Here is a 143,390-nt window from a genome sequence, read left to right as displayed (position 1 = left end):
CACTTCGTTTACACTACGGTAATCAAGAGTTCATTTTCGTCTTGCCTGTCTCCTCCTACAGAGCGCGTTTTCTGCACACGCTCTTCCCGGGGAGAACGCCCCGTTAGTAAAGAGAAAGGAAGGACGACGATTGGCCACGAATAAGCGCAGCGCATAAAAAAAACAAATGACTCGTCGCGTTCTTCCCCGGGCTCCGCGCTCGTGACTCGACAAAAAGCGGCCGCAGAGGCGCGCGCAAGCTAACCGGCGGTCACACCGGTGACCATTTGGCCATGTACCGTGTCGCGTTTAGATTTCGATTCGGGAGCCTCGTTTAAACTTTGTGCCGAACACCAGAGGTTAATAACTGTTCTTTGTCGCTTATAGAGGAGCTTCGCCAAGGGTCTCCCTTGCTGCGCGCGCGGTCTCGCCTTCCCCTAGCTGAGGCCGGTGGGGCGCGTACGCGCGCAGCTTCGCGTCGGCACACAGAGAGGGCCGGAGCAGGCACGGACGTGGCGCCCGGCATGCCTTGCGGCCCGGAGTGCTCGAAACCGCAGTGGTCGTCGGGAGCGCGCGTTATCGGAGCGTGCGCCCCAGTGAGCATAGCGAGGAGGTCCCAAATTCTACGGATATTATACCCGCTGAATCGACGTTCGCGTGATTGACATAGATCATGCAACCCGAATAGTGCCCGCGGTGTCTTAAGCACGACACGAATGTCTTCAGAAATTTTGACCTGCCACTCAATTTTGGTGCTCGTCATGCATCCAAGTACGTCCAACCAGCTACGAACACTTTGACGTTCGTGGTAAGTGTGAACCTAATGTCCGTTTTTTGTAGTATTGTGCACTGCCGCTGGAATCTGTTGCAATGTTGCTATAGTTTGGAGCGGAAAACCCTAGATTCTCTCTCTATCGTTTTCTTTGCTTTGAGACAAAAAAAATCACCGAGAAGACTGAGTCTAAAATAAGCTTTTTTATTTTGAAAGAAACCAGACAGATACACATTTCAAGTCACACGAATATGCGAAAGGTGTACAAATCAGAAAGCAAATGTCACCTCGAAATAATTTCAACGTGCACAAATCAACTTGGACAAGTCAGAAGAGGACACCGCAACGCAGCACGGACAATGACGTTGTGTGCGTGATTTTATGAATCCCTTCGCAGTCGCGGCCTAAAGAACAGTATTCCTCTGTTTCACGACCAACTCTGTCACTACGACAAAGATTAGTTATTTGTACGAAATACGAACTTTTGTATTTGCTTAGATTACACTGAAGTCCGTGCACAATTTGCCTTTTCACGCCAGACTATGTACTTTTCTATTAGATTTAGCGGCCCCTTCTATTTACACTGGCAACCTTCGCAAAACGCACACCTCACTCTTAGTCTGACGGCCCACTCACGCGTATCGCTGTGGTCAGATGTTTAGGGTGTCGAACTTCTGAGGGTAAGTTCTCGTCCTGAGATTCTACGCCGATGCCTACACAGGAGCTCATGGAGTTTTCTAAGGTTTCGACGTTATCTCGCCACTACTCGAGAGAAGTTGTCCAACGCGTCTGCAGGAAACAGTCGCTTTTCAAAGTGGACTTATGACACGCGGCAAGGCAACACTAGCAGCGTAAAAACAGCGTTTTGTTCTGACTGCGAAAAAAAAAAAGCATACGAATCGGATGTAAATGCAGTTCCATATCGTCATGGTGCGCTAGGCTAAAATCTTAGATCAAAGTTGAAGCCGAAACTTAAGTTCTCCGCCTTGTATAAAGCCCTCCGCACCGAGCGTTCGGGCTTCAACGTAAAATACCACGTCATTTGTTGAAGCGTCGGATTCGCTGAAAGCATCACGAAACCAATCAATGCAATTGTCATTACACTGGTTCTCGTTTAGTACCGTCAGTGCGACATTGTCCCAGGAATACCAAGGCGTGTCCGCAAATAAATGACCGCGGACATTTACTGCAATTCGCCCTATAGCGGCCTTCGCAAAGACAATGTGGAAAAAGATACCGCTGCGGTGCCGGAGAATCCACTCTGCGAAGACGCCTGCGTTCAGGCTAAGTATTTTGTCAGCGTTTCTCAAAGTTACAATGTACGCACCTGAAGTGTAACACACTTCAGAAATCCATGGGCGGCCGCCACGCGACAGACACTCCTGCCGCATAAATTCCAGAGTGCACAGTGATGCACTGGCGAATGCATCCAACTTTCGAAGGATGAGCTTCTTTTCCGACTGCCACGGGATGTTCGTTTTCCCTGAACTGGTCGCAGCAACGGCACCTTCACTTTCCGAAGATAATTTTTTCTGCTCAAAGCAGTCAAGCACTCTTCGAGGAGGCGGCAGTTTCAGTGCCAGCGTCGAAGATAGATGTGCCTGAAGTGCATCAATTTTTACCCCCAAGTTACTTTCCGAGTCTCTAAGCGCGGCGGTCATTTCCCGAACTAAGGTAGCGTAATTGGCCTTCGATTGTTCGACGACTTCGTTCATTTGACCCTGAAGATTGGGCAGGTGATCAGAGCACGGATCTCTGAGTAGCACCTTCAGCTCTTTCAGACCGGTATTCAGCTGCGCAACAGTACAGCAGATACTTGACTTGAATTCTTCCATTTTGTGCACCAAGTTTTCCTCAGAACTCACAACCACGTCGCCGATCTCCGACAAACGCACGGCTTCACAGTTCCTAAATAGTTGCACGAGTTCGTCCATTCGCCTCCGAACTAATGACAACTGCTGGTGACACGGGCCTTTCGGAATGGACGTCATTGCGTCCATTGTCTCACTCAGGTCACGAACGGCAAGTGAATCGCCACGTTCGCAATTCTGTGCAGGACGCGAACACGGATCACCGCGGGAGCATCCGGCCACATAGTGCGAGGCAAGCTCTGTGCGCTTCACTCTTCGTTCACACCGTGGGCACTGGAGGGCATGCAAGTCGCACTCTCTCTCGTAGTGCAGCAGTACAGCTTCGATGGTGCCTACGAACTCGCAGCCGTTGCATTCATTCCAGCAATGGGCCTGGAAATAAAAAAAAATGCGTTCAGGTTGATAAGCTTCCGGCGTAGATATGCGTGACGAAACAGGGCCATCTAGAGATTACAGTTTTACTTGGTCACGGAGTAACAATATTCACAAGTGATCAAATATTTTCAGTGGTTGCCGCTGGGATGATTTCCAATGGCACCCCATCTGAAACAGGCAGAAGACCAGTAGTTCAACCTCGTTTATCTAATTAATTTGCACTACATATATTCTAGTGAAATCCGGTTACCATGTGTAACCGGGGTTGTTGGAGAAGTATGGGAGAGGCCTTTGCCCTGCAGTGGGCGTAACCAAGCTGATGATGATGATGACATATATTGCGGTATACAATTCAGCTTTCCTCTACCTCGCATTTATCGCCGTTAGAACGTCTGCGTTTATGCTGCAATATTACCTACGCCTGCTACGACCCCGGAAGCTTGCTCGCTTTTTACATTTTGTCCCCCAGACTTCCGAACGCCTCCTGTTTCTTTTGACCGCTGAGCAGTTAGAGATCATGCAGAGTCGCTACCTGGCACATTCCCTTGGAACCAGATCAGCGTGAACACGGCCATTAAAATACAAAATTAGAAATAAATACTGGCTTTAAGTGGCGGGAAACTTGAAGCGACTATAAGGCACGCCGTAATGGTGGAGAGCAGGATAATTTTGACCGCCAGGAATTTCGTAAAGCGCACCTGAATCTAAATGCACATTTCTTTGAGATTCCTTTATACATATATATACATACATACAAATATACATACATACATACATACATATATATATAATGCAGCCTTCATTGAAATGTCGTAGCCACTATCGAAGTCGAATTTGCGACCGCGAGCACAGAAGCGCAACTGTATACATACTGCGCTAGGAGACCACAATGTCAATTTCTGCTCCCGTCGGCTGCTTCCTAGTAGGATGCACACGGACGTGTAAGGCGAGCTTGTAAGGTCTGCTTATTCTTTTGTTGCAGCCCACCCACGATTATTTCAGTTTTTTATTTGTCGATAAGCGGAATCGCTGTCTCGCGCTGTCTTTGAGGTATCACAAGATCAGCGATCGTCTTTGACGAACGCGCTCGGCGTTTTCGCGCCGCTATTCGTTGACAGCAGACGTCTCATTCTTTAATTGCGATAGCAATTATATGGACACTGCAAGCGCATATGTGGCGTCGGCGTCGCCGTGAGGTTCTGTATAAAGTCCAAGGGCGATAACACAGTCGCAGCGCGTCCTCTACGCTTTATGTGCGAGTGAAAGCGTGCGAGGGGAGCCGACGATCGCGGCTCAATCTCGTCCGCGCGAAAGCGACAGAAGCGGTGAGGCAGGAAGCGCGCAGCCTTAAGGCCCCTTAAACTTGGTAAAGTAGTGCCACGCTTTGAAGAATGCCGCCTCCACTTCGCGTGCTCTGGCCGAAGCCGACGCCGCGTCGCTATTGGCCTAATGGCATCACGTGGGCCCTCGCACCGTGCATCAGCGCCATTTTTGCTCGAGAAGCGTCTACGGAGTGGCGAGGAGCTCATGTTGGCGCCGTTTCTACGCTAGAGCAATGTAGGCGGCGCCACGGTCGACGAGGCAGCGTGAAGAGAGGAGAAACGAAGAGGAGGGAAGGCGGAGGAAAAGAGTGTCATTACTTTACTAAGTTTAAGGGGTTTTACGCAGTCTCGTCGCGCACTTGGAGCCCAACATTGCGAGGCATCGCGGGAGAGGGGAAGGAAGGGTGGCGACGTTCTACTCCGGCTACAACTGCGCATGTCGCGGCGGCGCGCTGTCGCGCCCAAGATAGCACGACCGTATCTTGAGAGCTATCTGCGTTGGGGGCAGAGTCTAGGTGCGGCGACGGCACGCAGCTTTGTGCGTGCTGTGTGTTCTGGGCGCTCACTTTGCATTGAAGCGATATAAAGCATGAATGTCGCTTCACTCGCTACTGCTGCGGCGTTTCCTCACGCCAGCGTTTTAACAGTGAGTTACCGCGGTCACCAAGTGAGATGTGTTGGTGTTTGCTTGCGCGCGCGTGACACGATGCATGTTAAATTAGTTACTATGCCTATGCTTACAAGTTTGTACTGCCGATAAAAGTACTATTTCTTACTTCGTATAGCTGTCCACTAAATTGCTATCGCCATCGATGCTACGCATTTCGGGCGAAACTGCGACTTTATGTTTTCTTTTTAGCCACTGATGAGACATAACGCAATGTTATATGTGATGTTCGGAAGAATTTAAGCGTTGACTGTAGAATGTGAACTGCTGCAGTCATTTGATGGCTGGATGAGTCCTATTTGACATTTCACGTCAGTCAAATGAGGTGGAGTCAAAATCACTAACCGCATAGAAACGTATTTAGGCTTCCACACTCATTGTGTAATTCACACACTGTACAGTTCCGTGAACGTCCTATCGTGGTTAAAGAAAGGCGAGTTACCAGCGCTTGACTCAAAAGAACGACAAGACCTTGCTGGGCTCATTAGTACGTGTGCCATGTGGTTTGTTCTTTTATGTTCTTCCATGCTTGTTTGCGGGTGAACAGTGGCTCCCTGAGAATGCCTTGTGTTTCTTTGATGTCAAGCGCTGCCGAGTCCCTCCAACATCAACGGCACGTTTCCCCGCTTTGGGCTCTTACAAAGCGCTCGCTATCTAAAATATACTTCGCTTTCCACTTAGAGTACGCAATCTCCAGGCCTGGCAAGATTTTTTAGTATGCACTATCTCCGCTATTGGCACATATTTTTTTGTTGAGTAGAATCACACTCTCGGTTTCTGTTTCACGTGCGCGCTGATTGAACGAGCCCATCAGGGTTTAATTTCGGCATTTATCACTAACTACGAATTATGACTGCTCCGTACATGAGTCTACGCTAACTTGGCGTGTCTTTTTCATCCCTAGCTTCAGTGTCACGGCCTTTTCATTGCCCCACATGCACTAATAGGCTGTAAATTGTCTAGTATACAAGACGAAAGCGGCTAGAAATTCGTAACACATGAACCCCAGAATCGACCTTAACTCAGTAATAAAGAAAATGTCTTTAACAAACTGCTTCTCCATGATCTGAAAATCGAGAATACGATTGCGAGGACAAAAATTTTGTCTCTCTAAATACATCTTTAAATTATCATGCTGATTACCATCACAATACCCTGAACCATCTCCTGAACAATCATAGAACGAAACCTGCCTCAATGTTAGCGTCCCTTGTGCTCAAACATAGGGTGGTTCTACGTTATACATGCAAATATGTTGCGAAATGAGTCTTAACATACCATTTCAAACATCCAACGCAAGCGGAAGAAATGACAAAGAAAATAATGGTGGGAAAAAGACAGTCCGTAGTAATCCCATGCGTTCATGATCTACGGCAACAAACATGAAAGATCTATAAGCATCACTCGCCCGGTCCCTCTCAACCAATGGTGCGGCAATGGGATGCCCGAAACAGACATGGAATAAACATCGACTCAGTTTCTTCGTCACGTGTGCGGCGTACATCCTGCCATAATCTTTTTTTTCTTGTTGGCGCAGTTACGTTCGGCAGATGGGCCGACGCAGTGGTTCTAATGCCGTGCCCGCTTGGCTACCGCGCACTACGGAGGGGGGAAAGGTTAGTAAGGTAAAGGACACGAAAAGTAATACAGAGGCGGTCAGAGCGAACACACTTGGAGATGAATGTTCGGCGACAGTCAACAACACTAGTACAGTCCAGTGGGCATGCAATCAGCCATATTTTCAATGACACCGCAAAACCGTCGATCGCATGTTCGTGAGCGCCGTGTATATCACGGTGACCGGTGGAGAAGCGGGGGATAGCACGCTGACGCGCGCAATGCAATCTTCAGCGCAACCGTTGTGTGCCACGCCCCTTCGCCTATGACATTGCCGATGATTTGGCTTTGTGGCCGACGAGGCATCATCGTTCACACGTGTGCCCGCCGGTTCCTCGCTCGTGCTGATATTTTGACCACTTTCCCATTCATCTTTAGCGCACGCTTCATTCCTGTGCTAAGGCAAAGCAATGAAAAACGCATTGCAGATGCCATAACGTACTCGTGCACCTATTTGGCTTCACACCGTTTTAAGCAGGGTCGAGCAAGTATGTCTGGCAGAGGGATGCATGTGGCTTCGTGGCGTAGAATTAACTCGAGGGTTCAGTATTCAATGTGCGCGAACTATCCGTGGTCTCGCCATTTTAAGACCTTTACCATGAGAAAAGCCGGAGCTCGCGTGATACTGCTAAAAATCTTGTTGATTGCGCTTCAAGAAGCGCAGTCATGTTTTAGAATGTCCTGCGGAAGTTTTGGAAACTATTAGGTCCATTGCCAGAACACGAGGGTCATTGCTAAAAAGGGAGGCTAAAACGGTCGCGTGGGCACGGGGCACTTGGAAATTTCCCAGGCTTTGCAACAATAGTACGTCGCATACCAAGGCAACACCAATGTGCAAAGTTAAATTATTTCACGCAAGATTCCGTCCGCAAGTTGCTGTAATACATGAAGTAGTTAACCCAACCGAAGGGCCGCAGATGGAAGATGTAAGGCTCCGGGAAACCCGCTGATTGAGACTTCCGAACCGCACTACCCGCATACCTTGCCGCAGCGTTGCCGGCTCTCTGTGACAGGGAGCATACTGCACTTTCTTAACAAGAAGTCTCCGCCAGTACCACGAGCAGAATCGAGCTGATATTCGCTCACCTTGAGGCTGCTCGCTCTCGAGGCGGGGAAGTCATTCCATAAGCACTCGCCCTCGTCGAACGGTTCCAGGTCCAAGGGGCACATGCAGCGGCCATCTTGATCCCTGGCGTCGTTGCAGGAATCGCACAGGAAGTGCGAGCAGGGCAGCTGCACCGTTCTACTGGGAACCGTGCGGCAGAGGCTACAGACGCGCGACTGCGGCACTTCTTTTGTGAAGTGGATCGGGCGCCAGTTCGCTCCAACGACGTTGTGGCCGCTCAACGTAAGCACCGCACTTGCCGCCGGGTCCGGCATGGCAGCGGCTTGGTTTGGGGGCGTTTGCCGCACTGAACAAGGACAGGCGAAGTGCCTGTTTCCGACTTCTTTATCCGGCGGAACGGGTGTTGTTCAACGGCTGCGATAAACGCGGTCACTATGGCTACGCGGATCTGATATCACGCCTATATAGGCAGCCGTGCCCTTTCGCCCCTCCTCCCAACTCCTCACTCTTCGCCCTCTCTCGCAACGCACTCACCTTCAAGAGCCTACGCGCACGCCCGCCGGCCCGACGCCAGCTTAGCCGGCTGCATGACGTTTCACGTTTCGTTATCTGCTGTTATCGGGGAGCATGCGCTGCTGTGCGTCGACCGGCGTGGGCAGTTTCGTCAGTTTCGTAGGCTTCGATAGCTGCGTGCTTGCGCTCCGCCATGTTTCACCCGTTTCACGACTCGTACCGCTCGTGCATCGCCCAGTGCTGAACGAATACCGCGAATACCTCAAAAACAAGCCCTGCAAGGTTGTTCCGGGTGCCTAAAGACAACAGGTGTGGGCGCAGACCCAAGAAGACCAGAAGGCGCATGTACACCAACACGGCCCTGTCCATGCGTGTGCTCCATGAGTTCCCGGACGTCGTTGCGCCTTGATTGTGCTGTACTTCCCTCTTACCAGTAGAAATAGCTGACAAATAGGTGTTCCTCCTCATTGTCACCTGGTCTATGACTTGTGTTTTTCTGTGCCAAGTCTCATTCTGCAACTTCAGGAACTTGCCCAGCTTTCCATTCCGCCCTCAGTGCTTTTTCTGTGTCACGTTGTACAAACTTACTAAGAGCTGAAAAATAACTGTTCGTGTTTGTGTGTCATCTCAGTCATCGCCGATGGGAAAACCGCCCGAACAACCTTCATGTGTAGGCATGATACGCTTTCTTTTTTCTTCTAAAAAGCATGAGCATTCCAAGTCTCCTAAATGCAGATTCCTGCAGTTCGTGTTTATTACACAAAGGGGTGCCCAGTAGGTACGACTTAGCGCCATAAGTGACGTAATTTTAATGCTAAGCATTGCTTTCGGGGTGAAAGAAAAGTCGTGTTGTTGGCTTATTTTACATGGTCTTTGATTGAGGAATAGGCCTTTCTGCGAATACCATGTCTTGTTCATTTTGTTCAGTGGTAATGAAGATGTCAAGCATTTCATGTACTTTTGTGCAGGTTTATAAGCAAGCTCTTGTTTTCTTTTTTTTTGTATAGCTGTCGAGCAATCTTAGCATTTTATTCTACTTTTTAGGTGTCTTGCGTATCATTGTTTTTGCCATTATTACCAGTGATTTTTCCCTTTCTTTAGTTTGCATGACTGTCATACACATCGTCCAGTTTTGTGCAATATCTCAGTGAGTATATTAGAAGCTCTCAGTGCGCATATCAGAAGCTCTTCTACACTTTGGTCTTTAGGGAATTATATAAAAATATATATAAATATATATATGTATATAAATTTATATGTGTGTACATGAAATGGCCTTCGCGTTTTCTTTAGTTTTATTTTTGTTTATTTCACTATCTGTGAACTTTTGTGTTGCTTAGTAATCATGTACATGTAGTGCATTTTTTACTTTTGTTTATTTTCTGAGCGTGTATCACACCAAGTTATGCGAAATATTTGTTTTTGGAAACGGGAGTGAATAAAACGAGGCCAAAGATATGTTTTGTTGAAAGTGGAATTTATGTACGTTCTGGCATATGCCGGCATTAGTCAAAGCTTGGACAAGACTGCTTGCGGGCTAACGCATAAAGTACTCACGGCGCAACACGCGCAAATTCACAAACAGTGCCTGCGGTAGCGCACGCGCGCGATAAGAAAAACAAAAATACGGGCCGCGGACTCGCAAAAAGATCGCAAAAGTAAAGGCGCGCGTTGCATGGGGAAGGGTGGAGAGGGAGTGGAGGTGGTCGTCATAATAAAATCAAAAAACAAGCAAAGAGCGCTAGGGTGAGGAAGTGCCGTGCACCTGCTGTTTCTGTTGCCATGACAACGTAAACAATCGTGTGCGCCGCCATTTTGCCAAAGTATCGTCCTCCTGCTAGGGCCGTAACTGAAGAGGACCTTGGCGCTAGCGTCGAAAAAAGCGTCTGCTCGAAAACAGCCAATGGCAGCCGTGCGGAGATTCGCACCTGGTCCTTCCTCGCGATAAACACGTGGGCCCACGTACAGTGGCTGTTCGGTTTCTCGCTAGCATTGTACTGGGAAACCGATGAGGAATAATCGCATATACGCAGTGTAAACTAGGCCAAGGAGCACTGAAAAATGACAAGTGTCCGGGAGAGATCCCTGAACAGCGAAAGAGACGAACCGGCGGAGAAATTGCTGGCCCAAGCTACCACGTTTGGCCAGCTAGATTGCCATCGACTGTAATAAACACCGTAACGAACCAAGCAACACTTTAGGCAGTCTCGGTGCGCATCGCAAAAAAGGCCTTGGTCCTCATTTGAAACGATCCGATGCTCTCAGTACTTTTTTTTTTTTGTCGTCGTCCCCTATTGGGGGGGGGGGGGAAGCACGGCGGTGTCTGAGCAATGGACCAAGAGCAAAACGAATGGAAGAACTCAATCGTCGCAAATTACCGGCCCCTGCAAAAACGTACAAACAAAAAACACTGAAATGCCAGAGTCATTGCCAGAAACACTGAAATGTAGGAGATAACATTGTCGTTTGCGAAGTGTTTTTTTTTTCCTCTGGTTTATGCTATGTTCAAATGAGCGTAATCATATGGGTAAATCAGTGATATTCCGGCACTGAGTATGACATAACGCTATTACATATCTCGCATGCGGGTGTGTGCGGGAGTGTATCTTTTTCTCTCATTCTTCTTAGTCTCTCTACGCTTACTGTACAGTGATGATGCCAAGCTTGGACCCAGCCTCGCCTTCTCAATTATTCTTAAACCTGTTATCACCCTTTCTGCAAACCTTAACGATATTGTTTTAATAGCCACCACACCGAAATATCGGACACGACGAAAGCGACGAGCTCAATGCCACTGTTGTCCTCCTTGCACAACGTTAGAAGCGGTCGGGCGAAATTTCTTAACATTCTATCATTTTCGCTGCTGTTTACTTCGAGCTCTACGCCACATGAGGAGAACTGAGACATGGGAACTCATGAATCCAGTCGGTAATGTAAACGAATGTCGCCAGGTGAAATGGTGGTATGGGCATAGATGGCGATGGTGGGCTTCTTGGTAACATCTTGACTAAAGACAGTTGAGCTACGAGGACAAAATAAGGCGCGTTGCACACAGAGGAGCTGATAAAGTATGATGTTTATTTTCTTCGCCGAGCTGAACAAACTTGTGTAAACGACGTCACAGGTTACGTGAACTACATTATACTAAAAAAAACCAAAGAAGACCGAGAGAGAGCTCCCGCAAAAAAACTCAGGAAAGACAAAAATCGTCATCGCAGGTGCACGAAATTCAATTCTTGCCAAAGTTAGGGAAGCTTTGCTGAGGCATGCATCTACGAAATTCTGAATGTTCAGCTTCAGTTATGAGCTAATGACGTCACATTTAATTGTGATCACGATAACAGTTTTGTCGAAAAGTTGTTCGTACCCACACCTCCGGCAATGTAGCGCAAAAAGTCTATCAGCTGGCGTTTTTTTTCTTTTACCGTTACCGCTATGCTCTCATAACCGTTCGTTTGTGCAACGTCCAGTTTTCTCGCATAACACCGATTACAGGACAAAGCATTGCGATAGACGACACATGTTTTGCACTGAGTTCATTTTTTTCTGCATGTTTCTTTTGACATTTACATTTCACATTCTTTGCAGGTTCTGTCTTATCGTTTTATTTATTTATCTTTTTAACACAAACTGCTTATTTATACTAGGTGCTGAAACAAAAAAAAAACATTTGTACGTTCCCTCGTGCAGGTAGTTTCTTTAGACTGCGAGATACCTGGTCGATGAGGAGGACTTTGTTAAATTTTTCTTCCAAAAGAAGGGCAATCTCCTGTGTTAGGCACGTCCGGACTCGAAGCAGGATCCTGGATGGCCTGCTTTTATAAGCTGCGAAGCTTTGTTGTCGAAGCGTAGGTCAACTAAATTTTGGCGGGACCTAATAAATGCGCGGTTAAAGTACGCCTTAGTCATGCCCCTTTTCACTAAATTTGAATTGCCCGAACGGAAGGCCACAAGTGGCTTATTTGCCTTGCATTCATAACACCAACAGGTAAGGTGTTCAGTGAAAACAAAATTCAACATCTAAGAATCTAATGATTCAGTCTACTGGAATTTTAGTCGGGAAAACGAGGGGACGAAGAGAATTGCGTATGATGGATACACTTTCATGACACTAATGTGCGAAACACTCAAATGTGCCAACCTTAAACAAAATAAGGCCTTTGCAGAAGGGTTGAAATCTGGGCCAGTTGGTACATACATGAACGAAAAAACCAGTCAAAAACACAAAGGACAACCTCCTTGAACCTATCCTTTTGTCCTTTGTGTTTTTGACTGGTTTTTTCGTTCAAAATAAGGTCATCTACATAGCTAACAATTTTATTACACTTATGTTCCTCGAGAGGCTGGAACACATGGTGGCCAACATAGGCTAAAGCAAATCGCAAAATAACATAGCCGTACCGAAACCTATACAAGAAAATTTGCTTTGTAAAACAGGAATGATGTTCCTTATGAATAAGCGCCAAAGGTAGTCAAAAACTAAGTAATTTGCCAGCTCGACAAAGTAACAAAAAAGACAACAAAAGAAGCGCGTATCCACTGCGACGGATAGATGACGCCCTCGATTGTTGACATGGTGCAAAATAGCTTTCTTCAATGGACCTTCGCTCCTGGTACATGCAGATTGCAGGTGACGCCATGGTCCCTGAAAAGACCGCTTTTATTACACCTAATGGCCTCTATTAGTTTAAAGTGATGCTGTTCGGGTTATGTAATGCCCCGGCTACATTTGAATGTATGATGGACGCTGTCCTTCACGGTTTTATGCAGTCAGTCTGCCAGTGCTACCTCGATGGCTTTACTGCCTATTCACCAACTTTTGCCGCGCACCTCAAGCGTCTTTCCACAATTCTTTCTTTTCCGCAGGCAGCAACCTACTGTGCTCGGACACCTCGTCGATTCTTACGCCGTCCATCCCGATCCCAAGAATGTTCGCGTCGTCAAGAATTTCCCCGTGCCAACCTGTGCCAACGACGTCCCAAACCTTTGTGGGCCTCTGCTGATACTTCCACAAGTTCGCACGCAATTTCGCCAGTGTTGGGAGTCCTCTCACAGAACTTCTCAAGAAATGCGGGGCTTTCGTCTGGGGTCCGGGACAAGCTACTCCGTTCGCCGAGCTTCCCGTGTGGTTCGCTTCGCCACCAGTTGTCGCCCCGTTTGACGTCACCGGCCCAACGGAAGCTCGCGCCAATGCCAGCGGTCATCGAATCGGCGCTGTTTTTGCTCTGCGCGAGCAAGGCTGCGACCATATTATTGCGTACGCTAGCTGTCTTCCGTCCTAAGCGGGGCGTAATTACTTCATTACTGAGAGCGAGTGCCTTGCCCTCGTTTTGGCGGTGGGTACATTTCGCCTCTACTTGTAGGGCTAGACATTCACCACTCATCACCGAGCATCTCGCATTATGCTGGCTTTCGGCCGTAAAGGACACTACTGGACATCTCGGTCGGTGGGCTCTACGACTCCAAGACCACTCATACAGAGTTGTGCGTAAGAGCGACCGATTGCATGAAGACGCTGAATTCGCGTCGCGCCATCCGATATACCAACCGGAGCTTCCCGACAGCCTCGAGTATACCTGCATGCTGTCGCTCACTGAGTTTCAGAACATCGGAGATGAGCAACGCCGTGACCCTTACTTGCGAGAGGTCATTCTCCGGCTGACTCGTGAGACATCTTCACCTTCTCTGTGCATGTTGTTACTGCAGGATGGTGCCTTGCACAGTTGCAGCATGCACCCTGACTGTTCGAGCTGCTTTTGGTTATTCCCACACATATGCGTCAAAATAACGTCGCACAGCTGCGGGTCACCTCGTAATTTCTGTGAGGTATGACCGTTTTCGGCATGGCTTCCTTTCGCCCGGTATTTGCCGTTCCGTCTGCCGTTACGTCGCTTCCTGTGAACAAGAGCGCCACAAGAAACCGGCGGTACAACCAGCTGGCCGCCTTCAACCCCTTGACGTACCATCGAAGCTATTTTTTAGGATTGGCCTTGACTTTCTTCGGCCCTTCCCGCTATCTGCCTGCGAAAATGAAAGAATAGCAGTCGCTACCGACTACACGACCCACTACGCGATCACTCAGGCTCTACCAACCAGCTGTGCAACCGACGTCGCAGGCTTCCTCCTCGAAGACATATATATATATATATATATATATATATATATATATATATATATATATATATATATATATATATATAGAGAGAGAGAGAGAGAGAGAGAGAGAGAGAGAGAGAGAGAGACAGACAGAGAAAGAAAGAGTATCGGCGCAAGGAAGACACGATTTTACATAGAAACACCTTGAATACATGCATATGCCTTTTTTTTCGTCGCTTCGATTCAGACAACTTCCTTTGCGGCGCCAGCGGCATTTCCACCGTTCCCGGCAATAGCAACAGCGGCTGGAGACGGCTCCAGCATTTGCTCTTTCTGGGCTGCTTCGACGGAGCCAGCAGAGCCTGGGGACGGCGCCGCCACGGCGTCCTTCTCGGCCCCCGCGTGCTGCCGCCAGCCCAGTGCGAGCGCGGCCTTCTTCAGGGGCTCCTGGTCGGCCCACTCCTTCCCCGGCGGCAACACGGCTCGATCGAAAAGGAACAGCTGGTAGCGCAACAGCGTGCTCGCTTCCTTGGGGCCCCACTCGGGTCGGGGCAGCACGGCCTCGGACCATCTCTGCGATTGCCGCAGCGGCGGTAACATTGCTGCTTACGAAAAGCAGAGATTAAAAAGAAAGTTATGGGGTTTTACGTGCCAAAACCACTTGCTGATTATGAGGCACGCCGTAGTGGAGGACTCCGGAAATTTTGACCACCTGGGGTTCTTTAACGTGCACCTAAATGTAAGTACACGGATGTTTTCGCATTTCGCGCCCATCTAAATGCGGCCGCTGTGGCCGGGATTCGATCCCGCGACCTCGTGCTCAGCAGCCTAACTCCATAGCCACTGAGCAACCACGGCGGGTCAAGTAGAGATTAGAGACCTCTAGCCTGTCTTCAGTCTTCGTACCAGTTACGGGTTGATCTCGTTACGGGAGCCGTGGACCTGCGCAGGGTGGATGGATTGATGCTATGAGCGTTCCCATTGAAACGGGTACCTGGGTTGCTCCACCAAGCCCTTGTTCTTATCTTGCCTAATTTCCTACCTATGAGAATGACAATTATCGTTATGATAATGGTTATTTATTGGCATCCACTTTGCAACAGGGCGGTCACAAAGGGTCACCTAGCCTGCTTTATTTAATCAGGTATGCTGTACATGTTTTTTATCCTAGGATTTTTTCTATACATCGCAATAACCTGTTTTTTTTCTCACAGCTTTTCTAATCTGCCTTGTACCGCTTTCTATGACCGTACATGATCCGGTCGCATTAACTTCTTCCCAGTATTCGCACCGTACTCAAACGTTGCATGTGCAGACCATTAATTTCAGACATCTTCCGTACGACTCCTACGGTAGTTACACAGAATTTACATGGAATATTCATATAGATTCCATAATCCTTACACAAAAAAATTATGCGAAAAATACATGGAAATATTGGAACTACAGGCGCGGCATTTCAGTATATAAAAGATACCCGTAGGCCATCGCGCGAATAATTTCCTAATTCAAGCGAAGCCTTCTGCGCCTTCTTTCCTAAGATTTCGCACACCTTCTCGGTAAGTTATTAACACCGAAATTCGGGCTAGTTGGTGCTGATGCAGTTGCTGTGACATAGTTACTAGCGCGAACGAGACTGAAGAGAAGAAAGGTGGGACAGGACAGAGCGCTAGACTTCAACTGACATGCTTATAGGTATGGGCTTCTTCCAGAGAAAGGTAGGCCAGTCCTGGAGATATTACTCTACTAAACTGGTCTAATCCCAGAAAGGAGGTGGTGAAAAAAGTGGGCCGCTCCTGGACAAAGTAGAAGCCGCGTTCACTAGGATCACACGTTGCAGGTTCCAGCGACCAACAAAATCATAAGTTCCCTTGTGCTTTCCTTGACTTCATTATCTGTCGGCTTCACATGGTTGTGATTAACGAAATTCGGGTACCTCGGTTTCGCCCTCTCCTCGTTCCCGATGGCATTGTCGTTTAGCACGCCCCTCGGATAGTAGGAATTGCGAAATCACCCAAGAAGTAGCATTTTGAAATAGTCACCTCCTTCTTAAAAATTAATTTCGCGGTTTAGCGTGCCATAGCCACGGTGTCATATAAACAACACCGACGTGGGGGACTGCGGATTAATTTTTGCCAGCTGAGGTTCTCTTACGTGCATCTAAATCAAAATAAAGGAGTGTCTTTTCACTTTGCCCCCATCGAAATTCGCTCGGGATCGAACCACTGTCCTCCACTTAGGCGGTACAATGCCATAGCCACTGGACTACCCTGGTGCGTTTAGTTTCTCATTTACAAGGTGGTCAGTTAACTGAAGCAGCGGTTTCTCAAATGTGAAATATTAATGTAACATTTAGAAATAAGCTTAAGGAGATTTGCATTGCGAGACAGACTCCAAGCCATGTATAATTACTTTATTTAGAGATGAGAAAGGATCTGGATTGGACTGGATATTCGAAGGTCTTCTTTCTCAAACACTCGTATTCGAATTTATTCAGAAATTTTGCTTTTCTTTAATTTACGAGAAAGTGGCACGAAGCAACAATGAAAACAATTACTTTGTTTAGCGCAAAACAACGAACTTGTTGTTGAGGCGCTTGTTTCTCTCTTGTGTCCGTTGTTTTGCGCCAAACAAAGTAATCATGGACTCGCACCAACTAGCCCGTCAACATATTGTGCTCAACAATGAAAAACCCAGGCAACTTTCTCAGAAAGAAAGCAAGCATTTGAAGCAGGAAATATGACCTAATCTTGGGTTCCAACACGCAAGATGAGCGCCATTGCCAGGGACGTCGGCAGCAAATAATGCGGCTAGAAGATCGCAGCGCGAAGCGTATTTATTCGGAAACCCGAAGCGCAGAAAAATCGAAGAAGCACGGCCTCCGAGATTTCTCTCCCAAATTCTCCGAGTCAGATCTCGGACGCCACGGAAAAAGCGCATTAGTTTTGCGGAAATTCGTGAGATGGCAGAAGCTTCGCGAAAAGGAAACGTGATCGATCGCCTGAGAGTAGCCTGAAACTCCAAAAAGAAGCTTGTTATTTTCTTCAAATGAATGATTTCGTGGTCTTAAAAGGAAGCCTGTGTCGGTCCGAAGATCAAACCTCGGATCAACACCTTTCAGGGCTGGTTGCTTTGCCAACTGAGCTAACCGGGATTTTTTCAAATGAATTTATCGCAGAGCACCATTTGCCCGTAAGATAGATTGCCAACTGAGCTAACCGGGATTTTTTCAAATGAATTTATCGCAGAGCACCATTTGCCCGTAAGATAGATATACAAGCATGCTACTGTGTCTCCTTCCCTTACACGGCGATACAGAAATGTACAACGGGCCACTTAGTTCTGACTCATTCTGAAGACATGCTGCTGAGGCAACGGTGAAGCTTTAAAAGAAACGGTGAAATGGTTATAAGGATAAGCACCCTATCAATGTAGAATATTACTCCGGAAGAAAATAGATTTTTTTGTGTGTGGATCCTTAAGATGGACGATCATTTGACTGAAATGATTGACAAGCAAATTTAAATTCAATGCTTTGCTTTAACAGGCGTGCCTTTAACATGTTGTGCCTTTCATCTGACATGTTCTTACAAATCAGGATGCTGTTACTTCTAACAGCACAGGTATGCTGCTGTATTAACTGGCAGTATCTTTTTTGTTTTATTGTAAAAGAAATCGTTTCGCGTTTCGTGTGGTAACGTGAAACATCCTCAAGCAGGACTTTCGACAGGCCTTAGGCCCGCATTTGCATTCCTATGCTCGTGCGATGATGGTACTTCATCATGATCATCATACTGATCGTCTTTACGTGCACTGGCCTGGGCTGAGGCCTCTCCCAGCGATCTCTAATCATCCCACCCTTTCACTAGCTCATTACAAGTTGTGTCTGCAAAGTTTCTGATTTCATCACACTGCCTTCCCTTAGCACCCATTCTGTAACTGTATTAGGTCATCGGTTACCTGCTCTACTCATTCAATGGACAGTCGAGCTCCGCTTTTACGCGTTGATGTCCACTATAATATCGGTATGCAGCGCACGAAGTGCTTCGCGCATGCGCAGTCGCTCACCCCCTGGCACTTGACAAGGTGTGCGACGCCACCGCCAGCCATGACCAAGACAGGCGTCACGAAAAGCACCTTGCCAATGACCTCAACCCACTGAGGATAGACGTAGGCACCCAGGGTCAACGGTCTCGTCTCGAAAATGCTGCTGATGCAGACGAACTGGTACAGACGGAAGATAAGTCACATCAAAATGGTTCGGGCATTTGAAAAGTTGAAAAGAATATTTTCCATCCATAAATATCCATCTTCCTCAGCTTCATCATTATCAGGATTACCTATTAGCATTTTAAGTGTTCCTGTCATTACACGAAGAAAAAGGGGGAGAGCGAATCGTAAAGCAAAACGAGAATATTCACATAGACAAAGTGACGGCCAATGCACATTCACTCTAACAATATGATACACTTATAATGCCGATCTTAACGCCGGCTACATTAATAATACGCAAAGCATAATTGCCCATTCAATACGCCTAAATCCTACGAAGGACACATTCCACTTTACTCAAACGCCTGACTTTTCACACGAACGCAAATTAATTCAGGTCCAGTCCGCATAAACTTTTTTTTTTCGAAATTGAAGTTCGGATTTCGCAGTCGGAGCGAGTGTGTTGTGCTGCTACCTTCAGCGCGTGAAGCGGGAGCTGGGACTTCGAAACGCGAACGAACCTCATTTGGCTCGACCTCCCTTGTGCTCGATCGGCTTTTCAGTTTATGGACACCCTCCCCCGCCCCTGGTGTGATACACACACCACGTTTGCCGCGTTATCGTAGCTTAATATCTCAATGATTCGCGCAGATGAGGTTGATTAGAGTTTGCACTGTTTAATGCGTGAGTTCCGAAAGTGCACCGGGGAGATATCTGCCGAGCCCATAAAGACAAGGGTCGTTTTGTAGAGGTAAAGGTGTTGTTATCGCTGCGCAAAGCAGCAAGTTAATTAAGCACGATAACATCGCACGCACGCGCTAGCTTAAATCGAAGTCCTTCCACAAGTCGAAATACGCGGCTGGGTCCTCTATGGAAATATCCTTCCGTAAACTCACCAGTAGCAGGATTGGGCAGAAAAACTTCCAGCAAATTTCTATCGGTAAGCCCATTGGCCAGCCCATCATAAACTCGGCGTCCAGGCTCAGCCTATTTATACCTGAAAAAGAGAGAGCGCAAGAGACAAAATTGCACAAGCCCTAGGTGTGAGCCAATTCTTCTATTTCTACGTTTTAGGGCATCTCGATACTGTACCTTACTGATGCCGGGTATAGTGGGAAAATTTGATATAGTCCATTAACTATGACATTATCTTATTTCATATGGTCTGATTTGTTACCTTCAATTTTCGGCCACGTCAAAGTTATACTAAATAGATTATTTGCAACACATGCTTCAACATTTAAAATTTTAACATTCAAGCACCGATTTTAGCGAGTACGGTTATCGAAGTAGATTGCGTACGTCATACTACTGGGCCATAATAGAAACTTGAACTTGGTCATTACACCAAATTAGGGAGATTTAATTATGTTACAGTACGCGTCCCACAGCAAGCTGAAGAAGTTTCGGCGCATTCGGTGCATAGTAAACTCGATATTTCTTTTTCAGTTAAAGTCTGCAGACGTCTTGCCATACTGGAGCGGGATGCATGACGGTACGTCCTGCGCGGTCAAAATAAATGCGTGGTAGACGCTTAGTTTTGTTTTCTCAAGCGCACTTGAGTGGTGAGCACCTGCCCAGCACTGCGCATGCGCCGTCTGGTGCGCCGTCTGGAACACGACGTTCACGTGTTGTTCCCGACTAGACGACACAGCGGTGGCCTACTACATTGTATTTAAACAGGCAAATAACGTGACTTAACACGTTTGGGCACCTTTATTGCGCCACAAGAACCCAAATTCATATTTTTTTTAATCCATGACGTTACATTGACGCACTGGTAACGAAGTTTCGGCGCGAATTTAAAAAAAAATAATAGTTTGCGATTCAATTTATTTTGTGTGTTTTTTTTTTAAGAAATCAACGGCATACCGCAAAAGTTGCGAACATTGAGTTTTGATAAGATTACTTCCTCAATTTAGGCTTAAGTTGCTAGGTGTTTTTCTTTAGCGCTCCTCGAACACTTGATGCCATAGATTATTAGGGACAGAACGCGCTAATTATGATTTCTTTTTTTTTTCTAGGGTACGCGTAAGTTGCCGTTCATCAATTGAGACTGCATGCCAGTACTCTCTCTCAACAATAATTGTTGGTTCGAAACCTTGCTTTTCGTGTATCGGTTCCCCTGCCAGCTACTCGTATTAAATAAACATTTTTCTCGCACAGCCAAAAGGGCGTCTATAATCAACCAGTTGTTGATAAAAGTTGAACAACTCTAGCCAACCCTGACTCGGTATATAGTTAAGTTGACAAGAGGCTGTCGGCCAGAATTTGGGCAACATGGAGTGAAGCAGAAGCAATGATTCCGTGGTTTGTCTTAAATGTTGAAAGCAAAAAAAAGAGAGAAACAAAAGGAAAGCTTCATGTAAACTAGAAAATAAAAATGCCAAAGATGGATACAATTGAAATGTAAAATTATCTTTTCAATGAAATTGCTTTGCAGGGAAGTTGCACAGAACGTAGTTGAAAGCTGCGACCCAAACGCTATGAGCCACAACGAAAACGTTCTTTGCTTGAGCCGGCCTTCGCTACAAAAGATAAAGCTGTAAAGCACGATCGACCACAGATGTCAAAAGCTTGACTTCGCGCGTTGTACCATTTGCACTACAAATAAAAAAAATTATCGCTTTAATATACGTCTTATCTTGAAACCCGAAATGCTAAATGTCGTAGCACATCAATGACAACTACGCTAGAGAGATTTTCACCAAAGCAATGGTACAAGCAGTTCCTGGCGCATATCCCTCTTGTGCGTTATGTTGCACATGCACTATAATCCTCCTCAAAATTAACTCGAGTGCGATTGAGTGAAATGCCTATCTGGAATAGCAAGTCAGATGAATGTGGAACTACATAAAAGTGGTGTGATGATAATGTTACTGCCTGATTCTGAGAAACTTGGAACTAACTACAGCTCGACATTTAAGCCAGTACAGTACACGCAGCAAAAAAAAATCTTCCGTGAATAGCTTTTCATGTCCGGTGTGACGTCATAAAAGACGAGAAAGAAGTGTCAACATGGTCCCTGTGAATAACATGGCAGCATGTAAATCGTAAGCATGACATCGTTGTGTTTTTGCAAGGAAAAGCACTAGACATCACAACAGACAGGATCCGACAGTTACAGTATCCACGTAACGAAAAACTGTGCACTCATAATCTCACTCTCGTATTTAAATAAAAAGTGAGTTCTTTACGATCGTATCAGATAAGTAATCGACTTGAAAAGCGGTTATGTGCCTAGCCTCTCTCCAGGTTTTAGCAGGATCTGCTGCGTCTTCCAACTATTTGAACGGAGCTACAGTATATTTAGAAGACTTGAAAAAATTTGAGTTGCACTAAGAGAAGGAGCACAGATTTTTGCTGCATTTGAGAAAAAGTTGCAATTTTATTTTGTAGTGAGAGCGCAAGAAAAATGATCACATTAACGTATCTTGTTTGAAACTAGCCATTGTGCACGTGACAGATATATGCATCCACATACCAGTGGGTTCCCGAAGATAGTTTCCTCAGAGGTGTAGTAGTGAGAAGTTAAGAGAACGTACGATATAGGAAACGTACCGTAGCCAACAATCATGTAGACAATCTCGAAGAGTGCGATCCACCGAAGCAAGTTCCCGCCTACTTCGGTGTCGATGGCGTTGAGTATGTAGAACCCTCCCTGCATGTTTCGATATAGTCTGAGCCTATCTCTTTACTAGATTTTGTAAAGACATTTCGGCTATGTCTTGAAACATAGCAGTGCCGCTTTCTTTCCTGGTTACGTATTCTTTCTAGTTACGTATCCATTGTCGAGCGCCTTTATAACGAAGTATTTGGGACCTCCGAAATCATTCGTTATACATGCGACTTCGTTGTAAAAGTTGCGCACTTGACAGCTCGTGATAGAACCGGGACAAAATAATTTGTTCGTTGTACAGGTTACACAGGCGCTCGCTCGTATGTAGTTACTTTTCGCTGCGCGCATCACGAAAACACTGTTTTTTGTGCGTTCAGTATGGTAAAGAAAACAATTATTAAAGAAAATGATCGCAATAGCGTGAATTAGTACTGTACTTTTTTATGTATAGCACATTTTGTTACTGAATCCTGGTTTCGTAGTAATTACGATTTCTTACCTCGACGATATTTGCAACCTGCTGGTACGTGTCTTATATTCCAGGCTTCAGTAGTGGGGGCAAATATACAAAAATTGGGATCCCCACTTACGTTTTCTTTCTGTGTGAGTATGTCCTAATGTCCGCAGTCATGGTCATCCTCTATGTTTAATCGTATCGTTTCGTGAGCGTGCGTGCGTGCGTGCGTGCGTTTGTATGTGTGTGCGTGCGTGCCCGTGTGTGTGTGTGTGTGTGTGTGTGTGTGTGTGTGTGTGTGTGTGTGTGTGTGTGTGTGTGTGTGTGTGTGTGTGTGTGTGCGCGTGTGTGTGTGCGCGTGTGCGTGTGTGTGTGTGTGTGTACGTGTGTGTGTGTGTGTGTGTCAACGCTAGTGTGCGTGCGCGCGCGCCCGTGTGTGTGCGGACTAATGCTGTGTTGTGTGCGTGTCCTTCGTGCTGTAACCCCACCCTGCCCCTCAATCACCTGCATAGTGAGCGGTAAGCCGAGCAGGAAGCCGACGCAGCAAGCGACTGCGGCGAGGGTGGTGCGACGCTGGTGCAAGTTCTCGAACTGGTCCTTCAGTGCAGACAAGAGGCTCTCCACGAACGCCATCTGTGCGCAAAGGCGAGAGACGTTTGCTTTTCGACTTGTCTTCGTTCACGCGATTGACGCCGGTAACGTCCTGCCAGAACAGCATTTGCAGCGTATCGCTACGAAGCGACCATTGAGCGCCACCCAGGATACCGCTAACTAGTCTGAGAACGAGAACAGTGCTTTCGAAAGATGAAGCGCCAACAATGACGCCACACTAAGAAGCAATAAAGACAGCACGAGGCGCCTTGTCCTGTCTTTCTTCCTTCTTAGTGTACCGTCACTGTTGGCGCTTCATCTTTTGAAATCTATGCACCAACCAGCCCCACAACGTGTTTAACTGAGAACAATGAGAACGGCGCGACCACGATGCCAGTGGCGGCGATGTTAGAGCAGGAACGAACTACGCGACAGACACGACGACGACAACTTCAATGACAGCAAGATGACTCACCACGTCGTACACTTGGAATTAAATCCTGGGTGGCGACAGTTTACTTTTTTTATTTTTTATTTTTTTGCTATGCTATTCTTTTCTTGGCGTATACAGGGTGTCCCAGCTAACTTTAGCCAGAATTAAAAAAGATGCCGATGCACTCTAAGGAGACGCGACCAAATGCACGTTGCTGACATTTGTATGGAAGAAGTCGCACTATTTGTTGTATTCTGCTTAATCGCATAATTAGCCAAGATTATTTAACCAACTTCGCAAGCAACAATGTTGGGCAAACAATACTAATTGTAAAGTTGCAGAACGCTTTGCAAAGCGTCTGATTACACAGTTTCTAACTTTCTATTAGGCATTAGGCTTTTTCCGCTTACTGCAAACGCCGGAGATATTAAGAAAAAAAAAATAGAAATACCACGTGACATGTCCGCTTGCGCGCCGCGATTTCAGTGCTCCCAAACACTCAGCGTACAAAGGAACAAAGCATCTTGCCTTGTGTGCTGCCGCTGCGCCTGCTTATCGCTATCATTAATCCCCGCGAGGGAAGCGCATCGGTGGCGTAAATCACACAGCCAAAGCCTGTGTCACTGCCCTGTCGCCTTTTAAGCGGCAGCACACCCTGCTAGGTGCTATGTTCGTTTGTACGAGAAACGATGGGAGCGCTGCAATCACGACGCGCAAGTGGGCATGTCACGTGCTACTTTCTTTCGGATTTAGCGGGATTCTGCAGTAAGCGGGAAAACACTAATACCTAATAGATAGACAGCTAGAAACTGTTTTCTTTTTTTTGCTTTTTGCAAGGCTCTCTACAACTTTCTAATTGGATCTATTTGACTGACTGCGTTGCTTCAGAAGTAGCTAAATAATATTGACTAATTATGCACTCAAGCAGAATACAAAAAATAGTGCGGCGTACTCTATACAATACTCAGCGGCGTGCATTTCGTGGCGTTGCCTTAAAGTGCATCTGCATATCTTTTAACTCTAGCTAAAGTTAGCTGGGACACCTTAATAATAATAATAATATTTGGGGTTTTACGTGCCAAAACCACTTTCTGATTATGAGGCACGCCGTAGTGGAGGACTCCGGAAATTTTGACCACCTGGGGTTCTTTAACGTGCACCTAAATCTAAGCACACGGGTGTTTTCGCATTTCGCCCCCATCGAAATGCGGCCGCCGTGGCCGGGATTCGATCCCGCGACCTCGTGCTCAGCAGCCCAACACCATAGCCACTGAGCAACCACGGCGGGTAGCTGGGACACCTTGTAGTAGGGTAATAAATATGGTGTGGTGACACTTTCAGAGACGCCAAGAAGTGCTGATGAAGTACACTAGACAGCAGAGCTTCTTTGTCCAGTATTTCAGGAACAACCTTCATCCGGACAAATCGTGAGGAGCAAACCCATGCCAGAGACACGTCTGTAGGGGTGGCGTCTCCTCCTTTCTGATCAATAAAATATTTAATTTCTCTCTTTCTCCCTCTCTCTCTCTCTCTCACTTTTTTTTTGATGGCTGTATCACTATATGTGGGTGCTGAATCCTGAGAAGCATGTTTGTTTTGACCCTCCGCTGTGGGAAATATAAACTCCAAACAACAGAGAGAGTTGGACGCAATGTTTATGATACGTACACTACAGTAGATATATTTTTCATGGCAAATTAATGTTTAAATGCTACTGTGTTCACTTGGCTACACTGAACCCCCCTCACCACCGGCGTTTCCAGCATGTGCGATATTCATGCCCAGGTGTACAGTTTTTCGAGTTCTCTGTGCTGCACATTGTTCTCCGAGCGTCTCGAGCACGGCCTGTGAAGGCAAGTTTCTTCGTTTTCCAGCTTTCGCATTCAAGGGTAGTGGGCCCTGCTAGACGAGGAAGGACAGTCACACGGCTACAAATTGTAGCGAAAGAATACCGAGATTAAGTCCGCAATGACAAGAAATGGTTTCAGAGATAAGATGACCAATTTTCTACTTTGTTAGAGCTTTCTTAGCCTCCCTTATTTATGGATTCTACACTCGACAGTCTACAAATGATCGCTACTCCATATCCCAGTTCGTTATGTTGCAGGGGATTTGTACCTAGTACAGAGATTTAGGGCGCGATGTCACGCAGGAGTCACGAAAGGCAATGAGGTTAGCTGTGATAAAGCGTGCTTGGCTACCCTGCACTAGGGATACAGGAATGGGAAAGGTTAGGGGAAGGAAAGTCAAGAGCTGGAGCACTCTGGAATCGCCGACCTACTGGAATAATGGGCGTGGAGTGAGAAAGGTATTCAGCCCACCTGGTTTAGCTGGTGCAAGGTCTAACACTCGTCTTCTAGCCCTCACTGCAAACCCAGCACGTCCGAAGTGGGCCGCATTACGGCTTGCAAGAGAAGCTCGCCGAATTAAGAAAATTTAGGCAACGTAGCAAGACTAGGTGTGACTCGATGCACAGAAGTGTAGAGAGAGAGCTCATCGGCATAGCGGGCAATGCCTGGTGTATCACTTAGGCCTCTGGCTACCGCGATGTTCTATCAGAATAGCCCACAAAATGATTGGGAACCTGTTCGGGGTTTCAGTTCAGGGCAAAAGGGGGAAGAGTGTAATGCTCACTTGTGATCCCAGAGTGAGGAGGAAGAGCATGGCGAAGAAAGTAGCCGCCCAAAGTTTGGCCTGGGAAACGGTCGAAATGGCCTGCGGGTAGGCCACGAATACCAACCCGAGTCCTGTGGTGTACAAGCCATCAGCATGAATGTCGCCTGCGAACGGCAGAAGCGTTGGCACCAGTGTAAGTGGGTTAGTCTTCTTTAAAACAAACGTTTATTAGTTCACTAGGACGGCGATAACTGCGAGCGATTACCGCGGAATTGCTTGTATATAGCGCTAGCCCTGAAATGGTGTGGTAACGGTTTCGTGAGCTGCACTACACTGGTTGCTACAAAACAGCACGAATGAAAGCTGGAACAAGACACAAAACCAAGTGCGTATTCCATTTGGCCTTTTGTTCCGTTTTGCATCGATGTTTTTTTTTTGTCTCCCTCTATTCTGCGTAGGGCATCTCACTGACACGTGAAACAACAAATAGCTCCGCTTCAGGACTTGGCTATGTCCTGGGTTTTCATTGTCTGGGGTCCTTACAAAGCGAAAAATACGGAAGTGCATTAAAAAGCAAATCGTGTCAGCTTTGCACGTGTATGCATACAGGGTGTTCCAATTTTGATTAGCCAAGTTGTTAAAATAACTGCTCGAATATATGTTTTCGAGCATTGGGTTCCGTAATCATTCCCCTTCCGCCACAAGAATAAATATTGTGCGTTTATTATAAAGATAATTGGAAAATTATAGTGAACAAACTTGTGTATATATTTTTTAATTCAGAGCGCGGCTACGGCTTAGAAAGCTGTTAGTGCTTCCTAAAGCAACCCATTCGTTCGTTCTTATCGTGCTCTGTCCTGTGTAATTATTTCTTCCTTGCTTTACTCGTAGCGCGCGAAATATAAAATGTTCAGCTTAATTCTGCTCCCTCGTTTCACGGGTGTGGGCGTCCCAAAAGCGATTGGAAAGAACCAACTTCGTTCATCGCCTGACTCGATCGGCAACCACGTGGTCATTCCGATAGGGTGTGATCACTCCGCGGAACAAACAGCTCACAATAATAGGTGCCAACACCAAGAGCTTGTCACTTTCAAGACGCGCTTACCGGTTAAATCAGTGAGGGTTGTCTCTTTCTTCAAATTACTTTGGCACCACTGGCTTTGCGTCACGCTGGTGAAAGAACAGGCGGGGCTTGTTGTAAATCGTGTGCTAAATAATAATTACGCAGGGGATAACGCGATGAAAATGACTGAATGGGTTGATTTGGGACGCAATAAGGATATTTCTGTGGAATACCATAGCCCTAAATTGGAAAATTAGGAACCTACTTATTACGATTCTCTGATTGGTTGGATTACCGCACGAACATTAACACCGTAGCCGACGAAGACATACGACGGAGGGCAGTACATCTCTTAATCAAATATTGTACCAGTCTTTTTTAGTAGCTTGGCTAACGTTAGAGTGCGTCTTCATATCCTTGCTTCTATTGAGCATTGATCCGCCCTTCCTGAGCTATTCATCTTGATATCAATGAGGTTCGCGAGAGTAAGAAATAAGGAAGGGGGAGCGAGGGCGGACGGAAACGTAACAATAAAGCTAAGGATATTTTTCTACAGTGATTTTCTTTGAGTACGCTGTGTCGTCGTAGTCATATTTGTCCACTGATGAGCGAAGAACGCAGGTTAGCGCTGGCTCACCTATTCTCAGGACGTCCATCATGGAGACCCGTAGTCTGAACGCCATGCTGCCTAACACCATGAACACCACGAGACCACCCACGAGGCTGATGACGACGTCTATTACCGCGATTATGTAAACGTCTCTGCACACATATGTACAAAAATGGAGCTGGTTCCTGGGGAATTGGCAATGCCCAATAACTATCCAAGTAGGGATTGTTTTACCGCAATTAGCATTCGCTGGCAGCTCAACTAGTTTGCTTGCCGTACGTATGTCTGCCTGTATATGACCTAATTCACGCAACCCGGGTTGACTGGATATGTGCCACACCACTTAAGTTAACCTGTTTCACAGGAAGCATCCGATAACAACTTGGTTGAGAAGCTGGCTCCCTGGTCAAAAAGCCTTACCGGACCGCAGGGGGATACTTGGCACGCACCGCGACCAAGCGATATCGCACGGCTACAGGAAAACAATCTAGGCAATGACACCACTGGTTCCGCCGTAAAAGAGCGTTTCTGCAAATCACACGGCCCACACTCAGGCGACACCGCGGGTCTTACGGCAAGAAATGGCAGGACACGCAGGAAGCGCCACCTCGTATCCACTGAGCAAACTGAAACTGGTTGGCGAAAACGGTCTATAGATTAGCATTACGATTCCCCTGTATTCGCAGGCTTATCAAGTACGATCACCTGCCTTGCTTTATCCATTTCGTATATTCGTCGATGCGTCACGATCATATCAGAAAAATTTGGGCGCTTTGCAGCACAGAGGCACCTTGCAGTTATCTCCAACTAACTTTGTCTTCCGCAAGTTTCTCGGTTCTATGTCGCTTGGAAATTTATTTCATTTCATGGCGCAATCTGGTTCTCCTTCGTCGTCTACTGCAGTGCCCTTCTCTCAGCACCAATTCACCAACTCTCACACACAACACGTTTTTATTCTTTAAGAAAAAAAGTCCGTATAAATATACTCTTCAAGTTATAAGTTTGACGGAATATTTCATATTATTTTTCAAGTGTTAAGTCTAAAAACTTGACCAGCAAAAGTAACATTGCTGGTGTTGCTCACATGTTAGCGTTGTTCGAGAATTCGTTGTAGCTTCCCATCGTGATTACCATGCCTTGAGCCACTCCCAAAGAAATCAAGACTTGCTCGGCGGCTTTCTGCCACACCTGCAGGTGTAAATAAGAGCACAAAAGCTTTCAAGGAGTGTTTAAGACTTAGGGCTTACAAAACCGTATCAAGCTGTGTACAGTAACTTACTGAGGCGAATGAAGCTGAAATGTGCTCTTCCATTGGCACAGTTATAAGCACATTAAAACAGGCTTATTCTTGCACTAGATGACTTGACACGTACAGCTCGTAACGTTAGCGACAATTACAGACACAGTCAAATTGTTGAAGGATTTTGAAGGTTAAAAGAATGTAAAATGTTGAAAGCGTTTCAAAACTAAGTGGTTCACATAGTCAACTTCATTTTGCCAAGTACAAATCCTGGTGCATCATAACAAATGAAGGGTTCAGGACGCAATAGTTGGCTCAAACAACTTAGAATCCGGGCGTCACGTGCTGTTGCGAATTTGAAGCATTTTCTACTGGTGCTCCGACAATAGGCTTCACGGAAGATTGTTTTTAGTTATGATTATTGTATCTTTGGTATTATTTCTGTACTACCGATTACTTTTAATAAGATAGTTGTTGATGTGTTTGGTTCATGGTTTCCTATATCAAGGTAGAAACCTTCTGATGGTAACAAGAATGCCCGCTCCTTGTTATAAGCACTTTAACCATGCATAATTGTGTGAATAACCAAGCAAGCTTAAGTGGCACAGGCTATGTTTTTGCACATACTTGGAATTGTTGTTGTAATGTATATATTTCAATACACGAAGAGCGAAAGCACTCTTTCCCGAAAGCTGGACATTTTAAAAATATTTTGTAGGTTGCACGGCATATCCCCCGAAGTCACCAATTACTACAAAGCTTCATTCACGCTTTCATATCTATAGTTTTCTGTAAATTTGGCGTATACATCACACAAAATCAAAACTTAGCACGTTTCATCAATAAATGTTCTGGCCATTCGTCGCATTGTAAGAAGTGATTATGGACGTTGCGCTGTTTCTGGAAAAAGTACACGAACGTTATGGTACAGATGACCCAGCGAGTGATAAGGCTCCGACTTTCCCTCACGTACGTTATCGTAGCTTTCTCTGCGTACGCGAGGCACTTAGACACTGATTTTGTTAACAGAGGTTGATAGCTCCATTACCCCTATCCTCTTACTTTTTTCTTCTTGTGTCATCGTCGCTCTACAAAAAGAAACACGTTACTTTTCCATACGTAGGCAACGTGACGTGACTATATATTCGCTGACAAAATCGGTTGATATCTGCAGACGTATAGAAACTAATTCTGTCCTCTTTTAATCGCCTGCTTTGCGTGGTCGGTGTCCATGTATTTCGTTTTACAGAACTGTGCAATGATCTGTTGTTGTGTAATGGTCGCCAGGAGAACACAGAAGAGAATGGGACGGACAAGCGTGCCTCTTGCAACTGAAAACTTATTAAAACTACACAAACAAATTGTTCAGAATAGTCCTCATGGATGCGCCAAAGCAAATGTAATTTGCCTTCCGCAAGGTTTCATCTGCTCGCGTACAAAGCAACGGTCGAGCAACGCAGCCATCCGAGTTCTCGAAGGTGCGGTACTCCGTAGCCTTCTGTTGTATGTTCTCTTTGGCGCTCACTACACCACGACGAATCTGCAAAAACTAGGCCCAGTGTCAACTCTCATGCCACGGTCCTGCACAAGCAGACGAGCATTAGTCAAAGCATAGATATTTTTCATATCAAAATAAGAAGATTAAGATGTAGAAAGAGCGTGAACTGCAACAGTGCCCCTCTTTTAACCTTGTACTCGAGAAGCCTTCGCCATTTGGGGAGCAGGTAGTAGGCGGTACCAAAGCTGACTCCGCTGAGAGTCGCGCCCCGAATCAGCAGGGCCACCATCATGACGAAAGGCACAAGAACAGTCACGAAGGCCACCTGCGGCGAGAAACAAAGAATCCACCAAGCTCTGCTTTCAAATATCCTTCAAGTAAAATAGAACACGCTTAATTAAAAGCACCCCATTCGTGGGTTAGTTAACCATTTCTGGTTCGAATGTTTTTCTCATAAAAGCTAGAATTTTACGTTACACGCTTCTGGATGGCAAAAAGGCAAATTAATATGAAGAACGTATTTCCACTAAAGTTGTTTCTTTTTTTAAGCAAGCGAAAAGTTCTCTTGTGAACTGCCGGCCCCTTAACGTTTCGCACGTAGCATTGACTTTCACAGGCTCCACAATCATAAATGACTGAAATATGGCCGCAGATTATTTGAACACCATTATTCAGTGCCACACAATGCAGGCGAGACGCATTATAGTCAGTAGGCTCCGTAGATACGACACAGACACCCTAATCTCAGCGTGATGCGACGCATAAACGCTTGCGAAAGATCAGGGAGAGTCATATTTATGTGGGACATCACGAAAGCAAAACACATCGATATATACACCGACTCTCAGTATGCCCTGCATGCCTGCAAGTCGCGCCACACAGCATCATCGGAAGTACTCCTCGTCAAGCAGGCCTTCAGGCGTGCGGAGGCCCACGGGGTTACTGCAACACTTCATTGGATCCCTGGTCCCCAGGGCATCGAGGGAAATGAGAGAGCCCATGAGGCGGCGCGCGCCCTTCTTTCCAACCGCGTCGTCTCCCTGGATCCTTCAGAAACCCTCACAACCAGCACAAGCAACACGACAAATGGAGCCCCGTATGACCCAGACAGAGCTCTGAGAGCAGCAGCCAACCGACGCAAGAGGGAACTCCGTGCGACTGTGCCCTCAGACCCAGACCCACTTCCAGCGGGTCTTCCCAGGTCGGGGCAGGTGCTGCTGCATAGGCTCCGTTCCGGCTTCGTCCTCACACCGGATGTGCTGGAGCGATGGCGGCAGTACCGGCCACGCCGGGAGAGACGCCCTCCATCTCCGTCTCCAAACTCCCAGGAACCCGGCCCTCCCACAGCCTCCGCGAACCAAGAAGCGCTCCAGACGCCACACAGGTGCCCTGACTGCGACATAGCCACGCGGCCATCCGCAGCCCATCTGTTTTGGGAGTGCCAGCGACAGGCTCAGCAGCGGGACCACCACCTGAGGGCGGTGCGAGTGTCGTCCTACGAGGAGTGGATTAGACCGGCAACTAGCTCGATGGATTCCGACAGGCTCATTCTGGACTCGCTCTTGGCTTTCGCCAAGGACGCGCAGCTTCTAGGACGGCTCTGGATACGCCTCCCCCCTCCTCTTCCTGTTCCCCATTATAGGCCTTCGCGCCACCCCTTAATAAATACATTTTGTCATCATCATCATGTGGGACATAAAGCCGTAGAGTTATGTAAATATCATGCTGATACTGAGAATGGTCTTTCAATGCGATTAGCGTACTGCGCCTACGTCACAGCATTTGGCCTGCTGTTGTTTCACGCTGAGTATCCCCTCGAACGTCGACTTCACGCGCGCAAAAAAATAAAGGAGAACACTACATGTCAAACGGTTAGCTTATAGACCTGTTAGGGCCCGGTTTGCCGTCCGATACTTTGCCCGTTAGACGATGGGCGCGTGCCGAGAAATCCCACATAACGCGCTTACCAGCTTCAAACGCTCCAGCCAGCACTCTGTGTAGCTTTCCATGTGGGTCACGTCACGTGGCAACAATTTCCCAATACAAGTAACAATGCGCGCACTTCTATCTCACAATGAAATAAAAAAAACATTTTTATGCCAGAAAAACAAGACTATGAAACCACGCTGTGGTTCATTCGCCTTTAGATACGCTGGACCCAAATTTAGGATTGCGCACAAAGGACAAAAAGCAGGCTGCGGTTGGAAAGACGCGTTTAGTGAAGTTTAGGGAAGATTGGAGGCAGCCTAACGTATCGACGGAGCGCTTGACTGATTTCCACGCACTTTGCTGCGTGCACAGACAGTGTTCCCTCTATCCCGCTTTACTCTTTCTGTCCCCCCTTTCCCTTCCCCCGGTGCAGGGTAGCAAACCGGACGCTCGTCTGGTTGACCTCCCTGCCTTTCCTCTTTGCTCTCTCTCTCTCTCTCTCTATGGTGTCTGCGAACCAGTAGCAGTATAAATCTCTGAATAACCACTACACTACGAGCGTGCCATCAAGCAACACGTTGTGTCGCTGCGTTACTTGAATGTTAATCGCTTTAATGTCGACTGTGGTCGTGACATGGGTTCTGCCGGAATAAGCTCGTTTTTGCCAATATCATATATTTATAGAAAACATTATGATTCCTACGGGAATCGTTGAATTAGAAAGGGTTCAGGACAATGCCGCATTAATCAGCGATTGCCTCCTGGATTTCTTTGGCGACAACACTCACCCAATCTGGCAAATAAGAACATAAGGAAATTCGCAAGGTGGAAGAGGTTTGATTAAACAAAATAGCTGTACAGTTATCCACCCTGAGAGCGTCAAAAAGCTACAAAGGAACATTGTAGGATTCTTCAGTAAGAAATAATAACAAATATAGGTGCAGAGCTAACAAAGGAGCAAAGAGACGGTGCGGTGAGAACGACTGATAAAACAGCTCGAATAGTGGTAACATTTAATAAGTGAATAAGCTGTCCGGAAACACAGAAAGTATACAATGTTCCAGCTTCGCACTGCCCCTCTCGTGTATTGGTGCTTATTTTCCATTCAATGAGAGCTTTCAGTGTTTTTCTTGCAAACAATCAGTTACTTGCGGTTATTCTAGCGCTTTATGTAGCTGTAGTTGGGACTCCGTAGTTATCTTCTTTATTAAATGTGTCTGTGGGAGAGTTGAGAATTAGGGGTGATGCCCAACATACCTTCTCTCTAAGGATAAATACACATGAGAAAATGGGCCACTCAAACACATTTTTTGTTGGGCTGAACCATAGGGATCCAGAAGTCAACACAGTCCAACCCCTGCGAAGTGTGCCAAGGCCTTGCGCTCCTGTCTTCCTGAAGTAAACCTGAAGACGCGTTAGAACGCTGTCTCTGGCCACAAAATTCCTTTGCGCCAGTGTGTCAACTAGACGACTGATACGTCAAAGACAGCGAAGTGGCAGAATGAAATATTTCTCAACATCCTAGGGATGTGTACTAGTGGTCTGTTGCTGGCCGCATTGCTGCTCCGCTCGTACGCCGTCATGGCTGGCTGTTCTTAACCCCGTATTCTCAAAAGCACACTCAAACTCGAAGCTCTTCTTCTCCTCCAACAAGTTGAGTACAGCGCCGGCACTCGATTGAAGAAGACACTAGGCTACTCCAGAATGGCAGCGGAGTGTCAATAAAGCGCAGTGACCGCTACTGCCGAGAGGTGATGCTGTCATCAACTTTTACATGTGGACGTGGCGTGCCTACTGGAGGAACACTGTAGAATTCGGAAGTTAGTTGCTGCTGCCACGCCGTGAGTTTTCACTACGTAGTTTGCGCCAGGGCCGTCACAAAGAACAGGCACGGGCGACTGCGCTCGAACGCAGCATCAAAGCTGAGAGTCAGCACTAAGCCGACAGCTTTCGCCACCGCAGCTGCAGAAGCTCGGAGTAGACCTCAAGGTGAAGCCGGTGAAGCGCAACGTGTGGCACTGAAATTACTGATTAGTTTAAAGAGAAGCGCAAATAAGATGTTTATTTTAAAGGAGCATACGCAAGAACTTGGTGCTTTGTAATCATTGAGAAGTACGTTTCAAAGCGAAATTTGAGGATTCGGGGCCGTTGTCTATCACACGAAAACGGCTGTGGTAGTCCGCTTAAAAGTTTCGCTTTCAGAATATTCTCGGACTAGAAAAAAAGGCACTGCACTCTCGTTAGCTGATAATATGCGGGAATTTTACTCAGAATAATGTGCAGGGATCTAAGCCAGACCAATTCTAAATTCCCGCATAAAGCGACGCAGTTAACTGCGCTTGACTAATCAGTGAAATTGTAGTCGATGGCATGGTGAGAAAGTTAGTGAAATCGAACCAACAAGATTACGTTCGCCTTTTCCCATGCCTCAGTGCAACACCTGAAAGCGCAAATCGCTAAGACACCGTGGAGTTGAGCGTACTTTTCTATCTCCTTATTCTTGGCGCGCATCACTGTCTGTAGTTGAGTCTGCAGTGGCGGTAGACTTCATGACTACTTCAATAAAATAAAAAAAGTAAGGTTTCAGACTAGGCAAATTTTCTGCTGTACGCCAGGTGCTCGCTAGCTGCACTCCAGGAGCATGTGCTTAGAGCCATTCTCGATCCATCTTGTGCTGTGTTCGTAAGTCACTATAGTCTGTGAAAAACTCGGCCATTTCCACGGAGTTCCACCGTCCAGACTGCGTAATCGTCTCGGTAAAAAAAAATGGCAGCGAATACTGCTGCAGAAGTGAATTGTCATGCTTGGCTAAGTGCTTAAAATCAGTTTCCAAGGCCCTGTGTTAATTTCCCGCACTTGCCATCAGATTCGCGAACGGTGGCGTTCCAAAGCTTGCTCTCTTTTTTTTTCCGTTGGCATAGAAGCTCCAGGGCGTTTGTGTACGAGATTTGCTGCCCTCGGATTCGCTCGTTTAAGAATGGCTACGGCTTGACAAGAGCTGAGTGGTCGCACCTTTCCGGAAGACCGGATTCCTCTCGAGACGGCAAGGAAGACAATGATCCAGGCCACAAGGAGCGCAAGGAATATGTCGGCCTGGACACTACCCGGTTCATCGATTCCTGACGTAAGGCCCAGGAATCGCTTGCTGCGGTACATGCAAAGAAATTACGAACACATGCAGAAAAAAACGGGCTGTTTCGCCTAAAAGGCGAAGGTGAAGCACTGAACGCGATAGGAATGTTTAGCGCTGCAATGGAGCTTCCTGCAGGCTGTTCAAAAGCAACACCCAGGGACAACATGGGCCCCACGAACACCAAGCGAGTGAATCGATGCCCCGCAACAGCGCCTTAGCAGATACCAGGCGTATCACAAATCTGCGTTGATTGGGAACCTCGGAAGTGCCGTTGGCAGCATCGCACTTCGTCGGTGCAAGAGACGAGACCCGCAGCAGTAGGACAGTGACCGTCCACTTGGCCTCGTCGCGTTTGCAAGCAAAACGCACCACGCGTCTCTGGAGAGCTAACAATATAAACGTGGGCTAGGCACGCGCGTCGATATCGTAATCCTGTAATCTATGCGAAGCGAAGCATTCGTGGACCGGTTAATTCAAATGCTAGAAGTTTGCCCCTTTTCATTCCTGCGTTTTTCTTCTTGGGGTGGGGGGGGGGGGGGCGTTAGGGAACGTGGCGCTTCCGCACGTGCGGGCGGCGTGAGCAGCCCCGTGCTCAAGGGAGAGTCGAGCGCGCTCACTAAAAGAACTGCTCCGTGGACGTCTCGTTGGCGTCCTTGCATCCGTTGTACCTCGACTCGAACTCGTCGCGAGGCACCATGTAGACCGTGGAACCGTTTCTGATGGCCACGGCGTCTTTCTCGGTCGAGTTTATGCGCCGGAAAAGCAGTAGGAGAGATTCGTTGGCTTCCTTACAGGACACCTGAATTTGAAAGAGAGAGAGAGGAAGGGGAAGGGAATTAACAATATTTGGGGTTTTACGTGCCAAAACCACTTTCTGATTATGAGGCACGCCGTAGTGGAGGACTCCGGAAATTTTGACCACCTGGGGTTCTTTAACGTGCACCTAAATCTAAGCACACGGGTGTTTTCGCATTTCGCCCCCATCGGGAAGGGAATTGAGCAGAAAACAAAAGGAAGGAAATTGTTAAAGTCAAGTGATAGTTTCCAGAATGATGTGCTGCGGTATGCTGCTGGTGAAATATTGTCTGCCTTTACTGCATGGTTTAAGCGAACCCTGCCGAAAAACAAGAAATAAATTTAAACTGATGAAGCATATTTTTCTTTCAAAAATTTATGCTCGTTATTTCCCTGTATCATATGCATTGTCAAAACACAAAACGAAGCCTAAAGGTGCATTTCTTGAACTTTGCACCAAAACCCCAGCGCTGTTACGTCAAGGTAGACGTAGCGGATTTGAATGTGTCTTTTCCCGCCTTGGACAGTTGTGGCAAAGTAAAGGTTCATAAAATATGCCTATTTCTGCCTGAAACGCTTTTATAAAGGAACGTAGTCCAAATTTATTGATAAGAACCGCGCAGACGCCATCAGTATCTGTGACGTCACGGCCCGGCAAGCTGGTGCGTAAACTTCCCTGCGGCGTCACACCTCGTCTTTTGTTTTCGCGTTTTTTTCTCTCTCTCAAGGCAAGGGTGGCTTTTGTTGTCATTGTAGAAAGCTAATTAATTGTTACAACTCCAATATTTTTTTGCAATAAACGTCCCTCTTCTGTTGTGCTGCGGGTGCTGTTATGTATATGCACATGTGGGAGTGTATTCAGCAGGTAATGTAACAAAACGAATGACACTGGTGTGTTAGTTTTCCCTACCTAGGCTATACCTACTTAGGTGTACCTAGGCTATACTCTAGCCATAACATCAGATGTGTTGTGGCTAGTTCCTGCGTCGCACCCAAACGACGTGACAGAATCCACGGGACCGTTCAGCAACACAGAAAGGCATACCACGATGGCCCGGACGCGCTCAGGAGACTCAATACCACCTGCCAAAACACACTGATGATTGTTCGTGCAGCCATGATCAAGCACCGCTGTCAACTTCAACAGTACACTTCGGAAGTATTGATAGTATAGCCCATTTGATTAGTGCGGTCAGCGTAATCATTTTTGCTTGTTTCTGCCCCATTGTTTTGTTACAACCACATTGAAGCAACAGACAATGAAGATAGTGAAAACATAGCGGGAACTAACACTTAGGTTTAATTGAAGAATATAGATATTAAGAAAAAGGTAAATGAGAGAGGACGAAACGCAACTTTCCGCAGGCAGCAGCCGAACCGCATCGTCCACATTACACGTCCGGTGCTTTACTAACACGAAACCACCGCAAAAGTCCTCCTCCTCTCCATTTTCTCCTGTATATAGTTATGCGTACAAAATTAGCCCTGGGAGTGTTAGCCGGCACCCCTCGTGGCCACGGCGGAGAAATGTGAATCAACCTTTCAACTACAAGCGCCATGTAGCACGTCAACTTAGGACAACTAATGTGATCGGGCACCTACGTATATCGGTTTCGGCGCAGTCTTTCTCAGCGAGACCACTGTCTACATCGTATAAACACCGAGGCTGACCCGGTTCCGCAACACATTTTCGCATTACTATGCCTCCATTGCTGCTCCAGCTTTCAATCACGGGTAATATTGGCAAACTGCATCTCCCTCAACGTACGCAATTAAATTGTAGAACAGGTCATACTTAAAAATTGATACCTTAAGAGGCGTGCAGTGAGGCCGTTTTCATACAATACGGAGCACGCGGCCGAGCGCCTCAAACAGTCCAGGCAGGATATTGCATGCTCAGATCTGTATACTATATGGAAGTCGACGCAAATTAGTGACGGTACTTGCAATGGTCGTGCAAGCACACGAGTGTCTGAACATTTGTTTCTTGGGAAGTTCTTTTGCGCATTCTCTGAGCGGTCACTTGTACGTTTGGCGCCTTAGGCGCAGCCGTGTATGCATCATGCCGAACCCCGTTGAAAGCGCCATTGACGCCAGCATATCTAGGAGGCATCAGCATTCTCACTCAGTAGCCGCGCGAAACGTGTGTAGGGGCAGAACTTCAAGCATTCTGGTTGATGTTATAAAAAAAGTATTCCTGAACACAGTGTCTTTCCAGACGCAGTAAAATAAATTTTTCCCTACTGGACGCACAGTTCTTTGTACAAAGAGATCGGGACAGCACGGAGTGTAATACCTACCCGCGCTGTCCCGACTCTATTGACGATACCGTCTGTGCTATTGAAAGCTTCAAACCTTCAAGTATTTCAAACACATCGGGCTCAAGCGTGTCTTGTTCGTGCTCAACACTTCCCGTCACACGTATACTTGCAGGTGTTTCGTGGCGGCGTCATTTTCAACCAAGTTCGTGGAGCACTGAGTGAGCCCACGATCTTGAAGTGATCGCCACAAGCAGAAAACATGATGTAGCGAAGTGAACAGTGTTCGGTTGGGCTGGCCGGCACAACTTGTTAAACAGAATTAAACACCGCAACAGAGGCCAAAGCAAAAAAAAAAAAAGAATATAGAAAGGCAACCGAACACAGTTGTCGTTAATGAATGAGGCGAAAATTTGCAGGAACGGCCTCAAACTTCTTTACACAATGTCGAGTACCGTACATAATTTGTGATAGGGTCATAAAGCCCTTAATTACGATAACGTCCGTGCACCTATGATAATATGGCCGGCTGCGAGTCCAACCAAGAAATAGCTTTCTCAAAGTTTCATACTTTGAACAAGCTCTGCCCAAATGGGTGATCTTCGTAACGTCTTCAACTAAAGATCACATTTCAAAGATCTTGCGAGCGTTTGGAGATCAGCTTTCAGGTGACATATTTGTTATAAGGTACGGTTTCCATGGGCTTCCACATCCTTATTCGTTGGAGTCACTTGTGACTCGTGCGTTATTCTCAACAATGTTTAATTACACCATATTGCCGAATTCTCCATCTGGTCATTTCTCATTTGCTCACAGTGCAACAAACTGAGCTAGCTGACAGAGCCAACATTAAAGGGGCCCTGGACCACTTTTTATCGAAGTGGAAAAAAGCATTTGAAGTGAAAATAAGCTATTTCAGCAATACTTCGCCGCAAGAAGCACTTCAATGCGTTCAGCAGGCGCGGAGTTATTGGCAATCAAACAGGGCCTCCACTCTACTCCCGTTCCTTCTTCAAAGCCTTGCACTGCAAGCGCTTTAGCCGGAGTGGGGCGTACCCACAACGCTTCGCCTCGCAAATGTGACTGTGACGCGCAGTTCAAATTTCATTCCGGGTGTTTGCGTAGACGCCGCGGATTCCGATTTTGGTGCCTAGGACGCGCTAAACGTAAGCCAAACGCGGTTGTCATCAGCGAGGCGCAGTACGCTTAGACAGTGGACTCGTGGCGACACCCCGCGGCGGCCGCGGCATCTACGTAGTGCAGTCGACCGCAGCTACCAATAGCAGACGCGTATGGGAATCCGATTTATTACGAAATAAAGCCTCCAGAAGAGAGTGAGGATCAGGCGTCTGTTGAAAAGGAAGCGTTTCAACGGTGACTTCGCGCTCTGCTTCATGCACCACGTACGACAGCAAAACTTGGCTGAGATGTTCAGAACAGCGTATCCTACCCGCAGACTATGTTATTTCACCAGGCCCGAGGAGTGGTTCGGGGTCCCCTCAAAGTTGGTTTAAAGGGGCACGTTTGAAGACACGCTCACTCTAAATGTCAGTAAGAGTAAAACCAAATCGTTTCATCAAGGGAATTAAAACTTTGAAGTGCCTCCACTCTTTCACGTCAGTCAAGAATTGAGGTCACATAGTCCGTTAAAACTCTAGGCGCTGATATTTATCATGAATCTGACCTGGAAGGCGCATGTAAAAAAAAATTAGCTAAAAGAACGTCCTTAAACTGTTGTCCTTATGCGCGGCGTCATTGCTGTGCTTTCTCAATATCAGTAAATACAATGCTTTATAAGTTGTTGTTCTGCTGAACCTTTACTTACGCTGGCGTCGTCTGGGGAACAACTCATGCTAATATTGCTAAAGTGCTAGTACTTCAGGAGTCTATAATTCGATTAGGTTATGAGGAAACTTATTTAACTCCCACAGCAATATTGATCAGAAAACGGCGACTATTACGACAGAGTCCTTGTACAATTTCCAGCTCTGTCGTTACTACAAATTCTGTAGATGTAACAACGACACTTCACTGGGAAAGCTTGCTAGACTAGGAAGCAATGCCGTCAAAAATAATACCCGAGAATTCGAAAACAAGCACGCACTTCGCTGCAGGACTAACTACGGTAGCCAAATGCTTTGTCTCTGGCTACCTACTGCTACTGCTACCAAATGCTTTGTCTCTGGCTACCTACTGGCTACCTAATGCCGAATAAATTGCATTCGGCCTACGCCCACCCCGATTGGCTCCGAAATGCCAGTACGGCCCGAAACCCGCACTGTGCCGAATATCCTTTCCCATCGCCAGGGCGCACCGGACCATGCCCGGCCATATCATCACGTGTGACCAGTGCCAGTACCAGTACTCATCACGTGTGGCAAGTACCAGATACTGCCGGTTCCATGACCAGCCGTCAGCGTACACAGCTAGGGATTTGGTGAGGGCAATCGGTGCTAGTGGCCATGTCATTGACCCTGTGAGCATTGGGCTAACGAATAGCGTTACTTACAAATTTCGATCCTTGAACGAAACAGTACTTGTTGGTCCATTCTGGGTTGCACTGCGTCCAGGGAAGCACTTGCCACAAAGAGTAGTACACGTATGTGAGCGCGTAGCACGAAATCACGTTGTAGTAGATGCTAGTGAGGAACACGGCGTACATCATGACCATGGGCACACCTGCACATAATCCAGAGCTTTTTTTTTCGGTGGTGCCAGCCGGTGCTCGACGTATTCTTTACATGGCTCAGGTAAATGTCGACGATTGAACAGTCCGACCCTATTTGTCTATCGCTTTATAAACTACAGCGATTGCCTCTATTTATTTGAATGTTAGCAAATGTACAGAAAGTCAGCTCGGGTAACACCGAAACATGGAAGAAGTTGTCTTTGCAATTCGAAAGGCTATAGCGCGTTTATTTTTCCTGGTAGATTTACATTCCTGGAAGCATTCTTGTTTCTGAATTCTGTTGGTACAAATACGTCATTTACTCAGTGAGACTAGTCCAAGTTACTTAAGATTAAATGGAGTTTGGTCAGATCACAAAGAAATAAAACGAGACAAACAATTCAACTAACACATAAAGAACAAGCGGCATTTCGCACTTAAAGCAGGTATCGAGCGAGTTCCCCCGTATGCCCGGTAGTTTAGGTGGAAAAGACGAAAGTATAAAGCGTAACGTGCAAAATAGACAGCCGTTTTTCTATCAACAGTTCTAGCCTCTTACGGCTAATAACAACAGTGCAGTGGAAACAAAGACGAATAAAAGGGTAGACACAACAACAACATAAAAGTCGCAGTTTCTCTCGAAAGGAGAAGCATCGACTGCGAGTGCAAATTAGTAGACAGCTATACGAAATAAGGATAGCAGTTTTATCGGCCGTATGAACTTGTAAACATTCGCTTACTAACTAAATTAAAAACTTGGTGTCACGCGCGCAAAAGCAAACGTAAACACATCTCACTCGATGACCACGCCCACTCGCTCTCAAAGCGCTGCACTGAATAAGCGCGGTAGCAGCAGCGAGCGAGTTGACCTTCGTGCTGCCTGTCGCTTCCACGCGAACTTAGTTGCGAGAACACCGAGCAAACGAAGCTATCTGCCCTCGGCGCACTCTGTCATCATCGCAGATCGCTTTTAATATAGGGTCCGCGCGGCCGCGCCTACGCGGCGGTTGTCGGACTGGTACCTCACTTCCTACTCCCCTTCCCTCGATGCTTTGCGGGCAACGGAAGACTGCGCGCTATCTCTCCGCTTTCCTCCCTTGCGCGCACGAGATTGAGCCACCATCGTCGGCTCACCGTCGCACGATTTCACTCGCACATACAGCATACGGCACGCGGCAACGATCTTATCGCCCTTGGACTTTATACGGAACATCACGGTGACGGCAATAATGAGCCTGAAGTCTACGTATAATTGCTATCGCAATAAGACGCTGTGTTTTGTCTAACGGCGGAATCCGCGCGGGCCAATACATTCTTTCGTCGCCTAGACCAACTGATATGTGACATTTGTGAGGCCTATATTATAGAAAAAGTGTGACCAAGTTGTGTCAGTCATTACTCAGTAGACGAACCTGTGATGTGGACTTCGACACGGCTTTCGTTGTTTGGCAGCTCCTTTCGTTTACAGTTCATTTCGTGTTTACCGATGTAAACATGATCTTTTGACATGCCTCGTGATGCTTTGAAGGCACAGACTCAGTTCAGGTGTACGTATTAACTCTTTTCCTCAATATATTTTCGTGTGTTCTGTCTATGCCAGTCGTCGTCCGACTTCTATGCCCGACTTCGCCAGTTTTAACGCGACAGCGTTAAGGGTCACATGTCGCAGAAAATCCGGCGTCCCGCGTCGGCGTCTAGCTCCAACGTCGGACGTCGTTTCAGCAAAAAGAATTTTGAGCCACGCATACCCAGGCTCTCCATGTGGCACAAGGAAGTTGCTTACCTAATTGAATTTCTCAAACTAAAATACGTAGACAAATCATAAAGTACGATTTACACACAGTCTACAGACAGGATAGCGTCGGATTGTAATTTGAGTATATTCTAAAATGTAGTTATGGTGCGCGAAAACTCAAACATACCACTTTTCCAGCGTTTCTACCATTCACAGACTGGCCATCGCCTGTGCCATATGCGCCCGCCGGCGCGCGAATATCTTGGAGGTCCCGGAGCAGTGCGCCCAGTTTCTTGCAACACCGCCAGATGGCGCTCGCCTCCGTCGCATCGCGGCCAACGCCGAGAGGCCGCGTTTCTACCTGAAAGCCCGCCTTCGAGCATAGTGTTCCTCGCCAGCCTTTCCCGGTAAACATTACGGTTACATACACTGCAGTTGCCGGGAAGCGTGAGAAGCACTCGGGGATCTTTGAATGCTATCGCGTTCCAAAGTTTAAAGGCGAAGCTTGAGCATTCTCCAAATTTTTCTATCCTCTTTTATGCTATTTTCATCGTTGGCATAATTTCTAGCATATTTCAAGGAGCCACTCATCTTATTAAGACCCCTGTGCTCTCTTCCTTGGAAGGCTTAGCTTAGCTAGAAGGGCTTAGCTTGGAGCCAACTCTAATGTTCCTATTAAGAGGAAGCTTTAGCTCGAGTGCTCCTATCTAAATACATGTAAAAGGAGAATTCGTTTTTCTCGGCAACCACTGCACCAAATTTGACGAGGTTTGTTGCATTTAAAAGACAAACTTAAAATCTAATGACTGTTGGTTTCGAATTTTTGAGTTAGGTCGTCAATTTTTTATTAAAAATTGGCAAAAATCGAAAATTTTGAAAAAACGAAACTATCAAGTTTACAACTCTGTAACTCAACCGCTAAAAACGATACTACAATTCTGTGAATGGCATCTAAAAGTACATCTAAAGCGGAAAAATGGATATGTTACACATGAATATAAGAAAATTTCATCATAGGGAAATACAACTTTTGCAAAACCATTGTAACCAAAGTAACAAATTTACGTAAGATGTAAAATGACCTACTGAATTTGTCCGCTTTGAATGATCTAATGGATGCCGTTTACAAAACTGCGATACCAGTTCTTTATGCAGAGCTATGAATTTGTAAACTTCGTGCTTCTATTTTTTTCAAACGGTCAAATATTTGAAAATCGTTTTAAGAAAATTCAAGCCCTAAATCAACATTCCGCTTCCAGCAGTCACTAAAATTTAACTTCCTCTTTCAAATGGAACAAATCTCATCAAAATCGATCCAGGGGTTATCTCATAAAAACGTTTTTGCGTTTTACATGTATTTGAATAGGCCGCGTCGGAGTTGGGCCCGAGCTAAAGCTTCCTCTTAAACTACATGTGAAACGCGGGAATGCTTACAGACAGACGCTGAATGAGTTTGATTAGATTTCTTTGTATTGGTTGTTTAAAGGAAGAAACACAGGTTCTACAGACAGCAATAACACATGCCTAATTTATCGCTGTAATATTTATTTACAAAAAATTGAGGAATACAGGCAAGTAGTAAAAACGATTACCAATTTGCCAGTGTGCAACAAGGACATATACAGCAGTAAGGTAAAAAACAGCTGTTACAGCAACTGAATCAGGCGGATATGATGTGCAAGTTTATAAGCGCAAACTTCCCATTCACGAGTTAGCCGTATATATCCGAATGGCGCAAGTACATAAATTTTGCCCTCTTTTGCTCCTCCACGAGTTGCAGTTTACAAAATTACGGTAGCGCTTTTATTACTGGGCTATATATTTGTAAACTTGACGCTTCATTTTTTCTTCACTGAGAGTGTAGGAAATTTCTGAGGAGTATAATAGCTAAATGAAAAAAAAAATCAGCCTACCTGCTTTCTGAATTAAAGTATGTTACCGCGGGAACTGCGAGCTCCATTGAACTCTTTGTGACTGACGGACCCATCGCTCCTGACGGAACTCATGCAGGGTTGTCAAACGTTTCACAGAAGCATAAAGTTTAGCCACAAGACGCTCACAACTGTAATATCCGTTAAGGATTGACGAAATGCTTATAGAATCGACTAGACGCATCCGAGCGTTCACGTGCGCTCTAAGAACAGTTGCACCCCTTTGTGGTGTATATTTAGTACACAACAATAATTGTCACCTATCTTGCCCGCATTTCCTTTCTTTAACGCTGCGAGCCCGGTACTTCCCAAGTCCCGAACGGAACGCGCGTTATCAGCATGACAGAGCATTCTCGACAGGAAAGTAATGAGCGCAGCGTTTTCAAGAAAGGAAACGCAAGAAAAAGAGAGATGACAATTATTGTTGTGTGGCACACATACGCCCCAAGGGGTGCAACTGTTTTTAGAGTGTGAGGGCGATGGCAGCATATATGAATGCGTACGTTGCTTGAAGAAAGGGCAACGTACGGCAATGGCAAGTGCGTGACTCCTGCCGGCAACACAGTTCAAAAGCTGCCGATTTCTCTGGAACGGTATGGCGCCATTAGTTGTTACGTAGCGTGATTTTGCTATGTTTCGCTGCAGCGGTGAAGGCTGGAGCAAACGTTCTCATCCAGTGCCGCCAGGAGCTGCCTGTGCGTGAACATAGCCGAGACCTTCGTCCCTCGATATCGACAACCAATTTCGAGAAGACAACCGAGATAACGCTCGAACTTCGTTGCCCAGGTGCGATAAAGCATACATCACCAATCACTTCCGGTGCAGGAAGAAAAATGCGTTACAAACGGCCATCTTTTCGGCCTGACACGGGTAGGCTAGGCGTCGCCATGGCAAGCGATGACGCAACTTCCGCTGCATCCTTGCAACGGAAGGCTGTGGGAGACCTCGTCAAAAAAAAAAAGGCTCTGCCGTAAAAACAAAGCTAAAGGCGCTGAATTTTAACTTATTGCTTTTAAATTAAACGAACCTCCTACATTGTCTTGTAGTGGATGCAGAGCAAACAAATTTTGATATTCTCATTTAGTTAGATGGAAGCTGTTGAAGTAAAGCGTCCTCTTGTGACGTACGCGTTGAAAAGACCGTCTTGTCCTTACACTGAGCAAGCGGCAGGCAGGCGAAGGACTTGATGGTGGAGGTGCTGCAGAACTGTCCCAAAATGAGCTCCAAGAAGTACATGGGACGTCCAAGAACCGTGAGCAGGAGCAGGTACGGGACCAGGAACGCGGCTGCATAAGCGTCAAGAACACACACGCAGTTGGGAAACCAAACGGCAGAAGACAGAGTTGATATGAGGACTGACAAGGTTTTAAGGGTCACTAATGCGTGGCAGGTAGATCAGTTTCCAATACTAAGGTATACTGATTGCTGTAGCAAATAAATCGTGCGGGCGCTCCAGAAGCCCTTGCATCGTCACCGCGGCCGTGCTATTCCGTATGCGACTACGCATGCGCGGCCCGCGCGTCACGTGTTGGAGGACACGTGACTTGGTGCAGGTGCGATGGCGAATAGGCGAGGGCGACAGCGAGGGTGAGCTGTCTTCCGCAGACCCAGTGCTTGGGGGCGCGTTTTTGAGTTTCAGATGCGCGATGCAATGAAAGGCGTTAAAAAAGAGCGGCCGATTTTCCTTCGCTGCCGCTATATCCGACGTTTATTTCCAATGTGGCATATGTGACCAAGGGTTGTCATTTACAGTGGGTACGCGCAAAACCTTCGTCTCTGGCTTAATATTGTTTTTTCTCTCGGTAGAAGAAGATGTGGAGATTGAGCAGCTCCTTCACGATACCAAGAGCACCGATTTGATGAAGAACTTTTTGGCGCGCGTAAGAATTGGCTCTAATACGCGGGAACCGATCAATGCTGGTCGCACTTAGTGTCCGTCTTCCAATGATTCAGTCTTGTTCTAGCTTTCTACCGAGTTTTGTGTTTGATACATGCGTAGAGCAGAATGTTATTTCGGGTATCTCTTCCTATACAGCGAACAGCGCGCTCTGGCTGCAAGATTGTGACAGAATAAGCTATGTAACGGTGAGCGAAATATAATTACAAGAGAACAACGCCGAGATAGATCTCACAGTGCCTGTCTCTGCTTCGTCATTGACGCTATTCTGATTTCCCCTCTAACACGTTCTTGTTTTAATGCGACTGGTTCCCAAGAACGTTATGTTACTACAAGTTGTTTCCCGTCCCTCCCAATACACCAAGACAACTACGAACCAACAAGCCTAAACACGAGTAGCGATGATACTTGCGCCATCCCAAAACGTTAACATCAAACTTGGCTGTCTCGAGGCCACGGATTGTGGCATCGTGTCTCACAGTTTTCATTTCTAGTCACATGATCGCACGGCCTTATTGTGGCGTATCAGAAGTGTATGCATGCATGGCGACTGTCCGTTATTTTTAGCATTATTTTGCCTTTCGATAAAGGAATTATGTAGTTTCGAGAAGCTTTTGCAAGACATAACGCATCGGTGCCTACTCAGTTCGTGCGTGGCATAGGGCAACGCGTGGCGCACAGAGAACATTTCAACAAAGGTAGATAACAAAGTTAATCAGAACATCTGTCCTATTCGCTAATCCTCTCGGGAAAACGAGAAGGAGAGTGTAGAAAGTTGAGAGAAAGAGAACTTTTCTCGAACACATGAAAACGCAAGGGAAACTTCGCGCGTTCAACGGCGTTCTATTCGTTCTATTCCATCTTCTCGTTAAAAAATCGTTGTATTCCATCTTAAAGGGTCCCTCACCAGGCCTGGCCATTTTGAGCTGACACGCGCAGATCATACATTGAGCGATCACGATCGTTTCTGCAAAGTATTGCATCGCTACACGCCGCGGACAGCTCTGAAATTTCACACCGAACGTCGTTTCTCCTTCTCCTCGCGGCCGCCGCGCTCCAAGCCGGAGTATGACGTACTCGTGTGCGTGCGCCTACGTAGTCGTGTCCGCAGTGCGACGTCGCTCGTGGTGACACGTGACTTCGAGAATTATTCAAGACAACATCTGTTATCTGTGCGATCTGTTGCTTGAATTGACGAATTGAAGTTTCGAGAAATAATAAAACGCACAAACGGAACGTCTGCGCGTTTTCTATTTACTTCGCACCGAAGGAAGAGAGATGTACTTCCGCTTCGTCTGCTTGTACCCACGGTCGTGCGGTCACGTGCGTAGGTACCGAAACTATGCCATTTTCTACCTTGTTCCAGCGCGTGATCATGCTCTGCCATCCACTTGTTCTGCCTCAGTATTCGTGTAGCACGGAATTATACGGCCAGTGATATTTCCTAGTGCACAGTGTGCAAAATCGTGCGCTGCGCTAACGAGACAACAGCTCGCGCGCGACGCCGTCGGCGGAAATGCGTAGCGCCGGAAAAAGAAAAAAAAAAGCTAGGAGAAAAAAAATGAAGGTGGGGCATTTGACGTATGCGTCACAAGATCCTCGAGGTCCGGCATGGGAGAACGCAGGGAAGGAATTTCGCTTGCGAAGTCGAGACAAGGCGAGTGGAGAGAACGCCTTGCTTGGTGGTGGAGCCCGCCTGTAGAAATCATGGGTTCGCGGCACTGAAATATTTCTATCTCGGCTATTAACGAGCAGATTTAAAAAATTTCTCTGACAGAACCCTCCCTAGAGGACACGTAACAACTTCCAGCGTATAACCAAAATTTGCTATGGGGCCTGGTGAGGTGCCCTTTAAGAGCAAGCTTTAGCCTTCGGAGAAATCGTATTTCTGGGTAACCACTGCACCAAATTTGATGAGGTTTTGTTGAATTTAAAAGAGGAAACGTTAAAATCTAGTGACTATTGGTACCGATAACTTTTTTATTTCCGCGGGCAAGGTCTTACTAAAATTCTTCTGAAAATCAAAAATTTTTCAGAAAACAAGACTATCAAGTTGACAACTCAGTTACTCGGCAATGTAAAACGATACCACAATTCCGTAAATGGCATCTGATCGTACATCTAAAGCGTACGTTATTGGTGTATTAATTTTATGTCATGCATGGCTCTCAAGTAGACCACTTATACGGGAGTATGACTTTTGCAAAACCTCTGTAAACAAAGTAACAAGTTCATGTAACATACAACTTATTATATAAAGTTTGTCAGCGTTGGATGCTCTTACACATGAAGCTTGTAAAACTCCAATATCTGTTCTAGGCGCAGAGCGACGAATTTGTAAACATCGTTTTTTTTTTCAAAATAAACAATTAATGAAAATTCTCTAACAGCAGTTCAAGCTTTATATCAAAATTCTCCTTGCAACAGCCACCAAAATTTACCTTTCTCGGTAAAATGCACCGAATTTCATTGAAATCGGCCCAGTGGTTATCTCAGAAAAGCGTTTATGTGTTTTGCACGTATTTGAATAGGCAGCATCGGAGTTGGGCCCGATCTAAAGCTACCTCTGAAAGTTCACAACGTCGCCATCAAAACTTAGCGCTCCGACTATAGCGCGCAGAACATCGTGCCCACAAACCTGATTTACTTTCTTTGCGTATAAAGAAGGCTTCATTGCTCTGAAAATATAGTCTGGCCAAGCTTTATTTGGCACCTTTTTTCTTACATCTGGCGTGCTAACGAGCACAGAACAGAGTCAACAGAATGCCTAACTGAATTTGAACTTTAGTTCGCACCGATACGACCTACACACGACAGGGGGACACAGACAAAACGTCATTAAGTAGGCGTCGCTAGGACTGCGTCCCCTACTGCTAATCAGCAGCGTGCACAAGACATCTACTGCAGCCGTCGCACTTAACCAGAACGTGGGAACAAGCGGCCCGTGTAGGCCCGTGTGACCACCAGCGCCACGAAGCGGCGCCGGCTGGAATTGAGACGAGAATGCGGCCGGGCATGCGATACCTGTCGGCAGCTTATGTAACCAGTCGCCGCTCTGAGCATCCGCATTTCGCAGTCGCTTTCAGTGGCGGCGGCGCGGTCTCTCGCTGAAGCCAATACGAACACGGTGCGTCATCGCGTCCTTGCTTGGCCACGGTGGGCCCCAATGGCTTTCCCGACGACATAAAAATAAAGGCAGGTGATTAGACATCGGTGCGAATTACACAGAATCGTACTCGGAAAGGGAAGCCATGCAGTTTGGCAGGCGCACCCGCCGGGGGAAATGCATACCGGCCACAAGTCCCTCGATAAACGGAGCTAGAACTGGTTACATATACTGTTGACAGGTGTCGCATATCCGGCCCCACTCTCGTCTCGATTGCAGCAGTTGCGGCTTCGTCGCGCTGGCAGTCAAGCAGGCCGCGTGCTTCACCCTTCAAGTGTGACGGCGGCAGTGCACAGACATTACATACATACATACATACATACATACATACATACATACATACATACATACATACATACATACATACATACATACATACATACATACATACATACATACATACATACATACATACATACATATGGAAAAAAAATGTGGTGCCTCCTTGCGTCTGGCTTCGGTTACTTCAATGAATCCCATATTTCTTTGGAGCGAATATAATCTGACATGAACCGTTCCGTCCTGTGTCCTGTATATACATACATACATACACACATACACGCGTGCATACATACATACATACATACATACATACATACATACATACATACACACACACACACACACACACACACACATACATACCTACATACATACATACATACATACATACATACATACATACATACATACATACATACATACATACATACATACATACATACATACATGCAAGGCATACACAAAATGGTAGTGCTACGAATGCAACATGCGTATTAATGTGTTCGTTCAGACGATGCATAGCTTCAATAACATATTTCTGCACAGCGACTAAGACGAAGAAAAGTTAATAATGGAAAATTGACCGCCTTAGAAGTTAGAGTGCCACAAGAATACAGAATAATTAATTCGCCTTTCGCTGAAGTGATAACAATGTGTCGCTCTCACATTTCGCAGCTTAACGGGCAGATCGGCAGTGATGACGCATTTGCAGACAATGTGCAACCTTTCACGTACCTCCACCGTTCTGGTAGGTCAGGTACGGGAACCTCCAGATGTTTCCCAAACCGAGGGAAAGAGCGACGCACGAGAAAACGAACTCGACCTTGTAGCTCCATTTGTCCCGCTGCTCAGCAACTTCCATGATGCCCTGCGATCGCAAGTAAGAATTGTCGTACTTTCATGTGGGATAGACAACGTGTATAAGCACTAGGACTATCACCTCAGTTTAGTTGAACAGCTGGCAAACATGGGAAGGCTCACATTGGAGTCATCGTTTAAATAAGGGGAGTCCTCGCCCCAAAGTCCTCGCCCCGAACTCCGCGTCCCGTCACGTTCCCTTGGTGAAACCTTTGCTCAATTCTGAAGCTTCCTTTGTTGGGCCACTGTCACTAACTTTAATTGTCCACGTTCCTTAGAATCATCTTTCTCAACGTGTGCCTTAGTTTTCCAAGTATGCTTGATAAGAATTGGGCAAGATGTGTGCCACGACCATTGGCACAGTCTTCGGTCTTGTGATGAATGTATGGGTAGCGCTACCCCCACCTTGCTGACTGAGTGAATGATGGAGTTGAGTTGCTGAGCGCGTTGTCGGTAGTTTAATTCTCTGTGGCAAGGACCGAGTATCAGTGCCCCCATTGCGGCTTCTCGAACGGTCTGCGTTGCTTACGAAACCCCAGATTTTTAAGCCAATCTCTGAATGATGAACAACTTGGCGTACTCCCGACTTATGCTAAGCAGCTGAAAGTTCCACCTCTGAAATACTGATTAACTAACTTGAAAGACCGGTTTCTAATGCCCTTGTGCTTCGAGGAATTCGCCTGAAGGACGTCCCCCCCCCCCGCTCCCGTAATGGAAAACCCTAAATAAAGCTTAAGAACAGCGCTGTTTTAGGCTCGTACTGGGATCACTACACCATATAACCACTGCGCGATGGAAACATTTACATTGTAAGCAACGCGCTACATGAACATAGTTTATAGAAGTAATAGCTGCTATACCAATAGACAATAAAAGAACTAGAACTTATGGCGACGATTCACTTAAGTGTCTAACGAAGTTTTGACGTGCGTCAGTGAGTGTATGTGTTCGCTACGTCAACCTTATTTTTCTACGTCGTCGAGTCAATCACTTGCTGTTTCCGTAATGTCGAAGTTCCCAAACACATGCATACGTGCAAGTACTTTCGTCTACACTTGGTTAGAATCTCGAAAAATTACCGACACTAATAGTCAAAAGCCGCCATATAATCGAACAACAGAATGTGAGAAATGTAAGGAGCGTAAATAAAAAGAAAGGACGGATTCTTTGTATTGTGCTTTGACCATGTGTTTCCGAACACGGCAAACTGAAGCTACCTTGCGTTAGGCAGCATGTCATTACCAGAACTGTTTTAAGTGTACAGCCCTATAATCATTAATGGTGTCTGGTGCTGACAACACGGTGTTCCAGATTTTGCGCATCCAAAGCCATTACGCGCCAACAGCCTGCCGTGCAAAAGAACGTAAATAAATGCATTTTTGAGGATGCCAGAAGGGGGCTTTGTTGGGTGAGGCGAAAACATTTTGCTTACCTCGCAAAGTCTGTGGTAGTTGGTTCTTTGGTCGTTCCTCAGTGAAAAGACGTTGCTCAACGGGTGTATCGCTTCTTCTTCTTCTAGTAAAGTATATGTTAGTTCGTTAACACATGACAGTTACCCACTGGTGGGCTTAGCCATATCCAAAGAAACCGAAACCCTTATTTAAAGATTGCAAATTTTTGTGAAAAACATGTTTCTACAATTCCACAAAGATTTCCTTTCACCTGCCACGGTGGCATAGTTGCTTTGGCGTTGTGCTGCCAGGCCCAAGGGCGCGGGCTGAAATCCGGGCGGCGGCGGCCGCATTTCGATGGGGGTGAAATTTAACGACGCCCGTGTACCATGCATTTGGTGCACGTTCAATAATCCCCGGTGCCCAAAATTAACCCGGAGTCCCCTCTTATGGCATGTCTCATAATTGTATTGTGGTCCTAGCACATAAACCCCCAGAATGTGTTTTTTTTTTCTACTTTTGTTCTACTTCTCGCCAAGAAATTTGTTTTCCACACTGACGTAGGTCGTCACTAATCAAGAAATTGAAATCACTAATACATTTTTTGCGAAAACTTGCTACAAATCTGCACGCAAGGATTCCTTTCTGCTTTTCGATTACAAACTGTGCACTAGTTCTATTCCGCACAGTTGTAGGTCATGTTGTTTTGGATGCTTACTACACTTATTTTTAGTTGACAGTAAAAATTATGCTTCCAAAGCATACCTCACTGGCCAACTGCCCTTACAACGATCGCATTAGATATATCGTACATTGAAGGATGATGTAAAAAGGACGAGTTGTATCTTTCCGTGAAATGGACTGACACAGGTAGCGGCTTTTTAAAACGCCAAATCAATTTCGTGGGTATGCTAGATAAGTTCGCAAGTGTCGCTTGATCGCTGAAGACACCTCCATTATCTCGCGTGCAACTGAACACCGGCGTGATAAAGTCGGGAGTCTCGCAATATTGACTCTGTTCGGGAACAATCATGGCGAAGACGAAAGCAGACTCCAACCAAGGTGAAAATACCATTCAAGAACTTGATGTTTCGGCTTACACAGGGAAGCCTTGTTCACGATGAAGGTTCTCAACAACACGATAAGAAGAGTGTGATTGATTGTGAACAGGGCTGCCATATTCGGGTCGAAACGTCAGGTTTCGTTTAATCTTTCTACCTCTGACGGCGTCTGCTTCCTTTCTTCTTGGACGCGAACACGTGTGTTTACGCCAAATCTGGCAGGCACGCGAATGTTTGTAGTCTTTTCTTTCTTGTTGCACTTATATCGCCTACAGAGCGCAATGTCCTGGACTCCTACTTCTAGCTTTTGCGAGAGTGGCACATCAATCAGGACTTCATTTGAGGCAAATAAAGTGGTTAACTAGTGGGCATCTACGCATGGGCGGTAGGCGCTGTAGACAGTGAGAGAAAAAGGAGAGCAGCTTCGATACAAACAAAATAAACCTATAAATGCGACAGACGGGCAAAATAAATTGAGAAAATCATCAACGAATATTAACACGAAGTGATCTGAAAGAGCATTCACAATACCTGACTTGCAATCTAAACCATCGGTAATTGAACGCACTCTTCTTGAGCTGCTGTACCACAGGCTTAAGTAGTATACCGTGCAGCCCTCGTCGTCTTGAACTCCTCCATAGGCCCCTTCTCCTTTTTTCACATCTGCCTTCCTTCTGCCCCAAAACCTCTTTCCTAGAATGTAGTAGTAGCAACCTAGAGGTACTTCACTCCGGATGACAACTCCGATTTTCTGGCATTAAGGATCTGTCGTTCTCACTCCCAGAATGTGCTATCAAGTCATGACGTGCAATAGGCCAAACAAAATGTTATGCTGCAACGCGAGCCCTCGTTTAATGTTTCCTAACATTCCAGGCAGACAGTCCCTTCCGTTGCGTCCTAACCTCTTTCTTTCCCCGTTTTGCGCTGCTTATCGCAATAAAGTGCCCTGTAATAATGGGAAGATCTCACCGACACGGGCCTCGACAACTTTTGAGCCCGCACAGACCGTATATATGTAATCGGGCTCGATTGAAACTGGCCCAGTAATGTCAATATAATTTTAGTACTGCTAATACAGACTTAAATGGCATGTATCTACATATCGATCGCTTTACCTTCTTCTTCATAATCTTCTCTTCTCAGAAGAATATGACGCATGCCTCGAGCAAGAGAATAACCGAGCCTTGTAATTTACGCATCCATAAAACCGCAAAAAGAAGGACAAGTGAGAATGTTATTACTTTGTTAATATAATCGTTGTTGCTTTGTTGAGTGTGGCTGCTGGTTTGATGCCTACAATACCTCATAATAAGCTACCCTGCAACATGTATCCTCTGCCGCCATACGCTTGCAGAGAAATCGCCGGCTTCTAATGCAGTTCTGGCCATCCCACTGAACTGTACTGCGCCCCCTGTAATAGAGAGCAATACCCGTGCGATTCATCACTGTACCGAGTATATTTAGAGCTAAACCACACGGGGACACAAGTCCACCTAGTGGCTGACGAGAGCGCGCGCTCATAATGCCAAACCGACGAGCTCGAGCAAAGAGGACGAGAAAGAAGAGCGTTCGGCGCGTTCCATCCGTTGGGCCGGCATCAAAACCAGGGAACAGTATTTTCTTCGACTTGCCAGTCGCGGAGAGAACAGAGTCGAGTTCAGTCGGTGAGTAGGGGGTGCTCGTTTACGGCGACATGCCACCACCTCCGACGATATTCACCTCGTTTTTTTTTTTTTAACGCAGGCGAAGCAGCCGGACGCGCCACTGATCCAGCTCCACTCGAACAAGTCGTTCCAAAGAGACAACAGCAATTAGTCGCCGACCAAAGTGGTACCTTTTCTTTAACTGACGTTTCGGCCTCCTCACGGGAGCCTTGTTCAGCAAGAGTCATGTCCTTCGATGTAGAGCCAGGGACTTCTACCATGGTGAGTACGCCCCAAAGAGCGGGGTCGCGTGATTTCATGCACACTTTTAGGATCTCGCTTTTTGAGCCATGGCTATAATTTGCGTGGACTTTTACTTCCTGGTAATTCTTCGCGTGCGTTATGTCATGCTAAGTGATAGGTTTGAATATTGTGTTGGACGCATGAACGAGTGTCTTCTCCATCCGTATATACAACACGGTAAATTACTTTAAAAAGCGCCCTACTACGTAAACTCTCCTAGCGTGAAATGGATGAATGAATCGCTACTATAGCGATTGCAATTATATGAACATTCCGAGCAAATTTTTCGCCGTGGGCGTTAGCGTCGCCGTGCAGGACCGCATCTATTTAGGTATATGTATGCTGCATGCTTAGTCCTTTCGTATATGAGGTTTGTATTGATACGCTATTCAATCACTAAGGTTACTCATACTAGGCCTTACGTTCTTGACTAGCTTATTCGTCAGAATTTTGAGAATGGCAGCCCACAAACAAAAGTCATAAAAAACATTCTCACCGCATACCTTAACTAATTTCTCATTGTTAAATACTTAAAAAATTACATATTATTGTATATTTCTTGCTGTGTTTTGTTCACCGTTGAATCACTCATGCGAACATATTTAACGGATATCCTTTGAAATTTTTATTTTGTAGTCCTATTTTTGGTGTGATTATACCTTGCACGTTTGGCAATATATTTGAATTGGGTGTAGTTTGCAACGTCATGTATCGTTCGATATATCTGTGACCTAATGCTGACTCCTCTTCGAGATACAGGGGATGAGAGCTTCCAGCAAATAGCAGTTGTCGTTCCCATTCTTCATGTTCGTAACTGCGCGTCAACTAATAAAGCTCTACCTCTACCAAGACTGCTTTTGCAGCACGGTTGTTTTGGCGTTTTAGAAGCCGAAATAACAAATACACGTCAAACCTATTATACGCCTATAGTGTCCCTTCAATTAAACAGAAGAACGCTTTTCCTACCACTCTCAATATATCCTCGTTCGCAGTCAAGCACGCACTCCGATGATTGGTCCAGTAGATGGACTTCCGACAATCAAATTCGAACGAACACGATGACCAGCACCATGACCAGCAGCGCTTCTGCTGTCCTGTCTGGCCTACCGTCCGGTATTACGCCGTCCGGTATGACGCCACCCGGTATCACGCCGTCCGGCGTCACACCGCCAGGCATTTCTCCACGCGCTCTACAGAACGCCATGTTCTCGGGCACCGCGCTGAAGTCCCAGCCCAGGCCCATCGTGGATACACCAAAGAACTCGGATTTGAAAGCCCTCTCCGAGCCGTGAGTTCAACTTGACAGCACACTTTTTAGAACGTGAAATGTGCATTCTACATATAGCCGCAACGCAGGCGGTGTGTCGTAGGCGGTGCATGAAATGGGTCAGTGACACAAGCAAACTAATCATCATTACCATAGCCGCAGTGGTCCAGTTCTCGTTGACGTTGCACTATAGGGTAGCGTAAAGTATCAGTGCAACGCATGTGTATAGATAAAAAAGCACCGAGTCTTTTGAAATGTTATTATTAAAACTTCTTTCTGGGAGAGTTGGTGCATACTTGACATGAAAACTGTTTACAGCGCAAACACATGCAACCAAAGTGTGTCCTGTCCCTTATACTTTGTGGTTGCATGTGTTTGCGCTGTAAACAGTTTTCATGTCTTTTGAAATGTATACAGTGATACTCCGCAGCGGTGGATAGCGGGGGCATTTACCCCGCCGTTAGGAGCCTCATACCGCCGTGGTTAGAAAAAGTAGGAAAGAAACTTTGGGCTGTGACATCATCCGTTCATTCGCTTGCCTGCTCAACGGAGCCGCTTGAAATGTTTGCCGCATTCTCGACCGAATATGGCCGCTTAGGGTCAACCAGAGCCCTTGTCAGCGATGAAAGAACAGCGGCCGCAACTAAGACTGGAGATGAGGGTGCTGCGCTGGCACTTTGCATGTATGGAGGCGAAACTAGTCGCTATGATAATAGCGGGATAGCAATCTTTGGCAACGTTTTATAACGGTAGCATTGTTATGGAAGTAACTCGGCTCATTTGAAACGTGCGGCGCCATTCACAACGTCTAGAAAGTGGTGGGTACTCACGAGGTTACTGGAGGCTAAATGGCCTACAGTGCCGCACTAAATTTGCTAAAGGGAAGCCTTTCGTTCAGACCTATGAGCTAACATGAGAGCATTCAGCAGCAGACAGAGTTGCCTTGTCTTCGTCCCTCCGTCTTCAACCGTTCTCGTGACCTTGCCTATCACGCTTTATCTTTCTAAGTTGCCGAGCGAAAGTGTATACTAAGCGCCTGATGGTAATTATTTTCAGCGCAGATGCATACGAATCAGGAAGTGCTGTTACAGCTATGTGATTCTTTGAAAGCACATGTCGCGCATTAATTTTTTTCATGACGTAAATAGGATTCGATTTGATTTGACGTGATTTCAGTTCTACTTATAGCACAAGGTCTTGCTGAAATTGATCAGCTCTCACAGTGAGAAGGTGATTTCAAGCCACGACGACCAAGTTTATTCAGTTGCGACCAGTAAGCGTTATTACTTAGCTGGCTCAATGGCGACGCTTGCGGCTGCCGTGGACACCAGCGCCAAATGGCTCTCGCAAATTGCAGAAAACTCTACAGTATATGCTATGAGGTAGTTGACACTAAGCCAAAAACATTACTCTGTCTAATACGTGCTGTAAGGTGAGTTGGTGGCGGCCGACATTGCGCTACACAGCCTCCGCGCGTGTTCGGTGTAGGTGAGACAGATCGGCGTTCCAGGCCTGACGGGAGCGCAAAGAAGTTCGGTTGCCTCGCTCACTTTAGAGAATCAGCATTAGTGTCTGCACAACGGTGAAGATCGGTCATGACAGTCAGGATAGCGGTGTCAAGAATTTTATCTCGACGGTCGCATAAACTTGTCTTCAATGCTTGAAGCTTGAAACGGCGTGCCTCATAATCAGAAAGTGGTTTTTGGCACGTAAAACCCCATAATTTAATTTTCATAACTCAGCGTGACAACGAACAAAGCGGCGGAAGCATATGGAACAGTAGATGCTCCTCATCATCGCTCACTGTTACATACAGCGTATTATCGGCGTCCAACGAAACGCGAACATTGGATAGCGTGAGCGAAGCATGACTGAAGGTGCAGTGCCAGCCCTGCATTCATCGCCATTGCAAGACGTGCAGTTCCGGTGAGAGCCCACTGCCCTGGCGATGCTTCCACTACACTGTGATATGTTCGTTTCTGTTCTGGTTGTCTTGCATTCGAAAGCGAAAAAAGATGGCTGCGCAGTAATGATGGTGGTGCAAACTGGACGGCACGCATCGTTTTTGGCTTGTCGTTTCGCCACACTGTGTGATAGTACTCGGCCCCATACGGTCATGTTTCAGATTCAGCTTTCTTCGGTTTTTCTCTTCTCGTTTTCAAATATTTCAAATAAAAAAAACCAGATCAGAAACGAAAACATCGAAGCGCAGTGGCAGCATCGTCATGCTGTGCTGTCAAACCAGACGTGCGCGCCTGTCGAAGGTGACGTCTGGACGGCGCGCACTATTTCCAGCTTTGCTTCGGCCACGAGCTTTGCTGTTCGCGTTTCATTTTGCGCCGATAGTACGCATGGCAGTCGTAGCGTGACGCGCGTATTGTGCAGCGGTTAGGCCTGGCTTGTGGAAGACGCGCGTCGTGCGAACATTTTCAATAAAGAAAGCAGTGTCGGGTTTCACGCGGCGTTTATGACCTCGTCCGTGCACTCATCGCTTTATGTAGCAGCGAAGGGAAAGCTACGGGGTACGAGCGTGTTACTACGCCGTGTTACTACGCCGTGTAGTCCGGCAAAGACTGACGGCGGTTTCGATTCCTTGGACCACATGCTGAATCAGCGCAGCTTCCACACACGGCGGTCTCGTATTTGCCCGAACGAGGAAAAGCCCAAAAATAAGTCAAAATTAAAACTCAGTGCCATGGTTCATCTTAGTTTGTTGCTATGCTTATAAAAATGCTTGAATTTCCTCTTCCCCAGCCTATATTAATGTGGAGGAGAATACGAAACTTTTCTGTTACTTTCTTTTTCAGGAGTCCTCTTGCGCTTGTTTCTCCTGCATACCTTTATTTTCATTGCCAGAGGAAGTGGCGCGCGAGTATAGTCGCCACAAATTATCGCTACAACACGCACTGTCACCGTTATCTCGAGTTGGCACATGTTAAGTCAATAGCGTTACTTTCACATCAGCGAAGAAGCACACCTTATAGCCCTACGTAGCTCCAACTTGAACTTAAACAGGGCTATTTCAGCGCAGTAATAAAACCTGGTAGTTCATCCATCCTTTGAAGAAGATTGTCGACCTTAATGCTATTAGCATTCCATGTTGTCGCTGATGCGTAATTGCGGATAACATGTTTTATATAATGATCATAGGTAGCACATGCCCATTGACATATACACTGCAATCCAAGAGAGGGAGAGAGACAGAAACTATTTTATTTGCCACTGCAGTGTTGGAAAACAGGGCAGGTAGGCCTAGTGTGACTCCCAGGTGGGGGCGACGTCTTGGGCCCGCTAGACGAGTGCCAGTTGTGTTTCCTTGTCTGCTCTTGTCAGCAGCTGGCTGCAACCCTCCTCGGAGGGAGCTGGCAGTAATGCTTGTGAGGGAGGGTTACCCTCGCAGTGGCGAACACTCCGGGAGCGCACTTAGTACAGGCGGGGTCGTAATCCCCGCCAGTGATTAAATGAACCCTAGAATGACTGGGAATGGAATCGGTCTGCAGTCTGCGAAGCATGGTGGCTTGCGCTCGGTCGAGGTCGGGATGGGAGGCGGGTGCACGCGTCTCGTCTCCTTGCAGAAATCAGTAATGTCAGCATAGGATTTGGGGGCCTCTTCGAGAGCAGCCGGGTTCGAGGAGCCGGCCTCCCGGGTAGTTAGCCCTCGGACTAAACGGTCGACCCCTCCGTTCCCAGAGTTCCCCGCGTGAGCAGGTACCCACACAAAGCTTAAAGTTCTGTCGAGAGCTCAACCGCGGAGGATGTGCGCGGCGGGGAGACAAAGTAAGTTTTTTTTAGAAATTTTGGATGGCTTGTTTATAGTCACTGAGAAGCGTGCGGGTCCGGGGATCCGCGATGGCTAGCGCGATCGCGACCTCTTCAGCAGCGGTGGAGGAGTGTGTGCGCATTGTGGCGGTGCTGATGAGAGTGATGGTTGGCGTCGCTGCGCAGGCTACGTATGCGTTAGAGTCGCATTTTGCCGCGTCCACGTACGTGGCATGCTTGCCGATGGAGTAGGTGACGTCTAAGGCTTGTGCCTTCAGTTGGCGGTGCCTATCGTGGCGGCCGGTAGCATATTCTTGGCCATGGGTTTGATCACCAGCCGACTCCAGTCGGGAGGGGAGCAGTGGGGTGGATGTCACCCGTAGGGTTAATGTTAAGACGGTTAAGAATGTAACGACCGTGTTCGAGAAAGACGGAGTATCTGCGCAGTCTTGTGTGCCTCTATCAGCTCTGTGAGGGTGTTGTATACTCCAAGCTGTAGGAGACGCTGTGTGCTGGCGGACTGGTGCAGTCCAATTGGCGCTTTGTACTCCGAGCGGATGACGCTATTTACCGCCTCTTCGTCTTTGCGGCGCAGGTGGTACTACGGGTATGTGTATACAATCCTACTAATAAGGTAGACTTGTGTAAGGCCGCAGAGTTCGGTCTCCCGCATTCCCCTGCGGCGAGTAAGCTGGCACCAGATATATTTATTGAAGAGAATGACAGGTCCGGGTTTTGAAACCCAGTGGCTCTAGTTTTTGAAGCCGCTTGCCTCAGCACCGCAGCCCGACGCTCTGCCCATCAAACCACTGCCTACTTAGTGACTTTAGTAGGGAAGCAGTTTAGACGCCGACATTCATGCATAGATACACAGAGACATAACGCAAGCTGAATTAAGTTTCGCCCCTAAAATTCTTAATAGCAATAATGATTCCCTGTCACTCGGTCTTGCAGGCACCCAAGCACGAAGACCCTCCAATCCCCCATGCGGTTCTCGGTCGTGCGTAGCGTACGACTACGCACCACTACCGCTAGTACTGAGACCGAGGCCGCGTCCGTGACCAATGAAGACGGCGACCGGCCGTACACCTCGGAGACAGGCGGGAGGGCCCGCAACGAAGAGTACTCGTGTGGCACCGTGGCGCTCAACGTCACTGCCCAATGGGAGGAAGAAGAGGAAGCGGTGGAGAACCGTGAAGCGCGGGCGGAATTAGCATTTGCCCGGGACAATTCAATTCGGCAAATTAATGCGCGCGCATTTATTAGCGCCGAAATGTTGTAGAAATTGAGTTATGTATAGCATATTCGTAAATTTTCTTTTTCTTTTTTAGCAACTGGATCAAATACCTGTTTCTGTCGCAGGTCTTGATTCAGTTTCTGTCGCAGGTCTCCAAATAAATATTAATTTTGTCGAAATCTCGGACTTTTCTTACGCAGCGGCGAAGTGCTTTAATCACGAGAGAACAATAGCTGCAGCAGCAACAAGCGGACTTGTTCATATCCCTAGCATGTTGCCGTGATTGCTTTTGGGTACATAAACGCGGCAGCGTTAACAAGAAGCTTTAGCTCGGGTGCTCCTATATAAATACATATAAAAGAATAATTCGTTTTTCCCGGCAACCACTTCACCAAATTTGACGAGTTTTGTTCTATTGAAAAGAAAAACTCAAAAATCTAGTGACTGTTGGTTTCGAATTCTTGATTTAGGTTGGGAATTTTTTATTAAAAATTGTGGAAAGTAAAATTTTCAACAAACGAAACTATCAAGTTTACAACTCCAACTCATCAACGAAAAATGATATACAAATATGTGAAATGCATCTATTAGTACATCTAAAGCGGACAAAATTGATATGTTACACATGAATCTAAAAAAATTTAGTAACCTGGAAATGGAGCTTTTGCAGAACCCTTGTAAGCGACGTGATAAATTCACGTAAGATGAAAGATGACATCAAATTTGTGCGCTTTCATTGATCTAATGGATGCAGTTCATAGGACCGCGATATCTGTCCTTGATGCAGAGCTATGCGTTTCTAAACTTCGTGCTTCTATGTTTTTCAAACTTCCGAATTGTTGAAAATTCTCTTAACAAAATTCAAGCCCTAAATCGCAGTTCCGGTTCCAATGGTCACTAGCATTCAAGTTTTTCTCACAAATGCAACAAAATTTATTAAAATCGATCCAGGGCTTATGTCAGAAATACTTCTTGGCGTTTTACATGTATTTGAATATGCCGCGTCGGAGTTGGGCCCGAGCTAAAGATGCCACTTAAGGGCCCCGTGTCGCAAAATATCGGGTGTGGGCATCTTGCGTCCAGCGTCGGAAATCGTTTCGGCGAAAAGAGGTTTGGACCACATATAGCCAACTGCGCAGGCCCTCAATGTGGCGCAAGGAAGTTAAATGACACTCCGGCTGACAACTCCAATTTTCTGCCATTGAAGATCTGTCGCTCTGACTCCCTAAATGCGCTCTGCGTTGCTCTAAACTCATGACGTGCAATGGGTTAAAAAAAAAGCTACGTTGCGACGTGAGCCCACGTTTACAGGTGACTAACGTTGCAGGCAGACCATCTTTTCTGTGGCGTCCTCACCTCTTCCTTTCCCTGTTTTGCGCTGCTTACCGCAATAAGGTGCCCTATAATTAGGGAAGAAGGTCTCATCGGCATGGGCCTCGACATCATTTGGTCCCTTACAGACGTATGTAACCGGAATTGATTGCAAATGACCGAGCAATGTCAATATAATTTTAGTACTGCTAATACAGATTTAAATACCGTGTATCTACATTTCGATCGCTTTACCTTCTTCATCATCTCCTCTCAGCAGATCACGACGCATGTCCGGAGCAAGAGAATAACCGAGTGTTATAAGTTACGCTTTCTTCATACCGGGAAAAAAGGACAAGTAGGAGTGTTATTGCTTTGCTGATATAAACGCGTTTTCTTTGTTGATTGTGGGTACCGGTTTAATGCGTACAATACGTCATAATAAGCTACACTGGAACTTCATCGTCTTCCTCCCTACTTTTGAAGAGAAAGCCTCAGCTCCTACTGTACTTCTGTTCACCCCACTGAACTGTACTATGCCCCTGTAATAGAGATTCATACGCCGTGCGATTCATCACTGTACTGAGTATATTTAGAGCTAAACCATACGGGGACACAAGCCCACCGATCCGCTTGCGAGAACGCGCGCTTATATTGCCAAACGCACGAGCTCGACCAATTACTACGGTCGAGCAAAGAAGACGACAAGGAAGTGTGTTCGGCGCGTTCCATCCGTGGGGGCGGTTTCCAAAACCAGGGAACAAAATTTTCTTCGACTTGCCAGTCGTGGAGAGAAGAGAGTCGAGTTCGGCCGGTGAGTAGGCGGTGCCCGTTTACGACAACACGCCACATCCACCAACAATGTTCGCCTCGTTTTCTTTTTTTGTTTTTTTTTTCACGCAGGGGAAGCAGCCGGACGAGCCGCTGATCAAGCTCCACTCGAACGAGTCGTTCCAAGGCGACAACAGGAAACAGTTGCCGACCAAAGTGACACCTTTTTTTTCTTAACTGACGTTTCGGCCTCCTCACGAGAGCCTCGTTCAGGAGAGACATGTCATGTCAATCGAAGCAAGGGACTTCTACCATGGTGAGTACGCATCCAGGGGCTTTGCGACGTCATTTCATGCGCACTTTGAGGATCGCGCTTTTTGAGCCATGGCTATAATTTGCGTGGACCTTTATTTCCTGGTAATACTTCGCGTACGTTACGTCATGCTTAGTGATAGCTTTGAATTTTATGTGGCACGCACCAACGAGTGTCTTCTGCATAAATATAGAAAAAACGTTAAATTACTTTAGAAAGCGACCTACTACTTAAACTTGACTAGCCTGAAAGGGATTAATGAATCGCTATTATTGCGATAGCAATTGTATGATCACTCCGAGCAAATCTTTCGCCCTCGGCGTTGGTGTCGCCGTGGAGCACCGCATATATTAAGGTATATGTATGCTGCATGCTTACTCATGCCGTGTATGAGGGTTATTTTGATGCACTACTCAATCACTAAAGTTACTCATACCAGGCCTTACGTTCTTGACTAACTTATTTGTCAGAATTTTGAGAATGGCGGCCCTCATACAAAAGTCATAAAAAAACATTCTCAAAGCGTGCCTTTTATTTTAAGTAATTTCTTATTGTTAAATGCTTAAAAAATTACATATTATTGTAAATTTCTTGCTGTGTTTTCTTCACCGTGGAGTTACTCATGCGAACATATATAACGGATGTCCCTTGTAATTCTTGTTTTGTATTGCTGTGTTTGGTGTGATTATACCTTGCACGTTTGTCAATATATGTGAATTGTTTGTAGCTTGCAACGTCATGTATCGTTCAATATCTCTATGACCTAATGCTGGCCCCTATTCGAGATACAGGGATTGAGAGTTTCGTCAACCTAACAGCAGTTGTCCCTCCCATTCGTTATGTTCGTTATTGTGCGTCAAATAATGAATCTCTACATCTACGAAGACTGCTGTTTTGGCAATCTAGAAGCCTAAATAACAAATACACGTCAAACCTTTTATACGCATATAGCGTCCCTCCAAATAAACAGAAGAAAGCGTTTCCTCCCACTCTCAATATATCCTCGTTCGCAGTCAAGTACGCGCTCCGAACATTGGTCCAGTAGTTGGACTTCCGACACTCAAAGTCGAAAGAACACGACGACCGACACCATGACCAGCAGCGCTTCTCCTGTCCCGTCTGGCCTACCGTCCGGTATCACGCCGCCCGGTATCACGCCGTCCTGCATCACGTCACCCGGCATTCCTCCACGCGCTCAAGAGAACGCCATGTTCTCGGGCACTGCCCTAAATTCACAGCCCAGGCCCCTCACGGATACAGCAAAGACCTCGGATTTGAAAGCCCTCTCCGAGCCGTGAGTTCAACTTGACAGCACATTTTTAGAACGTGAAATGGATATTCTGCATATAGCCGCAACGCAGGCGGCGTGTCGTAGGAGGTGCATGAAATGGGTCAGTGCCACAAGTAAACTAATCATCATTACCAGAGCCGCAGTGGTCCATTTCTGGTTGACGTTGCACTATAGGGTAGCGTAAAGTATCAATGCAACGCATGTGTAGAGATAAAAAAGCACCGAATCTTTTCATATGTATACACATTGATACTCCGCAGTGCTGGATAGCGGAGGCATTTACCCCGCCGTTATGAGCCTCGTATCGCCGTGGTTAAAGAAAGTAGGAAAGAAATTTTGCGTTTTGACATCATCCGTTCATTGGGTTGCCTGCTCAACAGAGCCACTTGAAATGTTTGCCGCATTCTCGACAGAATATGGCCGCTTAGGGTCAACCAGGGTCCTTGTCAGCGATGAAAGAACAGCGGGCGTAACAATGACTGGAGATAAAGGTGCTGCGCTGGCACTTTGCATGCATGGAAGCGAAACTAGTCGCTGTGATAATAGCAGGCTAACAATCTTTGGCAACGTTTTATAACGGTAGCATTGTTATGGACGTAACTCAGCTCATTTGAAACGTGCGGCGCCATTCACAACGTCTAGAAAGTGGTGGGTCCTCATGAAGTTACTGGAGGCTAAAAAGCCTACAGTGTCGCAGTAAATTTGCTAAAGGGAAGCCTGTCGTTCCGACCTATGAGCTAACATGAGAGCATTCAGCAGCAGACAGAGTTGCCTAGTCTTCGTGCCTCCGGCTTCAAACGTTCTCGTGACCTTGCCTATCACGCTTTATCTTTCTAAGTTACCAAGCGAAAGTGTATTCTAAGGGCGTGATGGTAATTATTTTCAGCGCACATGCATACGAATCAGGAAGTACCGTTACAGCTATGTGATTCTTTGAAAGCACATGTCGCGCATTAAATTTTATGACGTAAATAAGATTCGATTTGATTTGATGTGATTTCAGTTCCATTTATAGCACAAGGTCTTGTTGAGACTGATCAGCTCTCACAGTGAGAAGGTCATGTCATGCCACGAGGACCAAGTTTATTCAATTGCGACCATTAGGCGTTATTCCTTAGCTGGCTTAATGGCGACGCTTGCGGCTGCCGTGGACACCAGTGCCAAATGGCTCTCGGAAATTGCAGAAAACTCTACAGTATACGCTATAAGGTACTTGACACTAAGCCACAAACATTGCTCTGTCTAATACGTGCTCTAACGCAAGTTGGTAGATTGTAGGCCAAATGGCTGAGAGGAAACAAATGGACAACTTTACGTGTGGGAGCAATGAACATACACCGAATTCTGTGAAAATCAGCAAGGCGGAGGCAGAGTGATGCCTCGAAAAAATTGGAATCTGTGTGAAAGTAGCACGCAACCTGTGTTCGCAAATGTATATATCACCCGCCACAGTAGCTAATGGGCTATCACACTGAGCTTTGAAGTTTGAGGTCGTGGGTGCGATCCCGGCCGTGGCGGCCGTATTTCCATGCAAAGAGAAATGAAACAACGCACGTGTTTCAGGATGCTATTTAAAGAACCGATTTCGACAAAATGAATCCGGAGTTCCTTTCTCTGGCAGACTTAGTATTCATGCTGGTGGTTTTGGCACATAAAACCTTAGAGTTTGTTTTATGTTAGTACACACAAATCTTTCTTAGTCTCGCGAATTTGCGGATACGTCGACTACTTGCGGTAAGTGGGGCATCGATGTAATGAATAAACAAACGAATTCTGGGATTTTACGAGCCAAACCCCCGATTTGATTATGAGGCACGGCGTAGTGAGGGAATCCGAATTAATTTGGACCACCAGGGAATTATTAACGTGCCCCCAATACATGAGAAAAGGGGGTTTCTTTTTCTTTCTTTCTGTTTGCATTTCGGCCCCATAGAAATGCGGTCACCACGGCCGGCATATGTTCCGGTGACCTCGTGCTCATACGAGCCACCATAGCCGCTAAGCCACCGCGGTGGGTGAATCTAGAAGGGAGTTGATCAGTACGTGTCACGGGAAAAAGTTGTGAATCTGCAAAGTGAAATAATGAAAGTGGTTATGTCATCTCACTCAATGAGTTGTGGTTTCTGTCTGTCTCTCTCTCTCTACAGAAGAAGGGAAGGCCCACTGTTGCCATTCCTCGGGTGCATCCAGGTCCTCCTGGTTTTGCTCATTATTTTCTCCCTCATGCTGTCGGCTCCTTGTAAGCATCAAATATTTCTGCTCAATACTTCCGCTGTTCAATGAGCCATTTTGACTCACCGTACTGTTATCACGCGGATGCGTAAATTGCAAACGACTGACTCTGACATCGTGTTTGACAAGAGTCTGTTCCTGCTAAATCAAAAGTCCGTGCTCAGGCAATATCTCCAAACGAGAAAAGAACAAATAATAACCTCATAGCAATATATGTTTCTTTTCATAGACCTGCTGGGTGGGAGAAGATCTTGGAATTACAATGCGCCAACTCATCTTAGAACTTTTGCTTCAGCAGACGCATACCTCATCGTGTCGCAAATATTCGTGGGGAATGTTCTCTGTCCTCAGACAGTGAGCTTGGGCCTGGAATAGCAAGTCGCTGCCCTTCGTGTTATTTCACAGATAAAGTGTCCCTCGTTTCTGTCTCACACGGTGCCTCTTCTCCACTGAATAAGACGAGATGGTGTAATAAACCACCTCCGTGATTTCTACACGACGGAGAGGTTTCAGAAACTAGCCCTCACTCCAGTTCATTTAGAACGTCGCCGGAATGCAAGGAAACGAAAAAGAAGTAATTCACTGAGGACTCATCGGGGGGGGGGGGGGGGGAGGGGGAGCGGGTCGTTGAGGCACAGTGACTAGTTCAGCTGATTGTCCGCGCTGTCATTCAAGTGGAGTCGAGGTTGAAGGTCTAGCGGAGCAGTTGTGCTGAAAATGCGGACTAAAGCTGGGTTCTCGCTGACAGACAAAAGTCACATAATTGGGGAAAATCCTGTTGCTCGGTGCTCTTGAATTAGAGAGCGGCCTTCCGGCTGTTATTTCATTACCGTCATTTCACGCCTCATAAGAGCCCCTCATATTACGAAAATAAGAGCCCCTCATATTACGAAAATTTCTCTTTTCAACTGATCTAAAGGAATATAGTTGTGTGCTTTTCCTGCATTTCCTTATTTTAGCGTACCCTGTACGAGTGATCATAACTTATGATTGATATATGAGTGCTAAAGATGATTTCAATATTCGACACTGATAAGCAGCCAGAAATATTGCAATCAGTTTGAATGACGCCATGGAAAACAGTGGTTTAATTTTTACCTCCTTACGTTACTCTTACCGCTTTTAGGTCATGCTATGCCACTTACTGGAAACATTTTGTATCTTGTCTTTCTTTAACTTTTTCTCAGTTGTCGTTTAACAGTCTTTATATATCTGTCTTTTTGTACAGCTTTTTGTGGCTGATCATTACAGGAAGGTGCAACATTTATTTGCCAGTGACTGCAACCACCATACCCTACCTGACTAAGTCCCATTCCTGAGGCAATTAGTTTCTCTATTACTGTTGGCTCGTGGTTAGTACAATGTACATTGTAGTGGGCGAACGAATTTAATGAGCGAACGTCCACCCTTAAAATTGTGCCAGGCCTGCATTGGCACCCAAAATTTATTTAAATATAACTAGGACTATTTCGAGAATTCCTTTATATTGATATACAATGAACACTGGCTCACTCACAATGGTTACTTGCATCAGTTGTTATGCGGCAAGATTAGGCTCCTGGCAAATATAAAAATGCTTGTTCGCGCTCGAACGTAACGCACAAAAAGCTCGAAGGAAAACTGTAGTCGAAAGATTAAAATATGTGTTTCCTTGCCGTAATTTTTACCTGAGTGTCCGCTAATTATATTGTGCTTTGTTTGCCTGCTGTCTCCCTCTAGACCCTGCCCGACTTCACGTCAGTAAGTATGACGCTGCATGAGAATGGTCTAGTTTTGCAGCCTTTATGCCCCAATGAACTGTCACCTTCTTCAGATTAAATTCTCAATAACTGCCTCAAACTGAAATTATGACTGTCACATAGGGAAACTGCACTAAGCGGAGCGATATTCATGGGCTTGGTTTCGATTTCTCCAAGGCGTTTCACGACCGTAACGTTATTATTTCGAATATTATCCCAATTTTTGTTAATGTTAAAAGGGCCGCGTTAGCACAGCAGTCACCAGTTTTAGGATTATGGTGGGGCCCCTTGCACAAAGGAGCGAAATGGCTTTAGTATTCTCAAGCAGTGCTTTATGAATGGCGCTAAATAAGGTCCTCTGTAATTCACTCATTGGGAGCAAATTTCATATAGCACGAATACCATGTCATGCTCATGCCAAATACTTTCGAAAATCATTAATGATATCTCGTGGCATTTCTGCTGACTTTCTGATGCAAACAACTAAGAAGTATGTTGAGATGCCCATCTGAACGTCATTCATTATTTTTGAAAGGTAAGTTAGACATTAGTCCTATGGTTTTGGCGTAAGAAGTAAGGTGACGAGAGATGAGCACAAATTGTATATAAAAGGAAACAGATCCATCAGGGGACGCTAACAGTAACTATTAGGTGAAGCTAGATTATATAGGCTTGCGTAATAACAAATTCAGTATAACCTGCGGTAAAACTGACCTTGCAAGCAAAAAAGGCGTAAATGAAAAAAATAAATAAGGGGGACACCGATTTTACGCTATAGCCCCTCTCATGTAACATCAGCATCGGCCGATTCACACTGAGCTGTATAGAGAGTAGTCACGTGGATATTACGTCAACTAGTCCGTTTCGTTTTGACATACAAATTCTAGACCTACAGTGAACACGCACAAATGCGCGTTATTTCGATGGCTTCACTGTTAAATTCGTGTGGGTATTGCGACTGTATGGAGTTATCAGTTCAGCAACAATTTACGCCAGTGGCGCCTCTTTTCCAGTGTGATCGAAAACACATTGCCGCCATCCGCATCACGGCCTTTAAAGTCGCCAATGGTGATAACACCGGCATGCAACGTAACCTTTTGACATCGCCGCTGTACCGCTGTAGTCATACGGGCGGACTTGCTTACGGACAACCCACCCTTCACCATTCGAGCAACTTATTTGGCCCTAGAAGGTATAATGCATGCTTCGCGAAAAAAAAAACCATGTCTTGGTGCAGGTGGAGCGCACGCTGATTTTTGGGCGCATAAGATATATCAATGCAGCTATAGATTCAATACTTACTAATATTCTGTCTAACCCTCACGTCCCGACTTTATTTGCAGACGCCGAAACTCCTCGACCAACTGACGCACCCGAGCGCACGCAGAAGCCAAATCGTAAGTCGCCTTGCTTTTGGAAGAAAGTTTGCTTTGCTCACGAAGATAACTTCCGCGTTGGAACCGCTGCTGCTGCTGCTCAGTGGCTATAATATTCTGTTGCAGAGCACGTGGTGCCGATTTCGAATCCAGGTCACAGCGGTTGAATTGCGACTGGGATCTGACAAAAAAAAGAAAACGGTAGTTAACTTTCCGGACTGATGATTCCTGTAGGAAGCGCTATGATTTGCAGGAAATATCTGACATCGAGAAATACGAGCGACAAAAACAGTTTCCGGAAATGTGATCGCCGGCAGTGCTAATTACACGATTTTGTCGACATTGTACCTCAAATAAGTATGGCCTTCCCTGCTATTTTAGAAATGTTCCTGCGTCGCATCACGCTGAGGTTAGGTCTCTCAGCTTGATGTTTTTGTTTATTTTATTTTTTGGAGGGGGGGAGGGTTTGCTTCCTCGAGCATAAAACTTCCCTTGGCAGTGTTGTGTGTTGTCAGTGATGTATGGTACTCTAAACGTGGATAACATTTCTAGCGCCAGCTGTCTCTCCTCATGCACTGGTGCTAAAACATTTATCCAGCCTTCCTTGGGTTTTAGAAAAAACGGGCTTCACATACGATCTGTGGCCGTATTTCACACCCTCGTGTGTTGCGAATAGAAAAGTCCAATGAACCAAATGCCGTTTATAGCGTGTTAAACTTCTGACAGTTCACGCGAAAAACCTTAAATATGTTGTCGCCAACTACAGCGGAATTTTCCCCTTTTAATTACTTCCGGATTTTGCCATTTCGATATGTGCATAGTACAAATTATTCACTTAAAAAATGTTAAACAGGAAGTGCGGGCGGTCTACGCAAGGAAGCCCCGCGGATATCGAAATCAATCCGGTAACCCACGTTACACGTAACTAACGCTGCTACATCGACTTAACGGTGGTTCCAATCCAACTAGCCCAAGTTGCGGGCTCGCTATGTGTATCCTGCGCATGCTCATGTATGGTAACGCCACTTGTAAATCAGGCATAAGAATTCTGGCCCTACGCGAGAGATATCTGTTTATGCATTTCATTTCCCCTTTCCACGAGTTAATAGAACACTGGCTGGCGTATGCGCTTACACTACTATTGAGATACCAGGTCTCTACCGTTAGACGCTTAACTTTCTTTCACGATGAATAACTTCCAACTAGCTCAGCTTTCTGTAGTTGTAATAATATAATAATAATATTTGGGGTTTTACGTGCCAAAACCACTTTCTGATTATGAGGCACGCCGTAGTGGAGGGCTCCGGAAATTTTGACCACCTGGGGTTCTTTAACGTGCACCTAAATCTAAGCACACGGGTGTTTTCGCATTTCGCCCCCATCGAAATGCGGCCGCCGTGACCGGGATTCGATCCCGCGACCTCGTGCTCAGCAGCCCAACACCATAGCCACTGAGCAACCACGGCGGGTTGTAGTTGTAATCCCAAATACCGCGTCATTATTTCTATAAGTATTCCTTAGTAAATTGCTCAAGACCTCCAGCATTAACATAGCTGCCCCCTCTACGTTTTGTGATGTTTTTCAGTCCCTCCCGTGCCACCCAGGCCCGTAGTGGGTCACGTGGGCGCCCCCTGCAGCGAATCCACTCCTTGCCTGGGCGAGGCCGACTGCGTGGAGGGTGTCTACCAGTGCCAGCGCACCGGCTTGCGCGACGTGAAAGGCGTCTGCGTCTATTCCACCACGCCGACGACGAAGACGACACGGTCACCGACGAGCTCAACGTCTTCCAGGTGAATATTGAGGAGCTTTCAGATATATTGAGAGTGCAGAGACATCTAACGTACAAGCTTTACCTCGCCAGCTGGAAATACCGGAAGCATTTCGTTTGGGACCCACCGGACGTAGTTTGGTGCAATTTCTTCACACGAAAAGAATAAGCTGATGAGAACTATGCCATCTGCTAGCTGCATATTTGTTTTTTCCTTTATGTCATTCACTCTGTTATACTAATTACCCAAAATTGGAAAATGTGAATAACCGGGAGGTGTCAAGTTTATAACTATGCAATAGAACCGATATCGCAATTCCGTAAACTGCAAGCATTTTCGTCCTCTAAAGTGTACCAATTTTGTAGAGTGCAGACTACTCTGAAATGTAACAATAGTTTTGGAAAGTGATTTTATCGAAGCTCAGAAACAAGTCAATTAACGTAAGAGATTGTCAACACCTATGTCTTCTCTTTTAAACCAGCGAACAGATAGAGTTTACAGAAGTGATTTATCTTCTTTATGCTTCAAGATTTGGAAGATTAGCCGATTCTCGATGGTGTTTGTGAGCTGTTGATGCCTCAAATCAGATGCATTGAGCTATGTGTCTCTCTCTCTTAGATGCATTATAATTTCATTCAAGGTGGTGCAGCGGTTGTCTAAGACGGTAAATTTCGCGTTTCACGTGCATTTGAATGCTTAACTCGAAGACTTCGAGGAAGCAAAGCTTCGCTTAACGGGAAGTTGCAATACCGGCAAAAATTCAATTTTTCTATTCGAATAAATCTCAGACGATACTGTACTCACAGGTTCAGATGCCGATAACCGCAAACTAGCCAATTTCATTGCAGTTATGTTGAGTTAATTCCTTGCATTCGATCTGCTTTGCCGAGTAACGCACTTATTCGTCTATGGCTCTGCTCTTCGTAAATGCCACAGCTCAAACCTTGGAGTCCGAAACTTTGGTGTAGGAAAAAAAAGAGGGATGAGCGAGAACGCAGGTAGGATTCATAACCAAAGTATTGCCTATTCGGCTATTCTAGATATGAGCGAATGAGAAAGAGTGAAAGAAGGATAAGTAAAGGCGAGGTGGAATAAAGAACAAGGAAGAACAGTAACTACGCTTACACCCGCACAAGAAGGTTCACTAATGTAGTCACAGGTGGTGTGAAAGACGCAGTCGTCGCATAGGAACACGATAACAATTTAGTGACCTGAACGTACAAAAGTGCTTCGGCTAAAAGGTCAAGGATATTTGATCATTTGTGTAGTCAATCATTTATGTGGCTGGGACAATACGCACAGGAAGTAGAAAGAGCACTTGCCCATACATATATTTTTAAGAAAGACAGGGTACTACAGGCAGCTCCTTTGAACTTGAGCATGCTGCTTCTCCCTCTATTGAATTTATCTGCGGGAGTTCTCGGTAAGTTTAGCTTTTATGTGCGAATAAATGCTAGCGTGTTCCTCTGAGAGTGCGAGAGTCCTCTTAGATTGAGGTAAACAGGGCACGAGGAGTTGCTTCTGCGATCAGCACTTGCGCTGCAAGTACTCGTGTCATTTGCAAAATGTACTAATCGCGAAGCGCGCTCAGGAGAAGCATAACTCAGGACCCGCCGTAGTTGCTCAGTGGTTATGGTGTTGGGCTGCTGAGTACGAGGTAGCGCGATCGAATGCCGGCCACGGCGACCGCATTTCGAGGGGGGCGAAATGCGAAAACACCCGTGTACTTAGATTTAGGTGCACGTTAAAGAACCCCAGGTGGTCGAAATTTCCGGAGTCCTCCACTACGGCGTGCCTCATAATCAGAAAGTGGTTTTTGGCACGTAAAACACCATAATTTAATTTTAATAACTCAGCGTGACAACGAACAATGCGGCGGAAGAATATTGAACGGTAGGTGCTCCTCATCATCGGTGACTGTTACATAAAGCGTACTATCGGCGTCCAACGAAACACGAACATCGGAGCGCATGCACGAAGCATAACTGAAGGTGCAGTGCCAGCCCTGCATTCCTCGCCATTGCAAGACGTGCAGATCCGGTGAGACCACACTGCCGTGGCAATGCTGTCGCTACACTGCGATATTTTCGTTTCTGTTCTGGATACTCGCATTCGAGAGCGAGAAAAGATGGCGGCGCAGTAATGATGACGGCGCAAACTGGACGGCGAGCATCGCTTTTGGCTTGTCGTTTTGCGACATCTCTGCGACCACACTCGCCCCCATACGGTGATATTTTAGATTCGGCTTTCTTCGGTTTTTCTCTTCTCCAGCTTTCAGATATTTCAAATAAAAGAGGACCAGAACACAAACGAAAACATCGAAGCGTAGTGGCAGCATCGTCGTGCTGTGCTGTCAAACCAGACGTGCGCGCCTGTCGAAGGTGACGTCTGGACGGCGCGCACTACTTCCAGCTTCGCTTCGGCCACGAGCTCTGCTGTTCGCGTTTCGTATTGCGCCGATAGTACGCGTGGCAGTCGTGGCGTGACGCGCTTACTGTGCAGCGGTTAGGCCTGGCTTGTGGAAGACGCGCGTCGTGGCAACGTTTTCAATAAAGAAAACAGTGTCGGGCTTCAGGCGGCGTTTATGACCTCGTCTGTGAACTCATCGCTTTCTGTAGCAACGAAGGGAAAGCTACGGGGTACGAGCTTCTCCACGCCTGTTACTACGCCGTGTAGTCCGGCAGAGACTGACGGCGGTTTCGATTCCTTGGAACACATGCTGAATCAGCACAGCTTCCCCACATGACGGTTTCGCATTTGCCCAAACAAGGAAAAGCCCCAAAATAAGTCAAATTTAAAACTCAGTGCCGTGGTTTGCCTTAGTTTGTAGCTATGCTTATAAATATGCTTGCACTTCCTCTTCCCCAGCCTATATTAATGCGGAGGAGAATATGAAACTTCTCTGTTTCTTTTTTCTTTCAGGAGCGCACTGAGCTTGTTTCTCCTACATACCTTTATTTTCATTGCCAGAGGGAGTGGCGCGCGAGTAAAGTCGCCAAAAAATTATCGCTACAACACGCACTGTCACCTTCATCTCGAGGTGGCAAATGTTAACTCAATACGATTATTTTCACATCATCGAAGAAGCACACCTTATAGTCCTACGTAGCTCCAACTTGAAATGAAACAGGGCTATTTCAGCGCAGTAATATAAACTGGAAGTTCATCCATCCTTTGAAGAAGATTGTCGACTTTAATGCTATTAGGAATCTATGTTGTCGCTGATGCGTAATTGTCGATAACATGTTTTAATAATGATCATAAAGGTAGCGCATACCCATTGACATATACACTGCAATCCAAGAGAGAGAGAGAGATAGAGAGAGAGAGAGAAACAACTTTATTTGCCACTGTAGGGTAGGATGTTATGGCAGGTAGGCCTAGTGTGGCTCCCAGGTGGGTGCGACGTCTTATGCCCATGAGACGAGTGCCAGTTGTGTTTTCCTGTCTGCGCTTATCAGCAGCTGGTTCAAACCCTCCTTGGAGGGAGATGGCAGTAATGATTGTGGGGGAGGGTTACCCTCGCGTTCCCAGAGAATGTGTTCCCGAGTGGCGAACATTCCGTGGTCGCACTTAGTACAGATGGGGTCGTAAGCCCCGGCACTGATTAAATAAAGCCTAGAATGACTGGGAATGGAATCGGCCTGCAGTCTGCGAAGCATGGTGGCTTGAGCTCGGTCGAGGTCTGGGTGGGAGGCAGGTGCATGCGTCTCGTCTCCTTGCAGAAGTTAGTAATGTCAGCATAGGATTTGGGGGCCTCTGCGAGAGCATCCGGGTTCGAGGGGCCGGCCTCCCGGGTAGTTAGGCCTTGGGCTAAACGGTCGACCCCTTCGTTCCCAGAGGTCCCCGCGTGAGCAGGTACCCACAGTGAGCTTACAGTTCTGTCCAGAGCTCAACCGCGGAGCAAGTGTGCGGCGGGGAGACAAAGTGAGTTTTTTTATAGAAATTTTGGATGGCTTGTTTAGAGTCACTAAGAACCGTGCGTGTCCGGGGATCCGCGAAGGCTAGCGCAACCGCGACCTCTTCGGCAGCGCTGGAGGACCGCGTGCGCACTGTAGCGGCGCTGACGAGAGTGGTGGTTCGCGTCGCTGCGCAGGCTACGTAGGCGTTAGAGTCGCATTTTGCCGCGTCCATGTACATGGCATGCTCGTCGGTGGAATAGGCGACGTCTAAGGCTTGTGCCTTCAGTTGGCGGCGCCTATAGTGGCGGCCGGGTAGCGTATTCTTGGCCATGGGTTTGATGACCAGCCGACTGCAGACTCCAGTCGGGAGGGGAGCAGTGGAGTGGATGTCATCTGTAGGGTTGATGTTAAGACGGTCAAGAATGTAACGACCGTGTTCGGTGCGAGAAAGACGATGTATCTGTGCAGTCTTGTGTGCCTCTATCAGCTATGTGAGGGTGTGGTATACTCCAAGCTGGAGGAGACGCTGTGTGTGTGCGGACTGGGGCAGTCCCATTGCCGCTTTGTACTCCGAGCGGATGACCCTATTTACCGCCTCTACGTCTTTGCGGCGGAGGTGGTACTACGGGTTTGTGTATACAATCCTATTAATGAGGTAGACTTGTGAAAGGCCGCAGAGGTCTGTCTCCCGTATTCCCCTGCGGCGAGTAAGCTGGCACCAGATATATGTATTGAAGAGCACGACAGGTCCGGGTTTTGAAACCCAGTGGCTCTAGTTTTTGAAGCCGCTTGCCTCAGCACCGCAGCCCGACGCTCTGCCCATCGGACCACTGCCTACCTAGTGACTTAAGTAGGGAAGCAGTTTACACGCCGACATTCATGCATAGATACACAGAGGTATAACGCAAGCTGAATGAAGTTTCGCCCCAAAAATTATTAATAGCAATAATGGTTCCCTGTCACTCGGTCTTGCAGGCGGCCAAGCACGAAGACCCTCCCATCCACCATACGGTTCTCGGTCGTGCGTACCATACGACTACGCACCACTCCCGCTAGTACCGAGACCGAGGCTGCGTCCGTGACCAATGAAGACGGCGACCGGCCGAACAACTCGGAGACAGGCGGGAGGGCCCGCAACGAGGAGTACTCGCGTGGCACCGTGGTGCTCAACGTCACTGTCCAATGGGAGGAAGAAGAGGAAGCGGCGGAGAACCGTGAAGCGCGGCTGGAATAAGCATTTGCCCGGGACACTTCAATTCGGCAACTTAACGCGCGCACATTTATTAACGCCGAAATGTTGTAGAATTTGAGTTTTGTATAGCATATTCGTAAATTTTTCTTTTTCTTCTTTAGCAACTGGATCAAATACCTGTTTCTGTCGCAGGTCTTGGTTCAGTTTCTGTCGCAGGTCTCCAAATAAATATTAATTTTGTCGAAATCTCAGACTTTTCTTACGCAGCGGCGAAGTGCTTAAATCACGAGCGAACAATAGCTCAAGCCGCAACAAGCGGACTTCTTCATATCCCTAGCATGTTGCCGTGATTGCTTTTTGGGTACATAAACGCGGCAGCGTTAAGAGGAATCTTTAGCTCGGGTGCTCCTATATAAATACATATAAAAGGATAATTCGTTTTTCTCGGCAACCACTGCACCAAATTTGACGAGGTTTGTTACATTTAAAAGAAAAACTCAACCTAATGACTGTTGGTTTCGAATTCTTAATTTACGTTCGAAATTTTTTATTTAAGATTGGAGGAAATCTAAAATTTTTACCAAACGAAACTATCATGCTTACAACTCTAACTCATCAAGGAAAAATGCTAATACAATTATGTGAAATGCATCTATTAGTACATCTAAAACAGACGAAATTCATATGTTACACACGAATCTCAAAAAATTTAGTAACCTGGAAATGCAGCTTTTGTAGAAACCTTGTAAGCAACGTGATAAATTCACGTAAGATGAAAGATGACCTCAAAATTGTGCGCTTTCATTGATCTAATGGATGCACTTCACATGACCGCGATATCTGTCCTTGATGCAGAGCTATGCGTTTTTAAACTTCGTGCTTCTATGTTTTTCAAACTTCCGAATTGTTGAAAATTCTCTTAACGAAATTCAGGCCCTCAATTGAAATTCCGCGTCCAATGGTCACTAGCATTTAACTTTTTCTCACAAATGCAACAAAATTCATTGAAATCGGTCCAGGGCTTATCTCAGAAAAACTTTTTGGCGTTTTACATGTATTTGAAAAGGCCGCGTCGGAGTGGGGCCCGAGCTAAAGCTTGCACTTAAGGGCCCCGTGTCTCAAAATATCCGGTGTGGGCATCTTGCGTCCAGCGTCGGACATCGCTTCGGCGAAAAGAGGTTTGGACCACGTATACCCAACCACTCAGGCCCTTCATGTGGCGCAAGGAAGTTACTGACACTCCGGCTGACAACTCCAATTTTCTGCCATTGAAGATCTGTCGCTCTGACTCCCAAAATCTGATCGTCGTTGCTCTAAACTCATGACGTGCAATGGGTTTACGTTTCGACGTGAGCCCACGTTTACAGGTGACTAAAGTTGCAGGCAGACCGTCTTTTCCGAGGCGTCCTCACCTCTTCCTTTCCCTGTTTTCCGCTGCTTATTGCAATAAGGCGCCCTATAATTTGGGAAGAAGGTCTCATCGGCATGGGCCTCGACATCATTTGGTCCCTTACAGACGTATGTAACCGGAATCGATTGCAACTGACCGAGCAATGTCAATATAATTTTAGTACTGCTAATGCAGATTTAAATACCGTGTATCTACATTTCGATCGCTTTACCTTCTTCTTCATCATCTTCTCTTCTCAGAAGAATACGACGTATGTCCGGAGCAAGAGAATAACCGAGTGTTACAAGTTACGCTTTCATCATACCGCGAAAAAAAGGACAAGTAGGAGTGTTATTGCTTTGCTGATATAAACGCGTTTTCTTTGTTGATTGTGGGTTCCGGTTTAATGCGTACAATACGTCATAATAAGCTACACTGGAACTTCATCGTCTGCCTCCATACATTTGAAGAGAAAGCGTCAGCTCCTGCTGTACTTCTGTTCACCCCACAGATCTGTACTATGCCCCCTGTAATAGAGATTACTACGCCGTGCGATTCATCACTGTACTGAGTATATTTAGAGCTAAACCATACGGGGACACAAGCCCACCGATCCGCTTGCGAGAGCGCGCGCTTATATTGCCAAACGCACGAGCTCGAGCAATTACCACGGTCGAGCAAAGAAGACGACAAGGAAGTGCGTTAGGTGCGTTCCATCCGTGGAGGCGGTTTCCAAAACCAGGGAACAAAATTTTCTTCGACTTGCCAGTCGTGGAGAGAAGAGAGTCGAGTTCGGCCGGTGAGTAGGCGGTGCCCGTTTACGACAACATGCCATATCCACCAACAATGTTCGCCTCGTTTTCTTTTTTTTTTGTTGTTGTTGTTTTTTTACGCAGGGGAAGCAGCCGGACGAGCCGCTGATCAAGCTCCACTCGAACGAGTCGTTCGAAGGCGACAACAGGAAACAGTTGCCGACCAAAGTGACACCTTTTTTTTCTTAACTGACGTTTCGGCCTCCTCACGAGAGCCTCGTTCAGGAGAGACATGTCATGTCAATCGAAGCAAGGGACTTCTACCATGGTGAGTACGCATCCAGGGGCTTTGCGACGTCATTTCATGCGCACTTTGAGGATCGCGCTTTTTGAGCCATGGCTATAATTTGCGTGGACCTTTATTTCCTGGTAATACTTCGTGTACGTTACGTCATGCTTAGTGATAGGTTTGAATCTTATGTGGGACGCACCAACGAGTGCCTTCTCCATCAATATAGGAAAAACGTTAAATTACTTTAGAAAGCGCCCTACTACTTAAGCTTGACTAGCCTGAAAGGGATGAATGAATCGCTATTATAGCGATAGCAATTATATGGTTACTCCGAGCAAATCTTTAGCCGTCGGCGGTGGTGTCGCCGTGATGCACCGCATATATTTAGGTATATGTATGCTGCATGCTTAATCATGCCGTGTATGAGGGTTATTTTGATGCACTACTCAATCACTAAAGTTACTCCAACCAGGCCTTCGTTCATGACTAAATTATATGTCAGAATTTTGAGAAGGGCGGCCCACAAACAAAAGTAATAAAAAACATTCTCAAGGCATACCTTTTATCTTAAGTGATTTCTTATTGTTAAATACTTAAAAAATTAAACATTATTCTGAATGTCTTACTCTGTTTTCTTCACCGTGGAATTACTTATGCAAACATATTTATCGGTTATCCCTTTGAATTCTTGTTTTGTAGTCCTAGGTTCGGTGTGATTATTCCTTGCACGTTTGTCAATATGTGTGAATTGTAGGTAGTTTGCAACGTCATGTATCGTTAGATATCTCTATGACCTAATGCTGGCCCTTCTTCAAGATACAGGGAGTGAGAGTTTCGTCAAGCTAACAGCAGTTCTCCCTCCCATTCCTCGTGTTCGATATTGTGCGTCAAATAATAAGACTGCTTTTGCAGTACGGCTGTTTTGGCGTTTTAGAAGCCTAAATAACAAATACAAATTATATGCCTATAGTGTCCCTCCAAATAAACAGAAGAAAGCGTTTCCTACCACTCTCAATATATCCTCGTTCGCAGTCAAGTACGCGCTCCGAAGTTTGGTCCAGTAGTTGGACTTCTGACACTCAAAGTCGAACGAAAACTACGACCGGCACCATGACCAGCAGCGCTTCTGCTGCCCCGTCTGGCCTACCATCCGGTATCACACCAACCGGTAGCACGCCGTGCGGTATCACGCCGTCCGGCATCACGCAACCCGGCATTCCTCCACGTGCTCCACAGAACGTCGTGTTCTCGGGCACCGCGCTAATGTCCCAGCCCAGGCACCTCACGGATACAGCAGACACCTCGGATTTGAAAGCCCTCTCCAAACCGTGAGTTCAACTTGACAGCACATATTTTAGAACGTGAAATGCACATTCTACATATAGCCGCAACGCAGGCGGTTTATCGTAGGAGGTGTATGAAATGAGTCAGTGGCACAAGCAAACTAATCATCATTACCATAGCCGCAGTGTTCCAGTTCTCGTTGACGTTGCACTGTAGGGTAGCGTAAAGTATCAGTGCAACGCATGTGTATAGATAAAACGCACCGAGTCTTTTTAAATGTATACTCAGTGATACTCCCCAGCGGTGGATAGCGGGGGCGTTTACCCCGCCGTTAAAAACCTAGTGCCGCCGTGGTTGAAAAATGGAGGAAAGAAACTTTGTGGTGTGACAACATACGTTCATTGGCTTGCCTGCTCGACAGAGCCACTTGAAATGTTTGCCGCATTCTCGACAGAATATGGCCGCTTAGGGTCAACCAGAGTCCTTGTCAGCGATGAAAGAACAGCGGCCGCAACTAAGACTGGAGATAAGGGTGCTGCGCTGACACTTTGCATGTATGGAGGCGAAACTAGTCGCTATGATAATAGCGGGCTAGCAATCTTTGGCAACGTTTTATAACGGTAGCATTGTTATGGAAGTAACTCGGCTCATTTGAAACGTGCGGCGCCATTCACAACGTCTAGAAAGTGGTGAGTCCTCGCAAGGTTACTGGAGGCTAAAAAGCCTACAGTGTGGCACTAAATTTGATAAAGGGAAGCCTTTCGTTCCGACTTGTGAGCTAACATGAGAGCATTCAGCAGCAGACAGAGTTGCCTAGTCTTCGTGCCTCCGGCTTCAAACGTTCTCGTGACCTTGCCAATCACGCTTTATCTTTCTAAGTTGCCAAGCGAAAGTGTATTCTAAGCGCCTGATGGTAATTATTTTCAGCGCACATGCACACGAATCAGGAAGTGCCGTTACAGCTATGTGATTCTTTGAAAGCCCATGTCGCGCATTAATTTTTTTCATGACGTAAATAGGATTCCATTTGATTTGGCGCGCTTTCAGTTCTATTTATAGCACAAGGTCTTGCTGAAATTGATCAGCTCTCACAGTGAGAAGGTGATTTCAAGCCACGAGGACCAAGTTTATTCAGTTGCGACCAGTAAGCGTTATTACTTAGCTGGCTCAATGGCGAGGCTTGCGGCTGCCCTGGACACCAGCACCAAATGGCTTTCGCAAATTGCAGAAAACTCTAAATTATATAGTATGAGGTAGTTGACACTAAGCCAAAAACATTACTCTGTCTAATACGTGCTGTAAGGCGAGTTGGTGGCGGCCGACATTGCGCTACACATGCTCCGCGCGTGTTCGGTGTAGGTGAGACAGATCGGCGTTCCAGGCCTGACGGGAGCGCAAAGAAGTTCGGTTGCCTCGCTCACTTTAGAGAATCAGCATTAGTGTCTGCACAAAGGTGAAGATCGGTCATGACAGTCAGGATAGCGGTGTCAAGAATTTTATCTCGACGGTCGTATAAACTTGTCTTCAATGCTTGAAGCTTGAAACGGCATGCCTCATAATCAGAAAGTGGTTTTTGGCCCGTAAAACCCCATAATTTAATTTTCATAACTCAGCGTGACAACGAACAAAGCGGCGGAAGCATATGGAACAGTAGGTGCTCCTCATCATCGGTCACTGTTACATACAGCGTACTATCGGCGTCCAACGAAACGCGAACATTGGATAGCGTGAGCGAAGCATGACTGAAGGTGCAGTGCCAGCCCTGCATTCATCGCCATTGCAAGACGTGCAGTTCCGGTGAGACCCCACTGCCGTGGCGATGCTTCCACTACACTGTGATATGTTCGTTTCTGTTCTGGTTGTCTTGCATTCGAAAGCGAAAAAAGATGGCGGCGCAGTAATGATGGTGGTGCAAACTGGACGGCACGCATCGCTTTTGGCTTGTCGTTTCGCCACACTGTACGATAGTACTCAGCCCCACACGGTCATGTTTCAGATTCCGCTTTCTTCGGTTTTTCTCTTCTCGTTTTCTAATATTTCAAATAAAAAAAAACCAGATCAGAAACGAAAACATCGAAGCGTAGTGGCAGCATCGTCGTGCTGTGCTGTCAAACCAGACGTGCGCGCCTGTCGAAGGTGACGTCTGGACGGCGGGCACTATTTCCAGCTTTGCTTCGGCCACGAGCTTTGCTGTTCGCGTTTCATTTTGCGCCGATAGTACGCATGGCAGAAGTGGCGCGACGCGCGTATTGTGCAGCGGTTAGGCCTGGCTTGTGGAAGACGCGCGTCGTGCGAACATTTTCAATAAAGAAAGCAGTGTCGGGCTTCACGTGGCGTTTAGGACCTCCTCCGTGCACTCATCGCTTTATGTAGCAGCCAAGAGAAAGCTACGGGGTACGAGCGTGTTACTACGCCGTGTAGTCCGGCAGAGACTGACGGCGGTTTCGATTCCTTGGACCACATGCTGAATCAGCGCAGCTTCCACACACGGCGGTCTCGTATTTGCCCAAACGAGGAAAAGCCCAAAAATAAGTCTAAATTAAAACTCAGTGCCATGGTTCGTCTTAGTTTGTTGCTATGCTTATAAAAATGCTTGCATTTCCTCTTCCCCAGCCTATATTAATGTGGAGGAGAATATGAAACTTTTCTGTTACTTTCTTTTTCAGGAGTCCTCTTGCGCTTGTTTCTCCTGCATACCTTTATTTTCATTGCCAGAGGATGTGGCGCGCGAGTATAGTCGCCACAAATTATCGCTTACAACACGCACTGTCACCGTTATCTCGAGTTGGCACATGTTAAGTCAATAGCGTTACTTTCACATCAGCGAAGAAGCACACCTTATAGCCCTACGTAGCTCCAACTTGAACTTAAACAGGGCTGTTTCAGCGCAGTAATAAAACCTGGTAGTTCATCCATCCTTTGAAGAAGATTGTCGACCTTAATGCTATTAGCATTCTATGTTGTCGCTGATGTGTAATTGCGGATAACATGTTTTATATAATGATCATAATGGTAGCACATGCCCATTGACATATACACTGCAATCCAAGAGAGGGAGAGAGACAGAAACTATTTTATTTGCCACTGCAGTGTTGGAAAATAGGGCAGGTAGGCCAAGTGTGGCTCCCAGGTGGGGGCGACGTCTTGGGCCCGCTAGACGAGTGCCAGTTGTGTTTCCTTGTCTGCTCTTGTCAGCAGCTGGCTCCAACCCTCCTCGGAGGGAGCTGGCAGTAATGATTGTGAGGGAGGGTTACCCTCGCAGTGGCGAACACTCCGTGGTCGCACTTAGTACAGGCGGGGTCGTAATCCCCGCCAGTGATTAAATGAAGCCTAGAATGACTGGGAATGGAATCGGTCTGCAGTCTGCGAAGCCTGGTGGCTTGCGCTCGGTCGAGGTCGGGATGGGAGGCGGGTGCACGCGTCTCGTCTCCTTGCAGAAATCAGTAATGTCAGCATAGGATTTGGGGGCCTCTTCGAGAGCAGCCGGGTTCGAGGAGCCGGCCTCCCGGGTAGTTAGGCCTCGGACTAAACGGTCGACCCCTCCGTTCCCAGAGTTCCCCGCGTGAGCAGGTACCCACACTGAGCTTAAAGTTCTGTCGAGAGCTCAACCGCGGAGGATGTGTGCGGCGGGCAGACAAAGTAAGTTTTTTTTAGAAATTTTGGATGGCTTGTTTAGAGTCACTGAGAAGCGTGCGTGTCCGGGGATCCGCGATGGCTAGCGCGATCGCGACCTCTTCGGCAGTGGGGGAGGACTGTGTGCGCATTGTAGCGGCGCTGATGAGAGTGATGGTTGGCGTCGCTGCGCAGTCTACGTATGCGTTAGAGTCGCATTTTGCTGCGTCCACGCACATGGTATGCTCGTCGGTGGCGTAGGTGACGTCTAAGGCTTGTGCCTTCAGTTGGCGGCGCCTATCGTGGCGGCCGGTAGCATATTCTTGGCTTTGGGTTTGATGACCAGCCGACTCCAGTCGGGAGGGGAGCAGTGGGGTGGATGTCACCCGTAGGGTTGATGTTAAGACGGTTAAGAACGTAACGACCGTGTTCGAGAAAGACTAAGTATCTGTGCAGTCTTGTGTGCCTCTATCAGCTCTGTGGGGGTGTTGTATACTCCAAGCTATAGGAGACGCTGTGTGCTGGCGGACTGGTGCAGTCGCATTGCCGCTTTGTACTCCGAGCGGATGACCGTGTTTACCGCCTCTTCGTCTTTGCGGCAGAGGTGGTACTACGGGTATGTGTATACAATCCTACTAATGAGGTAGACTTGTGTAAGGCCGCGGAGGTCGGTCTCCCGCATTGCCCTGCGGCGAGTAAGCTGGCACCAGATATATTTATTGATGAGCACGACAGGTCCGGTTTTTGAAACCCAGAGACTCTAGTTTTTGAAGCCGCTTGCCTCAGCACCGCAGCCCGACGCTCTGCCCATCGGGCCACTGCCTACCTAGTGACTCAAGTAGTAGGGAAGCAGTTTAGACGCCGACATTCATGCATAGATACACAGAGATATAACGCAAGCTGAATGAAGTTTCGCCCCAAAAATTCTTAACAGCAATAATGATTCCCTGTCACTCGGTCTTGCAGGCGCCCAAGCACGAAGACCCTCCCATCCACCATGCCGTTCTCGGTCGTGCGTAGCGTACGGTTACGCACCACTCCCGCTAGTAGCGAGACCGAGGCCGCGTCCGTGACCAATGAAGACGGCGACCGGCCGTACACCTCGGAGACAGGCGGGAGGGCCCGCAACGAGGAGTACTCGCGTGGCACCATGGCGCTCAACGTCACTGCCCAATGGGAGGAAGAAGAGGAAGCGGTGGAGAACCGTGAAGCGCGAGCGGAATAAGCATTTGCCCGGGACACTTCAATTCGGCAACTTAACGCGCGCTCATTTATTAGCGCCGAAATGTTGTAGAATTTGGGTTATGTATAGCATATTCGTCAATTTTTCTCTTTTTAGTAACTGGATCAAATACCTGTTTCTGTCGCAGGTCTTGATTCAGTTTCTGTCGCAGGTGTCCAAATAAATATTAATTTTGTCGAAATCTCGGACTTTTCTTACGCAGCGGCGAAGTGCTTAAATCACGAGAGAACAGCTCCAGCAGCAACAAGCGGACTTGTTCATATCCCCAGCATGTCGCCGTGATTGCTTTTGGGTACATAAACGCGGCGGTGTTAAGAGGAATCTTCAGCTCGGGTGCTCCTGTATAAATACATGTAAAAGCATAATTCGTTTTTCTCGGCAACCACTTCACCAAATTTGACGAGGTTTGTTGTATTGAAAACAAAAACTCAAACTCTAGTGACTGTTGGTTTCGAATTCTTGGTTTAGATTGGGAATGTTTTATTTAAAAATTGGGGAAAATCTAAAATTTTCAACAAACGAAACTATCAAGTTTACGACTCCAACTCATCGACGAAAAATGATATACAATTATGTGAAATGCATATATTAGTACATCTAAAGCGGACGAAATTGATGTTACACACGAATCTCAAAAAATTTAGTAACCTGGAAATGCAGCTTTTGCAGAACCCTTGTAAGCAACGTGATAAACTCACGTAAGATGAAAGATGACATCAAATTTGTGCGCTTTCATTGATCTAAAGGATGCAGTTCACATCACCGCGATATCTGTCCTTGATGCAGAGCTATGCGTTTTTAAACTTCGTGCTTCTATGTTTTTAAAACTTCCGAATTGTTGAAAATTCTCTTAACGAAATTCAGGCCCTGAATCGAAATTCCGCTTCCAATGGTCACTGGCATTTAACTTTTTCTCACAAATGCAACAAAATTCATTGAAATCGGTCCAGGGCTTATCTCAGAAAAACTTTTTGGCGTTTTACATGTATTTGAAAAGGCCGCGTCGGAGTGGGGCCCGAGCTAAAGCTTGCACTTAAGGGCCCCGTGTCTCAATATATCCGGGGTGGGCATCTTGCGTCCAGCGTCGGACATCGCTTCGGCGAAAAGAGGTTTGGACCGCATATACCCAACCACGCAGGCCCTCCATGTGGCGCAAGGAACTTAAATGACACTCCGGCTGACAACTCCAATTTTCTGCCATTGAAGATCTGTCGCTCTGGCTCCCAGAATGTGATCTGCGTTGCTCTAAACTCATGACGTGTAATGGGTCAAAAAAATAAGCTACGTTGCGACGTGAGCCCACGTTTACAAGTGACTAAAGTTGCAGGTAGACCGCCTTTTCCGTGGCGTCCTCACCTCTTCCTTTCCCTGTTTTGCGCTGCTTATTGCAATAAGGATCCCTATAATTTGGGAAGAAGGTCTCATCGGCATGGGCCTCGACATCATTTGGTCCCTTACAGACGTATGTAACCGGAATTGATTGCAACTGACCGAGCAATGTCAATATAATTTTAGTACTGCTAATACAGATTTAAATACCGTGTATCTACATTTCGATCGCTTTACCTTATTCTTCATCATCTTCTCTTCTCAGAAGATTACGGCGCATGTCCGGAGCAAGAGAACAATGGAGTGTTATAAGTCATGCTTTCATCATACCGCGTTGTCAGCAGTGCTTTGCTGATATAAACGCGTTTTCTTTGTTGATTGTGGGTTCCGGTGTAATGCGTACAATACGTCATAATAAGCTACACTGGAACTTCATCGTCTGCCTCCGTACATTTGAAGAGAAAGCGTCAGCTCCTACTGTAGTTCTGTTCACCCCACTGATCTGTACTATGCCCCCTGCAATAGAGATTCATACGCCGTGCGATTCATCACTGTACTGAGTATATTTAGAGCTAAACCATACGGGGACACAAGCCCACCGATCCGCTTGCGAGAGCGCGCGCTTATATTGCCAAACGCACGAGCTCGAGCAATTACCACGGTCGAGCAAAGAAGACGACAAGGAAGTGCGTTTGGTGCGTTCCATCCGTGGGGGCGGTTTCCAAAACCAGGGAACAAAACTTTCTTTGACTTGCCAGTCGTGGAGAGAAGAGAGTCGAGTTCGGCCGGTGAGTAGGCGGTGCCCGTTTACGACAACATGCCACATCCGCCAACAATGTTCGCCTCGTTTTCCTATTGTTTTTTGTTTTTTTACGCAGGGGAAGCAGCCGGACGAGCCACTGATCAAGCTCCACTCGAACGAGTCGTTCGAAGGCGACAACAGGAAACAGTTGCCGACCAAAGTGACACCTTTTTTTTCTTAACATTCGGCCTCCTCACGGGAGCCTTGTTCAGGGGAGTCATGTCAATCGATGTAGAGCCAGGGAGTTCTACCACGGTGAGTGCGCATCCAGGCGCTTTGCGAAGCCATTTCATGCGCACTTTTAGGATCGCGCTTTTTGAATCATGGCTATAATTTGCGTGGACCTTTACATCCTGGTAATGCTTCGCGTACGTTACGTCATGCTTAGTGATAGGTTCGAATTTTATGTGGGACGCACCAACGAGTGTCTTCTCCATCAATGTAGAAAAAACGTTAAATTACTTTAGAAAGCGTCCTACTACGTAAACTTGACTAGCCTGAAAGGGATGAATGAATCGCTATTATAGCGATAGCAATTATATGAACACTCCGAGCAAATCTTTCGCCCTCGGCGTTGGTTTCGCCGTGGAGCACCGCATATATTAAGGTATATGTATGCTGCGTGCTTACTCATGCCGTGTATGAGGGTTATATTGATGCACTACTCAATCACTAAAGTTACTCATACCAGGCCTTACGTTCTTGACCAAATTATTTGTCAGAATATTGAGAATGGCGGCCCTCATACAATAGTCATAAAAAACATTCTCAAAGCATACCTTTTATTTTAAGTATTTTGTTATTGTAAAATACTTAAATTACATATTACTGTAAATTCCTTGCTGTGTTTTCTTCACCATGGAATTACTCATTCGAACATATTTATCGGATATCCCTTGTAATTCTTGCTTTGTATTCCTATGTTTGGTGTGATTATTCCTGCACGTTTGTCAATATATGTGAATTGTATGTAGTTTGCAACGTCATGTATCGTTCGATATCTCTATGACCTAATGCTTGCCCCTATTCGAGATACAAGGAGTGAGAGTTTCGTCAAGCTAACAGCAGTTGTCCCTCCCATTCCTCATGTTCGTTATTGTGCGTCAAATAATAAATCTCTACATCTACTAAGACTGCTATAGCAGTACGGCTGTTTTCGCAATTTCGAAGCCTAAATAACAAATACACGTCAAACCTATTATAGGCATATAGTGTCCCTTCAATTAAACAGAAGAACGTTTTTCCTACCACTCTCAATATATCCTCGTTCACAGTCAAGCACGCGCTCCGATGATTGGTCCAGTAGATGGACTTCCGACAATCAAATTCGAACGAACACGACGACCGGCACCATGACCAGCAGCGCTTCTGCTGTCCCGTCTGGCCCACCGTCCGGCATCACGCCGGCCGCCATTCCTCCACGCGCTCCACTGAACGCCATGTTCTCGGGCATTGTACTAAAGTCCCAGCCCAGACCTCTCACGGATACAGCAGACACCTCGGATTTGAAAGCCCTCTCCGAGCCGTGAGTTCAACTTGACAGCACATTTTTAGAACGTGAAATGGACATTCTACACATAGCCGCAACGCAGGCGGTGTGTCGTAGGAGGTGTATGAAATGGGTCAGTGACACAAGCAAACTAATCATCATTACCATAGCCGCAGTGGTCCAGTTCTCGTTGACGTTGCACTATAGGGTAGCGTAATGTATCAGTGCAACGCATTTGTATAGATAAAAAGCACCGAGTCTTTTTAAATGTATACTCAGTGATACTCCCCAGCGGTGGATAGCGGGGGCATTTACCCCACCTTTAAGAGCCTCATACTGCCGTGGTTGAAAAATGTAGGAAAGAAACTTTGTGGTGTGACATCATCCGTTCATTGGCTTGCCTGCTCAACAGAGCCACTTGACATGTTTGCCGCATTCTCGACAGAATATGGCCGCTTAGGGTCAACCAGAGTCCTTGTCAGCGATGAAAGAACAGCGGGCGCAACTAAGACTGGAGATAAAGGTGCAGCGCTGGCACTTTGCATGCATGGAGGCGAAACTAGTCGCTGTGATATGTAGCAGGCTAACAATCTTTGGCAACGTTTTATAACGGTAGCATTGTTATGGACGTAACTCTGCTCGTTTGTGCCCACTGAAAGTGAGCGTGTTTCACTGAGGGGGCGAGAGTTCTCGTAGATTGAGATAACTAGGACACGAGGAGTTGCTTCTGCAAGGAGCACTTGGCTGGCAAGCGCTCGTTTCGTTCGCAAAATGTACTCATCTCGATGCGCGCAGGAGAAGCATAACCCAGCATGGCAACGAACAAAGCGGCCGACGATTATAGAACAGTAGGTGCCCTCATCATCGGTCACTGTTACGTACAGCGTACTGTCGGCGTCCAACGAAACGCGAACATCGGAGCGCGTGGGCGAAGCGTAACTGAAGGTATACAGTGCCCGCCCTCCAGTCCTCATCATTGACAGATGTGCAGGTCCCGTCTTACTGCACTGCCGTGGCGATGTTCCCGTTACACTGCAATATTTTCGTTTCTGTCCGGCTTGTCTTGCATTCGAAAGCGAGAAATGATGGCGGCGCCGTAATGACGACGGCGCAGAATGGATGGCACGCATCGCTTTTGGCTTATCGTTTCGTCACACTGTGCGACGATACTCACCCCCATACGGTGACATTTCAGATTCGGCTTTCTTCGGTTTTTTTCTCTTTTCGTTTTCAAATAATCCAAATAAAATAAAACCAGAACCGAAACGAAAATATTTCAGTGTAGTGGCGGCATCGTCGTGCTGTGCTGTCAAACCAGATGTGCGCGCACTGCTTCAGCTTTGCTTCGGCCACGAGCTCTGCTGTTCGCGTTTCATTTTACGCCGATAGTACCTAGTGCATTCATGGCGTGAAGCGCATTGCGGCGTTTACGCCTGGATCGGGTAAGACGCACATCCTGCCAACGTTTTCAACAAAGAAAACAGCGCGGACTTCACGCGGCATTCATGACCTCTTCTGTGGACTCGTAGCTTTTTGTAGCAACGAACGGAAAGCTACAGGGTACGAGCTACTCCACGCGTGTTACTACGTCGTGTAGTCCAGCAGAGACTGACGGCAGTTTCGATTTCTTGGACCACATACTGAATCAGCGTAGCTTCCACACGCCATGGTTCCGAATCTGCCGAAATGCGGAAGATAAAAACGAAAAAATAAGCCAAATTTAAAACTCAGTGCAATAGTTTGTCCTAGTTTGTTGCTAAAATTAAAATGCTTCGTTTTCCCCGTCTTCAGCCTATATTGATGCGCAGGAGAATAGTTTTTTTGTTTTTCAGGAGCGCTGTTGTGCGTGTTTCTCTTGCATACCCTTCTTTTCATTGCTAGAGGAAGTCGTGCGCCAGTATAGTCGCAACAAAATCGTCGCTACGACGCGCATGGTTACCTTTATCTCGAGTATGTATGTGTTAACTCAATACCGTGATTTTTACTTAGCCAAGCGCCTCGTAGTTGATACCGTGATTTTCACACCCTATAGCGCTTCGTAGCTCCGACTCGAAATTAAACAGGGAGATTTCAGCGCAGTAATAAAGCCTGGTGGTTCATCCATCCTTTAAAGATGATTAATGACCATACTACGATTAGCAATCTATGTTGTCGTTGATGCGTTACTGTAGATAACATGTTTTATATAATGATCACAAAGGTAGCGCATACGCATTGACACATACACCGCGATCCAAGCTAGCGTCAGATATGCTTATGGAAGAGCCCGACATGTCCGGTGTTTCATACCCAATGACTTGAATTGATCGGGCAGATTGTTTTTGAAGCCGGCTGCCTCAACACCGCAGCCCTACGCTCTGCACATCTGACCTTGGGCTACCCATTGACTCAAGCTGTAGGGAAACAGTCTAGACGCGGACATTAATGCATAGATACACAGAGATTTAATGCAAGCTGAATTAAGATTCCCCCAAAAATCTTAATACCAATAACGATTCCCTGTCACTCGGGTCTTGCAGGCGTCCGAGCACGAAGACCCTGCCATCCACCATGCTGTTCTCGGTCGTGCCTACCGTACGCCTACGCACCACTACGGCTAGTAGCGAGACCGGGGCCGCGTCCGTGACCACTGACCACGGCGTCCGGCCAAACACCTCGGAGATAGGTGGGAGGGTCCGCAACGAGGACGACTCGCTTGGCACCATGGCACCGAACGGCACTGCCCAATGGGAGGAGGAGGAGGAGGAAGCGGGGGAGAACGAGTGAAGCGCGGGCGGTATAAACATTGGCCCGGGTCGCTTCAATTCGCCAACTTAACGCACGCGCATATATGAGCGCCGAAATTTTGTATAATTTGAGTTATGCATAGGATATTCGTCAAGTTTTTTTTTTCTTAGTAACTGGATCAAAGACCTGTTTCTGTCGCAGGTCTTGATTCAGTTTCTGTCGCAGGTCTCGAAATAAAGATTAATTTTGTCGAAATCTCGGACTTTCCTTACGCAGAGGCGAATGGCTTAAATGACGAAAGTGAACAATAGCTGCAGCAGCAACGAGTGGACTTGTTCTTTTCCCTAGGATGTTACCGTGATTGCTTTGGGGTACATTACGCAACAGCGTTAAGGGCCCCGTGTCGCATGAAATCCGGCGTGGGCGTCCTACATCAAGCGTAGGACGTCACTTCTTCGGCAAAAAGAGTTTCGGACCACGCATACTCAACCACGCAGGCCCTCCATGTGGCGCGAGAAAGTTACTGAACTAAATTTTTCGAGGTAAAATACGCAGAAATATCGTAATGTACTACTTACGCACAACCAACAGACATAGCTTCTGATTGTAATTTGAATATACTAGAAAACAATTCCGTTACGCGAAAACAAAAAAGAAATCTGGCAGTGTGACGTCAGCGATTTGGTCACTTGCAGCAGCTGTCACTCTTAAAGGAACTCGGGCTGCCCCTTCTCTGAAGTTGCGTGCATACACCAAGCATTGCGTTCGCCACCCGCGTTTCCAGGTAGCCATTACGGTTAAACAAGCTGCAGTTGCCAGGAAGCGTGAGAAGCAGTCAGGTAACTTTGAATGGTATCGCGTTCCGCTCATGAAGGCGAAGCTTAAGCGTCCTCCAAATTTTCTTTCCTTGCAGGTAAAAATTGTGCACATTTGCTACACACGATTTTTCAAACTGGCCCGACAAGAGAAAACGCGCAGAAGGAGTTGCACCTGGTAATTGCGTAATCCTATAAGAGGAGAAGCACTATCTTCTCTGCCTGACATTGAAAGGGAAAGCTTTTTCTTATTTTTTATGATGACATGAAAACACGTACTATACAACGATAAGAGTTTGATATAAGATTACCACGCAGGCTCGTGCTGAGCCGGCATGGCTCAGCACGTTAGCAAAAACAAGGCTGAATAACAGCTATTGCTGCAGAATAGAAAAGTCATCCAGACAAAAGGCATATTTTGTCCATTACAGCAATAAATGAGCAGGAATATTGCATCCAACAACTCACCATACCATAGTAACAACATAAACATAACAAAATATCCCACAGAACCTTGCATTATTCGTAGTTTCTGACAGGAGCAGCCATACAGGAACGCCCCAGATATTCACCGCGCAAAAGACGAAAATGTCTTAAATAAAATAATAAATTTTACAATAGAAGGACCTCTCTGAACATCTTGATAGTTTATTATTAAGGCGAAAGCCTTATATGACTCAAGAGTCGAAAATTTGACCGTCCGGCATTATGGCACCGAAATTCAATGGCACCAAAATTGGGGGTCGAGCCGACGACCTTTAGTGTTAATTAAGGAGAAGTTTATTAAAGCATCGTTAATTACGATATATTTCACTAAGGCCCTCGAACCCACGACCTTTGGTGTTAATTAAGGCGAAGGTTATCAAGGTACAGGTAATAAAGGTAGAGTTAAGCCACCAGCTCGCGGAAGCCGGGCTGGTGGCACCGAGCTGCTTCTTTAGCTGCTTTAGCGCCTTGCCGCTTATCGTCTTTGTTCCTCATTAGAACATATATGAATAACATCATTGTTTATTAACATATTTTACAGGCATAAATACGGCTATAAACAGACACCATCAAGACAGAACATCAGCCAAGAAACAAGCTAGAAGACTTTCGGTCAATTGTTTTGTTTTCGTCATTAGTTGCTTTTCTTGGAACTTTCCTGGTTGAAGAAATGTGCGTTACGGTCCATTTTCATAAGGATGCACACATGGAATGCATACATGAAAAACACTGCCACTACCGCTGTAGTAAGGTATGAATCTATGCAACATACTTTATTAAAAACATGTCAGCCCTACGCCTCCTGGATATATCCATTCATACTTATTTCATCGCATCTGGTTGCCCCGCTAGCGTTACCCCCACAGAGTACGATTTTCCGTAACCGTTCGCATGCCAATGCGCGCGCTGTGAGGCTTGCACAAAAGCGTGCTGCGGCTTTCCGTGAGGTTTCCACGTAGAGAACCAGTTGAGAGAACAAGGACTAGAAATGTTAACTTCGTCTTCCATTAATAACTCTTATCTTTGAGGGAAAAAATGTTTTCGAACACAGCACTTCGACATAGTCGCATTGCAAGACACATGTTAACACTATCGCCAATGCATGCTTCCCTTATGCCCAGTTACACTTACTCAGTCCTTCTTCATTTCGTTTATTCATTCCTTTTCATTAACAGCAGACCTTTCCACTGGTTCAGGTATGTGAGGTTTTCTTTTGTTGTCAGAAAGAATGCAGACTGAACGCTGCATTTTTTTTTACCTACAGCGTATATACTAGAATATACAGACTAGTATATACAGACTAGAAACAAAAGAACTACGACCCGACACGAACCCTGCAGGCATGTGCAGAAGCTCTTTAGTACGCGTCAGGCTTGTGCGCAGAGATGCAATGTAAACTCGTCAGAATCCCACCGTCTCTTTCCATGTAATGCCAACGGCTATTGCATTCCTGTTTGCACTTGCAGCTTGGCTGTGAACGACAGTACGATTGGTCTGTGCATGAAGCCGAAGATTACTGCCGCATTGAACACCACTAGGAGGTACAAACTTAAACCTTCGTTCATTTTTGTCTCGTTTAAAAGTTGCAAATGTACCATCTGACGGCATACGGCTTGAAGTCCAGGTGGCACAGACTGCAACAAAGACCTAAAGGAGATGGCGTAAGCAAAGTTGTAAACAAGAAATAAGCCAAAAACGAATGGCCAAGGACATCCCGACTCATCATGGAGAAGGTATATGCGCACTTAGCAACATGGGGACCTCAAAAATTATAACATTCGCCGGAAGGGGTAGGGTGGATGGGAGGGAGAGAAAAACGCTTTTTTTTTTCTATTGGCAACAAAAACTGCAGCAGCAGCTCTGAGTCACTGGCAGTACAGTTATTGGACGCTTTGGTGCTCCTACAGTGGCCCTGAGAACGCTTGCTAGTCGCTGTTAAGCTCTCATATACGGGGTGCGAGGCGGGCGAAAGACAGGCCGAAATAGTCAGGAACAGCTGTGAATGGCTGGCAGCACAGTTATTAGGCGTCTGGGTGCTCGTACCATGACCAAGGGACGGCGTGTGCATGCGTGTACAAACTATGAAAGGGCACTATGTCCCGCAACAATGAGTGAGTGAGTGAGTGAGTGAGTGAGTGAGTGAGTGAGTGAGTGAGTGAGTGAGTGAGTGAGTGAGTGAGTGAGTGAGTGGGTGAGTGGGTGAGTGGGTGAGTGAGTGAGTGAGTGAGTGAGTGAGTGAGTGAGTGAGTGAGTGAGTGAGTGAGTGAGTGAGTGAGTGAGTGAGTGAGTGAGTGAGTGAGTGAGTGAACATTTATTAGATCCAGCAAAACACGATAAAACGCGCACCCGTTTAAGCCCACGACGGGACCTCTTTCTGCCCTTACAATCTTCACCACATACAGCATTGTACGCGGGCAAAGGTGACTTGTAGAAACCAGCCCGATTATGCAACACATATTAGGCGTTTGCCTCACGTGAACACTCCGATGGGCGTCTCAATCTGAAGTTAACTGAAGCCTGCACTGCCTACACACAAGTGACTTGGGTTTAAACCTGACTTCGACCAGCTACTTCGGGCATACTGACATTTAAAGGGGCACTGAACCACCCCTCGGGCTTGGTGAAAAAACATAGTCCGCGGGTAGTATACACTGCTGCGAAAATCTGGGCCAAGTTTTGCTACTGTATGCGGTGCGAGGAGCTCGCGTGTGGAGCGCGAAGGCACCTTTTTCTCAAACGCTCTCTCTTCGACAGAAGCCTCCTTCTCATTCTCTTCTGGACACTTTATTTCGTAATAAATCGGGCTCCCTTACGTGACTGCTATTGGTAGCTGCGGTCTGCTACGTAGCGCGCAAATGCCGCGGCCGCCGCGGGGTGCCGCCACGAGCCCAATGGCTAAGTGCACTGCGGCTCGCTGAGGACAACCGCGTTTGGCTTACGTTTAGCGCGTCGTAGGCACCTAAATTGGAAGTCGTGGCGTCTACGTTAACACCACAAAAGAAATTTTAACTGTGCGCCACGGTGACATTTAGAAGACAGAGCGTTGTGCGCCCGCCCCACTTGGCCGTAGCCTTCGAAGTGCAACGCACTGAAGAAAGGAGAACACAAGAGAACCTGTGTTTGATTGCCAATAACTCCGTTTTTGCTGAACGCATTGAAGTACTTCCTGTGGCAAAGTTTTTCCGAAATATTCTATTTTCACTTCAAATGAGGCGTTTTTCTTTACTGCGTCAGCATTCTTAGGGTAGTTTCTTTCTTTTTATCTATCTATCTATCTATCTATCTATCTCTCTATCTATCTATCTATCTATCTATCTATCTATCTATCTATCTATCTATCTATCTATCTATCTATCTATCTATCTATCTATCTATATTTGCTTCTAACCATTTTCCCGTCCACCTTTGTCACTGGGTAGTCAGAGGTCGAATAGTCAGAGCATCGGGCTCCTGTGCTGAAGTAAGAGGGTTCGAAGCCAATCATCGAATCAACCTGAGTCACTATGTGCCAACGCGTACATACCAGCCTCGATTCAAAGCAGCTCTTTCCTGCCGACACGGGTCACTGTAGATGTGGGACTTCAGGTAATGTGACGTCAACTTGGGTCTAGATGTATGTGCCACTGGAAATGTGCCACGCTAAAAGAACAAAAAAAGATACCTTAAATTTCTCCGATCCTGAGCAGAGTCAAACCTGCGTCCCAAGACGATGAGCAAAACGTGAACAAGGTGAAAGCAGGAGCCAACGTTTCGACAAGTGGACTTGTCTTCTTAAAGGCGTTTCTTCAAGGCATCTCCCGCATTCCCCGTCTTTTCCCTGCGTCTCAAGAGTTACTCAAGGACAGCAACCCGACGCATTACCAGGCTGCGTCACAAAGGCACTGGGTGAATGCCGCTTTTTCACTGAGCTTGTCGCTAAGTTGGCTCGCTGAGTATCTGCCAGCGGAATGAGGCAATTGTTGTCAGGGTTCGCACGCACCCATGCGACATGCAGTTCAGAGGCCACGCGTAGGCTTCGCATCGACGGCGCTAGATGGCGCCGAGTGTAGTATGGATTATTATTATTTGATTTGAAAATATACATAGGCATGGGAGGAAAGGGAAAGCGCGAAAGAGGAATCCCGCTTCAGTTCACGCCTCCTGCATAACTCCTCTCGACGGTGGTAATACGTTGCGTCGCTATACTGATTCAATGCTAAATGCAGTACGGTAAACAGTAAACGTGAGAAAGGGTTCTGTCGCAATTTCTCAGAGTACCCAAACATTCTTAGCCTCTCATCACGCCTCTTGCAATCACCACAAGACTAGCCGTGTGGTGAATGCTAGCGGCCTGGTTTCTGGGAGGTGGTGGGCCTCATTCTCGCAGGTCAAAGTGTGGCCCCAGTTGGACGGGGTCACGTGCATTATCGTGTTGAGAATGAGTACACCGCCGGTGCGGTTGTGGGCTTAATTGTAAGATGGGTGAGTCTTTCGAAAGAGAGCCAGTCCACGGCTGGCTCCGAGCCGTAAGCGCTTTCGTGGTTTGTGGATCTCGGGTAGGTAAGGAGCCAACACAACACACTTACCATTCATTCTTCTTTTTTTCTTAACAGCATGACTTCTTCCAAAATTGACCTTCCATCTGCGCCACCATGCCATGCATGAATCGTGACCTCGGGATAGAATCGGTGCAACAGGAAGTGCCGTGTTCCTGTGGGCTACGACAGTCACAGACGTCAAAGAAGAACGTAGAAACCCGTTATATGAAGTCAGGAACCGGAAGGAATAGAAAACCTTATTGAGGTCCATCGGAATGTGCACATCTGTGGGCCGACTCGTTGAGTCGCTTGATTTCCTTGTCCCGTAGGATTCGCAAGACCGATTTCGAGACGGTGACTTTGGCGAATGCTCGGACCGCCAATCGCGCCAATCTGCCGTCATTCAGCAGGGCCAACGCTATTGCGGCCGTTTCCTCAACCTCGGCCGCCGTCATCCGCACTATCGAGAAGTTCGTGATTTGGCAACAGAAAATAGGACAATCACACCAGAGAGGTGGCCCGGGCATCCCATCGGTCACTTTTTGTGACGTAATAAAGAGGGAATCGTTCGAAGGCACGGGCGCGCCAGAGCTGTCTTCGAAACCACGCACGGACTTCTCGGCGGCGCCACTAGGTGGCACACCGGATCCAAAAGATCCGCGAGAGAGGGGCTCGGTTGCCGCATGACGCATTTCTGGGCGTTCACACGCACCGGTGCGCCATGCAATTCGGAGGCCATGCACAGGCTTCGCGACGGCGACGCTAGGTGGCGCCGAGTGTTCTTACGGAAGCGCCAAAGAGGAATCGCGCCGCAGTACATGCCTCATACATAGCTCGTTTCGATAGTGGGAATGCATTGTGCCGGTATATTCCTTAAATGCTAAACGGATTATCGTCGACATTAATCGTGAGATGGATTCCGCCGCTCTTTCTTTTTCTTTTCTTGCAGCGGGGTGGGGCTGTATTAGGTGTATTTATGGTCCTGTGCGTACAATCTGCAAGATTGGTCGGAGTTTGGGAGTTTGCAGCACCGATCGAGAGAATTGTAAGGTACGTTGCATACAGAGGAGACTGGCATATTTAAGATGCAATCTGAGCAGCCGGTGATCTCTCGCATTTTTTTTTTGCATTCTTCGCGCTGCGTTACTATCGACTGCTGGCATCAATTGTATCGTCAAGAATTCACGAACGCGTACTCTCATTTACCCAACGCTTATATTACAGGCCGACAGACCCTCTCCCCCTTCCTCCCCAAACTCTGGCTGCGCCCTCTCTTTCACCGTTCCGCACTTTCTACAGTAATGATGTTGTTACAAATCGAATGCAAGTGTTACTGGCGTGAGCGTCGCCACCTTTACCCATATGCATTTCTGTGCAGCCCGCATCAACTGCGAGTGAAATATTGATGGCAATATAACGTCGGCAGAAAATATACTTTAATAAAATCTTGTTGTATTTATGGCCACATTCTGACACCTTTACCTTCTTCATCATCTATCCTCCAAAGATTGTTTGGCATGCGTCTTATGACGGATTCACTGAGCGTTATATATATATATATATATATATATATATGCTTATGGTATGTAACACCAAAGAAAAGTACAAATTTTAGTGCATCGCCCAAGACAATTTTCGATACCATGCCGATGACACTGACACTGCATAATAAAAGAACTCTCTCCTTCACCTGCCTCGACACACGCATGCGCATATCATCGGCTCCTACTACGGTCTTGCGATTACAAGTGTGTAATCGTATTCGAAAGTGAACTATATTGCGACACGTGTCTTAAACCTCGAGCAGACAGTTGAGCCACGCAAGAGACCCCCCCCCCGTGCTACGACTCTCGCGGAAAGACGACGACAACGAAGCGCGTTGTCAGCACGTTCTTTCCGTTCGGTCACCCGATGAAAAGAGGGAGCAGCCTCTTACAGTTTCCAGCCATGAAAAGAACAACGCTGAGTTTGATCGACGTGTTGAAGGTTTCTGGATACGAAAAGATGCCACCGCGTCCGGTACCAGTTGAGACCATGCCGCCACCTCCTGCGATATTCGCTCCATTCCTGAACACGGGGGAAGACACCCGACTAGCGACGACCGGTCGAGCTTCGAGTGTCCACGTCATTCCGATTACCGTGGAACCTCGCACTTCCGCCATGGTGAGCAGAGTCTACGTCAAGCACGTTGTGACGTTGCTCTTCTTTTCCTGCATTGTTAGGGGTGTGCTTTACAGCCATCCTTATTCTTCCTGGTTAAACTTCACGTACGCTGCCTCTTGCGTAGTGATATCCTTTTTTTTAGTTTGACGCTGAACTCACCAAGGATGACCCCCTTGAGCAGTATGAAAGGGAACATGAGGTTACATTCAACATGTTCTTGTTGCTAAACGCACATGTCGCGCATGGCCTTTACTGAAACGCTCGTTGAGATTTTAAGTTTCTACAGCCATCAAGCTACTGTTATTGAAAAAGCTAGGGAACACTATCGCAATTTTTTTGAAAGGGGAAAACGCTGAATTACCCTAAATCTTCGACGGCAAAGCTACTTGTTCCATGCAAACATGTCGCATTCGAATGTAGAGATCGCGGGTGGTCTTCGCTGAAAAGCAAATTTGATGTTCGCTCTGGTATTACCCATATACTGTATATTGCCTATATGTAAACGCATCGCCCTAGAAGAGGACTTGAAATACCTTAAGTTAATCTTAATCTAGAATTCAAAAGGATATTGGCATGTTTTATTAGCCGTCGCTTTCTCAAGTTGGAGCCAAGCCCAGACACGGCCTGCCTGACTAGCGTTAACCACTTCAAATTGCAATCTTTCGTTGAATCTTTCCTTATTGCACATCACTTCTTTGTCTGTTCTTCCTTTCCACAACTCTTCTCACTGCAGCAGTGGCCGTTTCGCTATCCTTTAGACGTAAACAACGATTAAAGCTTCACTTCGGATGGTATTTCTTGATGGCGTTCCATCTATGCACAGCAGGAAACGTTCTCTAAAAACCCCCATTGCTCTATGCTCGCTCGCAATCGGGCATCCGCCTCCAGGGCCGATCCAGCCACGGGGCAGCGGAAGCGCATACTCGAACAAGCACGATGCCCGAGACCACGTCCAGCCCGGCGTCCGAAACCCCGGCGGCGCCCCGTGTCCCGAAAGGCACCAAATGTCCAGGCCCCAAGCGAAGACCCCCCACCTTGCCTCTGGGGACCAAGACCAAGGCTGCATATTCGGAAGGGCAACCCGCGTCGTGAGTTCGGCGCAGTCAGACTATTCACTCTAATATACGCAAACATTTAGTTAGGCAGATCACACGCACCGTGGGGAATTGACTGTACGCGAATTACTTTGCAGGTGGTCGACAATTTCGGCAAGTGCCTCTGGAAGGGTGCCTAGGGTAGCGACGATGCACTGAACCCTTCGGTGCGCATATGTAGATAAGAAACACACGTCATCGTTAAATCATAACGAGACTACGGCTCAGCTGTAGCAGATGCCTATGACATTTTTGTCGTCTCACACGCTCAGATATCTGTAGTTGAACCGAAAAACCCTTCGTGGAATTAGGTAGCCTTCATTTGCTTGTTAGCGCGGACGCTTCAATCTTGATCGCATTCACTTAAAATAAAGCCACCTTTGCCTCATATCATGACAGAATCTGGCGTTGTAAAGACAACCGTAACCCTTCTCAGCGATCACGAAATGGCGGGCGTTGCCATTACGGTTTATATACGCGCGGCGTTCATAATGTCCACGTCTCGAGGCGGGACAGCTCAACTTTGATGACACCATGTTCGCTATCGTTGGTAGCGTTTTTAAAACTGGGCGCATATTTCAAACACCTTGGGTAACACCGTGCTGGCGTTGTTCGATAGCGTTTAAGGAACCTGTTCCTTTGAAGCATACACTCTTGCAGTATCATCGCTAGCATCTAGAGGGTGGGTAACCGCAAACCCACCTATTAGTGGTTATGAATGGTTTTGCGCTGCATTCGATAGATGGCGGTGAGATTAAAGCATCGGTATGTTTGATACGTTGCATAGGACCCCGTGACGAAATCCGACACTCTGACCTCAGAGCTGTTCTTTTTCGGATGGGGATTCATCGGTTTTCTCTTACTGAGGCTTACGTACCGAGCCAGTGGTGATGGCAGTAATGTCTGTAGCCCAATGATCATCCGCGACAACGGTATACGGGCGTGTCACGAGTTCCTTCTCGGTGGGCCTCTAAAATTCTCGCCTGTTCTGGAGTGGGACTCCATTGTCGTTGAACAGAAGTGGAAGCGGCATCTGGATATGAAATGTCAGTAGTTTCACTGCTCCCACTTCGTATTTAGTCGCGAACGAGTTTGGAGGCAAATAAGGACAAGCTGCAGGGGCAGAGCTTATACAAATTAATTACTGATGCCAAAACCAGAGTCGTTTTGCTTTTTATCGGGATAGACGCCGCATAAACGCTACTTGCGTCTGTTTCTCAGCTACTGAAAGGTGAAACAGCGAAGGAAACATTGCGCGACTTTAAAACTATGCGGTGTTCATCGCGGTTTATTGCGTCTCTAATTATACTATACGTAATTTATTGAATTGGATCCTTAATTGTTTCCTATTTCAAACCTTGAAAAACCGCAAATAAGGTTTTGCGAGTAATTTCAAACGCGCTTACGTCTGTGCAGGCGTTGCATCTGTTGCTTTCCGTTCGACCCTTTCTAGTCACAGAAAGCTGCCCGATAGCATGGCTGCCACAGCCTATAGACCTCGATGCCATTTTTTAAGACTGCAACGATGACATTTTATTAGAGGAGTTCCATAGCGGAGTAGTCGTTCAGAAATGTCAAAGAGCAGCCAGCGACACAACCCTGCTTCGCAACACGGAAGGGATCGTATGACCAGCATGAAGGAGGGGGACGGGTATTCTGTAAAAGTTCACTTAGTCGAATGTCAATTTCTGCCGCCGCTGATTGGCTGGAGCTGTACGAGTAAGAAGAGGGCAGGATGAAGGAGCCTGCCTCCTTGTCGCTGGTACGCCTACCAGACAATCAGCATTTTAGCAGCAGCTACAATGGACAGTCCACTAGGTGGGCACTTACAAAATGCCCTTCCATGGTATCGATGACGCGCGGAGCGGGACAGGAGCATCGGTGATGAATCGTCTCTAAACACAGCCGGAACCGCAGCCTTACCGGCATGTCGGAACGTGCAGCTAGATGATGGCGTCGGAAGAAGCGGTGCAGCACACAGAAACCCGCGTCGTATGTAACGCAGACTTTGAAAGTATTGAGATGAGATATAGTGTAGCACTTGAAAATGCAAGGGAGTAGTGCCGAAATAGCAAGGCCACCCACTGGAGACGTAACCCCTGGAATTTCTGACGCGTCTGAGAACTCCTTTAATAAACAACCTCGCTGACATATGCTGCACGAGTTGGGCTTACTGGGACGCATCTGCGAAGCATGTTATCCTTTAATGGCCATTCAAAGCACCATTGTTACGGGGGTGTCGGCTGCGGTGATTTACGCGTTATGTTTTTTTCTCCCTCTGTATTCACGAAACTAACGCACCCATTCGTACTTAACGAGTATTTGACACGATTTTATGCCAGTTGTTCGATCCGTCATTTCTTCTTAGCAGGTGCTGAAGATTTCACCCGAGAGAGTTTTGCAGAAATCGACACCTTGAATGAAGAAAATTTAAATATAGCGCTCGTGCGAAGTTTCAGAGCAAGCAGTCTGCTCAGAAAGAAAGTTTGGCCATTTAAAAAAAAAAAACTGACCTAACTCGAGCATTGAACCAGGAACCACTGAACATGAACGCAGCTTTACAAGAGAAAAACAGATGGTAGGTTGGAGACGAAATAGTGAACGACTCAATGCGTGGAAGTAATACACAGTTAGTTTGAAAAAATACGCAAGGTGGAGGTAGAATCGTAAAAGACGAAGTTTGTATCCATTTGAAAGTAGCTCGTAGCTAACGTTCTTATTTCTGAAGCAATTTCAAGCTCGAAAATTCTTGACTGATTCATTCATTTATTTTTACACGAAAAGGCCAGCTATGGCCAAAGAGCACCATGTCCATGATAACGAGTGGAAAATGGCACATGAACTGTGCATCTAACGTGGCTATAGAACGGCCCAAAAACAACAGGTGTAAAGGGCAAAAAGTTCATTTGTAATAAATATATCGGCATGCTTGTTATGAGTCCTTTCACATGAAAATGTCAGACCACTAATCGATCAGACTGATTAATGATTCGATCACTTTACCGGAGAGCTCCTAATAGAGACTACAGAAACTCGACACGATCTGAACTTGCCCTCAAGGATTTTCATACTGGACACAGTTCACTCGCTTACAATTAAAAGACGTTTTCTAAGGCCAGAGCAGAACACCTGTGGCAAGAGTCACGGCAACAAAAAATAAAAATGTTATGACAGTGCACAAAAACATTACTCGAGACGAATCGGTCTTCTCTGAGTCACTTTCTTGTTTTTAATTTATTTTCTATTTCTTTCAGTAGAAGAGGACTTGAGGTAATGATTCAGTTCTGCGCCTGCACACTGGTCCTCCTAGTTGTGCTCCTCCTCCTCTGGTTCATATTTTTCACCCATGGTAAGCATCAAAAGTACCCGCTCGTCATTTTTACAAACTAATGAGCTAACAAACAGTTCTCGTATTAGGCTCACCTATTATCACCAAACTTGGATAGAGTTGGCAACGGCCCGACCTTTAGAGCCGTACCTTTTGGTGGCATGATCGACCAACATTACGCCGCTTCCTGTACCATGACATTTACCTTCGTGCCCAGACTAATAGGTTATGTGCGTGGTACGAGACAAAAACGGACTAGACAGGTATTCTGACTTGAATTTGGAAACCTTTCATAAATGCCGCCCCCTGAAGTTTTGTACATAACCGTAATGATCGCTTCAGTCTGCATGCAGTGTCCCGGCGAAATAAACAATGTTCTTGCACAAAGAAAAAAAAATTACCGCCCATGCACCCCGTGAAAATGGTAAACAAGCGAAGGTGAAATGTGCTGCCCCGGTGTTTATCACTTGGTTATTTCAAACGGTTTATTAAACTCTTTCTCAATTATTGCTTACGTCTTTGTGTTTCTTAATGAGGTTACGCACACGTTTGGCTTGGTTTTATCATATTATTTATTTGAAATGCCGCACAATGGGTTTAGCATAATCACCATCATGGAGGGGTGCAATGAGCCGTTAATTGTGTTAGTCCAGCGGGTTCTTCAAAGTCTGTCTGAATTATGTTACGCATTTGTGTTTCGTAATGCGTTAATCACACTGTTTATGACTCGGTAATGCACTGCAGTTACCAAGTGAAACACCGGGGCTGCACATTTCATTTAACTGAATACAGGCACACATTTTTGAACCTATCGCGAAGTCGGGGAGAGGTTGCTGCTCGCGCGCTCTGTTGCGAGAGAAAATGACGTCACTATCGGCGTAGGCAATGGCGCCCCACAATTTTGGTGCGAGATAATTATGTCATCATGATATTGTCTTCAACCCGTCCCCTTCTGGGTCCCTTCCCTGCAAATTTTACGTGGATAAATGTGTATGTTTTAAATGCGTAAGCATTTCTATCCCTACCCAACAAAATATTTGTCCGTCCCTTCCGTAAGACGAATGCAATGGCTCATACCCCCCTAAACGACGCCTCATACACCCGCAGCAGGGTTTCTGTGGTCGGACCAAGAGTTTTTCGCCTACGCATATAAAGTCTCGCTGTAAAGGTTTTAGGGATGCAAAGCTAATGAGTGGGAATACTGGCCTGCATGAAACTTTGCCTACGAAACCGAAAGTGCCTAGTGCTATTGGCCATTGCCTCTGTGATGCTGTCGTTATCACTGACTGCCAGCACAATTCGTGGGTGCTCAAATGGCAGCAACTTCAGATCATTAAAATTGCCAGTCCTGTTCCTAATATTGTTTTCATATGAATAACCGACGCATCGCACAGAAGCAAACACTGTTCTCACGAAATGTATCGCGAGGAACACTCAATGGAAAAGTGTGAATGCTGAATATGAACTGAAGTAAAAAAAAAATAAGCATGCAATGTGTTGCTTTTCAAATTTTACCGTGACGCCACTAATTACGCATGTCTTGCTCCCCTCTTATTTTAACCCTTTTCATCAACCAGTTCCAGAACCACGCCGCTTGTGTAAGTATACCCGCATGCTATGGCAAGCTTATGCTACGGTCCTCCTTGGAGAGAAATTCAGATTGTTCAGTTTCAATGCTAACACTCTAGATTAAAAAAAATAATCTCTGCTTGGAAGCATAAAACAGCTTGATGAAATTCATTATCACTTTTACACAACGACATTGCACTAAACATAATGGTTTTGCTTTTTTAGTGGTTTTGTGTTTATTATTCATACGCATACTTTGGAACCTAAACACCTTTGCATGAAATAATTGCTGCAGTACTAACATTGCACGGGAAAAGTTTACACGCAACACCTGTCATTACTTTCCAGGCAGCTTTTTGTGCGTTCCTCTTGAGCCAACAAAGCAAGCGCTCCTGTGAAAACTTACCAGAGCAGAACACCGTCTACAAAAGCACGCTGGAGCAACAGCTTTCTTTATTTCGCGGTGACCAGGTTCTTTGACGACAAAGACCACGCCACCGCTCGTGAGAAATTTTGGCGACAGTCCCAACACTATTGCTGAAACACTTCTTTCGGAAAACGGTAATAAGCACGACGATATATCACAGTTGCAGCTATAACGATTCAATCGGGATTCCTTCTATTGGTCGGCTATGCCGGCATCTTTTGGGACAGGTTGGCGCCCTCTGTGTGAATGGCTTTAAATCTTGTGCGGCGACAGCCGATAGAATTTGCGGAACCTCAAAGATGTCCGACGCTACGGAGGATTCATGCACTTGTCACCTGCGGGATTCCCGGTGCCGTGGAGAAACTTCGCTCTGTTCGTTCGTGTGGATAACGCACCTGCCATTGCTATTTCAAAGCACTTCACTTTACGGAAGCGAGTTTAGCATTCGACTGCATTGTTCGCTCGACAGGAGAAACGCTCGGACAGATTATCGACAGCCATCTATTGGCCCGGTTAAAATTAGGCATCACCTTTACTCTGTCTCCAACACTTGCGTCCCAACTTTTCTTGCAGACGCTGAAACAGGCGGAGCTACAGAGGCCTCCGAGCCCACGCCGAAGCCGGACCGTAAGTCAACTCGCTCTTCTCAAACCTTGTTTCAATAGGTACTTCGGCATTTGCTTTTCTGATTGTCTTAATGCCATTGGTCTTGTGAGTCATTAAACACTTAGTCTAAGAACTTGCAGGTCCTACACACACGTCGGAATCTATGCGCAGCGAAGCTTTACTGAAGTTGATATTTGAATGATGCTTATTCACTGCACAATTAGCGAGCTCTGCCGAAATGCAAACGTTAAATCAGGCATAATCACAGCGTCAGACGTCGATGCAGCGTCTTCATGAGGACGAAGTAAATGCATGATGCTTCTCGCGAAAAGACTAGAGATGAGAGGTGATGATGGTGAAAAGTTCAGCCCATGTGCAAGCAAATTTAAGATTTCTATATAGTCATTACGAAAAAAATAGAAAAAGAAGCCAGTCATTTAAGAAGGCGATTGTTATGTTTATTCCTGACGTGCACATTAGAGGAAAAAAAAGAGAAATGAAACTGGACGCGAAGATTTTTGCCGCCGGTGGGAATGAAACCCGCACCTTACGCACCTTTAACATATACTGCAGCTAAGCGGGACGGATAAGGTTTTACATTGTAGTGGGCCCCTGATGGTTCCTGTTGTATGTTGAAGACATTGCTGATTTGGCAAGCCAACTGGTCAAATACGACTATTTGCAGACGATCGAGCTTTGTCTAATGAATTAAATCGTGCTAACGACCAAAATGACCTGAATCACAGGCTGAATAACGTTCAGTCTTAGTGCTTATTATGGGGAATGACCCTAAATGTAGAAAAAAAACTTTTCTTTCTTCCCTTATCAACCAAGAAAACAACATATGCCTTAAGCTTACATGCTCTGCTCTTCCCCACTTAAAGAAGTTGCTAACCACGAATATATAGATGTCACGCTATCTAGCAGCCTTTCGTGGAATCTTCGCGTTAACAATACATGTTCCTTCGCGGCTCCTGAACTGCGTTCCCTAAAATACACACTTCCAAAACCTCCACGATATGTTTAAGCTCCACGTTTATCATTGCTTAATTTTCGCGAAGACCGAGTACGCCTGTATTGCCTGGGACCTCTACACTCAGTGAAACACAGCCTACTAATGACGACACCAACTCACCACAATGATCAAAATGCTTTAATCCCATACTTCGCCCGGACTAACATAATTTTAAATGGTCATTTCTTCCACGCACCATTGAGGGCTAGAATCGCTTGGCTGTGTGACAATTGTATTCGCGCTTCTGTAATTTCTAGGTTCAGCTGTGTTGTTCATTGTTTCCTTTTGTTAATTTTTGCAATCTCTCCATGGAGCCCATGTACGAAGGGTGCATTAAATCAGTAAAGAAACAGCATCAAGGTGCCACTGGCTACCACTGTTGCCGCTACGTACGTCAACAGTAAATTTCTCTAGTATCTAGGTAATGCGCGAAGAGCAAGATGGCGCATATAGAGAATTTTAGGCAAGCCCTACTATCACGTTACCAAAACACATTTTGGCAAACGGTCTCATCCGGCAGACTGAAGCAGTCGTGAGGCAGCCGATTACCCTATACCACGCAGGTAATGGGGACCCATGACGTGGCTAGGAATGCTAGTCATTATTATCACGGAAGAGAGAAAACGGGGCTCGTGACAAGGAGCCACTTCAAACTCGGTAGACTTGCGTGACCATGCAGAATCACAGCGAAAATATTTAGCGCACTCAACCTACCTAATCCGCCGTTCCGAGGAGCCATCGCCGAAAGGCATGACGGTACACTGCCACATACGCTGCCGAGCGTGCATTGCGGTACCTTCTGTGGTTGCTCCGGTTGCACACTTGGCGGGAAACGCTGCACTAGCTGCGTGTTTCGTGCGGTCGCAAAGAAACGTTTCACCCCTTGCGCCCTGATGTAAGCCGGCCTAGCCTACAACCGAGCGAACCAGAGAGAGTGCCAGAACGTCGCGATGTCTCGCGGCCGCGTAAACACTTTCCGTGCCGTGACGTCACGGCACACAGACAACCTCGGAGAAAGAAGCCGATACTGGTTTGTAGGTGGCAATCGTGCGGTGAATCAGATAGGGTGCTCTGAGGCTCGCGCTTTTCTGGCTTTCGAGATCAAACATAGTCATCAAGTGACAGAAACAAAGATTAAAAAAAAGATTACGACAGCACTCATTTGTTACGTAAAATTAAAGAAGTTGATAAGTATCGTATAGATCAGATTTAGCGCACAGGTTGCTAGCACATAAGTGATGGATTTTCCCGGTTATCAGTCGCGATAATTACGAATGGATTCCCGCCAACCAGACCAACTTGATGCCTCGCCACTATCTCGTGCACAAGCAAACTCTCTAATTGTAGATGCCCTAATCATCACGATGATTATCGACTACATCATTGCGAGCGATTGACGACTCCTGCGCTGTTCTTTGCAGTCCCTCCTACCCGTCCAACGCCCGTCGCAGGTCACGTAGGCGCCCCATGCAACGACTCAGCGCCTTGTCTGGGAGAGTCCCACTGCGTGGAAGGCGTCTGCAAGTGCAAGGGTCCCGGCATACGAGTCGTGAAAGGCGTCTGCGTTCCTGTCACAACGTCGGTGACAAAGAGGACGCGTACGCGCAAGAGCCCAACCGCTACGACGTGAGTACTTAATTATTCGAATGTCTGGAGACATACAGAACTCTACATAGAGATCTCCTTCCTGTTTACGTGGATACGGAGACACCATTTAGCATCTACCGCGGCAACTTCTGTTAGTTTTGTTGCGTTAAAATAAGTCATTTTTGCTGATAGCCAGGAGACCATCAGTATAACAGCATAATTCAGCTTTAAAGTGATAGCAAGAGTCTCTTAGCTCTATGTAATGTGTACATTGAAACTGGACGACAATTCCTTGAATGTGCACTCGGAAATTAAGCAATAATATCAGTATTGCGACGCTCGGCTCGGGAGTAACATGTTCATGTAATGTATGAACCAAACATAGTTCTCCTCAGTACAAGATCTGGCAGATAGGCTTTACACCACTGTGATAGGCTTAGAACTGAGGTTGAACAGCGCGAATAAAACAAGGGCACTAAGAAACAAATACCACAGACAACCGCTGATGAGCTATTGATAAGTTACTAGAATGCTGAATCACAGCGCTGCCAACATTGCGCTACAATGTATGTGAGATTTGCTGATATCAGAAAATTTGTGTAAAGCATTTCAGTGGCTAAATTAACATTCTCCTTAGAAGAGTTGCTATAACTTGAGTTTGTGTTTTTAATGACATTAATTTATTTCATAACGATTGAGCGGTTGTATAAAGGGTAAATATTTGCGAATAATGTGTATATAAATGAAGAAACCAGAGTTTGACTCGAGTTATTTTCTTCGTAATACTTCGTAATACTCACTCTTCGAAGCAGTGACATTTTCCTGACTCAAATACTACATCACATACTAATAAACATGCCCTTATCTTGGTGCCACTTAGCCAATAGCAAATAAATATATTTCATTTGAGTGTTCTTACTTCCCATTAATGACGTGCTTGGCTGAGCACCATATTTACCTGTGGATACTCCTCCTTTCTCTGAGCTTCACAAGAGGAAAACGCTAATTGACATCAACCCTAGACCGGGTCTCTGAGACCGACAGCAGAAACTTGGCAGCCCACAGCCTTCTGTGAAACGTTATAGGGAAGAGAAAAACGCAAGGAAGTTAACCCAAGGTCTCGCCCGAGTCGGTGTGCGGCACTGGAGGAAAGGGAACGCAGAAATGGAGGAAAAAGAAGAAAGTGCTAGTCTGTCAGCATCCTCACAGCTGCATAGGAATATTCACTAACATAGTGACAGTTCTCGAGTCGAGTCCCCTTTCAGAAGCCAACTAAAGCTATAATACCCTTCAGCATACGAGAGTACTTCAGTTAGAGTTCGAGGATCTTCAAAAGGCACTCTGCCAACTTATTGGCCCAAACCAGTATTCCACGAGTGTCACTGACCGTGGAAGGTATTGCAGCGACAGAAATGTTGCTTTCTAGTTTTCATCTGCCAAGCAGTCCACACGAAATACTCCGAATTACTGTCCGCTTACTTGTGATGGAGTAGCTTCTCGGAAGCTCTCTCCCAAGTAGCTTCTTAGCCCAAAACCGAGTTCTCGGTTTTGGGCTAAGAATATATTTTTTGAGCTTGTACTAAATCGAAGCAAAATTATTTCATTTGCAGTACCAAGACTCTCGGAAACGGAGGTAACTACGGGATAAGGAGATGGTTATACAGAAACAAAAATGTGCTGCTAGCGCTCGCTTTGCTGACATGCGCAGTGATCTCCATGACCATGGCTTTACGCTGCAGAGTGCGAGGTCGCATGTTTTATTCCAGGCTGCATCGGCTCCGTCGACCCCGTCGACTGCCATTCGTTTGGGCAAAACTCAAGAAGGATCTTGCACACAGATTCAGGGTTATGTGCTTTTGAAGAACATCAACATGGTCAAAATGACTATGAAAATTGGTCCAGAGCCTTTCATTGTGGCATCTCTGAAAGCCCTGTGTTACTCTACAAAACTAAGCAATGAATCAAGCAATTGACTGTTTATTTTGCAGTGTACTGCAAGCGACGCGCCCCAGAGCAATCCCATACAAGCAACGCATATTGCTCTCTCTTCATATCTCCGTCATGAGCATACAATACAATGCTTTCCTAATGTGGCACGAAAGGATACATAATAAGTTCGACAGCGGTTTTGCGCTGCATAGGGGGCGCACATGTAGGCTGAATTGTTTAAGGCACGCATCCTGCAAACATTCTCAAAAGAAAGAACGAAAAATGAGTACGGGTCTTGCGCGAGTCAATTCGGGACTAAGTGCGGCAGTCATTGCAAAGCCTGGCGATTCGGTTGCTAAATGTGCCGCGACTAATAGATAGCACCAGCAGGTTTACGTAGAGTACTCTATGGCTGTAGTTATTTACCGCCAGGCATTCCGGACTCCCGCGAAAGCTCCGAGGCGAGCCGCAATGAGGAAAAGGTTTGGAACTATCTTGACGCACCCTTATTCATCTTATAACTCAAATTTCCCATATACGCTCACGAAGGTATGCATATGCTAGCCGTACAAAGTTTCGATGGGGAATATTCAATGTTTCTTTGTTAAACCTTTTTGCTCCCGATTCTATGCTGTCTTGAATCAGGCCAGAGCAAGTGATCGCCGAAATAGATTACCTACAAGTCACTTAATTTACCCCTGCGCTTATACCTCAGGCGACGCATAGCCATATCAGGTTCCTCATTGCATGCTGTTTTCAGTGAGCGGTTACGTTAGGTTCTTCACGTAGGTGAGCGTCTGGGCTCGTACGCGTTTACGCATAACTGCTAACCTTCAGACGTTAAAATTCGTAACAATCATTCACTCAAAAGATGAGGAGAGGGGGGAAAGACTGCTTGGAGATCGCTGGATATTTGATGAGGTAGCCTGGAACACACGCCTTTTGTAGAAGACGAACTCATTTTATTAACGATGGTTTAGCTTTAGAAGCAGTACTCAAGCAGTAACAGCAGCGGCAGCAGCAGAGTGGAAACTCCCGAAATTGAGAAGTAACGCATTTTTTGTATACATAACACCGCGAGTCTTTCAGTCTCATTGCTGTTGCAGATTTAGCCTGCTTCAGGAACTTGTCTGTACGAGCTTGCACGAAGCAAGCGCCTTTCTGGCACCCTCTCACCTCTGGAAAGCTTCAAACCGGCCGTTCGGAGACCGACATGCAAACTTCTTTCGCGACTCGGCATTTTTCGTAAAGGTTGACGCAACGTTCTACTTAGTTTGCGATCACTTCTAGTTACAGCAAAAAAAAAAAAAAGTTTCGCTGCGATAGCCAGCTTAAACATTTCTGCGCTCCACACATCCGCGCAATGCTATACAGTGATTTGTTTATCTTCCGCCCACTAGGGCAAGGTCACAGCCATTAGTCGTTTTCGTAAGTGAGCAGGGGAAATTTCTGCGCCATCGTAAGCCGCTGCCACTTCGTTTTCCCAGGGACTTCGCAACAACGACCCGGCCCCCTGTTGCTCGGCTTACGTTCGTGTCTGTCGTCCGCTTGGACGCTACTTCTGCGAGCACGACCACCGAGACCGCGCCAGTGACCAGCGGGCAGCACCCGGGTCAGAACCGGGCAGAGGTCGGCGGGACGATTCGGACTCGCGTGAAACACCGGCCTTGAACGTCAACGCCCAGGGCGAGGAAGAGGAAGGGGAAGGGCCTCAAGCACCCCTGGAATAAACCTTCGGCCCGGGATGATTCGAGGGGGGAACTTACAGAAAGGACCCTGCGAAAGAAAAAAAAAGAATTTGCATCGCGCTATTTAGAAAATATTCGCGAGTAGTTTTCCGGAAATTTTTCAAGGACCTGTTTCTGTCGCAGGTCTTGGATCAGTTTTTGTCGTAGGTCTTGGATTAAACATTATATTTGTCGAATCTGATGTTTTCCTTTTGTAGGCGGAAGTGGCTCAAGCCGTGCGGTGTTTCGAGAAATCGCCCACACGTTCTCAAACGTTTGAGCCTTCGAAGTCGTTATTTGTGTAACATGTTTTATGCTCCAAGTATTACGCGTGGCTTTCGTTGAAAGTACAAAGAAGCACTAAGTATAACTTTACGGCAAATTATTCTTTATAGGAAGGCGTGAAAGATATTTGTTCAAGTGCGTTTATTTAACAGGCTTGACACCTACGGGCAAAGCCAGCACAATTGCAGCCCTAGTCCTTATACATCTACCTGAACCCGCTTTACATAATTCATTTTTTTCATGCAAGACATATTCATTGCACATATGCATTGCACATTTTTTTTTTCATGCAAGACATATGCACCGCATATACATATGCGGTGGACTGTCTTGCAGTTTTCATGCAAGACAGCCCACCGATATCAGGGAAGAAGCTTAAATTTCTTCTACCGCAGCTATGCAACGTGAAATCTGCTCAAAGTATGAAATTGGTCAAAAAGGCGCAGGCCTAACCCCTTGATGATCTATTTGCATAATTATGCTGCGAAAAAATAAATACGGGCTCCCTTTCGCCAGCTTGCAGGGCCACATGAGAGAACCTGCTTCTTGCGAACCGATTCATTCGGAACTTCCGTAAACTAACAGAGCCGCACGCTTCAACACAGTGCTCATGTGTGGCGCAATCGTTGGGCCACTCAACCGCTTAAACCAATGCCTGCATATAGCGTTCTCGAGCACTGTTTTAAAGAAGAAGTGCGCGTACGCCATATTCTATTCACACACAATTTACTTCGCATGCAATTCAGAATATTGCTGCCACAATTACCGTTAAACTTGATCTCGGTCTCAAAAGAATTCCCCTAATGGCTGGACACTAAATAAGGTTATTTTTCTCTCTCTCTCTCTCTCTTTCTCTATCAGGACAGAGGGATAAGTCCTGCACAATCTGTAAAACATGCTTCTAAACCTCCAAGGCGCTATAGCTTGCGTAGCTACCTCAAATGCCGTTATTTAAGCGCGGAACTTTAGACATCACGCATAACTTCTTCCATATTTTCACTAAATGAAAACAAAAGGACCCTCGTAGTCCATCGGCAACATGGGGGAAACATGCTCAATGTCTCGATCGCATGCACATAGGGAAAGACGAGTAGGCCCTCGAAACTATAGAGAAGCTGTTTTGAACTCTGCGTTAGCAGTTTGTGGGCTACAACTGCTAGTGTTTTGCGACGTGTCGCACTCGGTAGCTGCTACTAAAGGTCTTACGAGTGACGAAAGTGAGGCACGTACAGAGCAAAACGACCGCGGACACGTGGGTTGCATCTAATAACATTAATGCACATTCTCGACGCGTTGATACGGATGTCATCTCCACATCCGAACTTCTGGGGTACTGTGTTCGTTTTGCGTGATCGCCGAACACATATGCAAATTATTGCACTGCATCGTCACAATTTCGGGTAAAATGTGTTTAGTTTGCCTCATTTCGAGCAAACCTCTGCGTCGTTTGCGTTACGTTTGTATTGGGGTCGCAGCCGCAGTGAATTACGTGAAACGTCATGTGTGTGTGCTTCTGAGGGCATATGGGCACTAAGGTACAGATATGACGCTAATAAACACACGAGTGACATTGCTAACTGATGATGCACCTAGCGGCGGGTCCTACGTTTTAATCTTGCCCTCGTGCTAACGCTCTATCGGCGGGAGGCCGGCCATAGTCGAAGACAGTGGGCGCAGACTGGCATCCCTTTGTCTTTTGACCTACTGTAGCCCAATTCGTGGCCTATCCCCCGTAGTGGGTTGAGCCATATGCGTATGCACCAAACCAAACCAAACCTGCATAATAGGTTGAATGTTACTATGTTGGAACGCTGTGGGCCCGTATGCATAGTTGCAAAGTAAGAAATCTTCCGTTAAAAGGTCATTTTCTTCAGGCCAATGCCATGTGCTCTCGAATTCAAGTTTTCACTTGTCGCTTGCTCGAGAGCGACAACTCGACTGCTGCGCCCCCGAAGCTGGAGATAAATGCCGCGCTGAATGCCAAAACTGTCACACACTTCAAACTTCGCTGTATTTTGTCTCGTTTCACCAGTACAGCCTCGAGATCAAGCGACGGGATTCTCTACGTCTTACTACTGCTAGAACGCCGTATCGCGGTGTAAGGAAGATTTACTTCGACGTAAATAATCAAGTTCTCGGGTGTTATGTGCCATCACCACGATCTGATTATGAGGCGCACCGTAGTAATTGACTGCTGATTAATTCAGACCATCTGGGGTTGTCTGATGTGCACCGTATGCAAGGTACGCAGGCGTTTTTGCATTTCGCCCACCACCGAATTGCGGCTGCCGCGTCTGGGATTCCATCCGGCAAACTCGTGCTTATTGGCTCAAAGTTATAGGTGCTAAGCCACCGCGACGGGTTTGAGGTAAATAGAGAAGTGGACCATTGAGCCCCTGTCCTTGCGTAGGAAGCGCTGGATTTCTCGCTGACAGTGGGAAACTTGGTAGATAATGTCAGAAACTATGAGCAAATTGTAAATTCCAAGGAAATTGAGAATGAATGGTAGTAATTATCCCCGCATGTTCCGAAAAATGCCACCTACGTGGCCGGTGGCATCGCGCATCGTGAGCGTCGTTTACATTTCGTTACTGTTAGCCGTTTTCTTGCGATTGTCCCATCTTGAATTAAAGCAGCAGAGTGGGCTACCGTTTGCAGAAAACTAATATTGCAGCCAGAAATAGCCCTCCGATTGATATTCATCTCCCTTTTTTCATTGTCTCGCAGTTTCTATCGCAACAACAGTTCCTGCAACTATAAGCAATTGTTATTGCTATGGACGCCATCAATGTTCTAGGCCGTACATTGCCACACAACCAGGCGCAATCGCGAAAACAAGATAATGATGCCAACATGACGTCAACATAAAATATCTCTAGATGACATGTCGTAATATTGTTGTTATGGGCAGATTCCGACTGCTTGAACTTCTTCTTTACTGTCTTTTATCGGAAGATTTAGAGCATATGCACAGAATGTTGCAACGCATTTAAGTTTTCTTCCTTTTCTACCTACTGCAACCCAATTTATGGCTGATCTTCGCAGTGGGTTGAGCCATACCTATATGCACCACACCAAAGCAAGGTGGACTCTCTAAGAATCGTAGTTTGGTATTGCTCCTTATGCGCAAAAAGAAAGTAGAGATTTTAGTGCCTCACCGTTGTCACGGTTTTCTATTTAATGCCAAGACACTGCAAAATAAGCAAGCCTTTGTCTTCCTCGTCAGGCTCTACACACATACACGCAGGTAATCGGCATAGGAGGATGCATGCCAAAAACTTTAAGGTCATCATCATCATCGCAATCGGCTCCTGACGTAGTACGGTGTGTCCCGTTATTGATAAGACTATGATAAGCACATTCTGTCGTGAACTATACGGGGACGCACTCTTCCATCCGCGAGCAGAGAAAAGCCACCCAAGCGAGCTTTACCATTACGACACTCGAGGAAAGAGAAGGACGAAGAAGCGCAGTCAGCACGTTCTCTTGGCTGGGACTTCCCAATTTACAAAATTCAACAAGTAAAAGCACAAATTCACAGTTTAAATCTTACTAGTATTATAATTCAAAAATTTCCCTTGCACATGTTTAAGTATATCCTTTACTTTATGTATTTCAGTAACATTTCTTTTTTCTTTTTTAGTATTCCTATCAACGCAAGGCTCACTATAGTATTGATCAGTACTTTATCCATGCATTCACAGTTTTTGTTTCATCTTCGGTTATACATTTAATTAGCTCTTTGTGTTATTTCTTTATTAACTAACTTATTTTTTCAATCACATTACCACCCGATTCGTAGCCTATCCCCCTTAGTGGGTTTGTGCCATTAACTGAGGCTTCATCATCATCATGATCACCCGCTGTCTTAAGGAGGGAAGAGCCGCTTAGAGATTTTCAACCTTGAAGAGAACAATGTTCAGATTGTTCGATGTGTCGAAGGTTTCTCGATACGAAAAGACGCCACGCCACCCGGCGATAATCGAGGCCACGCCACCACCTCCGGCGATGTTGGCTCCATTCCTGAACACAGGGGAAGACACCCGACGGGCGGCTGGTCCAGCCCCACGCATGCGCATCATTCCGACTACCGCGGAGCCACGCACTTCCACCGTGGTGAGCAGAGTCAACTTCAAGCAAGTCGCTGCGTTATTTTTCCCGCATTATGAGGCGCACGCTTTACAAACCATCGTTATATTTGCGACTTCGCTTACTTCGAGGTCATACGTCTGGTACGTCACCTCAGGCGTCCTGATATATTTGAGTTTGACTGGGGATTCACCAGAGATGAACCCCTCGAACGAGATCAAAGGGAACATGAGAATACGTTCCTACCCCCCCCCCCCAACATGTACCAGTTGATAAATACAGGCGTCCCGCATGAGAGTGTTCAATCAGGCTGATTGTTCGACGTTGAAGCTACTTGTTTCACGCGAGCATACCACATGGGAATTTACACATCAAGAGCCTTCCTTGCTGAAAGGAATTTTGCTGTTTGCTTCCATATTATCCAGGAGTGGGCCTTAGCCCAATGCTAAAGAAATCTTTAGAAGAAGCTCTGACCAACTTTAAAAGGTAGGTTAAAATTCAAACGAATGTAAACAACCTTTCTAGCTATCACTTCCTTAAAACATCAGCGAAGCTGAGACACTTCTTCGACCTGTGTTGATCACTTGAAGTCAACACGTCCCTGTGGATTTCTCTTTAGTTTGTCTCTCATTCTTCTGTCCTTTTGGGCTTGCCACAACCTCTGTAATTGTAGTAGCGGCCGTTCTGGAATGGAAGAAGCGTAATGAATTATTTAAGCTCTACCTGGTATGGTATTTATTTGTAATGTTCATTTACTACGAAGCAAGAAATGTTCTGAAACAACCCCGTTGCTCTTTCTTCGCTCGCAGTCGGCCATCCGTTTCCAGGACCGATCCAGTCACCGGACTTTGGACACTCAGAGTCTAACGAGCGAGTTGTCCGGCACTACGTCCAGCCACGCGTCCGGCAAGGCGTCCAGCATCTCTTCCAGTATCATGTCCGATCCCCTGGCTACGTCCAGCGCGTCGCAGATCACCAAAGTGTCTCGCGCTACGCAAAAGTCACACTCCTTGCCCCTGGTAGACAAGTCCAAGGCTGCAGGTCTAAAAGAGCACTCCCAGCAGTGAGTTTAACCTCTCCCCTCATTAAAATCTAGTACACAAGAAAAAAAAACATTGGGCAGATCACACGCATTGTGAAAATTGATGTCGTGCAAAACAAATTGCAAGTAGTTGGTGATCCAGCGTCCTACTTTGATACGTAGCGTAAAGTAGTAACGAAGCACTCGCTCCAACGGCGTGCTCGAGTATTGCATCGAGGAAGATTTCTTTATTTTTAATTTTAATGAAAGTGCTTATAGGCAGTTCCTGATGCCCAAGACATTTCCCGTTATCTCACATGTGTAGATATACAGAGCTACCAAGGAAGGACTCTTTGTAGAGTGGCATCTCCATTCTTATATTTCATTAGGGATAGCATCGCTCCGGTCAGGACCAAGATAGGAGTGGAATAATAAAAATACAGAAAGGTGAAAATACTAGACAGAACACAAGCACCGTCCAATGGGTACTGAATTACGCAGATTTAAAATGGGACTGACTGAACGGGACTGAAAACGTCAGTCCTCGCGCCCTCGTCACAGTCACACGTGATGTAGCCATTTTGGGAGCATTCTCTAAAAATCATGGCCGTGGATGGACAATCGCATTCCTTCTTGGCGATGAAGGAGTAGCGATCGCCGTAACGACAGCTGGTCAACACGCAACGTTGAAATTCTGCACGTCTGCAGGTAGACCTGGTCTACTTCGAAGATAAGACCACGGGAGCGAACACTGAGAGTGTTTTGTAATGTTTACGCATTTCCAAGATACACAGCTAACTCGCCTACCAGAGCATAACAGGTGCTTCGCGGTAGGCTCGAAACAACGGAAGGGAGATTTAACTGGACACCGCAAGTAATAAATCTTTATTAGGAATTTACCTTGTTACGGATACCAAAGATTTTACTGTGAGGGGACGCCCGATAATCCTAAAAACATTACTGCAGGAACTCCTTATTTGGACATGTGCAATAGTGCGGAAGCCTTGTTTCCAGTCGCTCATGTTCTGTTGTACATGGTGTCCCAGCTAGCTTTAGCCAGTTTAACAGTGTGTCAATACCACGTAGTTAGAAAGAACCAAGGTAATGTTGTTCGCCGTAGCTTGGAAATACTCAAATTATTTTTTTCATTCCGCCTTATTAGATATTTAGCGTTAATCAATTAATTAACTTCTCAAATATTATAGTTATATGAAAAGTGTCGTTTTCCCATCCACTTTCATGCGTATTTGTGTTTTGGTACTATAACTAACCTTGGGAATGTTATAGATATATTTATAACATTCCCAAGCAGGACGTGTGTCGAATGAGCTCCTGAACATGACTTCGCAATGTGGTCATGAACGCCGTGTAAGTAATGGATCCAGGACGTCAAAGAGGTGCCACGTAATGCTAATGCATTTTTTTTCTCGCAATTGCCGCTAAATTGCCTCTTAATTTTTTTCTAGCAATAACTAGTTAAACCACAGTTGTGACACGGCCGTTTATTTCTCCTCCTCCATTCACGAGACGGACGCTTCTCACGTGATATTTTAGAGGACGTTATCAGAGCTGTCCGAAGCGTCTGTCGTAATTTACACGTGTTGACACTCTTAGCCCAGTTAGCCAAGCGGAAATTGCACTGTGGAGGAAGAAGCTCTAGATGAGCGCTGGAACGAAGCCACAGGGGCAAACCAAATGAGAAGCCCAGAAAGTAAAGGCCGCCCCACATTCAGCGTTTTCCCGGCGTTTTCTGGCGTTTTGTCACCCGGCGTCGCTCGGCGTCGACGCTGAGGCTGGCGCCAAGCCAAAACGTCGTGCTCAAGGGACACCAGATCTCGCCGCCGCCGTCGGAAGCGGCTCGACAGCGCCGACCAATCAGCGCGTGGCAGGGCGTGGCCGCGCTGCTGGCAACTCTTGCAAGAAACTTCCGCAGATTCGCAGTTCGCGCCTCCATTGCTGTTTGTTTGGTTGCTTCAATCATGCTACCGGCGAACATCGATAACGAGCTTCTTATAGCCACTATAGAAGCAAGGCCGATATTGTGGCAGACCAAACACAAGAATCGTGTTAAAAAAAACGTTTTGTGGATTGAAGTCGCCGCCATCGTCCTGCCGGGTGTACCAAATGAGAAGCAGGAGCTTCTTTTTTAGCAGCAAAAGCTGCTGCCTTCTTTCCATGATGTGGCGTATGGCGTCTAGCAATAAAAAGCACCTACTTCCCCCTCTATCATAGAATAAAGAACCCTCGATGCTCAGCTTCGCACGCCAACGCGCCGACCGCTCGTGATGTTCACGCCGATATTGCTGCCAGTTTTCTGAAGCTTAGCCTTGTGTAATTTTTCTACACAGCCCTGAATATTTTATTTAGCGTAAAACTATGCAAAAGGCATAAGTATTGCATTGAAGAATACTTATGACAGCTCTTTTCATTGATATTACACAATTAGCTTAGGAGGTATCTGGTAAAATAAATCTGGTCACATTGTGCGACGCTGCGCTGGCGCTGGTCCGCGTGCCGCTCGTGTGGCTGGACGCCCTCTCTGGCGCCGTTCATGCGACCACGCCGGGAGACGCAACGCCAAAAAACGCCGGTAGAAACGCTGAATGTGGGGCGGCCTTAAGTTTTCGGTCTGAAGAAACATTAATCCTAACGCAGCGACAAAACCCGGCAACACCTACTTTCCCGTGCAATCGCTTTGTCAACGAACCTACAAAACTAGCTATAAGATTACAGGATGAGGGCGATAACTCTACCGAATCAATATGCTGGGAGCAGGAAATAAGCCATAAGCGCTGGGAAATGCCAAATGGCGGAGATCGACTCGTGAAAGACAAACTCCATTGCATGAATATTGCATGATGTTCAATTCCACCTGAAAACACATTCCAGCGAAGGCAATAGAAAGTCAAGACAAACCCACAAAAATAAACTACTGATGTCTTTTTAAAGATGGATTCATGCGAATGTAGCTCGCGGTCAACGTTCGCGCTTGTGGTATGTTTTGTGGCCATAGAACGCAAACCTATGGCATTGTGATTTTATTCCAATCTTCTGGCGTCATATTTACGTAGATGGTGACGCAAGCATCGGGCGGTGATGGGAAGCGTTGTCTGAACAGGGCAATACAATGCTTCTCCTCGTTTATAGGATGTCACTCTTGTACGCTTTGAAAGCAGATGGCAGGTTTTTGTTGTCAGATTGACCGGCAAGACCCGATGACCACGCAGAAGTGGATAGGCTTTTGACAGGTCCGAGCTAGTGCATTTAATGCAGGTAACCAAATGAGGAGGGCGGTGCCAGCGTTAGCGATTAGTCCGCATTCTTTGTTTACCTTAAGATGTCACATCTTGTCGAAAATCGGGGTGGCGTACAACGGAAGGGCAAAAAAAAAAATACGCAAATCGAACGCACATGTTGGAATCCGGATGAAGCCAAGTTTTCGTGAGGCAGGAAGTCAAATTGCGTAAATTTTGCTGATTTCATTCCTGAAACTTTGCGTAAACGAAATGGGCGCACTAATTCTCAAGTGCCCGTGTTAACCAATGTGACACATCTGACGCAGGCTTGTACTTCTTTTCTTGTAATTGAGTTTAAATGTGGTTGTCGCTTCCCGATCGCTATTCCCAAGAGTATTTATGGGGTACGCAGAAAATCAACGCAAACATTTGGACATTGCAACGAAAGTTTTCATGAGGGGGCAGAACATTGTCGCTTACAACTCATCGATATTTTCGAAGGCGAAAGCACTACTACTGTAACGTGGGTGTCACGGAAAAAAGAAAATGATGTGGCAACGCGATAATATTTATTCGACACGAATCGGTCTTCCCTCAGTCGCTTGTTCTTTCTTTCTCATTTCTTACAGGAGAGAAGGAGCACACGCGCTGCTGCCGTTCTACGCGTGCATCCTGATCCTCCTGGTGTTGTTCATCCTCCATTCGTTCATTCTCTTGGCTCCGTGTAAGCATCGAAAGTTTACCTTCAGTATTTGCGTAATTATTCTGCAAACGGGAAGCTCATGCATGATGGAAACCTAATATAGTGTCACCGTATTGTCGTCAGACATAACTGCCAACGGTGCTGCGTGTAGCGACATCTATTTGTGACATGATTGACAAACCTTCCACACAATTGTGAACAAGGCCCGAATGGCAGCCGAAACGTCTTGGTTTCTTTTCTTTTAATGTTTTTGTTTGGTGTCTGTTTTAACCCTTGACTATCAGCGATCCCTACCAGACGAGTTTTCGTCGAACTTTTCATTTCATTTCTTGAATCATGCACTTACTTTCGCACAGACACGAGAACGTTCTGTGTGTGGTGTTCGACAAAAAAAATACACATGGTAGGAATATGCATCTTATTTTCGAAGGTTCCATAACTAAAGTGCCAAACTTGATAATACAGAGAGAGAGAGAGAGAGAGAGAGAGGAGAATTCAGGAAAGGCAGGGATGTTAACCAGTCAATAGTCTGGTTGGCTACCCTACACTGGGTACGAAGTACTAAAGCGAAAACAGACGACACAAAGAGAGACACGGATGAGCGCTCGTCCGTGTCTCTCCTTGTTTCGTCTGTTTGGATCTTTAGTACTCCAGTAATATGCACCAGCAAGCCCAACAAAAAGTACTTTAGTAATCGTGTTCGTTTCCACTATGCCGACACCATAAGCAACTTTATTGCATGAGACGAAGATTTAGGGATGCGAAGGCTGGTGTACGAGAACACAGGCCTTTACAAAACCTCGTTTACGGAAATGCCTCGTGGGATTTGCCATCGCCGCCGCAATGCTGTCCTTATCACACCGATCGCCAGCAGGATTCACGGGTGTTCAAATGGCAAATGCTTGAAATTGTAGAAATGGCTTAGTCCGTTCATTATTTTATTTCATACAACTAATGTTGTTGAGATAACTACCTCAACTTAATTTGGGAAGCTTTCTTTATGCACTAAGAACCATTCGCATATCTTCTGCAAGTAATGTCACCGTGTCCAATTCATGCGCCTGAAGTACCATCATTGCGCTGCTGGTACAGGCGATATCGAAGAAGGCTCGGTTTTTCGCGAAAACATATAACGCAGAATACTTTGCCCAAAATTGTGAATGCGGAGTGGTAAGAAAAGATTAAAAAACAAGAGTCAATTTATTGTTTTTTTTATTTTTGCCGAGATGTCACTAGTAATATACGTTTTGCTCCCCTCTCTCTTCACCCGCTTCCCTTCATTCAGCTAAACTCCCACGTCACCTGTGTAAGTTTACTCCGGTGTTGGAGTAGTTATACTTTGAAATCTTGTTAGTGTGTAACCAATAAGATTGTTCAGTCCCAATAACAGCGACCTAGTATATCGAGGCGGGGCCGTCTGACGAAAAGGGAAAAAAAGCGGCTTTAAACATCTATTAAGGTTCTTACATACTGACAGGGCACTTAACACGAAAGCTCTACCTTTTCTTTTTAATTTTCATTGATCTTCCAGCTTTAATTTCAAGCATAAACCTATTTATTTCAAATAACTGCGACTTCCTTTCCCATACCGCGGAAGAGTTTGCGCGTCAGGTCTCTGATCAACAAAACGCACCTTATTGTTCTTTTCAGTAAACAAATCGAACGCTTTTCAGTGAATTGGACAATGCAAACAATTTACTACAAAACATGCCAAAACAGCCCTATTTAATTCATGGTGGCCTGTAGGGTTCTGTAAGCACAAAGGCCCCCTCACTGTTCGTGAGAAATTTTGACGACAGCAACCAGCAGTTCTGCGCAAACACTTCTGTCGAACAAATTTTCAGAGTGCAAAGTAATAAAGATGATGGTCTATTATTTTTCATCTATTGCAAAAATAGGAGGCAACAACTTCGCAGTCATTATCCACTCAACTGATCAGATTCGCCGGTGCTGTTCATGGCAGACTGATGACGTTAGTATGACGGCCTCTTAAACTTCAATGACGATGGTGCGTAGATTTTAGCTTACGTCTAAAGTGCTACTAAGGAGCTTAGCATTTTTCATCTCAAGGAACAAAGAACTTTGTTCGGATTTTGCGAGGAATTTTGGTGCAAGACGCGGGCTGTTGTTATTCGACTGTTATATTCGCTGAGAGAGAGAACAAGCACTAGTAATTTCACTCGAATAATCTATTACTGCGGTCAAAATTACATTTTTCTTTTCTCGGTCTCCAACATTTGCGTCCCTACTTTACATGCAGACGCTGACAGAAGTCGTGCTAGGCATGCTGCCAAGCGTACGCCGAAGCCAAAGAGTAAGTCACCTTGTTTCTTCTAAGCTTGTTTGACACCAACACTGGTTTTTCCTTTTTTTTACGGTCCCAACGCTGTACGCCTTCTGAATCAGTTAGCAACACTTAGTCTAAAAAACTATAAAAAATTATTAAGATTCAGGGTACTTCAAAAAATCTCGCGGTCAGTCAATCACTGTACAAATTTGGCAATTTCATTCTTGCACATTTAGCATAGGGTTGTGCAAGGATTAAGGATTTCGAATACAAATCAAACAGTCTTGGCTACTGGATTCGTAGTCGATTCGAGAATATCGTTATTGAAGTTCTCCACTGTTAATTTTATTGGAATACTATAATGCACGACAACAGTCCTTGCAGTCTACAGGGAGAACGACTGATGCCAAGAGAGACTCGTGTTGATGATTGCCATTAAAAAGACCGCAGTTGTGCTGGCAATTCGGTTCTTGAACCCACGGAGGGGGTCACTTATGCGCAATAGTTACCAGCCGTTCGGTGGGCGTGTCTATTCTCAGACAGCCTATGAATTCACTGTGACGATTTAGAGAAATCAATTTAATGTTTTCTTTAACCAAAGCGCAGTGCTGTAGCATTTGTCCTTAGCCACATTCAACGATCACTACGCTGCACTACATCCATGTTTGACGCACTGTTTTTTTTTTTTTTACTTTGAGTGTCATCGCACTTGACATGCACTGTGTTACATGCGGTGCACATGTATCACATAGTGTAAACAAGCGTTGTTGCTGAGCAGAGTTTACGAAACTATCCATTTCAATTTTTTCAGAGATTGAAAATATTCGACATTTGAGTTGATGACTGTCTGCCTCAAATATTCGTATTTCATACGATATGAAAATTTCGTCCATTCCTACCAGCCCTTTAAAATTCTTTGCCTGTACTCAGCCTCAACGACATTAAATAAAAATGCGGCACAGAAGGAAGCGCAGTGAATTCAAGGCGCCGAAACGCGCGCCGCTCTTTTGCGGCGCAATATTCTTAAATGGACGCCTTGATGTCCATGCTTTGTGTAGGTGTATAACAAACAAACAATAACTTCACTGATATTCATGGAAAAACATAGGCCGCTGTCACCCACTTGCGAGGTATAGGAGCCCATTTCTTTCAGCATTTGACAAAGCTGGCACACGCGCCATGTGTTTCTGTACTCACATTGTGCTCACTTTTTATAGCCATCCTCGCCATGCGGACAAATGCTGAACTCTGAAAGCGAATAGAGGAGCGAGAAACTATATTGAAGCATCAGTTGAATGAATTAGTTGAGCGGCCTGTCGTTAGTATACAAACTGAGCTTCAGGACACAGGCTTAAACTTCGGTGCGATGAAGACTGAATTTGTTCGCACGGACGAAAGCCTCGATCTTCTAAACAATGTAGTCGAGTCAACCCGATCTCGACGGCTTGAGCTGTCTGCGGGAAACCGCGCTCTAAAAGCAGGAAACTAGGCCCTTCGAAGGAAAGTCGCTTACCTCTTCAGCACTACTCAAGGTTAAATAACTGGGAAATAAAGGAGGCGCCCTGTACCCAGGGAGGAGGATTGTACCGCAATCCTGACTGCCGTCGGCGATAAAATCAACTATACAGTCTCGGCCACAGTGCATCGAGTGCCAAGATGTGTGGTCATAAGAACATAATCGCGCGGTATTGCACTCGAACAAAAAAGACTGAATTCATGAAGAAGTCACGAAGGGCCCGACTGAAAACCTGAAGCACTGGGTTTTCAGGAGGGAACACACAGACGATATTTGTCGATAAGCATCTGTCGGCAGACAAAAAGCGCTTGTTGTCCAGGACGCTTCCCTTGAAGAAGGAAAAAGGTTGGCGCTTCATCCGGAGAGAAAATTGACAGATCAAGCTGCGGAAATCTCCCGACAGTCCGGTATTTCGCATCGCTTCTGATTCTGGTGTATCTATTGTTACCTAACCTTCCGTAAGCCTGCTAATTTTCAATATTTAAGTTGTGCCCAGTGGCTTCGTACTTTTACCCGAAGAACTTGAGGCTCATTTTTCATCGCCCTGGCGTTCACTAATCCATTTCAATGCTCGAACTCTGCAAAAAAACATGGATGGCATCACAAATTTTTTACGGTCTGCCCGTCATAATTTCTCTGTTATTTGCGTTAGTGAAACCTGCCTCTGCGCAACTCAAAATAACTTATACAGCTTTCCTTCAAGCTCTTCTGAATATTGCCACTGTAATAACGGTTATAATACTGGTGCTGCTATTTTTGTGTCCTCCGAGTTGCGTTTATAGAGGCGATCTGAATGGACACCTAACGTGACGAACTGCGAACCTGTTTAGGTCGCATTTCATGATAAACTTTTTTCACAATATAAGAAAAACCCTAATAGTTTGTTGCATCTATCATTCACCTTTATCACCTGGAAGGGCGTTTTGCTTAACCCTGAGTAGTTTGCTGCATAAATTCACATTCAAGCAGAAAAATGTCATTAACAGGCGTGATACTAATATTAACATTTTAGATACATCCAACTCTCTACTTGATGATTACGTTAGTTGCCTAAATAGGTTTAGATATGAAAGCCTAATCACGCTTCCAACTCGCTGTCCCAGAAATAAACAGTGCATACTTATCGAACACATATCTAATCTTCTTACTAACCCAGACTGTGGTCTTGTCCAAGCTTCAATAACCGATCATCACCCAATATTCGTGGGCTTAACATCTACTTCTCGCACTGCCAATACAAGCTTCCCCAGAAAGAAATTTAATTGGTCAATATTTATTGAGTTCATTACAGCTTCAGCCTGGACCACAGTGTTGGCATGTGAAAGCGCTGGAACTGCCTATAACACATTTTCAAAGATAACTTGCAATGCTATTGCAGATTTCATAGTAGTAATGACTTGTAAAAAAAGTTTTCAGCTCCTCGTAGCCAGTGACTCTCGACCAGTTCTCTAAACTGTCTACGAAAACAAGATTACCTTCACACAAAAACTAAAAGGGCCATTTAACACTGCACTTCACGAAAGGGGTAACAAATATTCTAACTTATTAGAAACAATGGTCAAGCAGGCTAAAACTAGGTATTATGAAAATGAAATTAGGTGTACCTGTAATGATGTAAAATAAACACTGGAAAGTATTAAACCGTTTTTCCAGTCGATATAATCGTAATGTCGAAATGTGATACAATCGGGAGATGTTTTCCTTGATAACCTCCTGGACATTGCAAACTCCTTCATTTTTTCTTCTGTTCGGATAATCAAGGGTGCGATGATTCACTTACCCAGACTTACCCCTGTGTGCCTCATAGCTTTTTTTCCTTCATCCCGTGACACCTAAAGACATAGTCACAGTCCTTTACAGTCTAAAAAAACACGGAGCCTGATCTTGATAACTTCAGCCCACCTCTCATAAAGATGATAGCGTAGTTAATCTCTGGAATATTCTGTCACATAGTGAGCCTCGCTTTTAACATAGGATTTTTTTTTTACGTTCTTTGAAGAAGGCCAAGATAATCGCGATATTCGAGAAGGAAGATAAACGTGTAACGTCGAACTACCGCCCAATTGCTATAATTTCGTTGTTCAGTTAAATTATCAAACTAGGCGTAATACGCTAATCAAGTTATTTGTCTAAAGTGCGTATCCTGTCAGCAAATCAATCTGGGTTTACGGAGAGATACTCAACTGACTTAGCAATAATATATATGAGAGATAAGATTATGTAGGTAATTGACACTAGTGACTTTGCTGGTGCATTATTTATTGTTTCTAAAGCGTTCGATTAACTTCTTCATAACATACTTTTTGCTAAACTAGACTATGTAGGTATAACTGGCCTGGCACGGTGATTATAACGTAATAATTTGATAGATAGAAAATATACTGTATCAATATTTAGCAGTTACACCCTAAAGCAGCTAACAGTGGTATACCGCAAGGATTTATATTAGGACCTCTCTTGTTTTTAAAAAAATTGGAGGACGCTTAACCTTCGCCTTTAAGAGTGGAATGCGGCAGCATTCAAAGACGCCTACTGCGATTCATGCTTCCCGGCAACTACAGCTTATGTAACCGTAACATTTACCGGGAAACGCTAGCTGCAAACGCTATGCACGAAGGTGAGCTTTCTGGTAGAAATGCGGCCTCTTGCATGGGTCTATCGCCTGTTATTATTTCACACTTTTAATACTTCACTCTTAGAAGAGCTAACATAAAGGACATGCGCTGTCGGTGTTTCTTTACCGTTACATTTGTTTGGAGGCTGCCTTTCTAAAACTCCAAGGATTAACTTTTTAATGAATGAAAGGCAAGGTCTGAGCAACTTGGGTGGTAGAGAAGTGGTTGGGTATGCGTGGTTCGGAATTTGGTTCGGAATCACCAAAAGAATCATGGATCATCGAGAAGCTGCAAATATGATTGATCAGAAGAACAGCATGTATCAACTATTCTAGAAGAACTGTGATCCAGACACGTTGAACTCGTTTATGACGTATAAAAATAATTTAACTAAACTTATAAAAATAGCGAATGAAAGCATGGGTCATAAGGAAGCTGTTAAACATGATTAATGAAAACAATAGAATGTATCAATTATTCTTGAAATATCGAGATCCAGACAAATTGGGCTCGTTTAGGAAGCATAGAAATAATTTAACTAAATGTATGAAAATAGCGACAGGCATTTATTATTCTTGCATGTTCGAATGCATCGCGGGGGCTCCTGAGATGTGGAGCAAATTAAACTCAATATCCACATTACACACAGCTAATTTTAGTGTACAAGAGATAACTGAAGTGGATCGAACATACAGGGACAAAGCATTGGCTTAAAAATAATGTTTACCTCACTTCATCGTTAGACAGCGTCAGTGACACCACCGCACTACATGTCCTCCACAAGCAGCTTCGTCGGTTTATCTTCATCCAACAGATGAATATCAGGTCATGTGTGTTTTCAAAAAACTAAAGGAAAATAAATCGGAAGATACTGACGGTTTAAAGAACTCTCCAATCTGTTGTGTTACAGATATATTAGTCGCCCCTTTAATATACATTTATAACCTCATTTTAGGCCCAGGTACTTTCCCACAGTGTATGAAGCATGCAAAAGTTACAGTTCTGTTTAAGGGAGGAGACAAAAATGATTTGAAAAACTATAGGCCCATATCCGTTCTACCATTGTTTTCAAAGCCCATAGAAAAACTTATTTATAAGATTATCGAACTTCCTTGCAGAACACTCGGTAATTACGCCGGCTCAGTACGGTTTTAGGTGGAGGCTGTCGACAGAGGCAGCATTGCTAGGGCAAAGGAAAATTAAATTAGGCGCTATAGAGGACAAGAAACTTACACTAGGTATATTTGTTGACTTCTCTAAAGCCTTTGACCGGATAAATCACAATATCCTTTTATAAAAGCTACCCTATTGCGGCATTCCAGGCACTGCACTGAAATTAATTACCAGTTATTTGAGCAATAGGCTACAGTGTGTAAGCATAAACACAGAACAATCATCTTTGCAAAAAGTTACTCAAGGTGTAACTCAAGGTAGTATATTGGGGCCACTACTTTTTATTACTCATGTCAACCCCATTATTAACAAAAACCGGACAATTCAATTTGTCATATATGCGGATGACGCTTCCTTGCTTTTCCCAGGTGTGGATGTAAATGACTTTATTTCAGCAGCAAACGCGGCACTAGGTGACTTGTATGCATGGTTTTATTTATTTATTTATTTATTTATTTATTTATTTATTTATTTATTTATTTATTTATTTATTTATTGTACCTTCAAGGCGCGAAGGCGTTACAGAAGGGAGTTGAACAAAATACAGAGCATGTACAGATGACAGGGTATAATAAAAAAAAATGAAAAATTTTTAAAAATTTATAAAGTGCGAATTAACAAAAGTATTCGTCAATAGTAGTTCTAAACGCAGATGTATCGGTTATATTAACAACTGAGGCCGGAAGATGATTCTATTCATTGGTAGTTTTAGGAATAAATGAATGGAAAAATAGGTTCATGCGATCGTAAACCGTTGACCATTGACCGTAAACTCCCTACAAATCAACTGCTTAAAAACCAAAGCCGTTCTGTTTTGATCGGAGGGAACAACATACACAGCTACTTCACAGCTATACCTGAACGATATTACGATTTTTTTTCGACAGCTAAAGCATTGGGAATAGTTTTTCACGAGCATATGTTATGGTATTCCCCATAGTGAAATGGTAAGAAAAACGCTAAGTAAGGTACTAGGCATGCTAAGGAGCTGTCAATCATTTCTACCAACCACTCAGATGTTAGTTATCTATAACACGCTATTTTGTTCACAGCTACGCTATGGTCTTTTGGTGTGGGGCACTGGCACCGTGCGGTCTAAGCAAAGATGTTGTATTGCAAATGCCGAATATAATGCACATACCTCGTCTTTATTCAATAAATTCAGTGTTAAGATTTGATAACATGTATGAGTATTGTTTATTAGTGTCTTTGAAAACTGAGTTTAACAAAGCAAATAACAATCTTACCTCCATAGCATGCTTAGAGCGAAACACCTCATCTCGACCTACACGACAGAGCGATTATTGCAAGGTTCCTCGATGCCGAACAAACTATGGTCTCCAAATACTGAAACATTCACTCAAACACAAACTTATAAATTCAATTTTTTTATTAGAGCGATTGCGCTTTCTTTCGCTACAGAATATGTCCAATCCTTTTTTCACTGACATGTAGTATTTCTTGTTGCGTTTCCTTGTTGCTAAAATGCGGCACAATATGATTCTTTTTCGATTTTAAGCTTATTTTCTCGAGGAGTGCAAATTTGTCTGCATTTTCTTTCTTGTATAATTATATTCTTTATTGGTGCCAATTTCAGTATGTATTTATTTGCCTGTTTACTTGTTTACATGACTTTACGAATGCAGTCATTTTTCTGCCCTGTATTGCTGGGATGTGGGGCCAGTCAGGCTGCGTTTATATCGCAGCTTTTTTCCCGCGTTCCACACCACACGTTGCACCTTTACTCGTGTATGTCTATATAAAAAATGTAAACATTGAAACAGTGTGGTGAAATAAACTCCAAACCCCAAATTTCTTTTGCCGAGACGACGTCCAACTCTAGACGCCGGATGTGGGACGCCGCATTTCCCTGCGACGCGGGCTTCTAGACGCTGCTGCGTTAATATACATTATTCACCTCTCACAGTGCCCAAAGTCCTCTGACTGTGTCCTTTACGCTGACGGCACCACCATCTTGTTCTAAGACAAAAGCCTTGATTTGTTAATGTGCAAGCCTAACCACGACGCGGCAAACATTGTAAAATGGTGCCGACTAAATAGGCTATAGATTATTACTACAAAATCCAACTTTTTCATTTTCTCAGCTGGACAAACGCTTATCTCAGTGTCTCCACCACTAAGCATTGCTTCCAGCGCACTTTATTCTGCTGACAGTGTGCATGCGTGCATGTATGTGTGTATGTATGTAGGTATGTATGTATGTATGCATGTATGTATGTATGTATGTATGCATGTATGTATGCATGTATGTATGCATGTATGTATGCATGTATGCATGTATGTATGTATGTATGTATGTATGTATGTATGTATGTATGTATGTATGTATGTATGTATGTGTGTATGTATGTATGTATGTATGTATGTATGTATGTATGTATGTATGTATGTATGTATGTACGTATGTATGTACGTATGTATGTATGTACGTATGTATGTATGTATGTATGTATGTATGCATGCGTGCCTGCATGCATGTATGTATGCATGCGTGTATGTGTGTATGTATGTATATACATACAGGACACAGGACAGAACGGTTCATGTCAGATTATATTCGCTCCAAAGAAATATCGGATTCATTGAAGTAGCCGAAGCCAGACGCAAGGAGGCACCACATGTTTTTTTTTTCCATCCCCGCGCCCTCTAGCACAGTCGCTATCGGAACAAGTCGATGAACAGTTTATTTTGCAGATACGAACACTCTTTCTTGGTGAGAGCCAGGGACCGCTTGCTTACGCATCTATGACCCGCATTTTCGACACCAAACACTTCAAATACTTGCCTAACGACCAACCAACCGCCTGAGCGCGTTTGAGCTGAGCGGTGGCCAAGTGCTCCTGCGGCAACGACCAGGCATATGGATGCCAGCCGCTAAGGCATTGACAGCTACCATTCTCAAGCGATCATTTAAGCACCTTAGTGGCAGACGGCAACTCTCTATGGCTCAACTTCCCACTGCCGCAATATGTTTCACGGCTCGCAAACATAGGCGATGGAAGACTTCCAGCTCTTCTCACTGATAGCAGCCCACTCAATAAAACGTGGAAGAAAGGCATTGCCGGTGGCATCGAGTGACAGGAGTGCGTTAAAATCTAAGACCACATATTTTTAACGCATTTCCCCTGTTAATAACGACAATTGTACAAGTCAAGGTTGCCGCAAGTTATACGATAAATTTAACGCATTAGTCTTGAGGTGTGAGGACCATGTCTTTTATCTCAAAACTTAACACGTTTTTTGCACAGTAGAACCGCATAACAACGCGCTTTGCATTCCGAACCAGTACAATGGCAAGGCCCGTGACAACAAGTTTCTTGGGGCCGCGCTCGCGCTGCCCTTATCGTGCGAGTGAAACCGTCTGTGTATGTCGCAGGTCATGGCAGACAGTCCCACAGCATATAGAGGTGATTATAAGTTCTAAATCAGACGTGGCTTAAATGTTCCACATAATTGAAATAAGTTTCGGCCCTCTCTGAGGGTTTGAGTCTCATAGTTTTAAAATACTTACAGAGTTTAGCTTTTTCACGGCTAACATAAAGAAAATTTTCAGAGGCGCCCTGTACCACTAATGGAGCTGAATCGAAGTAGTACTACATTTGATCCAATATGCTTTGACTCTAGGTACAGTCGCCCAATGTTCAAAAAGTGTGACCTAATAAAATAAAATGAACACAAAATTACCCGTACTCCTTAGCTATTCCTTCCATTCTGAGCTCATTTTTCAGCAGCAGAGGCATTCTCCACCAGGGAAGGCCTATCATGTCATGTTCCCTTACCTGGTTTTTCCTTGATTCGGTCCGCCCACAACGGGGAAATACAAACAAGAACCCGACAGTTATAGGCGGTTTCTGCAGGTAAGCGGTGTGGCCGTGAAAAATGACATTAGCTAAAAGAAAGATTTTGACCGAGAGAAATACCTATTATACTTTTAGAACATAATTTCAGTTGCGTCGCACTACTCAAAACATTGTGTGGATTAGCCAAATAAGTTTGCGCTTTAAATAAAATAAGTTTACTTCTTTCGGCAGAAGTAGCAGATGCAGACGACTTCCTTTCTTTATGACAGAGTGATGCACGTTGTGTAATTCCAAATGCGCAGTTGGACAGACTTTAGCATTCTCAGACTTCTGTTGTCGAAGCATATTCGGTTTATTTAGTTAAAATATATACCGTCTTGTAATCTTTCATTCGCAGCTGTTTAAATTAAAAATTAAATTATGGGGTTTTACGTGCCAAAACCACTTTCTGATTATGAGGCACGCCGTAGTGGAGGACTCCGGAAATTTCGACCACCTGGGGTTCTTTAACGTGCACTGAAATCTAAGTACACGGCTGTTTTCGCATTTCGCCCCCATCGAAATGCGGCCGCCGTGGCCGGGATTCGATACCGCGACCTCGTGCTCAGCAGCCCAACGCCATAGCCACTGAGCAACCACGGCGGGTCGCAGCTGTTCAGCCAAAGGCCTATGCTACCGTTTTCTTTTTTTTCGAGGTAGTTCTACATCATACTATCTTATTATATGTTTTGTTATTATGATAATTGTGCCTATGGTTTTAGTTGGTGGGTTAGCCATGTGAGGCGGCGTTGAGGGCGGTGTAACACGCTTTAAGGACATGTGTAAAACAGACACATTTTTGACATCCCATAGCAAGACAACGTACGATCGCCTGCTTCCTCGCCGTGTGTGCCGCATGGCTCTTCAGATGACCCTTAATTTGAAGTCTCCTTATACTGAACGACAGGCTTGTGTGGTCAAATGCACGGCAGACACAACATCACAGCCCGTACACGCGCACACAACACGCCCACAAAACAGTACCGCCTGGCAACGTTTTCATTTGCCTCCGCGAACGGCACAGCTCATCAGCCCTCATCAGCCTGCGTAGCACCGCCTAACCCAGGTTGCGAAGTCCGTTGGGGGCGAGCTTCACCACTGGAAAAGCTAGCGCCACCATCGGCGTGACGTAGATTGAGGGATCACGTGGACACAGCGGCCGCGGCCGCTGCTTCGGAAGCGCCGAAGCGAACTGAAAACGAAAGTTTGAAGTCCCGCCTGCGCTGCGGTTGTGATTAAGTGGCAAGGTTTTCCCGCCTTGGGTATCTGCTTGACAGCATTTGACAGCACTATAATAGGTAGTGGCTGCTTTTGGAGGTGTGCAGCATGACAGGCTACTGCTCAGTGCCGCAGTGCTGGACGTACGCAAAAGAGCCTAGTGTCAGTCTTGCACACGTAGCCGCGGGACAAGAAACTTCTTGAAGCTCGGCTATTGAAACTTAGAACCAGCAAACAGCCATCGGCTACAAATCGGGTATGCAGCAAGCACATTCGCGATTAAGTTTTCTGCTATGGCGCTGGTGCTGCGATATTCTGTCAGTAGCAGAAAACGCGCACTCAGACATTCACCCGCGCCAGCTGCCCGGCTAATGTCATGACGCTGTATTTGGTCTATGAACTTGTTCATGCTAGATTCTGGCGAGTTGACTGGAATGGAAACGGAGCGTTAAGAACCACATTAAAAAAAAAGACATGGCACATAGTCATGTTTGTGTTATGAATTAACGTACTGGATTACAAAAAAGAAGCAGCGGAGAAATCGGACGCTCAGAAGACCGCTAAACATACAGTGCGACGCAACTTGCGAAATAATATTGAAGCGTTCAAGAATTAAGAAGAAAGTTGAAGCGTCGCGACGGCAAATGACAATCGCCGTAGGCTTTGAAGTCTGTATAAGGAAATTATTTTTGAACAGCTCTAATAGCGTCCACGCAACAATGGTTCCTCGTGTACTGCCACGTGTTCACATTCTTCGCACTAAAGCTCACGGCCCGGTGCGAAAACGCGTTCGCAGCGAAAGCAAAACGTTGTGCGCGCTCATGCATGCAGACGCGCAGTCGGTCGCCGCGAACCCATGCGATCACTGCATTGTGGCTTCATTCTGTTATGCTTCATTCGGGGATACGGGCAGCCCACTATAAGGACGTATTTCACATAGTTTGCTCTCAGCGTTTGCCTAACCTTTTACGCAAGAAGCCGATTCCAGAGACTCCATCGCGGAGACCACAGCGCGTGGTCGACACCCACTTCTTCGGCCATAGATAATAATAATATTTGGGGTTTTACGTGCCAAAACCACTTTCTTATTATGAGGCGCGCCGTAGTGGAGGACTCTGGAAATTTCGACCACCTGGGTTTCTTTAACGTGCACCTAAATCTAAGCACACGGGTGTTTTCGCATTTCGCCCCCATCGAAATGCGGCCGCCGTGACCGGGATTCGATCCCGCGACCTCGTGCTCAGCAGCCCAACACCATAGCCACTGAGCAACCACGGGGGGTGACTTCTGCCATAGAGTTGTTCGATTGCACTGCTTGCAACGGCCGGACGCGCCGGCAGCATTAAGACCTGTTAAACGCCTCGTTTGCTTTCAGTCAGTCTGTGCTTTGCTCCCTCCTATACCTGGCGGCGACTTTCTGTGGCAGCACGGCGAAGGATACGTGGCCGGAGGCAATATAGATGTGTTACTACGCGAAGTAGCCCAACCGTGTCACCGGGGGTTTCGGTTTCGATTTCACCAGCGATTTCCGCGAAAGCGCCTTGTTCATAGCGCTGTCATAAGAGCATGTGGTGAATACGTATGATCCGGGTGAAAGTAGCGTAACGCTTAATCAAACAGCTGTAACGCTTATCGAAATAATTATATATATATATATATATATATATATATATATAAACGAGAAAAAAGGGGGTTAACCGAGGGGCCCGGTTATTATTAGTCATATCATGAGAAGCCAACAAACACTGACACCAAGAACAACATAGGGGAAATTACTTGTGCTTAATAAATGTAATGAAGAAACGATAAATTAATGAAAATTAAAGTGGATGAAAAAACAACTTGCCGCAGGCGGGAACCGAACCCACAACCTTCGCTTATCGTTTCTTCATTACATTTATTAAGCACAAGTAATTTCCCCTATGTTGTTCTTGGTGTCTGTTTGTTTGCTTCTCATGATATGACTATATATATACAGGCTGTTTCAGCCAATTTTAGCCATAGTTTAAAAATATGCCGATGCACTGGACGACAACGCGACCAAACGCGTGTTGTTCATTCTCGCATGTAGTGCGTCACGCTACTTTCTGTATTCTGCTTAATTGCACAATTAGCCAAGATTAATTAGCCAATTTCTGAAGCATCCAAGCTAGGAAAAAAAAAATTCGAATAAGAAAGTGGTAGAACGCTTTGCAAAACGTCCTATTAGGCAGTTTAACTTTCCATCAAGTATTGGTGTTGCTCAGCTTACTGCAAATGCCTGCGAAAGAAAAAAAAAGACGTGACCTGACATACCCGCTTGCGCGCCGTTGTTGCAGCGCTCCCGAACTGCCCGCGAACAAACGAACGTATCATCTGGCAGGGCGCGCTGCCGCCTAAAAGGCGACTGGGCAGTGACCAATGCGTTGGCTGCGCGATTTACGCCAGCGATGTGCTTTCCTCGCGGCGGTTCATGATAGCGATAAGCAGACGCCACAGCCGCACGCCAGGCTGAATGCTACGTCCGTGGGCGGAGAGCTTGGAAGCAGTGCAACTACGACGGGCAAGCGGGCATGTCACGTGGTACTTTTTTTTTTGTATTTAGCGGGCATGCACAGTAGGGTGGGAAACTCTAATACTTAGTAGACCGAAAGACAAAAACTGTTTACTCGGACGTTTTAGAAACCACTCTGCAACTTTCTCATTGGAATTCTTTTCCTAGCTTGGTAGATTCAGAAGCTGATTAATTGTTCTTGACTAAATTCCTATTAAGAAAAAGACGAGAAATAGCGCGACACACTACGTACGAAAGTGAGCAACATGTATTTTCTCGCGTCGTCTTAGAGTGCATGGGCATTGTTTTACACCCTGGCTAATGTTAGCTGAAACACCCTTTATATATATATATATATATATATATATATATATATATATACAGTGGTAAAATTTGTGAGTAACCATAAAATTTAGGGATTTGCCAATCATCTGCTGAATAATTTTCAGTTGATCTCGTCTGCAAAAAAATACTATGCAAGTCATTTTTCGATAAGGCCTTCGATTACGCGCTTTGCTGGTGCATATATATACAGAGAGAGACAGAGAGAGAGAGACTGTTGCAATTCAGAGCCACAACGTGCCACGTGATGTTTCACTGCAAAGGAATTAGACACGCTTGTAGGAAAACGACATTTATATCCAAAGGATTTCGGCACATTTCGCTGGGTCAAAATACAGAAGCGCCAATACACTTCTATGTAGGCGCACGTTAAATAACACAGGCTGGTGTGAAATGTTGACTTCTGAACTACACCGTGCCTCGTCATATCGTATTATTGACACATAAAAGTTCGGAATTAAACTATTGCAATGCCGTGGATTAGCAAGAGCACGTGGCATATGTGAAGATAAACAACACTGGTGCAGTGGCTTCTGGGACTGTGTTCACTGTTCAGTGAGCTCTTCCACTCCGATCATGTCACTGCCACTCGCATCACTCTCGCTGCTCGAATCCGATCCGAGTGAAATTAGAAGCTGGTCGAGGCTTGCATCACTGAGGCCGTCGCATTGCCAGAACTCTTCGATTTTATTTAAGCATGAGAACACGCCCGAAGCCAATTGTCTGTCGTCACAAAGGTCACGCTTTCATCCAGTAATTTTTCGACACCGGCAAGGGTGAATGTGGCATTGTTAACAGCGACATAATATATCACCTAGTTCCGTATCATTTCGATAGGATTGAACTCGCAATGATATGGAGGAAGGCTCACAACATCGTGACCGACAGCCTTGGCGACATCCACGCGACAGGTGGAAAACACCTTGTATTGGTTCACTAGCTCCAATAACCCTGCCTTTAATTGGTGCTGGTAAAATTCGATGTTCTTCACCGTGAGCCAATGTTGAATGTCACTCTTTCGTGTTGACGACGTTGAAACTTTCTCGAGGTGAACGCTATGACACTGACGCTGTACGGCTTCATTTTAGGCAAGAGCGGTTCAGTGAACCACTTCTCGAAGCGCGTCCCATCTATTTCGTTGTACAGTCAGCAGTTCGATTCGCAGCTCGGAAAAAAAGGAACGCATCATTTAAGAAGCCATCCTCGTTACTGGCGTGCAACAGGATCAGCCAGCCACTTTTGCCGCTTGGTGCGCGAAGCCCTGTTGTCAAACCCTGCCTAAAAGTATCTACCGGTGTGAACACTTTCACGTTCTCTCCTATACTGTCTCCTTTGTGTGGTCTGCATTGACACAAGTTTCGTCAAGGTAGTATATCGGTCTGAAGGAACAACCAATAAAATTTAATTCAAGCAAGTCATCAGCTACAGACACTGCATTTTCCCAAGATAGGAGAAGCCATTAGACAGTCGGCACTGTTCAGCTAATATGATCAAACAATGCACAGGAGCCGTTTCTTCGTGCTGCCCAACAACCAAGGCGCATCGGTTAATTAATGGTAAAAACGCTGGCCAGGTGAGTGCCGTGAGCGGCATTACTACCGTCGAAATGCGATGATGCACGGCGAGTGCCGGCAAAAAACAGCGACGCTTGTAACTCGCCCTTTAAAGTTTGTTTCGCTGAAATAATGCGTTCAAAGAACTGTCAAGCACGAACACTTTTGTGTTTGTTTTGATCGTGAGCACCGAAAGATTGGACGCCACCGTGTCCTCACTGAATAGTATTGGGTGGGACGTGAGGGCGCGTCCTCTACGATTCCATGTAAAATTGCAGCCAAACGCGCGTCGCATCTGTTGCGCCTCGTGAGCAATGTCTTCATGGTATAGGCTGCTGGGTAAATAAAAAGAAATACTTATTCATCTACACGCCACAAAAGTTATAAAACTGACCGATTCTCGTACTTGCTATCTTATTGCAACAGCAACTTTGTGCACACCCAAAGCGTACTTCTGCCGTCGCCGTCGCCGTGAGGTTCCGTGTGCAGTGAATTGCTTGTGAGGGTGAGCCGGCGAACGCGGTTCAATCTCGCGTGCGCGAGCGAGGTACGTTGCCCAGATGCGTCTCACTCTGGCGGGGTGTGAGTAAAGGGGGGTGAGGTGAGGGAGGGGCGTTCTTCTCTGGCGTCTGCTAGGGTGCCTGGATGTCCTCCTTGCCCGACGCTCCGTACATAGTGGAGACAACCGCGGCGTCTACTGCGGCGTTGGCCACGCAGATCGCAGACGCCGTAGTTACACCCACCACCAGTAGACGCCTATGGCGGACGCTGTAAGGACGCGTTGCCGGTGCTCGGGTGTCTTGAAAGCGATCTGCCACGTGGCCAACGTGCGCCCGCGAGGTCCTCATCTTCAGCGCGATCTGCGGCGTTTGCAGAGTGCGCGTAGTTCTGGTAGCTTCGCACGCGCTGTGCTTTCGACGTTTCGTTCGCGTTAAAGCGACAGATGCACGGAGGCCGATTGGCTCGCAGCTGCTGCCACGATTCCCGACTCCAGCGCTTTCGCAGCCAGTTTCCGCTGTATTCGAGCTAGATGTGTTCACGTTTACCTGTGTGCGCGTGACACCGCGCAGGTTAATTTAGTTAAAACACGTTGACGGGCTAGTTGGTTTGAATCCATGATGGAATGGGTAAGCGCGACTGATTAAGGACGTACAAAGAAGCAGACACGCAAAGACAGCGCTGTTTGTGCGTGTATGTTTTATCTATGCCCTCACGGAGTCACGCCTACACGTTTTATCATTGTTAATTTAGTTAGTGAGCGAATGTTTACAACCTTATACGGCTAAAACTACTATCCTTACATCGAACAGCCATCTACTAATCTGCTATCACAATCGGTGCGTCGCCTTTCGGGCGGAACATCGAATTTTTTTCAGCGCGAACTTCTCAGAAGGTACTCAGGTACTGCCATCACCACATGATGGCCTTTCTCTCAAAGAGTGCGCAACAACTCTTCCGTTTGCGAAAAAAAAATGTCGCAGTTCGCCCGAAACGCGAAGCACCGATTGCGATAGCGAATTTGTGGATAGCTGTGTGAAATAAGGATAGTAGTTTTAGCAGCCGTATCAACTTGCAAACGTTCGCTTACTAAGTAACGTAACAATGATAGAATATCTAAGCGTGACAGAACGAGAATGTAGGAAGAAATGGCCATTCGTTCATTCATTTCATTTACTTGTCATTGTTTCATGGTGGATTGTACAAAAAGAAGTTGGGCCAGCAGCCAAAGGCTATAGTGTGGGCCCATAGTCACTATGCACATATCAGCGGCTACAAAATTTAGTACATGTATACCTCCTTTTGCTCACTTGCGCGTCAAGGCTGCCTACTAGTTTCTTAGCCTGTACGGACTGCTTTTATTGTGAGAACTCCTGGTACGGCTGCAAAGCGGGGGGACTCACGAAATGCGATGGACTTTCCTCCATAGGCGACGTCGACGAGCCACAACCGGGGTAACAAGGACCTTAAAAGACTAGGTTACTTACATCGTACGCTGCGTCTTACTCCTCGAGAAACTAAGCTTCTTACATATAAAACCCCCCTTCGCCCCATCCTCGAATACAGCTGCCCGTTGTATGGAACCCATACAAACACTGTGACGTCTAAAAACTAGAATCAGTGCAAGAAAAAAGGCTGTGCGCTTTGTTTGTAGGATATATGACAAGGAATCTTCGCAGTCTAACTCTCTTCCCCTACTTGGTTTCACTCCTCTTGCAGAGCGTCGCAAACTTGAATGCCTAGGATTCCTTCACACGTTAATCAATTCTCCTCGCCTATCCTCTCAAAATAACTTCTTGACTTTTTCCAATTCCTCATGTGCTCGCCGCATGTAGGCCCTCATGTAAACCCTCATGTAGAGTCAGCATGCTCTAAACTTTAAAACTTTTTTGCCCGCACTGATTCCTTTAAACATTGTTTTTTTAGTATGGAATACCAGTATGGAAGTATGGAATTCATTACCGGGCAACATTCGTTCACTACCAGTGAAACAATTCATGCAAGCTTTTTTACAAATATTGCATGTTCCAGTAATAGCCTCATTCAGGCTCCAGTATGTATAGATAAATAAGATAAATAAATACAAGAGGTGATTAAATATTACTCGTGCAGTGACTGCGTTTCGATGCCTGTGTTGCATGACGTGCGATCCTTCTTTTAGGAAGGGTCAACACGAAATATAACACCAGAGAACAAAATTTGGACCATAGTGCATCGAGAACTATCAAGGCAGTGAGGCGCTGAGTTAGCGCCGAAGCGATAGACAGCACGAAGGTTACTTCTCTCGCTGCTGCAGCCGCACTTGCTCGCCGCAGCGTTCCAACACCGAATGACCGCTGTCATCGACAGTGACGTGTAAATGACTGCGGTACGGGCCGACACCAGGCTTGTTAATTTAGTTAGCAAGTGGATGTTTAGAAGTTGATACGGTCGATAAAAGTGATATCCTTGAATC

General features: G+C 46.0%; 6 protein-coding genes and 1 long non-coding RNA gene across 9 annotated transcripts; 5 read left to right on the top strand and 2 right to left on the bottom strand.

Moving 5' to 3' along the window:
- Positions 1-935: 935 nt before the first annotated feature.
- LOC142557301 (uncharacterized) lies at positions 936-8,082 on the bottom strand. The gene is made up of 2 exons (XM_075669031.1): positions 7,690-8,082; positions 936-2,994 (listed from the first exon to the last, which is right to left on the bottom strand). Exons 1-2 carry the CDS (start codon positions 7,981-7,983, stop codon positions 1,705-1,707), a joined length of 1,584 nt encoding a protein of 527 aa, XP_075525146.1. The 5' UTR covers positions 7,984-8,082; the 3' UTR covers positions 936-1,704.
- A 6,439-nt stretch (positions 8,083-14,521) lies between these two features.
- Positions 14,522-51,270, bottom strand: LOC142558495 (sodium- and chloride-dependent glycine transporter 2-like). The gene is made up of 14 exons (XM_075670623.1): positions 51,144-51,270; positions 46,218-46,349; positions 41,239-41,408; positions 36,294-36,475; positions 35,556-35,688; positions 30,805-30,939; positions 28,961-29,064; positions 27,904-28,028; positions 26,222-26,367; positions 23,068-23,196; positions 22,052-22,151; positions 19,387-19,487; positions 18,347-18,502; positions 14,522-14,851 (listed from the first exon to the last, which is right to left on the bottom strand). Exons 1-14 carry the CDS (start codon positions 51,268-51,270, stop codon positions 14,522-14,524), a joined length of 2,070 nt encoding a protein of 689 aa, XP_075526738.1.
- A 4,017-nt stretch (positions 51,271-55,287) lies between these two features.
- Positions 55,288-92,992, top strand: LOC142557299 (uncharacterized). The gene is made up of 4 exons (XM_075669030.1): positions 55,288-55,382; positions 55,462-55,643; positions 89,802-90,052; positions 92,536-92,992. Exons 2-4 carry the CDS (start codon positions 55,608-55,610, stop codon positions 92,780-92,782), a joined length of 534 nt encoding a protein of 177 aa, XP_075525145.1. The 5' UTR covers positions 55,288-55,382; positions 55,462-55,607; the 3' UTR covers positions 92,783-92,992.
- LOC142557300 (uncharacterized) lies at positions 63,966-65,475 on the top strand. Its single transcript, XR_012822752.1, has 3 exons — positions 63,966-64,052; positions 64,142-64,325; positions 65,336-65,475. It is a non-coding gene; the product is annotated as an uncharacterized LOC142557300 (long non-coding RNA).
- On the top strand, positions 65,531-86,577 carry LOC142557905 (uncharacterized). Its single transcript, XM_075670107.1, has 6 exons — positions 65,531-65,616; positions 67,761-67,852; positions 69,565-69,585; positions 70,928-70,981; positions 72,546-72,750; positions 86,120-86,577. The coding sequence occupies exons 1-6, from the start codon at positions 65,531-65,533 to the stop codon at positions 86,376-86,378; spliced, it is 717 nt and encodes a 238-aa protein (XP_075526222.1). The 3' UTR covers positions 86,379-86,577.
- A 7,460-nt stretch (positions 92,993-100,452) lies between the features above and the next one.
- Positions 100,453-114,203, top strand: LOC142558133 (uncharacterized). 3 transcript variants are annotated; one of them, XM_075670290.1, is made up of 7 exons: positions 100,453-100,724; positions 101,613-101,812; positions 105,076-105,167; positions 106,724-106,744; positions 107,716-107,769; positions 110,185-110,389; positions 113,767-114,203. In XM_075670290.1, the coding sequence occupies exons 1-7, from the start codon at positions 100,473-100,475 to the stop codon at positions 113,948-113,950; spliced, it is 1,008 nt and encodes a 335-aa protein (XP_075526405.1). In that variant the 5' UTR covers positions 100,453-100,472; the 3' UTR covers positions 113,951-114,203. The 3 variants fall into 3 exon arrangements, with proteins under 3 accessions (XP_075526405.1, XP_075526404.1, XP_075526406.1); XM_075670289.1 differs by having other exon boundaries at positions 105,073-105,167; XM_075670291.1 differs by lacking the exon at positions 106,724-106,744 and having other exon boundaries at positions 105,073-105,167.
- A 3,886-nt stretch (positions 114,204-118,089) lies between these two features.
- Positions 118,090-125,677, top strand: LOC142558494 (uncharacterized). Its single transcript, XM_075670622.1, has 4 exons — positions 118,090-118,407; positions 119,190-119,443; positions 123,267-123,361; positions 125,601-125,677. The coding sequence occupies exons 1-4, from the start codon at positions 118,207-118,209 to the stop codon at positions 125,675-125,677; spliced, it is 627 nt and encodes a 208-aa protein (XP_075526737.1). The 5' UTR covers positions 118,090-118,206.
- The last annotated feature ends 17,713 nt before the right edge of the window (positions 125,678-143,390 follow it).

This window comes from Dermacentor variabilis, chromosome 9 (genome assembly GCF_050947875.1).
Source record: "Dermacentor variabilis isolate Ectoservices chromosome 9, ASM5094787v1, whole genome shotgun sequence".
Lineage (NCBI taxonomy): Eukaryota > Metazoa > Arthropoda > Arachnida > Ixodida > Ixodidae > Dermacentor > Dermacentor variabilis.
Note: the sequence above shows the minus strand (reverse complement) of the source record. Positions and strands in the feature narration are given on the sequence as shown.

What these genes read in the sequence shown, in the direction of transcription:
- LOC142557301 (XM_075669031.1), bottom strand. Translation starts at nt 7,983, where the DNA reads ATGCCGGACCCGGCGGCAAGTGCGGTGCTTACGTTGAGCGGCCACAAC. An exon ending in CGAGAGCGAGCAGCCTCAAG is followed by an intron (nt 2,995 to 7,689) that starts GTGAGCGAATAT and finishes TTTTATTTCCAG; the next exon opens with GCCCATTGCTGGAATGAATG.
- LOC142558495 (XM_075670623.1), bottom strand. Translation starts at nt 51,270, where the DNA reads ATGGAAGTTGCTGAGCAGCGGGACAAATGGAGCTACAAGGTCGAGTTC. An exon ending in GACCTACCAGAACGGTGGAG is followed by an intron (nt 46,350 to 51,143) that starts GTACGTGAAAGG and finishes ACGCTTATGCAG; the next exon opens with CCGCGTTCCTGGTCCCGTAC. An exon ending in CTGCCTGCCGCTTGCTCAGT is followed by an intron (nt 41,409 to 46,217) that starts GTAAGGACAAGA and finishes GATTATGTGCAG; the next exon opens with GTGTGCCCATGGTCATGATG.
- LOC142557299 (XM_075669030.1), top strand. Translation starts at nt 55,608, where the DNA reads ATGTCCTTCGATGTAGAGCCAGGGACTTCTACCATG. An exon ending in AGCCAGGGACTTCTACCATG is followed by an intron (nt 55,644 to 89,801) that starts GTGAGTACGCCC and finishes CCTCGTTCACAG; the next exon opens with TCAAGCACGCGCTCCGATGA. An exon ending in TTGAAAGCCCTCTCCGAGCC is followed by an intron (nt 90,053 to 92,535) that starts GTGAGTTCAACT and finishes CGGGTCTTGCAG; the next exon opens with GCGTCCGAGCACGAAGACCC.
- LOC142557905 (XM_075670107.1), top strand. Translation starts at nt 65,531, where the DNA reads ATGTTCTCGGGCACTGCCCTAAATTCACAGCCCAGGCCCCTCACGGAT. An exon ending in CCCTGCCCGACTTCACGTCA is followed by an intron (nt 69,586 to 70,927) that starts GTAAGTATGACG and finishes CTTTATTTGCAG; the next exon opens with ACGCCGAAACTCCTCGACCA. An exon ending in GCGCACGCAGAAGCCAAATC is followed by an intron (nt 70,982 to 72,545) that starts GTAAGTCGCCTT and finishes GATGTTTTTCAG; the next exon opens with TCCCTCCCGTGCCACCCAGG.
- LOC142558133 (XM_075670289.1), top strand. Translation starts at nt 100,473, where the DNA reads ATGAAAAGAGGGAGCAGCCTCTTACAGTTTCCAGCCATGAAAAGAACA. An exon ending in TCCAGAACCACGCCGCTTGT is followed by an intron (nt 106,745 to 107,715) that starts GTAAGTATACCC and finishes CTTTTCTTGCAG; the next exon opens with ACGCTGAAACAGGCGGAGCT. An exon ending in AAGAGCCCAACCGCTACGAC is followed by an intron (nt 110,390 to 113,766) that starts GTGAGTACTTAA and finishes TCGTTTTCCCAG; the next exon opens with GGACTTCGCAACAACGACCC.
- LOC142558494 (XM_075670622.1), top strand. Translation starts at nt 118,207, where the DNA reads ATGTTCAGATTGTTCGATGTGTCGAAGGTTTCTCGATACGAAAAGACG. An exon ending in AGCCACGCACTTCCACCGTG is followed by an intron (nt 118,408 to 119,189) that starts GTGAGCAGAGTC and finishes CTTCGCTCGCAG; the next exon opens with TCGGCCATCCGTTTCCAGGA. An exon ending in GTTCATTCTCTTGGCTCCGT is followed by an intron (nt 123,362 to 125,600) that starts GTAAGCATCGAA and finishes CTTTACATGCAG; the next exon opens with ACGCTGACAGAAGTCGTGCT.